The following is a 144,179-nucleotide window of genomic DNA, read 5'->3' on the forward strand; positions in this document are numbered from 1 at the left end:
AGATACTATACAAAGATAGATCTTCATCCAAGATACCACCAGGTGCGTATCCTTTTCCAAGATAGCTCCAAAACTGCCTCTAGAACACGGTTCGGGCATTTTGAATTTTTGGTTATGCCTTTTGGTCTAACCAATGCTCCATCTACATTTATGACACTCACGGATAGTGTCTTACGTCCCTATCTTGGAAACTTTGTTGTGGTTTTCCTTGATAACATTCTCATTTACAGTAAGACTGAAGATGAACACATAGAACACTTATGATTAGTGTTCCAACAGCTACGAGCTCACGTGTTGTATGCTAAGCAAAGCAAGTGTGATTTCTTTAAACCAGAGATACATTACCTCGGTCACGTGATCTCTTATTCTGGCATCAAGATGGACACTGACAAGGTCGCTGCCATTCTTCGATGGCCATATCCCAACACGGTTGAGGAGCTTCAAATATTTTTAGGCATGGCTGGATTTTATCGACAGTATATCCGTGACTATGCCAAAATCATTGTTCCTATGACGGATCAACTTAAAGAAAAAGGTAAGACCTTTTCTTGGGAAGAAGCCCAAAAATGCAGTTTCCAACAGCTCAAGGTAGCTATAGCCATTGCCATCCAAGCAATCATCGACCCACTTAAGCCGTTTGTGGTAGAGACTGATGCTAGTGATAAAGCCATTGGTGCAGTACTTCTCCAAGAGGGAAGACCTATATCCTTTGAAAGTAAAAAGTTAGATAAGCTCAATAGAATTATTTTGTTTATGAGAGAGAGCTCTATGCCATAATTCACGCTTTACAAAAGTGGCGACACTATTTATATGGTGCCGAGTTTGAAGTAGTTTTTGACCATGAAAGTATCAAATGGTTTACTGCTCAAACAGACTTGAAGGTCCGTAAAGCTAGATGGGCAAAAATCCTTCAAGATTATGATTGTAAGCTATGATATCGCAAGGGGTGATATAATGTAGTAGCGGATGCACTAAGTCGGATGCCTCAAATTAATTCACTTGCCTTCACGAAACTAAAGAGTGGATTTTTGGAGTCATTACATGGCAAGTGTGCACAAGATCAATCATATGCTAAAGTGTAGAGTGCAGTTTTAAAAAGGGATCCCTCACACTCACATATCTCTGAACAGCCAGATCAACATGTCTCTACACGCACAAATAGAAACTCCAACACACAGAGCTCCACCCCTACTCAGGAAGAGCTTAAGCGATGGAAGAATTTTTCCATTGATGATGGCTACTTACTCCACAAAGGTAGAGTATGTGTGCCAAAGGACTCAGACACTAGGCGCCAAATCTTATTTGAGTGTCACGATAGTCCAAGTGCTGGTCATCTAGGTATTCGTAAGATGTATGCCTTAGTTCGACAGCAATTTTATTGGCCGAGCTTACATCATGATGTTCAAGAGTACGTACTAAACTGCCAACAGTGTCAAGTTAATAAGGCAGAGCGCCTCAAGGTAGGTGGCCGTTTACATCCTTTAGAGATTCCACAAGGTAAGTGGGAGAGTACCTCTATGGATTTTGTAGTAGGACTACCTACTACAAATCGTGGCCATGATGCCATTTGGGTGATTGTAGACCGTCTCACAAAGATGGGTCGATTCATTCCCGCTAAGACTACAGTTAAGACACCAGAATTAGCACGTCTATTTGTAGAGCATATATATAAACTCTACGGTCTTCCAGCTAGTATCATTAGTGACAGAGATTGAAAGTTCGATAATCACTTTTGGTGGAGAGTTGTGTTCCAAAAGTTGAAAACTAAACTTAATCTAAGTACGACTGATCATCCAGAAACGGATGGTCAAACAAAAAGAGTTAATCAAGTGCTAGAGGATATGCTATGAGCGTATGTTAGCAAGAAGAAAACCAATTGAAAAGACTACTTACCTATATTGGAATTTGCTTATAATAGTTCAAAGCATGTGACTACAGGGTTTAGTCCATTTATGCTTTTATATGGATTTCAACCTAGATCACCCGTTACAGTGGGGTTGGCTAAGGAGAAGATACAACAAGCGAATGATTTTCTCCAAGACCATTTTGACATGCTTCGAGTTTCTCGACAGAATGTTAAGCAAGCTCAAGATCGATATAAGAAGTACGCAGATGAGCATCATTGTCTTGCTACTTTCGAAGAAGGAGACAAGGTTTTCTCAAAGTTCCGGAGCATTCAGAAAGTTTGAAGGCGGGAGAAGTTGCTAAACTTTCACCACGCTATAGTGGACCGTTTACCATTCTCAAACGTATAGGTCAAGTGGCCTATAAGTTAGCTCTCCCAGAGCACTCACGAGCTCATCGTGTTTTTCATGTTAGACGTTTACGAAAACAGCTAGGTCAGAATGATAACGTCATTGACACAGGTGTGTTAGTTGACCTTATCGAACCACCAAGCATTCCTCATGAGCCCCAAAAGATTTTGGATTCTCATGAGCTTCACACCAGACATCATGTCAGACGACAGGGGTTGGTAAAATGGCTAGATAGACCTGAAGAAGGTTCTACATGGGAGAATGTCTTCGCACTTAAGAAATATTTTCCTACGTTCATTTTCGAGGACAAAAACGATTCTCCAAGGGGGGGGGGGGGTAATGTAAGGACATGGGTCCTATGGGCAAGGCCACCGGCACGGCCGAATAGTGTGTACGCTAGGGGGAGGCTATAAGATAGCACAATTGGGTGGAGACTAGGACATGCATTACCACCGCCGTTTCACCCTCATTGCTAGTTTTTCCATTTTTTACAGACCTCTTTTATTGCGATGGAAATGCCAGCTCTGCTGTCAAGGATTGCCATGGTTTTTACACCTTGTAATTCCAGAGGAAGAGTGGTGTTCCCATCTTTTTCCTCATAGTACTTACCTACCTTATTTAATGGCATTGGCCTTGTGTTTAGTTGAGGCATTTCCAGCTCTTTGATCCCTTCCTCGATTTGAGTCATTGGTTTTTTAACACCAAATTTCTCTAGGCATTTTCCCACAGTAGCCCACATGTTTCGTCGTACTTTGAGAAACTCGGCTAAGGTTATCATACAACTGACTGATGTTGACAGTATGTCTATCACTCCTTTCAAATCGATGACCTTGTTGGGAGGCAGTCTTTGTGATGGGACTAGATAAAAACTGACTTGGCCTCATGCTCTCTTGTATAGGATGGTAGTGTTCTTAGCGAATGGGGTTGACTGTCCATAGACTGTACAGATCCTTTGTCTCCCCAATATGATTCCACTTCTAGATTCATTTGAGATCCAGTCTAAATCTCCTCTATTGGTGGAAGAGACACTCCTCTTCCATCACCCGGCTGGTTTACTCGCCTGCTTAGCTCACTTGCTTCATTGGCCTCTCTGACTTGTTTCCACAATTCGTCAAGACCATCTATTTCTTTACAACTATCAGGTATAGCTATGTGAAATCCCTCATAAGAGTTATCCGTGGTATTCAACACTATCCTTGGTTCTTATGTTGGGTCCTTGAGCTTTGGTTTGTGCTCGTGACTAAAATCTGACTCTTTTTGTTCTTGGTTTGGTAGGATAATGGTGTAGGTGGGACAAGGATCACACCCTCAAGTTTTCCAACTTGTGGTTCTAGTAAAGCTTGGGCTGTTTGAATCATTTTCTTGCACATTTAAGCCTTTTCTTTTCTAGTTCCGCATATGGATATGTCATCCATCTTTGTTCTTGGGTTTGGCTTTTTTTGAGTCGTGCTTCATAGGCTTTCAAGAGGGCATCTAATGGCTCATTAACCTTTTCTACCAATACTGATCCTCCCAAACTGACATTTCTCGATTTCTCTTCCGTGGATGGTTCTTCTGGAGGTTGAGTTGCCTCTGTAAGAGAAGGTGTAACATTTTCCTCATGTTATCTTATCTTCTCTTTAGCTTGGGTAATCTTCTCAGCCAGGGATTTTTGCTCTCGTTCCCTATGTGCTTTCATCCTAGCCTTTCTAGCTTTCCAGCTATTTTGTTTGCTCTTTGTTTTTTTACAAGGTGCATCGGTCTTTGGGTCACCCGACTCACCTCAATTTCTGTTTTCTCTGTCTCTTGCTTCTCAACTTCTTTTTGAGCTTGCACTCTCATAACTACTTGAACTGGTACGACGTTTTTATTTTCCAAGCTACTGGGTAGTTGAACGATTTCTGAGACAATTGTCGTGATCTTCTGATTTGGTTTGGATTTTTTAGACAGTTGGGGATCAAGTGAATGACACCACAATCAAGACAATAGGCATTTACTTGTGTTATCTCCGTCTAAGGACATTGTTTGACCAAGTGGTTGCCACGGCTTTTGTGACAATCTGGTTGAGGAGCTTCTTCTTGCATTTCCTCTTGGCTGTAAACAGGCTCTGATCTAGCTAAGCCTCTTGGCTGTAAACAAGCTCTGATCTAGCTAAGCCTCTATTCACAATGAACCACAATGTCCTTGCATCCATCTCATATCTTTGTTCTTCAGGTCAAAACGCAGGAGGTGGAGGTTATACCGGCCTCACCATTCCATGTGTTTCTCTCATCTTCTGTCGCTTTGAAGGACAATACCCGTTTTAGTTGTTATAATATATTGTAGCTGGTACTAGTGCTTGTTGATTAGATTCTTCCATCATCTGCGTATATCTCATGTCTGTAGGCATTCTAGCATCTGGTAGTAGAGGTTGTTGTCCTAAGACAGCAAGATGTGGCCTTGAAACTCCTACTAGACCTGGTACATTCCCCATAGCGTATCTAAGTGGAGGAGGTGCTACAGGAATAGGTTGTACATACCTCTCCCTAGCATATTCCATGCTATGGTAACACTCTTCCCTTGTATGGTTTGTCCATTTTCTCTCAATTTTGCACCACTTAAGCTCCCTCGGATCAAAATTTACAAGAGGAGCTAACCTCTTTACCATTTCGTCGATAAACTTTTCTTGATCGATAGGTACTGCTGGTTTTGCAATGGACTCACTCATCTGTGAATCATTGTGCTCAGAGGACGTGTCATCCTCTTGACTCTTACAATCGTTTTCTTTATATTTATCACAGCTATCCACCAGATAAAGAGCTTCTTTGATAATTCATTTAGCGTCAGGCTCCTTATCATATGCACATCATTTTGAAGACCCGCATGTCTTATCCCTTGGATAAAGATCATCATTAACCGTGCTTGCATAGGAAGTTTTGCTCTTGGATAGAACTTGACATATCTCTTAAGTCGTAATGCTAGCTTTGCGTGTTGATTCGGCCTCTTTTTGTTTGAATCTATGAATTTGCGAGATAATTGTAAGCTATGCCTTTCTACGAAAATTCTTTGCTAGATTCCTCAAACAACTCATCTAGAGTCTCGAAATCACATCTTTCCAATGAGTCGAACCATGTAGCCAAGTCATCTTCAAGAGTCAGTCCAAATCCCGCAAACTGTGTTGCAAAATCCAAAACTTCCTTTGCTCTAATCACTCTCTTTGAAAGATGCTATGTGATCTCTCGGATCTTTATCTTCGACGTTTTCAGGGGATTTGTGTTCGAAAGTTGAGCCAGGAAGGCACGGTGCCTTTGGCTGTGAGAGATGCGAGGAAGAGAGTTGCAGCAGACACAATTAATGGAGATAGAGCTTAAAACAGACAGCTTGATCTAGATTCTGAAGCTTGATAACTCAAACAAATCAACAGTATCCCTGCTTAATCAAATGTTACTGGAGGATTTTATGCTCCTTACAAGATTTAACTTGTCTTAATCCAAGTGCTAATTAAGAAATCAAACTTCAGTAATGACGGTAATGTCTAGTCCGATGATAACCGTACCAAATAAGATCCTTTGTCTTAATTGGTTTACCAAACTTGCCTTGATCTTCTTCATTTTCCCTCTGTTGCTTCCAGGTCGAGACAGAGTTTGATTTTCTCTTCAGCTATTGCTATGGGAACTTAGCTTCCGCTTCAAATGGCCTCAAGATGGTTGGATTAGGAAGTTAGCTTAGGATTATGGCTTAGGCTAGGATTTGAATGGACATGGAGGTTTAGATTAAGGTTAAGGTTGGCGAAAGAAGGTTTAATTTCATATTCAAATGGGCTTAGGAGGCTTAGCTTAGGATTAGATAAGAGATGGCTTGATAGCTTATGATCATGGCTTTGGATTATCGGCTTGTACAAGTGAGAAGAAGAGAGGATTCGAATGTGCTTCAGAGGCTTAGCTTAGGATTAGATAAGATTACAGTGGACTGTGGAAGCTTGGCGATTATGAAACTTGGTTAAAGAAAAGCCTTGGATTATCATGCTAAGGAATGCCCCCGAAGAAGAACAAAAAGAGTCGCTCCTTCCTTTTTTTATAATAGCCGTCCGTGGCTGCATGGGAAACCCACCTTCTTGCTATTTACGGCCAACCCATTAGCGATATCGCTAATGGGCAGTGCCTCTTGCTGACGTGGCATGGCAAATTCGAACCTGCACCAAAACAATCGGGAGCGGTTCAGAATCTAGTCGCCACGGGCTCCTGAGCATTTCTCTCCACAGGCGCGACCTCGCCCGAGCTACCATGAGCCCTGTGCGAGTCTCTTTTTCCTCCTCTGCGCTGCTCGCTACTGCCTTTCACGCCATGGCTTACCTTTTCCTTTGGTTTCACACTTCCTAAAGCTTAGGGTGGCCCCATTTACAATGGGCGGCCATATGGATTTGTGACGACCCGGAGTTTGGGCCGTCATGTGGAGAAGCGTGGTGGGCGCGTTTGCGGAGAAAACGGCCCGGCTCGGACGGGACCGGCTCGGGTCAAGGTGCGTTTGTCTTCAAGGGGCCTGGCTCGGACGGGACCGGCTCAGGGGCCCGGCTCGGACGGGACCAGCTCAGGGGCCCGGCTCGGGCGAGGTGTTTGTCTTCCAGGGGCCTGGCTCGGACGGGACCGGCTCGGGCGGAGTTGTTGTTGTCTTCCAAAGGGGCCCGGCTCGGACGGGACCGGCTCAGGCGGAGTTGCCTTCAAGGAGGCCCAGCTCGGACGGGACCGGCTCGGGCGAGTTGCGTTCTGTGGGTCGGCGGCCGTGGTGCGTTTCGCGGGTCTTGCGTTCCGAGTCCCTAGCCCCACGTAGCCTCAGGCTCCCTCGCACTCACGGAGGGTCATAGCGTGCCCTGGGGAACCTTGCGTGGAGTCCCCACGGTGCACGAGTGCGTGGAGTGAGGCTAGCGTGTATAGGTGGGGGGTCCCCTCCCGTGGCCGTTTTCGGGAGGCTCATACCCTTATATACACCCCCGGTTGAAGAAAGTTCGACGTCCTCGTCGAACGGAGGGAAAAGAGAGCTTGGCTATGCATGGGCCAAAGGACTAAGGTGTGCATATAGTGCAAAGTGCGTGGAAACTGTACCCGAATGCAAGTAGGTAGCATGCTTTGTTTTTGTAATTTTTGGCATAAAGTGTGTGTATTTTTGGGTTTTTGGCAGAAGGCTGAAAAATGTATGCTTTGAATACCCAAGTAGAATTCCCCATACTTGAGCATTCCCCAAAAAGGTAACCCGGAGTGCGCGGAGCCACCTGCTGCGTTGGCCCACGCGGAGACTTCTTGAAAGCCGAATTTGAAGTAGAGTCCGTCGCAATGCAGCCCTTGCGAAGTTGCAAGGAAACTTACCGTCATTTTGACGCGCGTTGTAGACTTGGGCTGACACCAGCTTTGGTTTCCAATCGCCGAATCTTGAATCGGGTAAGGTTACTTGGTTAGATGCAGTCTTTAGGTTGAAGTAGCTTTGGTCGTCATGACACCATGAAGGCTTTGGCTGAATCTTCAATCGTCAAACTTATCCCAGTTGGTCCCTGTGTGGACGTCATTTGGAGGGCTAGCTCGGTGTCCCTTTGGGTCTCTTGTAGACTTGAATGGGTCTTCAGCTCAGCAAGGGCCACGAAAGTGGCCGGGCACGACGAACTAAGTTGAGTTAGTCCATCGCGTTTTTGTCTTTCTGATTTTGATATAAAGAGCCCTGTCTGGCTCGCATCTTTCCTTTGTGTTTGGAGTGTGACGGCCCGGGGTTTGGGCGCGTCACGGGTGCGGGGCCGTTCTGGCTCTGATACCAAGTGTGACGACCCGAGAGTTGGGCCGTCAATGTGAGAGTGGCTCTGATACCAAGTGTGACGACCCGGAGTTTGGGCCGTCAATGCGAGAGTGGCTCTGATACCAAGTGTGACGACCCGGGAGTTGGGCCGTCAATGCGAGAGTGGCTCTGATACCAAGTGTGACGACCCGGAGTTTGGGCCGTCATGTGGAGAAGCGTGGTGGGCGCGTTTGCGGAGAAAAGGGCCCGGCTCGGACGGGACCGGCTCGGGTCAAGGTGCGTTTGTCTTCAAGGGGCCTGGCTCAGACGGGACCGCCGGCTCGGGCGAGGTGTTTGTCTTCCAGGGGCCTGGCTCGCATGGGACCGGCTCAGGGGCCCGGCTCGAGCGGAGATGTTGTTGTCTTCCAAAGGGGCCCGGCTCGGACGGGACCGGCTCGGGCGGAGTTGTTGTTGTCTTCCAAAGGGGCCCGGCTCAGACGGGACCGGCTCGGGCGGAGTTGCCTTCAAGGAGGCCCGGCTCGGACGGGACCGGCTCGGGCGAGTTGCGTTCCGTGGGTCGGCGGCCGTGGTGCGTTTCGCGGGTCTTGCGTTCCGGGTCCCTAGCCCCACGTAGCCTCAGGCTCCCTTGCACTCACGGAGGGTCATAGCGTGCCCTGGGGAACCTTGCGTGGAGTCCCCACGGTGCACGAGTGCGTGGAGTGAGGCTAGCGTGTCTAGGTGGGGGGTCCCCTCCCGTGGCCGTTTTCGGGAGGCTCATACCCCTTATAGGATTTACTTTGGGCGGGCAACCGGCTTACCTCTTGGGCGGCCTTATGCCTTACATTGGGCGGCCCTTTTGTTCCATAGATTGGGCGGCCACTTACTAAGGGCATCACATTTGGGCATACATGCTGGCCATGCAATGCTTTGCAATAAGTAAAAGGCATCAATTTGGTACACATGGCGGCCAAGGCGATGCCAAGCACGACATTTTTTTCCAGCAAGCGGCAGTCATGTTGGCACTTCCCCGCAATCATTGCATTCCAAAGACGTCATTTCGGACATGATACTCCTCATAACCTTATGTGCTTCCGTACAAGCACTGCACAGATCCTTCCCGGCTAATAACAATCGTCAATTTGAAATTGCCATAACTTGCCCGTCCCGATTTTGTTTGTCGTGCCGTCACTTCCTATGACCTTCATACGCTGCTTAGAACATACACATCACCCGGCAAGGCTCCAAAACCCTCAGTTGGTACACCGACCGAGCGGACCGGACTGGTACGGAGCCGGCCCCCAGTGAATCTTTAACGGCTAATATCTTGGCAACCGTAACTATAATCATTGATCTGAAAAGACCGACGGGCTCCACAAAGTGAGCACTTCAGGCCCATGCATTCATTTCATTTCTGTCACCTCAGCTGTAGTTGCCAATCTGCAATCGACTTAAACTTCAAACTGCCATAACTTTTGCATCGTAGCTCCAATCGACGAGCCGTTAAGACAGGCCGGTAGAGCACTTCAAGCTCTACAGTTTTAGATCATAATATCCCATATGTGCTCACTTCAAGCATAGTCCTTTTTAGCATCATTAAGGCATATTTGGCCCTTTTAGCCGCAATCACATTAATCATTAAGCTTGGCCTGTTAACAAGCCCTGATCACTGCTCAATAAATGTGTAGGCTTTAAAGAAGCTTAGTTTGCATTTCTTTGCTCTTCTTCCCATCATGGCAGCGGAGTTGCACAAAACGTATTTCTTGTTTACCCATTTCTGGATCTGGGATGGTCTAACTTGCCGATTGTTTACAAGTCTAACCATAGACTCTCCCAATCCTTCTCTCGCTTCAGGCCTTTTACTATGGCTAGGTTCTTCTTCGAAGAAATTGGTCGTTCTGGTAGAGGTTGGTCCTTGAGAAGGCATGCCTGCCATCTTTGTGATCACTTCATCTCTCGTTATTGTTCTAGAAGGGAATCCAAGTGGCTCCCCTTTTGGAATTCTCGTAGGAATTCTGATGTTTGATGGAGGTATCTGTGGTCCTTCATTGACCAAATATCCACCTATGTCTAATGGAGTCCATGGATTTGTGCTTTCTACAGCTCTGTAATCTTGTCCATACTTGTCAACAACTATAGACTTCCATTGACAATCGACTCTGTATGTATAGACCTGTAAGAGCTTGTAATCTGTCAGCTGTTTTGGGTATGGCTTTGAGCACCTATAAAGGTTGACCTCACTGTCGTCAGTGTTTCTATACAGCCTTGCACTCTCATGATATGTTATCCAAACTCTTTTAACAAGCTTGGTCTTTATCAATTGCAAGTTTGAAAGATCCCTTATGGGCGGATGCTCCTCTATCACTAGGATTCCGAAGCTTGTATAAGTTGAGTTTCACTCTAAACAAAACATGATCTCTGAGCTTAATAGCTCTAGCTTGATGCAACAAGACTTGGACCATTGTATTTAAGTGCTTTGGTTAGGGAAAATTTGAAACTATGTCCAAAACCACAACCATTTTCTCACAATTCTCTCAAATTGTCGGTTTTAGAAACCCCTAACTTCCTAATGAATTTTGAGGCATTAAATGATGTTTTTTCGGGCACTGACCACAATGAATGACCCGTAGGATCTTTGATTGTTGCTCAGGGTTGACACTAAATGTTGTAGAGCTACTCTGGAGCTTCGTTTTGATTTTTAAAAAAAAAACTAAAGAGAAGGGAGTTTATAAAGGAAAAAATAAACTCTCTCCTGAAGAGCTTGAAAAGTTTCTAAAATAGATATTGGATGCTCAAGTTATGGCCAAAATAGTCAATCTGTGCCGAGAGACTTCATACGTGTATGATGTCTACTGTCTCAAAATTGCTCCAAACTTTAACTGTAGACTCTCCTCGATGTACTCTAACCACTCCAAGTCTCGGTTTGTGATTCTGAGACTTTTAGATAGGTCTATCAGTCCTTTTTCTATTTAGTTGTCTGCAACTTCTCGGGAAGGTTTACTAAGCCAAAAGTGATCCAAATTGAATGAAGCTTGGTCTCTAGGCTTATTTTATGCTAGCAAACACTTCTTTGAGCTCATATGAAAGTTTTGACTTCTAATTTGGCACTTGAGATATCATACACGTATGATGTCTTTTGTGGTAGAATGAAGTGACTTTTGTCCCAGTGACTCTTTATCACTCAAGCAACTCCCAACAACTTTCAAAATTCAATTTGAATACTTTTTGTCCAAGTTATGGTCAATACAAGCACAACCTTGCCCAATTTTTGTCTTTTGGCCTTTGCAAGCTCAAATGAGCTCCAAATTCAATGAAATTTTGGCTAGGGCCTTCTTTTATGCTCTAGGACACTAGGGTATACTCATATGGCTCCTAAGACATCATACGCATATGATGTCTTTTTGCTCAAATTTCAGTGATACTTCTACCCAAGGTGCTCCTTGATGCATACAACAAGAATATGTGATCACAGTAAATTTTGGATGTCAAAATTGCTCAAAATCACCACTTTTTCACCTTTACCTTCTTGTATCTACAAAAATTCTGTAAATGCAAAAGTAGGTGACCAAATGAGATGAAATTTTGCAAGCAAGCTTAACACATCATTTCCCAGCCCCATATGTGGTCAAAAGTGCAATTGGACCGTCAGATCTGGCCTTGAGATATCATACACATATGATGTCTATGTGCTCAAAATCAGCCCAAACTTGGTCTCTAAGCTTGTCTTGTGGTGCTAAACACCCTACTAAGCTCAGATTTCAATTTTGGTCCCTAAAAATACCCTTTAGACATCATACGCGCATGATGTCTAACTGGTCAAACTGAAGTGACTTTCACTCCAGAGGTTCCTCAACATCAACTCCCAACAACTTTCAAATTTCACTACACTGGTAACTCACAGCAACTTTCAAAATTGAATTTGACCACTTTTTGTGCACGTTATGATCAATTCAAGCCTTTACTTTTCCTAGATCCGTCTTGTGGTCTTTGCAAGCCCAAAAATGCTTCAAATTTTTATCATAATCATTTTTAGCATCTTTCTTTGCTTATCGGACACTTGTCCGCTTTATTTAGCATTGCATAAGAAACACCGCTTTTGATCAACTTTCCTTGCACACCACACCACGCGGGAAGGACCTCCACAGTAGAGCTGGGCACCACTGGCCCCAAGCACAGGCACCCCCTTTGACTTCAATATAAAAAGGGAGGGCCTCAAGGGCCCCCGTGTGAATGTTGTCCATATGGGCGCTAACTACAATTGCAATCACAGAATGCCAGTGGATGCCACTATGCTACCAAAGACCAACAACAACCGCCACCAGACGGCCATGCAAAGTCACACACCACCAAGATGCTGCCAAGCATCACGAATTGCTCGTCGACGCGAGGGGGGTGAAGAGAGGAGCCATTAGAGCTCCTTCTCTCACTCCTTGGTTATGAATGACAATGTTTTGGTTCAATACATATAGCCCGGCCCCACTGCCGAAGACTTCTCATGTGGACTAAGCCTGCCCGCCATGTGGCACCCTGTTGTTGGAATTACGGTTGCAAGAAACACACACAGGGTGGAGAAAACAAAGGAAGCTCAAGGCACACAACAGAGAGTGTATTACTTAGTGTGCAATGGAAAGATAAGATAGCCCTAGGGTGATGGGAGTATATACAATGCACTACGGGAAAAAACCTCCTATTGAGGGAAAAAATGCCCCGGTGGTCCTAAGTGTATTCACACACATTACTACCACATGTATATGGTAACAAATCCCTCTTGGGAGTGATGCAATGAACGAGAGCTGGAACATAGAGTAAAGGGAAGTGCCATGCTCTGAGGACATGATTAGTCCACAAAGGGGAGTAAGCCCAAAGCTTTGCGAAAAGCTTCAAACTTCTCATGAGACAATGCCTTTGTGAAAAGATCTGCAAGGTTGTCCTGTGTTGGCACATAAGCCAATCCAATCTCTCTTGTTGAGAGCCTCTCCTTGACGTAGTGGTAATGCACCTCAATGTGCTTTGTCCGAGCATGAAAAATTGGGTTCATCACAACTGTCAATGCGCTCTAACTATCAGTGTAGATAATGTTGGCAGTGTCATGTCCGACACCCAAATCAGCCACAAGGCGTCTGAGCCATACACACTCAACCGTAGCTGTGAAGACTGCCTTGTACTCAGCCTCACAAGTGGAAGTGGCCACAATAGATTTCTTCTTGCTCAACCATGATATGATGAACTATCGAGCATGAAACAAAAAACACTCGTGGACACTCGTGTGTCAAAACAACCTGTCCAATTTGAGTCCGAAAAAGCATGTAAATATGGTGGCAATGACCCCCCCTTGGGATAAAACAAGCCAAGATGTAAAGTGCTACTCAAGTAGCAAAATATCCTCTTGACAACCTACCAATGCTTAGACCCTGGGCTATGTAGGATATTTTATGACCTATGAGACTGCAAACTGAATATTCGGACTCGTGTTGCATACATAAATAATGCAACCAATAGCAGTTTGGTAAAGAGTGATATCAACAAGATCACTAGCATCATAAAGGCTACATTTCAAACCTGTTTCCATGGGATTGGCAATAGGTTTGCAATCCTCAAGTCCAAACTTACATAGCAATGTCTCTATGTAACTTGTCTAACACAAGGCAGTACCACCATCACACTTCTTAGACTGTATACCCAAGTAATGATGCAACAACACCAAATATTTCATCTTGAAAGTAGCATTCAAATCAGCCTTGAATTCAGCAATATGTCTCTCATTTGGTCCAGCGATCAGCCAATCATCCACATAGAGAACCACAATGAGAAGTATATTACCCTCACGCTTTACATATAATGTGCTTTCTGTTGGATTGTTATGAAAGCCTCGTTTGACCAAATGAGTGTCAACCTTCTCATACCAAGCACGAGGAGATTGCTTCAACCCATACAAAGCTTTCTTACATTTGCATACTTTATCTTCCTTCCCTTTAATGACAAGACCACGAGGCTGTGTTACATAAACTTTCTCAAATATGTCACCATTCAAGAAAGTAGTACCAATGTCTAAGTCATGTACATCATAACCAAAATGAGCTGCCAATGCACATAGAAAACGCACAGTAGTCATATGACAAGTGGGAGAAAAAGTTTCTTCATAATCTATGCCTTTTTGCTGTGCATAACCCTTTGCAACAAGTCGAACCTTATAGCAATCAATCTCACCATTTGGCTTGCATTTCAACTTGTAAACCCACTTCGTACCAATGGCCTTTTTGCCAAGAGGCAAATGACATAAAGTCCACGTGTCATTTTTTGTAAGTGCATCATATTTTGATTGCATGGAAGCCATCGAATCTTCTAATTTTTTGCTTCATCAAAAGACAAAGGTTCCTCAACATCACATAAGCTAGACACAGCCAAAGCATAACAATTTGATGCATAAGATGCATAGCAAGAACATGACCGAGTATGGCTACACAAAGGTGCATCCACTTTATTGTCACGCAAAGTATGCACTAGCCATTTTGGCATACCTCTAGCCTACTCATTTTCAGCCTTTTCCTCATCAAGTACATCATGCACATCTACATCAGTAATAGGTAGATCGGTAACATTTTCAGAAACCCCCATAGGATGTACATTTGCCTCATTGGAATTTACATTTGAACTTACACCACTGAAAAGAGGCAACAAAGTGTCATAAATTTCCTGCGAGTTGACATTACTGTCTCTAGTATATGACAGCAAGGGCTGAACAGAATCTTCCACAAACACAACATCTCGTGAGACCAAGATACGCTTTGTTTGCGAATGATACAACCGATAACCTTTGCTTTCAGCACTATAACCAAAAAAAATGCATTTGACGGCCTTATCATCTAATTTTTTGTGTTGAGTTCGTGGCACCAAAGCATATGCCAAACACCCAAAAACACGCATGTGCTGAATAGAAGGCTTTCTATCATGCCATGCTTCATATGGAGTCATAGACTGCAAAGCTTTCGTAAGACACATGTTTACATAAGTGGCGCACATGATGGTCTCAAGCCAAAACAAATGTGGCAAAGCTTGACTTTTGACCATACATCGTGCCGTTTTTGTAAGTGACATGTTCTTCCTCTCAGCAACACCATTTTGTTGAGGTGTATACAGCATTGTACATTGGTGTTTTATCCCATAACTAGCGAGAAATGCAATTTTTCACCCATAGCCAGAAATTGTTTGAAGCACATACACACTTTGTACTTTTCTTTAAGCGGATAGACCCATTCATGCATGAAGTAATCATCAAATAAAGTCATGAAGTAAAGGTAATTTCCCAAGGACGGAGTTTGCATGGGCCCACAAACATCACTATGCACAATTTGCAACCTGCATGTGGCCCTAACTGAATCATCCTTTGGAAACTTCAAACGCTGCATCTTACGCAAAATACAGCATTGACAAACATGTTTGACATGTGCTTCAAGAGGTGGCAACAAAGAAGCAACCATATCCGATTTCTGCAAACGTAGCAAACTAGCAAAATTCAAATGCGTAAAACGTGCATGCCAAAGTTTTTCATGTGAAATAGCCTTTGAATCCACAACAACATTTGCAAAATTCTGTCCACACTTGTCATACAAAGTGAGCTTATGCAGTCGATGTCATAAAATGCCTGATGCAACAATCTCATCACCAAAATTGAGATCATATATTGTACACTTGTCATCCACAAATTTGACTACAAGGCCAAGTCTAGCAAGTGCAGATATAAACAAAAGATTCTTCTTGATCCTAGGTACATAGAATGCATCACCAAGTGTGAAAGAACTACCATTTGTAGCAGTAAGCACAATCCTTTCATCTCCTTGGACCGGATAAGAGGCATTGTTGGCACAAGTGACCCTATTCCCATGAGGGAAAAACTCAAGAGAGGTAAACAAATCATGATGTGAGGTAATGTGCTTTGTAACATCACTACCAAAGTACCACACATGTGAATCCACAGCAATTGACATACATGCATCACTGACAGTAGGATCATAAGTACACTCTACACTAAATGCTCACTCTACATCTACACTACCATCACAATCTCCTTTCACAGAAGACTCTACAATAGATGCACTTGTATTGGACACTGTAATGGATCCAACCTTTTTCTTCTTAGCCTCTTTTGCCTTTAATTTTGGACATTGCTTGATCAAGTGATTATTAGCTAGCTTTAGAATAATGGCAACACATCTTCTTTTGTCCCTTTTATCAGAATTTATAGACGAATTGCTACCAATAGAAGCATTAAGAACATGTGAATTACCACTTGCAGAATAACCATGAGAAGTGATTACATTGTTGTTACCACCTTTTCTTTGAGCAGCAATAAAGGCATGTTCAACTGCACACTGTTTAGCCCTGTTTTTCCTGAAAAGTAACTTCTCAAATTCCTTGGGTCATAAGTCTCCAAGTACTAACAAAAGTCGGGTAAGAATCTGGCAGAGCATTAAGAACAATCTTCACAAGGGAATTGTCAAAAATGACTTCACCTGCAGAAATAAGTTTCTCATTGATATCCTTGACACCAACAAGAAAAGTGTCCATTTCATCTTCCTCATGCATAATCTTCGACTCCAGCTCTTTACACAGCAATGCAATTTTAGCCTCATTGCGAGTCAGACTTGCATAAAGACCAGCCAGAATATCCCAAGCTTGTTTTGTAGATTTTGTTGAATAAATATGAGGACTAACAGTGCACTTCACAGACAACATAGTCAAAGCATGAGCATGCACATCTCCAACGAGCTACATCAATGGCCTACAGAATATTCCAAACGCCCTTTGACAAGGACATTCTGCATCATATAAGGACACATAGGGTAATTTTCCCCATCCAATCTATCCTTAGCAGCAAACATCTTGAATACATTTGTGTTGTTGTTAGCCATGGTAAATGTTGCACTTGATGTGAAAACTATCCAAAAAGAGGAGAAACAAAACGAGAACAATACGTGCTATATAGCACAAACCATAGAAGACTATAAGGAACCTTTTATGCAGAAAATGGCACTGCCAGAAATTTTGCACAAAATGACAAAATAGCCTACATAATATTGCCTGTATTAGAAACGAAGGCCGAAATGAGCCTGAATAAAAAATTTGACCAGACTAAGCTCTTTGAGCTTGCCCAAAGTACTTGTTGACCTGCTGGCGCTCGTCAAAGCTGACTGAAATCTGACAAAGTGAGTAGGCGTGTGTTGGCGATGCTGACAACTAATCTTGGGAGGATGCAACCTGGTCTGATACCAATTTTTGGAATTAGGGCTGCAGGAAAACACACAAAACTTGGAGAAGATGAAGGAAGCTCAAGGTACACAGCAAACAGTGTATTACTTAGTGTGCAATGGAAAGATGCGATAGCCCTAGAGTGATGGGCGTATATACAATGCATGAGGGGAAAAACCTCTTAGTGAGGGAAAAAATGCCCCAAAGGTCCTAAGTGTGTTCACACACATCACTACCACATGCATATGGTAACACTTGTGGTCAACTCCCTCAAAAATCTCCAAAAAAAAAACCTCCTAGTCAAGCTTCAAAAAAGTCATTCATATGCACCATCTTTGAACTTCTCACACTTTTTCCCCTGGTCTTTTGTAAAGCCACCGTGGGAGTATGCATTTCCGTCTTTGACTTGCACCATTAGCTCCCTTTTTTGGATTTCATGTGCCCTCAAATGACAAACCCGAACTTGGATAAAAGTCATATGATCCCTCACTGCCACGGTCGCTTGCCATTCTCAACTGGACATGACTTCACACTCATGGCTTCGATTGAGACTCTATAACCTCCTATGGCCTTCTCACACTACATAGTACCCCTGTAAACTTTGACAAGCTCAGAAAAATGCCTGATGGCATGCCTACCGAGGTGAACACATTGGCATATAGCTGGCCCTTGGTGAAACTTCAATTGTTCATAACCTGGCCATTTAAACTCCGATTGCCAATCCAAAAAGACCGACATGCACCTAAGTTGAGCACTTCAAGCCCATACATTCTCTTCCCCTCTAAGCATCCATTTTCTATTATCCAATTCAACGAGGATCTAGAAAGCACTTTAAACTTTAATCTACCATAACTTGCACCTCGTAGCTCTCATTGAGGAGCCGTCTAGATTCGCTCGGAGAACACCTCAAGGGCCACCTCTAGCACTTCATTTCAATACTTCAGACACTTGGACCTACCACCTTTGAAAGACACCATAACATAGCACTTTGGCCCAAAAACCACATAAAGCTTACACATATGTTGCCCTTTGCCTTCCCTTGACCTTCAAATCTTCTTGACCGGTCTGGCATGCCTTTGTGAGAAGACATAGCCCTGCATTGCACTCCTCATAGCATTGAACAACTTTAGCTGCACCATCATTGCCCAATATCCTTGTTGAACATTCATGTTCAACCAAAAACATGTTTAGTGAACTCTAGAAAGTGCAAAACTAGGAAACACTATGAGCAAACCAAAAACCGCTACCATATGTACAAAGGTCTTATTCTTGTTCCCTGTCGCCTCTTCTCAAGTGAGTTGCCAAACCCCCTGCTTAGTCAAACCACCTAGATCAAATATCAAGCATTGAGCGCACCCATCCATCTATAATAACTCCCCATAATGCTGCACCCAAGCCCATAACCAACCATACATACAAAATGCCCATAGCATACCTTCACCACTATAAGCACCATCTTGCATCCATCCTACTTCAAAAAGAGCACCACCGTGCACACCATCTTGCTCCATATATATATTTTGACCATGTAAAATAGAGTCCTCCTCAAAATAACCATGTAGCCGATGAATAGCCCATTGCCAAGGATTTCATTAATGTGATCACGAACACGTGAACATGTTAATAACATTGAGTGATCACACATTAAAAAGACATGATTACATTACATATTCATGGAACCTCCTCGTAACCTACAAAAACCACTTGGGACGGCAAGCCCTATGGGCTTTTTAATTTTTTTGATAGGCCAACATGTATATTTTAAAAACTAGGCCATCTTTAGCATTTTGACCAGGCAAATCCCCGGGGAGTGTATCCTACCGTCGGGTATATTTATTTCTCCTTATGAGTTGACCTAAGGTTACAGAGTTACATGTCCTATTTTTGGGCTGAACGTGATTCTTAATACGATAACCACTTCTTGAAAAATTAAATTCCTACACCAAAGGCAAAGTTACGATGCCAAACAAATTGAATCTCTCAAAAGACATGCTCATTATGACAAAGCCATTGGTCCATAAAGAGGCTGAAGTAGATCCTCATAGTTTTGCATTTCACACCATCATAGGTTGTAATTGATTTATATTGTTTGTCACTGCAAAATATGAGAGCTACAATCCTTAATTGGTTGAAAATAGCTTTTACTTATTCAGTCGAATATATGTGGGGGCTACAATCCTGGATTGGGTAAAAGTAGTCCTCGAGTGTAAAATTGTATTGAAGATTTCATAGTTTTGTTTTATGCATAATGTTAGATAGAGAGTGCATTGTGTTTTGTGAAAGATTGTAGGTGCATGACGTTGAAATCATACATATTGTTACTTTTGTTTGTGTTTTGCAAATAATTATCATTGTTCCAATGTCTAAGTTGATTATTCTATGTTGCATGTGAAAATAAGTGAGCAGATAAAAAAAACCCTAAACCACTACATATAGACAATGTGATGTTTTAAAATGTGTCTTATTGTTGCAAATGGCAAAGTGTGTAGAAGTAGTCCTCAAGTGTGTAATTGCATTGAAAAATTCATAGTTTTACTTTATGCATAATGTCAGATAGAGAGTGCATTGCAAATCGCACAATGTGTAAATTTGATTGCTTTCTTAATGAAGTTTTTATTTTTTATATATATCAAAAAGTAAAGACTTGTTTTATAATTGAATATGTAGTTCTTATGCCTTTAATCCAAGCAATGGACCAAAATGCCGGCACAAGTGGTACACAGAAAGAAAAAAAAAAGCCCCTGGCAAAGAGTGGGAGTTTGCTCATAACATAAGTGATCAATATGTGGAGTGACAATGTAAATTATGCTTCACCACAAAATTAGGCGGGGCTCCACATTTCATAATGGTAGCTACATTGTCTACCAAAGGTAGCCACCACCCTAACATTGGTAGCCACCACTTTGTGATGAGAGAAACTACTAAGTTGAAGTGGTAGATACCTTGCTACCAGTAAAAATTCCATGGCAAAATGATAAGTTCCACTATCATATTGCTAGTTACCTTTATTTACCACTATGAGGTTGGTACCTACCAGTCGTCTACTAGTGGCTACTAGTCTAGGCAATGGACAATATAACCACTAGAAGCTACCAATGTGATCCTGGTAGGTACCACTCTCATAGTGATAGCTACATTATCTACCAAAGGTAGCTACCACCATATCACTGTTTGTCACCACTATGTGGTAGGGATTGATCCCCTTGATAACAATAGATAGAAAATAAGTTCTAACTCAATTCTACAAAAAGAAGTTAGGGTGAATACCGTAGTCCATGCTTTTGGATGCATCACCTTGCTTAAGGGAACCGATGATGGTTTTCTTAAGGGCACCAATGATGGTTTCGAGAATCACTAAAGCCCACATAATTCTCAAAATGGATTGCAAGCATCCATCTCCATGCGTGTATCTTTGCTTGCAACAATGTGGCCAAGATAGGCATGATTACAGGGTAGCAAAAACATGCCAATTGTATCATCATCGTACATCATCAACCTATAAGCACTACAAACTTTGTGGAAGGAGAAGGTACCCATATCCACAGGTGAAACTTTTGATGGAGGTGTAGACAAAAATGTTGTACTTCTTTTGACCTGCATGCTTCTCACAAAATCCATATGCGCACGTGTACACTCCTCCATTTCATGTGCTAAATCTCTTTCCTCTTCAGCCCTAGCCATAGCCTCAGCTGATGCCTTGTCCACAACAATTCCTTGCAATGTTTGGATTATCAGTGATAGCCTACCATCATTATTTCTAAGCTACTCCACATGCACTGCGTCCACAACATCCATGTTGTCTTTTGTCTTTTGTAATGTAGCCTTTGTATCCTTCAATTGCCCAATTAGCGTGTCTACTAGGAGGTTGGCACCTTCATCTTCGCACACATCTGCCTTATGCAACTCAAGATTATTACACTCTGACAATGCCAAACCATGCCTACTTTCAACCATGTTGTAAATAATATCTAGATCTGCAAGAGAGATGGAGAACCAAATCATTTTTTCTTTTGCACATCATCCACACTAGAGATCATAGTTTCATCTCCCGCCTCCAAGTGATCCAAAGTCCTCGCCATTGGCTGAGAGCTCTGAGAGGCAAAGGAGGATGGAAAACTGCCCATCTCTGTTGCCTGCAATTTGGCTGCATCCATATGTGTGATCATACTCTCTGAAAACAAAGCCCAATCAACCTGTCCCTTCAATTTTTCGTATAGAAAGCCACTCAAAATTGCTTTAGTCAGCTCCATACCATAATTGCTTGGAGGTTCCTGATACATAGATGTGAACAATGTATAATACCTATTCTAGAATTCTGGATTCACATCTCTACATTTTACTTTATTGCCCCTCTTTGGCACCTCCTTAAAGAATTTCAACCGGTTTTTGTTTGTGAAATATGTTTAAGTTAGGGGTCATGCAATCCTTCCCAAAATTAGGAAGTTCATGTACTTCATGTGCTTGGTCTTTGTTCGTGCAAAAAATCGTCTTCCTTTCAAAAGGCGCATAAGGAGTGAACATGTTCATCTTGCTGTGTAGTAAGAAACGAGAAAAAGCTAAGACATGAAAACATGGGCATCCAACCAATAAAAGTTTAACTAAAAATGCATGAATGCACAAACACGTAGCACGGACATGTATGCTTAAATGCATGCTTGCATGCTTCTACCCTGGGATTTAATGTTGGTACACTTGCAATGCCCACCTCTCTCAGTTTTTCCACCACAATATATGTTGCACAGTTTGTAAGGCCCCCATATGAGGAGAAGCCAATGGTGCACATATATTTGGTGGATTCCAGCTTTGCACGCTGATGAGATCTCTATTTGTGATAGTGGATGGCACGCAGAAAATTCAGGGGCAACTTTGGGGGCCTTGTGGTTGGGCGGAAGCCCCCGATACTTTTTTTTTTGCCCTTCACCGGAATATTCCTTTTCTCCGGAATATCTTGGTCAGACGAAGGCCGGAAGATAATCGAAAAATGGCCGTCCAGTGGCCGGTGGCCCGTGGCCCGTGGTCTTTGGCCGGTGGTCGACGGCCTGTGGTCTTTGGCCGGTGGCCGGATTTCCTTGGCCGGTGGCCAATTTCTAGGAGGACTTGTCTACACAAAAGCGGCTACACATGGGCGCATGGGAGAGTCCTACTTGGACTTGGCTATATAAGGGTGGTTGCACATGGGCATTTAGAGGCTCCCTTACGTCTATATAAGGAGGCCTTCTCATGAGTAATTTGGTATAATGGTGTGCACACTTGACGCTCACAACACATCCTTGTGTAAGGATTGTTAGTCCCTTGTATTCCTACTTGCTCTAGTTGTCTAAATCGCCATCTAAGGTCTACCTTGAGAGCGCATGGGTGGATGATGCCATCACTTTGTAATAGTGTGCTAATCTAAAGTTTTTGATTTGCCACTAATCTACTTTGCATCGTATCTCTCTCTACTCTCCCTGCTACTAGATCCTTATTGTATTCCGTACATCTTACATTTAAATGAAAGCTTTAGTGCATGTATATAAGCTTGGAGCTTTAATGAATGCATAGGCATCTAGCCTCTAATACGAGTTTTCTTGAAAGCAAGCTTATAAGCTTATGCACCTTGGAAACAACAATGTACTATGTGCAAAGACAAACAACATTAAAATACATGAATGTGTGCATGCACTAGTAATACATAAGGCTCAAAGGTCACAACATCAATATCAACATAAGTTTAGTAAAAAACATGAATGCTTGCAATGGTACCTCTATGTTGGGAGTGAAAACATCTACCATCTTTGAAGGAGTGGAGGCCTTGCATGAAGGAGTAGTGAACACCTTCTTTGTCCTCATCTTGGTAGGGGATGTCGATGGTGTGAACAAAGGGGAGTCTAAGGTTGGAGGAGAGGGAGATGCAAAATAGGTTTTCCTCATCCTCCTTGTTGATTTGGTTTCTTTTTCTTCAACTGAGGTAGTCGGTTGGCCACCAGTGTTGCCGGCTCTCTACCATAGTCGACGAGCAGGATTCATGATTGCATAGTAAGGTGTCGGCCCCCACTACTTTCACACACATAGTAAAGTTCTATAGAAAATTTCAAAAGAATATCAAAGATTTTGATTCAATTATTAAATATTCAAGTAATTTTGTTTCCTCACCTAGTTACCAAACACCCCACCCCCTGCTACCATCCCCAAAAATAGATAGCTAGTGTACCACCTATTCATGCATATATCCTACACCATAGAGATGGATCTACAAGTAGTATTTGAATTGTGTAGGTTATGCAGTGAAGGGGGTCTTAGCTCATCATGGAGCTAGTGTCTACCATTTTACAGTTTATAATAGAAAATAACAAAAAAACTCCATTCATGAACATATGTAAAATTTGCAACAACACTAAGTGGTGTAGCATCTTGATGATCATCTTCTTCAATTTTAACCCAATTCACTTTTGGTTTATTCTTGTAAAAATAGTCACATTCCATATGGTTAGTTAGGCCACAAATTGAGTATTTGACTTGAGGTTTGCCTTGATCATGGCTATTAGCAAGCAGATAACAGAGCTATGTTGCTTTTGTTTTTAATATATAGTACAAATTGAATTAGCAATGCATACAAAGTAAAAAATAATTAGCCTTAGGCGACCATGTTGATACCAATTTTGAGAAAGAACGAGCAAGTCAACAAGATCTTCTTCTTTCATGAGGTTTTCCTTGCTTATCAGCAAACAAACAACATAGCAATGATGCTTTTGTTTTTGGTGTATAGTACAAATTGAATTAGTAATGCATACAAAGTCAGAAACAATGAGCCTTAGGCAACCATGTTGATACCAATCTTGAGAAAGAATGAGTAGGTCAACGTGATCTTCTTCTTCCATTGCAGACAGGTGGTCCCACACATTTTGTGAGTGTTGGCTATGGAGGATGAACACATATCTTTGATATCATGTTAGATGGCATGCTTCCGAGAGAGAGAGAGAGAGAGAGAGAGAGAGAGAGAGAGAGAGAGAGAGAGAGAGAGAGAGAGAGAGAGAGAGAGAGAGAGAGGCTATGCACACAAGATAGTGAAAGAGAGGGATTTTATTGAATACATATAGAGACAATAGACTCCAAACACCCTATTTGCATGTATTTCTAACCTCTAAGACAGTGCATGATTTAAGGGATATATCCCATGGTGATATATTCAAATAATGCATTCATATCTCTCCTTGAATAATTGCCATTAGTATACTTTAATTACAATAACTAAATCTTTGATTAGTAAGTAATCATAGGATTTGACTTCAATAGTGGCTTTGACCTCGATTGTGGAGCTTCCTGAGCCCAATGCGACTCTACCCACATACTTATTGAGCTGATTGTTTTGAAAAATTCCACTTTCTTTCTTATTGCTCCTAACAACTCACTTGCAAGCGGAGCCTTACTATTGTGTAACAAAAGAGAGTCTTGTAAGGTAATAGGTTGTCTATAAATCAAGATCTTTTGCTAAAGCTCTTTTGATGGTGGATGGCAAAAAGAGGAACATATGAATGTGTGTATCAGATCTATACTCCTAGATTTAGGATCTCCATTGAAGCAGGACAAGTAAAATCATGGTCTCTCACGTGTGTGTGTGTGTGTGTGTGTGTGTGTGTGTGTGTGTGTTGTATCAAACTTAATACATATACACAAAAGAACATGATGTTCAAAAGACAACTGGCCTTTGATAACTGGGTAGAGATTTGTACAAAAACGACTCAATCTTAGATTCAATTTTGTACAACATAATAAGAATGAGGAATCATTCCAATGATCCTATACAAATGAAATAGAGCTGCGGGGTCATTTATATTGAATCAACAAGGATCTTTGAATTCGGACTATAGCTAAGCTGAAATATTTTTCAAGTAAAGATAGCATTCTCACCTGCATGCATATAAACAAGACAATAGATTTGCTAGTGTTAAATACGTATTATAGGTGTCAAAGAACCTATCGATTGTTATCCTTGTCCTACTTAAATTTTATTAAACTTAAACTACTATCCTAAATAAATTTAGAGTATATAATAATATAAAGCATCAGAAGGCCATCACCGCTTCTGATGCAAGTGGCTCAATCACAAGAGCCAAGCTTAAACCGTATTTTCCAACAAGAATCCACAAGATCATTTAAAGGCCATCACCACTTCTAAGTCAAGTTTCATTAGGTGTGAAATGTATCTCATCATCCAAACAAATCCTATATTTTACCTTTTCTTTAGAAGTGATTTAGTTTTCTCTAAAAGGTATCCTCAAGATCAGAAGGCCATCACCCCTTCTGATTCAAGTGTCATTACAATAGGTATTTACAAAAAGTAATTTAAAATCTCATTTTTTTGTTTACAAAATCGAGGCTAATGTAAACTTTCCATTTAAAAGTGATTTGAAAAAACTGTATTGTGTACCTAGAAGATCTACTTTTTTATTATAAACTTGTCTCATTATCTTGCCAAACCCTTATCTTTGAAAGCATGTAGTGATTTAGCGATACCAAGGCATCCTTTTAATGACCAGTGTAAAGCTGCATATAAGTATGCTCTTTTGCCATAAGGTCCATAATTATAGCAGGTTAGAACTACGAGAAGTTGCAGATCGACATAGAGCACAAAGTTAGCCTACCATATTTCAATTTTCCTACCTTTCAAAGCTAAGCATCATCTTGAGGGTTACATGATTTTATAATAAGATCAAACAAACCAGCCAAGTGAAAGAGAAAGTAAGATCAAAGTGAATATTGCCCATCCAAAGGCCCTAAGAATACCCCTCAAAAAACTAATAGTAAAGAAAACTCAATATCATAGAGGAATCCAAACCTCAATTGAAAAAGTATAATGAGAACTGTATTCCTAGGCAAGCAAGTACAACAAAAGCTAGTACAAAAAAATTTCATATTTTTTAGAAACATACTATGTTCGAAGTTACGAGGAGGTAATAGAGAAACCACCATTGGCCAGGCATCAGACAACTGTCCTTATCTAGGATCACCAAGGCCATCCACACTTACCATACATCGATCGACATTTTTCAAGCGAACAAAAATCCGAGCGAATATTTATACATGATGGACCTAGTTGTTGAGCCCTCTTCTCCATGAGAGAGAGAGAGAGAGAGAGAGAGAGAGAGTTCATAGTACTCTTGAATGAGAAGAGCGATTTGCCTTATGTCTATGTCACACTAGGGTAGGGAAGCAAAGGCCACGCGGAGGTGGTAGCCAATCATTTGCATATGAAAAGGAAAAATTTAGCCTCCATCCCTTGTCAAAGGGATGGCCTCGCACCCTCGGCCAAGTTTTCAAAGTAATGGCCAACAACAAAAAGTACATGTGGAAGTTCATTCCAGAGGCATTGAACCTTGGCAGATAGCATCTAAACCGGACGTTTAAGCACTTGGGCTACTCCCTTGAGAAAAATGTGCAGCTTTTGTTTTCAATTCGAATGTGACAATAGAGTTAATGACCATTTGCAAAAGGAGGGTGGGATAGGTGCCCTTGTGTGACAAGGGACTTGGAAGCCATTCCATAATATGAAAGTAAGTGGACCTTTTTTTTTAAATTCTTTGATGTGTATAAAAATTGAAAAGAAAGAAGTGAGACTTTCTCTCAATGTTAGAAAAAAACCGGGGTCCAATGTATTTTAACCAGTGAAATTATAGAATCTCGGTTATATTTTAGCTTGCCTTTAAGAAAATCAAAGTTTCAAATGGCTTTAAGGGAAAAAAAAAAAAAGCAAAAAAATTACACAAGCTTTAGTGTCATTACTGGCAACAACTTCAAATTTTGACCTTAGAATCGAGAGATATCCAAGTTTGCCCTTATTTTCATCGGTTAGAGAAAATATATTTTTCTAGCCCTACTCTCTCTCTCTCTCTCTCTCTCTCTCTCTCTCTCTTTGTAGTATAATCTTCCTCAAAGGGTGTGCCGGACGTGCAACCCTTCTAGGGAGAATTATTTTAAAGCACATTGAAGAGCTTTTTGAGGTGTGCCGGACGTGCAACCCTTTCAGGGAGAATTATTTTAAAGCACATTGAAGATATTTCTTTTAAAAAGTGTATTCACTTTTGCATTTAGTACAAATAGAGAGAGATAGTTATCGTACATCAAGCATTTTCTTTTTGACAATTTAATTTACCAGCCCCTCCATGCAGTTGCACCTGCCACTTGCGTGTATCGGTCCAACCTATGACCCCACTTGCATGTGCAACGTCTGTCTTCTTTCCATTTTCTCCCCATCGTGCATGGCTCAGCATCACACCAAGGTTCATTAAATTCACCATTCACTTTTCATTAAACAAAACGGGTACTCCCCTACTCACTTTGTGTTCACTACAAGAACACTTTTTTATATAAAAAAGCCTTCCTAAAAGACTATTAAAAGAGAGAGAGTTTTTATATTAAAAGAACCTCCATAAAGGGATCTGCACCGGCGCAAATTCCTTCAGCGAGGTTTTTTTATATAAAAACTCTCTCTTTTTTTATAGTCATTTAGGAAGGCTTTAAAAAAAAAAAGGGGGGGGGGTCACAAAGCTCGCGGTGATGGTGGATGGATTCTATTTGTTGGTAGCTTATCTGATTTATTTGTGTACTTGTTTATGTTGGGGTCTCTTACCTGCTCCTGTACAACTCGGTGTATCTGTTGGGGACTCTTGCATGTTTGTCGGCTACTCGATGGATTTGGTCTTGTTGTCGATGGTTTGGTCTCACATCTTGGACACTATGGTGGATGTGGCACGACTATTAGTAGTGGTGGCATCCTAGGCCTGGCCTCTTGGTGATGGAGATTGCGAGCCCCACCATGTCAGGCATTATGTGGTGTGGGTCGGCTCTTGTTTTGTCGAGGATGGCCTCCCCTCTTCAGTCAGGTCTGTTGTTGATGGTGGTTCACAGACTTGATGTATGAATTTGGTAATTTTTGTGCTTGATGTACGACTACCTGCTATGGTGTCCTATCTTGGCTTGTGAGCAAGGTAAGTCTTGTTTTTAAAAAAAAAAACAATACCACTCACTTTTGTGAGTTTTACCAAAAAAATATCTCTCTCCTTTTGTAGTCCTTAGGGAGTCTTTTTTCTATTAAAAAAACTCTCTCTTAGGGGTTTGAGGTAGCGTCCCTTATTGAGCATCAAACGTTGATGAACAAGAAGGCCTCCAGTTACTAATAAAGTGTCTCTCATTAACTCGCTCGATCTTATCATCGCTAAAAAAAGTTCGCTCGAAGTTTGGGATTCCTCAACCAAACTTACAAGATACTATACAAGTGATAGAGAATATCTATGCAACCCTTTCTATAAAAAAAATTATCCAATTGTACGGGAAAGAGACACAACCATTGAGACAAGAACCAGCTAATCTAGTCATGAATCTATAGCTATTCTGGTTTTCCATCAAAAATTCTAGAATTTGCAGCCAATCTTATAGTATTCACTAGTATAGGTATTTTTATCACAAGATTAGACTGGACTCAGAAAGCCCTATATCCACAAGAGGGCCTTTTTATTTGGCAGTTTAAGGGAGTCAAATCTCTAGTATTAAGAAAGCAATCAAAGGACAGCTTTTAAATTCAAACAAGCAAAATGGCTAGTTTATTTGAATTCAAATTTTTCGCCCAAAATGAAATTTAAATTCTAGCAAGAAAAGCCATATCATGAAACATATCTACGGAAAGAGCTCAACGTGTAGATTATAGCTCTATAATCTCCACTCAAATTGAAGATCATATGTAGAAGTTATGGAAGGCCAAAAATCATAAAGTTGTCCATCCCCTTTTTTGGGGGGGAAAGTGCATCCTTTGACCACTCTTATACCTTTCTTACATAGCCACCATTATTGTACACATAGCGTGCATCTATTTTTCAAAATGTTAATCACCTTCATAATCTTATAGCAAATAAAGAGGCCCTCCTAGACCCCATCCTCTTCCTATTGGAGAGAAATAATAACATGTGATGCTATAGTGTTTATCAACCAAAGTAGAGATAAAAATTAGGTGTTCCCATGAAATCTTCACTAGATGTCATATCAAACCATTAATTCCACGCTCCTTCAACTCAAGTAGACCACAATGACATCCTTTATGTTTTATTCAAATAAAAACCCAGTTTATGCACAATAATTTGTCCAAGTGAATCATAACAGGTGGTTAGGCATTATTGTTGAATTTTGTGGTAAGTTTGGTGGCGAATGAAGGAGAGAAGGGGTCATAAAACCCACATGCAATGCACTTGTGCATGGCTTGGTATAAAAGAAGGTCATTTCTCGATGGAAAATCATCCAAGTTTGTATACATGAAGTGCAATGCTTCCTATGAACTTGGGATCACTTGCACTTAACTCAAGATCGTGTTTATGAGTCCAAGTTAATCTATCTTGGAACCTAATTCGCTTGAGTCACACTACTTGTTCACACATCTCTTACACACATGCATCATGATAGAGCTAGGGCGTGTTAGCTAGGGTCGATATTGGTGCTAAATAGATTAGGATTAGGATTTGTTAATTAGTCTTTTAGTCACTCTAGGGGTGCATATGTTCTTGGTGAGCCACTTTCCACAATATAGTGATTAAATGGCTTGTTAATGTGTGATTAGAGGTGTTTGCCATCCCTATCTTGTGCATAAGTACACTTATTGTTCTCTAATGGTCACAATAGAGAGAAATTAGAGTCCTTACACATCTCATTCCCACTAAAACTAATGCCTCCTTAATCATGTGCTTAAGTATGTGAGAATATCTCTCTTGCTTCATTAACTCTTGGGGCAACTAATTTGATTATTAGAAGAGGATTGGAATCCTTCACCCTTTATAATTTGTGTTTTGTGCTTATCCGACATTAATTTTGTGCGAATCTCTCTTTAGAATCGACATTATAGCTCAAAAATGCATTATTTGGGGGTAATTGAATTCTAGGAGAAGCCTAAGTGTCTTTGCACACATTGTACTTTAGCTATCTATAATACCTGAATGTGTGTGTGTGTGTGTGTGTGTGTGTGTGTGTGTGTGTGTGTGTGTGTGTGTGAAATGGTGGGATCTACATCCAAGGTCTATGAGTCGGCGAATCTATAAATGGCAATGTTATGGCAGCTTAAATCTGACTTCATTATGCCACAGTGAGTGTGCAAACTCTCGTGATAATTTTTTCACCTGGCAGAGCAAAACAATGTATTGGTTGATGCGCAAAGGGATTTTGCACTTAACAGAGCTACATGAAGATGCATTCGCATCAGTCAGTATGGATAAAAATAAAAAATCACTAGGACTTATAGCACATTCACTTGGCAACGATGTCATTTCATATATTGCTAGCATCAAGGCTGCTAAAGAAGTTTGGGATGTTCTAAACAAAGAGTTTGGGACGGCATCCAAAAGCTCAAAGGCCAACTTAGTCATGCAATTCTACAAACTGTAGAAAAGCGATGATGAATCTCTTCTAGCTCATCTCAACAAGCTCAAAGCACTCAAACAACAGCTATGAGGAGTCGAGAAGAATATACCTGATGAAGCAATTGCAATATTGCTCAACAGTGTGAACAAGCCACCATTTGACACCTTGGTATCCACATTACAAAATCTAGAGAAGAAACTGGAAGAAGTTGAAGCAGCACGCATAGTGGCTAGCAAAAGACTGAGCTAGAACTGATTGGGTGAGAGAGAAAATATAACTTGTGATGTTGTAGTGTTTATCAACCAAAGTAAAGATAAAAATTAGGTGTTCCCATGAAATCTTCACTAGACAACAAATCAAACCATTAATTCCACGCTCCTTCAACTCAAGTAGACCATCATGAAATCCTTCAGGTTTTTATTTAAATAAAAACCCAATTTATGCACAATAGTTTGTCAAAGTGAATCATAACAGGAGGTTAGGCATTATGAAAGTAGGAGACATAGGAAAATACCATGATGCTAATTTTAATCCCTTAGAAAAGAACATGACGACCACACTCCCTTTCACAATTTTAAATGAAAACAAACATAATCATCAAGGCTAAGTGAGGGTATAAGCAAACCCTCACACTTTAAATAGTAGCATCCTCAGGATGGAATCCATTTGGATGCATAAAAACATTCCTCAGCTATTGCTCCATATCCCATGAATATAGATTCCTTGAAGGCCTCAAAGGAGCAGTGTTGTACTTGACTTCAAAGGGCGGCCTAGTAGGCCAGGCATCAAGTCAGCACAGAGAGGAAGAGAGAGAGGAGAGCGGGAGGAGAGCAATGGGAGACATTCATAGAGGAAGATTACTGACTTCTTTAGAGGAAGGGCTCATCAGTCAGATGATCATGCTCCTCACAAACTTCGGAGCCCACTTATACCAGAGGTATAGGCGAGTTAAAAAGTGAGGGAATCCATGGTAGCACCCAGAGGGGAGGCCAGTTGGCATACCAGAGGGGCAGTTACCCACATCATCCGGGTACTCAAGGCGATGGCGGGAGGGAATAGCACAAGCACCACAAGGGGAGAGGGAGATCGAGTCAAACCCATTGACAGATTAGAGAGAGGGGAGATTCAAATGTGTGATGGTATTGCCAAGCTTCATAATGTGGGCATCCTTCACCTGAATTTGTTGTTGGAGAGTTAAAACCTCTCTCTCCAAAGAGGCAATACTTTCTTGTAATGCCAATGTCTTGAGCTGAAGAACTTGACATCGGTGCATCCACGAATGCAAGAGAAGCATTTGCACCCATAGACAACCGCTTGAAATAGCCTAATAAGCCTGCTTCTCCCCTCCCAAGGTATTGAAGAAACATTGAAAGACTATGAAATGATGGATGGAAGCGGTTTATAGGATTGTAAGGGCACAAATGGCCATCCATCCAAATGTCAACATTCATCTCACCAGTAACGCGACATTCCTATGATGACCTCCGCTCACCCTCAAGTGCGACCTTCGGTGCAAACTCCATGAAGAAGCAAATATGTATGCTTTTGGTGTGTTGAGTACATTGTGGTGGAGGCACATGATTTGTGATGTCCATGAGCAACATGGCAGCTGATGTGTGAGGAAGAAAAGGATGAAAAGAGAGAGGGAGGGGGAGGAGAGAACAAAGGTTTTTTTTTTTTTTTGGGGGGGGGGGGGGGGGGGGGGGGGGGGGGGGTGGGGGGGGGGGGGGGGGGGGATATTTTGAAAAAGTGGATGTTAACTTTCCAAGTGGCTGTAGGTTTAAAATGCGGTTTGCTTGTAGGTTAAAATGGAGGCTCAAAATAGGCCACTGTGACTACATGACTCTGTCATGGCCCTTGGCCTGCTCGTTCTTATCCTATGTGGCCTGACATTACTCCCCCCTTGGAGTTTTTGTCCTTGAAAACAAAAGTGGATGTATCTGCATAAGAACACTAATGTTTTCCACAGTGACCTCCTTCATGGATCTAGCTGTTTGTTTCACCGAAACACGGTTCAAAAGGAGGCTCAATGAAGCCAAGACTAAAATCTTGATTTTTCACATTCTTGTCCCTTTGCAACTGTCTTGTGTAACCGGCCCATAACCAACATATTGTGTAAACTCCATTTAGACCCCATGTGAGCATGCTAAACGAGTTATCACAACAAAGATGTACCCCAAAGAGTACCTCTTTTCACTTTCCATGAAAGAAATTATCTGACGTAAATCATCAGAAAAGTAGAAGTCCTCGATTTTTTAATCAATTGAGTCTGAACCTAGTCACAAACATGCCTTGCCTTATGGTCGGCAAACTCCAACTAGAGCAATACATGCTTTCTAATTGGATTGCGTGGTGCTAACGTACACACTTTACATATCCTTTAGGATGAGATTACACTTGTAATCTGCCTTTCCTCTTTGGATAGAAGACATTACTAAGGCGTGTTTCCCCACCGTATACATACAATCTTTCCAAAATGACTGGTAAACAGGGATCACAATGCATTACAACATGGCTGAGAATCAACAGTGTTGTAAATAACAATCTTGGTTAGGTTGAAAGATCCACAAGCACCCAAATTGGGCCATGATCTCTATTGTTGATTGTTAGATCTATGTCATGAATGTGCTTGCCGTTCCAAATCAGCTCTTGCTAAACACTAGGACCCATAACATCTAGTGTGCATGCATTTAGCAAAAACATATTCGAACCTACATATCTATGATCGTACTTTCCAATACTTATGGCGAATGTGCTGCTTGTAGCACACATGAAAGAGGAGTGAAAAGAAATTTGAAAAGAAACTAAATACTAACTACTGCAATCATTTGCAAGCCTTGCTTAAACGTTTGAACCATAATAGAATATGAAACATAAGTCACTTCAAGGTACAAAGAATGAAACATTTTCATTAATGACTCATAGCCTTGCTATATGCATAAACAACCATTCGTTAATGTTGTTTAGTAGCATTTGTAACCTTAACAAGTCGGTCTAACCCAACGATTCTTGGCCATTGAAATTGTTCCTGATACCACATGCTCAAAATGGTCTATAAAACGTATTCGACCAGGACCTAGGGACTTTGTCGTGACACATAATTGAAATAGAGGTTGCCAATGTCAGTCCCAGAGAATCATATTCTCCACATGTGGAATATATCTCAGATAAGGATGTCCGTAAGAAGAACACCCATTAAGTACGAGATGTACTTATGTGTGGAGGTAACTACAAACACTCTACGACGTGAGTGAGAGGGACCCTCATTAACCTTTCTTCACACTGGCTACAAAACTCCTTGAGTTCCTAGACCATGTTGTATCCCATGTGACAACATGTGCCAAAGAAAACCCTACATTTAGGACACTAACTGCATAATGCAGAAATGTATTTGGGACACTGCGACCCAAAATTATGTGCTCTTACATGACCTTGTCATGTCTCTAAAGAGAAAAATGGATGAAAGTATTCAAGCTTATTCATATGACTGGAAAAAGTCAAGCAAAACATATTGAAAAATGGAAATAAACCAAAGCAGATGCATACTTGGATGTTGAACATACATTCACTGACCTGTAGTCACATGCACTTTGCAAACCTGAAAAAAACAAATGGAAAAACAAGCAGTAGGAATTGGTAACCCTGGGTGTTACCTTTGCAATCCAAACCCCTTGGTTAGCTTCTGCAATGTCAAACCACTTGGCTAGACTTTGCATGAAAACTGCTCATCCTAGCAGCCAATAGTGATGAACACAGTCTACTGTGGTCAAAAGTGTTTGGAATCAACTGAGAAAGTTGAATTTTTCCACTACACCGTGGTAGATTGCGGACTTCTTTCCTTGAAAGTACAACTGTGCCGAGCTCAACTCATGAATCCCAACACCTATGGAATGATTGTGTATTGGCGGGTCATATCCTTGAAAATACTGCTCCTAGAGGCCTAATCAGTTTTGCAACTAAGCAACAAATCTTCTGCAATCGAAATCTTATTCACAACTAAGTCATGAGAGAATCTTCTTCCTCCAGAAACAGAGGAGAAAAAATGTCAAATACCCCCAAAGAAAAATAATCATTCTAGTTCTCAAGTGTTTACACAAGAGATTACCTACAGGGAGGCTCTCTTAACCTATTCATGTCTTCCCATGAATCAATTACTTGATAGCTAGGCCATGCCTACTTGCTATCCATAAAAACTGTCATTTGGATTGGTTGCACCTTGTGCATAGAGCCAATGATGTAAAGTGCTCACTGTTGTACACATATACAATGATCGGCCCATCTACCAGCAACCTCAAATCTTCTTGGACAGAGTAGATGATGGTATTGCGAAAGCGTAAACAATGCCATATCGCCACAACTGTTCGTAGGCTACCTTCCTTGCCTAGTTGTCCATGCTTTGAGGCCAGTGTTGCCGCCCGATGCCTATATCAACGTTGACCTAGTCTTTCTCCTTGCAATCACGTAGCTATGGCCAGGTTTAGACTGCCGCCGCAGAAGAGCAAATGAGCCACAAAGCTTTGGCCTCCTCCTCCATTCACACTGCACACAACCAACGTAGACAAGAGCTGATGACTTTATAATCCAACGACTGCCATTTGCTACTTCTCTTGATTTGTCAGGAAGCGTCTCTCCACCTTCTGTGATGAAAAGTGAATGGAGCTTGCAGATTTTCGAGGGGTGGGGGCTTGTCGCCTGTTGGGCAGGTTCAACAAGAAAGCCTCTCTGCTGAATGAATAGCAGGGAGCCATCATACATGTATGTGGCATGCCCCTCCCAATTCCCTTGTGGGCAGTCTGAAGTTTGAACCCTCCCCTTCCTCGTTGTCTGACAGCTCATCACTGAGATATTACTCATTCGATGACACCCCATAAGATATTGTGGGCTGCATATTTTATGCATATCTTTAAGATCTTATTCAAAAATCTCATCCACAAAATGAAATAAATAACCACTAGCTAGCTTCATGTTCCCATAAAAATTTTAAAATTAAAAAAAATATAAAATCATGTTTAAAATAATCGCTTTGTTTTTCATTAGCAAAAAGGAAAAGCATCACCAAGGCCTCACCCCTTTGGGACAGGCCAAAAAGTACCAAATTCTATAAATTTGACCCTTTTCAGCATGCCAAAAAGAAATTCGTTTGTTGGTACTCTGTGTGTGTCAAAGTTGAAGGAGCTGACGCTTTAATCTCGGGTGCGGATGCTTGATGGCAGACTGGAGCAGAAGAGCTCAGTCTCCTCCCATCAATTCTAAGAGAGGCGGATGCCATTCTGTGTGGCACGTTACAGTCATCCTTGCCTGTGTCTGGGCAGGTTCCCTCCATCACGGTGAGGTACTCTCCTTCTGGATACCGGCTTGGACCTGCTCCTGGCCCTCCCTTTCCACGGTAAGACTCTACTTCCGACTCAGAGACGCACACACACACTCACACAACGTGTAATTTGTTGTAATTTCCTCATGTAATATTCATCACTAGAATGTGCCTTTCAAACAAGAAATTAATTATGGGAATGGTTTGTGCACTACCATTCCCGACTGTCAAGTGTCCAGGGGAGGTGGCCGATCAGGTTGTGCTGCAGGGCGGTGACATGGCGCACAATATAGGAGGAAAATTCTCGATGCTGATGTGTCAAACGTTGAAGGGATTCCTAGTGTTGAGGTGTGCCTTCTAAGTTGCGGGTATCAACTGTATTCCGATAGTTGACATGGCTAGCATCCATCGGCTACAACTTTGATTACGGTGTATAATGATAGTGGATTTGACAGGTGGGATCATCTTGTTAGAGTTTTGACATCTCAAGTGAACTGGCCAACGTGATTCCATTATTTAGTTTGGCTTTTAGGTATTTATTTTACTTATTTGTCAAAGTCTGGGTAGGGCAATTTACTGAGGTTGCTATATAAGCAACCCTCAGCCCCCATTGTATCATCACAATTCATTTGCCAAGGTTGGTTGGTTCAACTCTCTCTCTCTCTCTCTCTCTCTCTCTCTCTCTCTTGGATTATCAAGGAAGATGAGGAGAAGAAGTCATGGGCCGCGGTCATCTCTACAACACAAAAGAAAGTAAAAGCGGCCGAAAAATGGATTGAGGTCACCAAGAAAGGGAAAGGTAAGGAAGCTCCTTGTACACCCTCTCTTATTAACATGACCCTCGAAGAGGAACAAATGAAGAGATGCGGGCTCTACATGTGAGGGTAACCGGCCTCAAGACATAAACAATGTGGAAAAAGAGGTCACAATCCTCACATCCATGATGGGGGTGGACAAGCCTTCTCACACAAAGGCATGGAGAGTAGGCAAGAAGAGTGGTGGCTCGGGAGAATCTTCAAAAGAGAGAGCTCTCATACTACGCTTTCCCTCTTTGAAAGAGAAGAAGAAATTCCTGAAAAAGAGGCCTACTCTCAAGAAGACAGGTATTTTCCTCGGTGATGATATCACTTTCTCACAGATTGCGCATATGAGAGAGGTAATGCCAGAGATTGCGGCGGGAAGGGAGAAGGGAAAGAGAGCCTTTTACAGAGATGGTCGGGTTGTGATTGTAGAGCGGCACTCTACATGACGGTGTGAGACCTATGGGACCACACTTAAGATGGCTACTTGGAATTGTAATGGATCTATGAGGTTGGAAGTTGGTGCGTTTGAGGACAGTTTCAGAGAGAGAGACATGGTTTTCTTCTCAGAGACTCATCAGGCCCTTGGACAACTTATGCCACACGTGGTGGGATACAAATGGGAGACAACCCACAGGACAGTTACGAGATCTGAGCATGGGAGTAGAGGTTCAAGAGGAGTAGCAGTGCTATTTAGGGAGGAGTTACAGCCACTACTACATATTGTACGGAGAGATGATCATGCTAGATACATGCGGGTGAGGCTGAGAGTTGACACAAGCCGATTTCTATACATTGCCATATGTTACTTCCTCCCCAAGTACGTCATTATATGCTGTACCCAGAGGACAATCGCCTTTCTCTATACTAGATGATGATATATGGGAGATTGATTTACCTATCTAGAGCCATGGAGTTGGGTTCGTTTTCTTATAAATTATTTGAAAGGTATAATATAAGGATCTTATTTAAGCTCTTGTATACCCGTGAGAACTACTCTTATGAAGATTTGGAGCTAAGAGAGTCTCATAGTACTCAACTTCGAGTATTGTTAGGTAAATTTCTGAAGTCCAAGTGTCCTAATCTGAAAAATCCCTTGGTTGGAAAGAAAGATTTGTTGATAACTATCTTTACCTCCCTTGACTTAGACAAGATTGGATTAAGCTCTATTTTGAGATCTCAAGAAGCTTTGGATGCTCTCCGTCCTTGTGTGAGAAAGGTATGGAACTATCCCGTTGGAGCTTTCAAATATGTGAAAACTTAAGGACAAAAAGCTTTGAACCGCATTGTAACTTTTTGGTCTCGATGACGCGCTCACTGTTGCTATATCTCCCGCTGCGCCATTGCTATCCCCCCCGCGCTGCCCGCCAGCCCTCGTTGCCCCCCCCGGCTACCCAACCTACCCCCTCTCGCCTCCCATGCTCGCCCGCGTGCTGCCCTGTTTCGTGCTGCCCCTGCCCGCGTGTTGCAGCCGGTGCTCCTGCCTTTGCCGTCCCCGCACCCCCCCCCCCCCCCCTTGTGCTCCCGCCATTGCCGCCCCCGCACCCCCGCTCTCCTTCTTCCCGGTGGCTTTTTGCAATTTGGCACTTGCAGCACAAAGATTTTTTGGGGTAGTGCTCGGCGCATCTAGTTGCAGAATTTTCCTGTCGCCCTTTTCTTTCGCCACAGCAGTAGACACAGATGGAGGCTCCTGCTCCGCCACAGAGGGACTCGCCCGACCCCGCTGAGCCCACCATTCGACTTGCTCTTTCGCCGACAGAGCAAGCGAGCCTAGCCGCAGAGGTAGAGCGATTGCAGGTGACTTCTGTCATCTGCAAGATTCTTGGCACCCGACCTAGCAGAGGAGAGCTGCGTGACCTTCTCCAGGGCCGCCTTCTCGCAGAGGTGGGCAAGATCTTGGACGTATAGATTCTCGGACGAGGTTACTATCAGATCGAGTTTGAGACCTCCGAGATGGCGTCCAAGGTCATCGCCATGAGTCCACTGACCATCCGAGTAGCACGTGCCCACTTTCGACAGTGGAGACATGGTTTCGACCCTGCTTCGGATGTTCTAGTAGAGGAGGCAGACATCCCCATCTCGGTCTGCTTTCCGGGTTTGCGGAGGGAGTACTTACCACTGCTATCCAGGATCGGCTCAGCCATTGGGACTGTCCTGGAGACACCTCGTACGGCAGCCTCAGTAGCTGCCAAGGCGGCTGGCATTCCCTCAGTTCGAGTTTTGGTCAGAGACACTCACACGCTCCCGAAGGTTATTCTTTTGTTTCGGGGGAGTGGGGGTTGGTTTAGACAGAGTGTAGAGTATTCGGGCCTCCCGAACCAGTGCTTCATTTGTCGACAGATGGGCCATCTAGCGAAGGCTTGTCCGCAGAGGAGGCCTCGACCTACAGCACAGCCTCAGCCCCAGCCTGCAAGGGCTGGCCAACAGCCACAGATAGAGACAGCGCACACATGTAGAGCCACCCTCTGAGCCTGGGGCTCCAGCGGAGGAGGGATGGCAGCAGACCCGTGGTAGACGACGTCAGGGGCCACAGCGTCAGCCTGGCACTCAGAGTGGCCCTTAGGCGCCTACTCAGCAGCAGTGGGTTCCCACGGGGAACCGCTTTGGTCCTCTTGAGCAGGAGGAGGTCCCTTCTCCAGCCCCCACCCCAGCTTCACCCTTGACAGCCCCTCCCCCCCCAGAGTTTCCCCCCTCTTCCTCTTACTCCCCCCCGCCTCCTGCTCCCGCCGCTTCTTCACCCCGCCCCTCTGCCTCTGTCGCCCCCTCGTGCCCCTCTTCTCCACCGCTTCCCCTAGCTCCCTCTCCCACCCCTCCTACTCCAGTTCCACAGTCGACCCAGGGGGCAGGGCCATCTCCGGCGGCTAGGAGATCTCTTGGCAGCGTTTGCCACGAGTCGCCTAGTGAGAGAGGGTCAACCTTTCTTACGGCCCCCTCTGCAGGTACATACATCTTCCCTTACAGCTATCCCTCGTGGTCTGACGAGCATCGACATCTGGCGCCGATGGGACTTCTTCGACTACGGTTTCACTTGCTTTCTTGGCGACCCCTCAACAGACCATGAGGCTGCCTGCTTTAGGGTCCATGCTTTGTTCCTTGCCGCTAGGGGGACAGAGGCCTTGGACTCGGCAGTTGGTTTCTCCTTCCCCCTTTGCGGCAGGGCCCAGACAGAGTGGACTCTCGACTCAGTGTTGAGATGGTTGCACACATAGGTCCTAGAGTTCTCTCACCACATGGGAGAACTAGGAGTTACAGACATGTTACAGACTTTGTGGCCATTGGCCAAGTTTGCGGTGACACCTCCAGACTCAGCAGGATGTAGGCACATTGTGGTTTACTTTTTGCTGATACACAGTGCTTGCCATGCTATGTAAACATTCATGACGACTCTTGGACAGAGGAGGTTGCTTTACGTACGGCTCGCTCTGCTTGGGCTTGGGCTAGGCACTCGTTGCAGTCACGCCTATCTAGAGGACGCTCGGATGCGGATTACTCCCCATCCAAGCAAGCCTCGAAGATAGCCCGTCTAGCTGCTGCGGCAGCATCTGTTCTCTCTCGCTCCCCATGAGGATCGTCTCATGGAACGTGCAGGGACTAGGTGGGCCCCAGTTTCAGTGTCAGCGGGGCCGATTGCGTCAGGAGCTTCAGCGTTGCCTTGTGGGAGGAGAGATTGATCTCCTTATGCTTCAGGAGCACCACTTGTGTGAGAGCCGCATTCGGTGATGTGGTCAGCTTTTGCGTGGATGATATGACACTTTTTGGTCAGCTGCTTTTGGACCTGGAGGCATCCAGGGTGGGGTATGTATGACTATTGCGGACTCATTGCAGCAGGCCATTGTTGGCAGAGGGATTATTGTGCCAGGCAGGGCTCAGTGGATTACTATGCAGGTTCAGGGTGGCCTAGTGGGTTTCCTGAACATCTATGCGCCCAATGTGGCGAGTGCTCGTGCAGAGTTTTGGTCACAGATTGTTGAGTCTCTGTCGCAGGCAGAACATTGGTGCATAGGAGGGGACTTCAACATGTTGCAGGACCCTTCTGACAGGATTGGTGGCAGCCATGCTACTGTGCATGGAGTTGAGTTGGCAGCTTGGGAGAGGTTTTGTATGACTCTGAGGGTCTCAGATGCGTGGCACCACTCTTGTTTTGTGAGGCCCCCAGACAGTCTTGCCTTCTCTCAATCGGACCGCAGAGTGGGAGGAGTGAATCTATCGCGGATATATTGCTTCTACACTAGTGAACACTTCAGTGACTTGGGAGGGTCAGTGGGCATCATGGCAGGGACCTCCTTCTCGGACCATGCACCAGTGATCCTCACAATGGCAGACAGGCAGAGGAGTGGGAGCACGATGCTTTGCATCCCAGAGAGGGTCTTGTTGGACTCAACACTCAAAGAGAGGGTAGAGGCTCTCTGGACAGAGGGCAGGGACAGACACGATTCTCCTGCTGATGACAGAGTGGCCTCAGGCCTAGCTCATATTAGCCATTTTTTTCTTCAGGAGTCTCTCGCTCGCTGGGCTGCAGCGAGAGAGGCGGAGCAACGTCTCAGACGGGGCATTGCTTCGTTACAGAGGATGCAGGAGCAACATTCATACAGTCCTTGGCTTGAGGAGCAGTTACAATAGGCTCGACAGGAGCTTGCTAGCGCAGAGGAGAGACGACATGAGTTTGCTTTCCACCGACAGGCATCTCAGTGGACTCAGGTGGGTGATAGAGTGACTGATGCTTTCTTTGAGGCAGTGGGACCTCGACACTCGCATGCCAAGGTCGGTCAGTTGAGGAGGCCAGACGGGTCAGTTGCTTCTGAGCCCGAGGATATGCGTGCAGTTGCTACTGACTTCTACCGTGAGTTACTGACTGCAGAGCCCCAGTCAGAGCGTCAGGATGCATGCAGGGAGCAGGTTTGGGCACAGATGCCTTGTCTTGTGACTGAGGAGATGTGTCAGAGGCTAGAGCTGCCACTTCAGCTTGAGGAGCTGCACACGGCTCTTAGGGCCCTCCCCCGTGGTAGCTGTCCAGGTGAGGATGGGTTGACTCCCAGTTTTTTCTTGGAGTACTGGGACCTGCTTGGCCTAGATCTCTGTAGTGCTTTTTAGTATATACAGGAGTGATGCCTGATAGCATGAGCGAGGGCCTGGTCTACCTCATTCCCAAGGAGGGTGGCTCCTTGGATGAGATTTGACAGTGGCGCCCCATCACCATCCTCAACTCAGCCTACAAAATTCTTGCCAAGGCTCTGAGTTTGAGGATTCAACCACTTCTAGAGAGCCTTATACATGGGACCCAGACAGGTTTTGTCAAGGAACGCAGTATCCTTGACAACATCTTTACTTTTTGGGAGGCTTCTGCCTTGGCACGGCTACGTGGTGAGGACCTCGTGATTCTTCTTCTCGATTTTGAGAAGGCATACGACAGAGTTGATTGGGACTTTCTAGAGGGCACTCTACGCAGGATGGGCTTCTCAGATGCTTGGATCAGAGGGGTGCCAGCCTTGTACAGACAGGCTCATAGTCAGGTACTGTTGGTAGGAGGTAGAGGTGATCACTTAATGCTTACACGTTCGGTCAGACAGGGCTGTCCTCTTGCCCCCTTCCTCTTTCTGTTCTATGCGGAGGCGATGAGCAGGTTTTTGGTGTCACAGTAGGTTGGTCTACGAGGCTTAGCACTCCCTATTCGAGGAGATGAGCTACTGGACGCTGAGTTTGCCGACGACTCAGCCTTGTACTTAGATGGCCAGGAGGCCAACCTTCACAGATGTGAGCAGGCTTTGGAGACCTTCTGTTGTGCATCGGGCGCATTGATCAACTGGAGAAAGACAGTGGCTTTCTCGGTTGGTAGTGCTCCTGTGCCAGATTGGATGCCAGGAGAGGGTTTCAGGTGGATTCCCCTAGGGATTGCAATTCGGTACTTGGGGTGTCAGGTTGGGTTGGACTTGTCTCCCGAGCAGTAGATTGCTCCCCTTCTCCTGTCTATGAGGAGAAAGTTGTTACATTGGAGCTCAGCACGACTTTCTTTGGTTGGCAGAGTAGTAGTTGCCAACCAGGTGTTGTTGGCGACTATGTGGTACATCACTTCCTGCTGGATCTTCTCGAGTTCTTGTATCAGCCATGTAGAGAGGTTGATCAGGAACTTCCTTTGGTTAGGACGTGACACTCAGATAGCCCGAGCCAAGGTGGCTTGGCAGGTCATCACTCTTCCTTGTTCACAGGGAGGGCTTGGGATCATTGATCCAGCACAGCAAAGCAGAGCCCTTCTTGGGAAGTTCATCGTCAGAGAACTTCTTCCAGGTGAGGAGCCCTGGAAGGAGTTCTTGCTACACAGCGGCTTCGTGCTAGGGTGCCTCAGTCAGGAGGCCCTTGGCAACCTTCGACCAGATGAATCTTTACAGAGATGCGCAGAGTTGGTTTGAGAAGGAGACTGGAGGACCGCTTCGCTGTGAGCTTGCTTCGATCTTGGGAGCTCTTACGGCGTGGCCTGGAGCAGAGACAGCCGACGTGCACGGAGGAGCGCCTACGGCAGCCCCTCGTCTGGAACCCCATGGTTAGCACTCAGAGAGGCCACTTGGTTGGTAGTCGGCCTCATGTTTCCTGGGGTCCCATGGCAGCAGGCCCAGCGCGCTCTCTAGGTGACTGGCTAGAGTTCACAGGTTTGTCAGAGGAGGTGCAGGGGCTCTAGCTACAGGGCATGAGAGGGGTGTAGAGCATGTGTCAGGACATCTCAGAGTCAGTTCCAGCTGAGTGGCTTACGTCTCTCGAGCCGGTAGCACCCCGGTGGATGGGAGCCTTCACACGAGTGGAGGTTCTCATCTCAGTCAGGGCCTGCTCAGAGACTGTCCCAATCCTGTTCTTCGAGCTTCAGGGTGGGGGACGCCTACAGCGAGTTGCAGTAGAGGCCCCGCAGGTAGCAGAGTGCTGTTTTCAGAGGATCCGAGTAGTGGGCATCTGTGGGAGGACTTGCGTCATAGACCCTGACCCAACAGCTCTTGAGACTGGACACTGGAGGCTGTGGGCTTGGGAGTGTTGTCCACTGGCATGAGTACAGTGGGATCCTGGTGAGTGGCTATGGAGGGACCCCTTCTCCTCTGCAGACCACCCAGGAGTCCCGTTCTTTCAGTACATTGTTCGACTGGGATGTCACATACTAGCAACACAGAGAGAGACCCGCCCAACTACAACACCTCATTGGCAGGAGGAGGGTCTCACAGTTGAGTTCTTGGCAGCCTTTTGGGAGAGGTTGTGGGACTCTAGACAACCGAGGCGAGTCACCTTGTTTCAGTGGCTGGTCGCACACAGAGCTACAACAGTAGGGAGCTGGCTAGTGCATAGTGGTCTCTTGGCCGCATGTGCAGCTTGTGACCATTTGGTGGAGAGTCAGCGTCACTGTCTTTGGTAATGTCCCTCGCCCCAGCAGGTGTGGCTATGAGTTCTTCGGCTGATGCCTGCTCTCTCCACGGCTCGACAGTACACTTGGGGGACAGCGGCTTGGTCCACCCTCACGGGCCCGGCACTTTAGTTTGAGCTATCTTCCACGAGCAGGATGATAGTGATGCAGGAGGGGCGACCTACACTCCAGCCTGCCACAGAGCTTACTCCACAGGAGTGGTGCAGTGAGAGAGAGGAGTGTTGGGAGCTCATCAGTGGCATGACACTCTGGTTCATCTGGCGGGCCTGCTGTTTCCGCATCTTTGAGGCTCGCCTTGTGCCACCAACAGAGACTGTTCGTGACTTTTGGCTAGAGCTGATCCATACTCTCAGAGGACAGCTTGAGGGACTACAAGGCAGCTCCGACCGCATGCGGGAGCGGAGCGCCGCGAGGCTTTCCTTCGACGCTGGTGTCCTGGGCCTTTCTACACCATAGTCCAGGGTGTACTCCGATGGCAGTACCGACCACCTGTGTGGCTCTTCCCTCCCCCTATCTCTTGATTTAGCCCCATTGTACATATACTAGTTTTTTCATTGGGAGTCTCCCACCATGGTTGTTGTAGCCCTCTCTTGAAGAGGTGGTTGTAGCCCTATGGGCAGTTTCAGTAACTAATAGAAGGATCTTTTTCTCGGAAAAAAAAAATTCTTTGAACTATAGTGACATCGGACGTAATCTTAAAAAGCAAGAAAGGCTAGCAATCTCAAGTATTGATTGCCCTCGTAGTAAAACTGCCTTTTCTTCTTACGTAAATGGAGCTTTGGGTCATGTAGTTACTACCGATTGTTCTATTCTTCCTTCGGATTCCTTGAAAGTCTCAAGAGGTACTAAATACAGGCTCCCTTCCTCAAATGACTCTTGCCTTCTCAAAGCCATAGAGAAAGGAATTTCTAGTTTCGTAATAAAGTTTGAGGAGTCTTTAGGAGTTCAAGGTGTTTTTACCTATTGGAAGTCTGTAGTCCTCAAGAAAGCTTCTTTGAAATTAGCATCTTGCTCTAGGAACGTTTCTTCAGGAAGGAATAGCTTATCTTCTTCTGATCGTGATGCTCTTAGGAAATTTCATCGTGATTTTGTAATCTCTTACGTAGATAAGTGCTCTAATAACTTTATTGTTACGTGCAAAAAGTTCTATTAGAATGCTTGTTAGGTGAAGTAAACTCTTAGACTTACAATGATTGTGATCTTTCGATGCAAGAGGTTATCTTGAAACATCAAGACTTTTGTAAGTCTTTTGGTTTCAAGTGCCAACCTAAATTACCTTTTTTATATACCGTTTGGAAGTTCCACAAGAACCCTATAAAGCTTAGATTTATAGCTGCTTCTTGTAACACCTATCTGACCGAGGTTTCCAAATGGCTTAGTTATTGTTTCAAAGCCCTTTTACCTAGCGTAAATGAATTGTGGAAAAATATACTAAAGGAAGCAGACGTACCTACCAATTCAAGTTGGATTTTAAATGATTCAGTAGGTGTGATTCCTGTTATAAAGTTTTTGAACTCTTCAAGAAGTCTTAAGGAGAAATCTTCTTCTTTATGTTTCCAAACTTTTGACTTTACAACACTATACACGAAGCTAAATTTGGAGGACCTTAAATTTAGAGTCAAGTACCTTATTTCAAAAGTTTTTGCGTACAAGCTTGAGAAGGATAGGTACAAGGCATTGCTAGTAGAAAATTAGCCTTGAACTTTGACTTCTTATGGCTAAAAAGTAAGAATGTAGATGTAGACAAAGGAAGAAAGAGATTCACCAGGATTGTAGATGACATCGACATTATATCTTGGTTAGATTTTCTTCTGGACAATTTATATATAACCATCGACGACTCTCTTTTCAAGCAAACAATTGGTATCCCTATGGGCACCAATTGTGCTGTTTTTTTTGCTAATTTCTATCTTTTTACTTATGAGTTTGATTTTATGGAGCGTCTTGTCCTTGCTAACACTTGCCCAATATTTTTGCACAAGTTATGCAATGTAAGACGGCTTTGTAGATGCTTTTTATTCCTGACGTTTCTTCTTTTCAAGATTTTATGTACTTGAATTCGAGTTCTGTAGGTGGAGGAATTTATCCTAAGGAGTTTTGTGAACTTAACTGTACCACAAATAGTGATTGTTGTGCCTTTTTAGATTGTAATATTTTTCAGACTCCCTTGGGATTAGAAGTAGATATCTATGATAAGCGCCTTGAACCAGAATATGCCAATCTAAATATCATGTGTATGCCTCTTCGGACATATCTCTTTTAGCTAAGTACGGTGTCATTTGCTCTCAACTATTTAGATTTTCTCGTCTTTATTCTAGTAAATCTGCTTTTGTTGTTCAATCTTGCCATCTTATTTCTTTACTAGTTGAAAAAGGATACTCATTCAAAAGAATCATGAAAAACATTTGTTCATTTTTGCATCGTAGTAAGTTTATTTTTAATGTTTCTTCCTTTGGAATGTTCAAGATAATCAGTAGTAAATTCAATAGAAGTGGGGAGCTAAAAAGCCCACTTATTGTTTGACTTAATAACACCTTATGTTGTTGTTTTAATCTCTAGCGCTTCTAGTATTTCTTTTTAAGATTAAGTTTTTAAGATGTCTTATCCTTTTTTGCTTTAAGTTGAGTACTTATTTTAAGCCACAAGTAAGTTGCGTCAACTTATTTTACGCATGCCGTTTCTAAAAACTTTTTAAAGTTAATAATGTTTTGTTTTATCTAGTTTTGTTTCGTAGCAAACAAAGTGATTTAGTTTGTTTGTTTTTGTTTTTGTTTTGGTTTTTTCTTTTCTTTTCTTGTGTCCTTGCTTTTATAGTTTTATGAGTCCCTCTTATAATTCGTGAGTTCAGACTATTCTGAACTTATGAAGGTATATATATATGGGAGTTTTCTAAGGATGGTGATATCATCCTTCTAGGGGACTTCAATGCCCGAACGAGCAACTCTCAGACAGTCTTCTGCGACACTTTAGATGAGATGCTTAGAGAGGTGGATGTGGGTGACTTGGGTCTTGACAGATGCTCACATCATAGAGAGTAGACGGAGTATGGGAGATACCTCACGGAGATGACGACCACACATGGGTTAGCCATACTTAATGGCTTACAACGATTTCCTAGAGCAGTCGGTTTCACATGCTTTCCACACAAACATGGGGCCAATACAGTGGACTATGTTATGGCACATTTGAGCTTTATTCCTTGTATTCATGACTTCATAGTGGGAGCCAGACCAGTGGGGTGTAGCAATGGATCACGCTCTTTTGACATTGTCCATTTCATTTCAGTATAGTATAGCCCATACATCAGGAGGCAGGTCACATACCCGTTGTACATTTACACTAGAGACCGACTCGGTTTATACAAAGGAAATTTATAGCCGTCTATGCACAGCTAGTCCTGGTCTCTCAGTGGAGGACTGCACCACTTTATTGATTGAGACTGTAAGGTGTAGCGGAAGTGAATGTTGAACTTTGCTCAAGATGAGTGCTCCGAACTATGCTCAAGGTTCTTTTTACTTATGGAAGGGAGAGCCTTCCGTTCTTTAATGAGAGAGTGCAATGGACACAAACAAAGTGAATGGACACTGTGAATGGAAGTGCATGAGATTGAGAGATAGAGAGAGAAGAGAATATGACACCAGAATGTTGTCAAACCCTCCTCCGAAGGCCCCACTCTCTATGGCATGAGTAGTCTACTTATGATTGCACAAATCTCTACAATGCTTGGACTTGCCGACGATGAGGACGACGATGAGACGGGCTGAAATCTGCAAATCTTTATCTGCTGAATTCTAACTCTATGTCGATGAGGATGTCGATGGCAACGATGCGACGACGACGCGCTGAAAACGCAGATGCTGAAATCTGCGTTTTCCGGGCTGAAACTGCAAACTTCAATGGATCCCACCGTGCGGCGAGGAACTGTTGCGGGAAGGTGAGATCTGCGAGGTTCGGGACTTCTTCTGCGAGTGCTAAAGGCTGAAAACTGAAAACGATGGGGTTTCTTGATGTTCCGTCGTGGTGAAACTGCAACACGCTATGCTGATGCAAAAACGCTAGGGCTGAAATTGGTCCTGTTTGCTGCCGGTTGTCCTGCAAATGCAAAATGCTAGGCTTCTTGATGGGTCTTGCTGCTGCCGGGGCTGATCTGTTGTGCAACAATCGCCAGGCTGCCTGTAGAAGAAAACGCTAGGTCCTTGCAGATGCAAAAACGCTAGCCTTGCTGAGAAGTTGCCTGTTGAGCGGTGCTCCTGCTGCCTCTTCTGCCAGAAAGTGCTAGCGCTAGGTTTCTACTTATACTAAAACTTAGCAAAATTGCCCTACCTACTTTCCAACAAAAGTCACTTGAAGATAATAAGTGAAAAATATCAAAAATAGGGAAAATAAGTCTATGCACTGTAAAAATGCTACTGATGGGATCTGACTGGAATCTGATGGTCATGTTGTGCGCAACCAGAGGATATGCATCTAATCTAAGTGTCTGGACATGCACGGTTTGCGATAGGACTCACAAAAGTGCCAGATCACTTCCTATTCTAGACTGACTTGACTGAACTGAACCGTGATCATGCTGTAGCTTGTCCACGGACACATAGGGTTGGATGTGTCACGTGACATCCCCTACTTCTCTAAGTGAGGTACTGGTACCGAACTGTATGGCGTCGAGGGAGATTGCGAATAGCATCCGGAATCCTGGAAGGGACTCTTCACCAACCCACTCTGATGTGTGGGTCGTGCGGTACTTGAACTTCATAAAGGTCTGCAATGCTTGCTTCTCTGGGCCGCACCGAAAGCGACACAAAGTCTTCTGTGGCTCCTTCGATGCTTCAACTTCGTCTAGAGTCGTGCTTCTTTCTTTTTCAAGAATCTCCATGGCTGAAAATTCATGAAACCACTTCCAACACAAAAACATGAACATACCCATTCCATGTAAAGTGACTGGAAAAAATCTCGGCTTCCTAAAAGACTGTGCATGCAATGTAGATGAACAAGTAGACGGAGTGCCAGAACGTTTACTACACACACGCAAACAATGAGATCGAATCTTGTCTTGGTGATCTAAATCAATCAACTGTGGCAATTCACAACGGAAATGCCTCTGCTTGGTGCTCATACTTTCTTGTGCTCTTTCTACGAATGTGTCATGCCAAGGAAGAGACATGGAATGTGACTTCCTTGAATGCATATTTTTCAGCTTTTCATGAAAAATCCGCATACATTTGTGCTCATTCATGAGCGAAACGTGCTCAACGTACAATATGTCATGCCTAGGAAAAGGGATCACATAAAGACGCTGACTAAAATACAGGAAATGATCACGAATGAAACACTCAAACTATGCGTGCTGACGAATCATTCAAACACATAGTACTTCTTGTAAGGGTTCTTTGGACCTAGGCTTGAGAGCCAAGATCGGTGCTTCGTGATTGATTGTCTCGGCAATGAGGTTAGCTGCACTAGAGAAAGTATCAACTAACACATCATCCTTGTGAACACTTACATCATCTTCATGCAAATCATCATGCTTGTGAGAAATCACATCTTGATCATCATGCAAATCATCATGTTTGTCATTGTCATCCAAATCATCATGCTCATCATTATCATTCAAACTATCATGCTCATCATTGTCATGCAATTCTTCATGTGTGTTTTGCTTTGGAGAAGAAGAGACTGAGAGAGTCTCCTTTTCTTGATTCTGTGCAAACTGCACCTGCATAATAGAAAGGAGTCGCAAGAACTCTTTCATGTGTTGGTCGCTCTGTTTTTGTCTTGCTTTGTTCTCGCGATCAAATTCTGCTTCTCTTTCTTTGTTCTCGCGATTCAATTTGGCTTGACTTTCTTTCTTCTCGCGATCCAATTTGGCTTGATTTTCTTTGGCTTCCAAGTCGTACTTACGCTCTATCGTTGCCACTCTTTCTTCGTAGTCACGATCTATGGCTGCCATTCTTTCTGTGAACTCCTTGTCCATCATCCTCTTGTCGAAAGCCTCCATAGGAGTTAGTGTAATCCTTGGCGTAGATGGGGAAGGGGGAGGGTCGGAAAAACCTCCTGGTGGGGACAATTCTTCTTCGCCTCTCTCATGCTCATCACCTCTAAGCGAAGTATCCATTCCGCTTCGAGTGATGACCATCCACTGAAGTCGTGGGTTCTTGTGGGTTCTTGTGGTCTTGGGTTCTTAAGTTCACTAGGAACTTGGGTTCTTGTGGGTCTTGATTCTTGGGGTTCTTGAGGGTCTTGAGGTTCTTGAGGTTCTTGCGGTTCTTCTTTCGCTTGCAATCTGTGTTAGAGAAGGATCTTCTCTTCACCCCAGTTCTGCTCTTTTCCGCGGGCGCACCCCTTCGCGGCCTTGCGCTCACACCAAGGTTGCTTTTTTCCACCTCACGTCGATTGGCCGGCCGCTAAGTACACGGTCCGCTCTCAATGAGTGAAAAGAGGCACACGGGGAGGCTGGACAAGCCCTTCTTTCCTGGGATTCCTATCACTCTTCAAAAACATGATTAGGAATCGACACGCCCAAGCGAACTTGGGTTTGTGCGACCGCAACAAGCAAAAAAAAAAAGTGGTTCTTGTGGTTCTTTTCTTGAGTGATACAGAACACTGCCAAAGCTCTGATACCAATGTAAGGTGCAACGTAAGTGAATGTTGAACTTTGCTCAAGATGAGTGCTCCGAATTGTGCTCAAGGCTCCTTTTACTTATGGAAGGGAGAGCCTTCCGTTCTTTAATGAGAGAGTGCAATGGACACAAACAAAGTAAATGGACACTGTGAATGGAAGTGCTCGAGACTGAGAGATAGAGAGACAGAAGAGAATACGACACCAGAATGTTGTCAAACCCTCCTCCGAAGGCCCCACTCTCTATGGCGAGAGCAGTCTACTTATGATTGCACAAATCTCTACAATGCTTGGACTTGCCAACGATGAGGACGACGACAAGATGGGCTGAAATTTGAAAATGCTAAGGGCTGAAATCTGCAAATCTTTATCTGCTGAATTCTAACTCTATGTCGATGACGATGTCGATGGCGACGATGCAACGACGACGCGCTGAAAACGTAGATGCTGAAATATGTGTTTTTTTGGGCTGAAATTGCAAACTTCGATGGATCCCACCGTGCGCGAGGAACTGCTGCGGGAAGGTGAGATCTGCGAGGTTCGGGACTTCTTCTGCGAGTGCTAAAGGCTGAAAACTGAAAACGATGGGGTTGCTTGATGTTCTGTCGCGGTGAAACTGCAAAACGCTATGCTGATGCAAAAACGCTAGGGCTGAAATTGGTCCTGCTGCTGCCGGTTGTCCTGCAAATGCAAAACGCTAGGCTTCTTGATGGGTCTTGCTGCTGCCGGGGCTGATCTGCTGTGCAACAATCGCCAGGCTGCCTGTAGAAGAAAACGCTAGGTCCTTGTAGATGCAAAAATGCTAGCCTTGCTGATTGGGGGGGGGGGGGTTCTTGCTGAGAAGTTGCCTGTTGAGCGGTGCTCTTGCTACCTCTTCTGCCAGAAAGTGCTAACGCTAGGTTTCTACTCATACAAACTTAGCAAAATTGCCCTACCTACTTTCCAACAAAAGTCACTTAAAGATAATAAGTGAAAAATGTCAAAAATAGGGAAAATAAGTCTATGCACTGTAAAAATGCTACTGATGGGATCTGACTGGAATCTGATGGTCATGTTGTGTGCAACCAAAGGATATGCATCTAATCTAAGTGTCTGGACATGCATCGTCTGCGAACAAACTCACAAAAGTGCCAGATCACTTCCTATTCTAGACTGGCTAGACTGAACTGAACCCTGATCATGCTGTAGCTTATCCACGGACAAGCAGGGTTGGATGTGTCACGTGTGTCCACGGAAACATAGGGTTGGATGTGTCACGTGACAGAGACACTGCATGGTGCAGCATCTGAGGCATACCCACACACTCAGCTGGGTCGGAGGCGACATTCTGGGAGCATGCCCCATAATAGTTGGTACGATGAGGTGTGGAGAGAGATGAGAGCTCATCTTCAAAGAGATCTTCTTTTAGGAGTCATCACGTACAGACAGTCTCGGATGGCTTCTCGACGCCTTGTGTGACGGAAGAAACAAGCTTATTAGGCTTAGATGGAGCGAGACTTGTATCAGCTGTTCTTGAGTAGAGACTTAGGAGAGGCATGGCGATTCTTTCATGAGCACTCCCCTCCCCCAGTGATTACTTCTCCTGATGTGAGGGGCCAGTATGCGACATCGTTATATACAGTTCCTGGATAGGAACCCTGTCCCGTGACACATCCAACCCTATGTGTCCGTGGACAAGCTACTTCATAACAAGGGTTTCAGTCAGTACAGTCAGTCTAGATTTAGAAGCGATCTAGCACTTTTGTGAGTCTGTTCGCAGACCGTGCATGCCCAGATACTTAGATTAGATGCATATCCTCTGGTTGCACACAGCATGATCATAAGCATTCCCATCAGAATCCATCAGAACCTTTTAGGCAAATTTTCTAGTGCATTTAGCATATTTTCCCTATTTTTGATGTTTTCACTTATTATTTTTAAGTGACTTTTGTTGGAAAGTAGGTAGGGAAAATTGAGTAAGTTTTATATAAGCAAACCTAGACTAGCTCTAATTGGCAGAAGAGGTAGCAGGAGCACTGGTGCTCAACAAGCAACTTCTCTGCAAGACCTCCCTTGGTGGCGTTTTCCCTCCAAGCAGAAGACTCCCCATGCTAGCGTTTTTCATGAAGCATCGCCAGCAAAGACAGTCCCAGCCCTAGCGTTTTTTATCCAAGCATCATCGCAACAGATCTCAGCCTTGGGCGATTCCTTTAGGCTTTTGTTCCCCCCCTGGCTGGCGTTTTTCAGCATTACATAATCGCCCACATGCATGGCGTTTTCAGCCCTAAAGACCTGCAGCTCTTAGCCATAAAGACCAGCAAAGGTAGCGTTTTCTCTTGCGTTTTCAGCCGCAGGATTCAGCCTATCAGCGTTTTTGGACAGCGGATAGAAGCGTCAGTATTCAGCCCTTAGATCGGTCTCGCCATCCCCGTCGTCGTCATCGATCTAGCCTAGACTAGCATCAGTCACATGCATTCAGTTTGTATCAGTTTGTGCAATCAATAGTAGACCACTCTCGCCGACGAGAGTGGGGCCTTCGGAGGAGGGTTTTACAACGTCTCTGGTGTCGTATTCTCTTCTCTATCTCTCAGTCTCATGCACTTCCATTCACTCTGTCCATTCACTTTGTTTGTGTCCATTGCGGAACGGAAGGCTCTTCCTTCCGTAAGTAAAAGGAACCCTTGAGCACAGTTCGGAGCAGTCATCTTGAGCAAAGTTCAAACATTCATCCGCTGCACCTTACATTGGTATCAGAGCTTTGGCAGTGTTCTGTATCACTCAAGGAAAGAACCACAAGAATCACAAGATTTTTTTTTTGCTTGTTGCGATCGCACGAACCCAAGTTCGCTTGGGCGTGTCGATTCCTAATCGTGCTTTTAAAGAGTGACAGGAATTCCAGTGCATTTAGCCTATTTTACCTATTTTTGACATTTTTCACTTATTATTTTTAAGTGACTTTTGTTGGAAAGTAGGTAGGGCAAATTGAGTAAGTTTGTATATAAGCAAACCTAAACTAGCACTAAATGGCAGAAGAGGCAACAGGAGCCAAGCTCAGCAGGCAACTTCTCAAGCAAGACCTTGGCGGTTTTCCCCTCCAAGCAAGACTCAGCATTAGCGTTTTCTTCATCAGCATCCAACTCAGCGTTTCTGCAACAAGGCATCATCGCCAAGCAAGGACCTTTCCTCAGCTAGCGTTTTTGCAACAGGTATTCACCGCAAGCAACCCCCATGCCTGGCTTTTTTCTCCATGCATAGCGTTTTCAGTTTTCAACATAGCTGGCAAAGCTGCAACTAATCAGCGTTTTCAGCCATTGCCACAGTAGAAAGACCATCAAGTTTAGCACCTAAGGAGTAGCAGTTTCAGCCCGGAAGGACCATCATTTTTCAGCTTTTAAGAACCTCAGTTTTCAGCCCTAAACCTGTAGATTTTCAGCGAGAAAGATCATCAGAAAACAGCCCCAAAATCAGCGTTTTTCGGCAACAGCAGATTTCAGCCCATAGCGTTTTTGGACAGTAGATCAAAGATTGCAGATTTCAGCCCTAGTGTCGGCCTCGTCATCCCCGTCGTCGTCGTCAACATAGCAATAGACTTGCATCAGTCTCATGCATTCCGTTTGTACCAGTTTGTGCAATCATAAGTAGACCACTCTCGCCGACGAGAGTGGGGCTTTCGGAGGAGGGTTTTACAACATCTGTGGTGTCGTATCTCTCTTCTTTGTGTATCTCTCAGTCTCATACACTTGCACGTACAATGTCCATTCACTTTGTTTGTGATCATAGCATTCTCTCATTAAGAACGGAAAGCTCTCCCTTCCATAAGAACAAAAGTAACCTTGAGCACAGTTCGGAGCACTCATCTTGAGCAAAGTCCAAACATTCATTCCGCTGCACCTTACATTGGTATCAGAGCTTTGGCAGTGTTCTGTATCACTCAAGGAAAGAACCACAAGAATCACAAGAATTTTTTTTGCTTGTTGCGGTCTCACGAACCCAAGTTCGCTTGGGCGTGTCGATTTCTAATCGTGTTTTTGAAGAGTGACAGGAATCCCAGGAAAGAAAGGCTTGTCCAGCCTCCCCTTGTGTCTCTTTTCACTCATTGAGAGCGGACTGTGCACTTAGCGGCCGGCCAATTGACATGAGGTGGGAAAAAGCAACCTTGGTGTGAGCGCAAGGCCGCCAAGGGGTGCGCCCATGGAAAGGAGTAGAACTCGGGTGAAGAGACGATCCTTCTCAACCACGGTTTGCAAGCGAAAGAAGAACCTCAAGAACCCAAGAACCTCAAGACCCCCAAGAACCAAGACCCCCGAGAACCCAAGTTCCTCGTGAACTTAAGAACCCAAGACCACAAGAACCCACAAGAACCCACGACTTCAGTGGATGGTCATCACTCGAAGCGGAATGGATACTTGGCTTGGAGGTGATGAGCATGAGAGAGGCGAAGAAGAATTTTCCCCACCAGGAGGTTTTTCCGACCCTCCCCCTTACCCATCTACGCCAAGAGTGCAACGCCAAGGATTGCACTAACTTCTATGGAGGAGTTGGACCAGATGTTTATGGAAAGGAAGTTAGAACGCGAAGCAAGACATACAGAAAGAATGGCAGAAATGGAACGCAGACACGCAGAAAGAAGAGCAGAAAGAGAAGCAGAAAGAGAAGCAGCAAGAAAGGAAGCCAAAGCAAGACAAGAACAGAGCGATCGACACAACAAAGAGTTCTGGCGACTCTTTTCTCAAGTTCAGGCACAGATGCAAGAGATTTGGGGAAAGGAGACTCTCTCAGTCTCTTCTTCTCCCAAGCATGACACACAGGATTTGCATGATAATGATAAGCACGATGATTTGAATGACAATGATAAGCATGATGATTTGGATGATAATGATAAGCATGATGATTTGCATGATCAAGATGTGATTTCTCACAAGCATGATGAGTTGCATGAAGATGATGTGATTGTTCACAAGGATGATTGTCACGTGACACATCCAACCCTAAGTGTCCGTAGACAAGCTACAGCATGATCAGGGTTCAGTAAGTCCAGTCCGTTTAGATTTAGAAGTGATTTGACACTTTTGTGAGTCTATTCGAAGATCGTGCATGCCCAGTCACTTAGTATAGATGCATATCCTCTGGTTGCACACAGCATGATCATAAGCATTCCCGTCAGAATCCATTAGAATCAGTTAGGGAATTTTCCAGTGCATTTAGCCTATTTTCCCTATTTTTGACATTTTTCACTTATTATTTTTAAGTGAGTTTCCAACAAAAGTAGGAAGGGCAATTTTGCTAAGTATAAGCAAACCCAAGTTAGCACTAAATGGCAGAAGAGGCAACAGGAGCACATGCTCAACAGGCACCTTCTCAGCAGAACCCCAACAGAACCCCCCAAGTGACCTAGCGTTTTTGCTCCAACTGCAACAGCCTAGCGTTTTTGGACCAGATCAGCCAGCGATTTGCACTTGCAGATTCCGGCGACAGCAGGACCTCAGATCAGCCCTAGCATTTTGCATTTGCAGAGCCACGGTGACAGAAACACAGATTTTCAGCCCTAGCGTTTTTGCATTTGCCAGCAACCTCAGCGTTTTGCAGATCTAGCGCGACAGAATCAGCCACAAGACCAGCGTTTTTAGTTTTCAGCAGTTAGACATCGTAGATCAAGTCCCGAACCTCGCAGATCTCACCTTCCCGCAGCAGCTCCTCGCCGCACGGTCAGTTTCGGGAAGGTTTACAGTTTTAGCCCGGAAAACACAGATTTCAGCATCTGCGTTTTTAGCGCGTCGTCGTCGCATTGTCGCCATCGACATCGTCATCGACACAGAGTCAGAATTCAGTAGATACAAGATTTGCAGATTTCAGCCCATAGCGGTTTTGGACAGCAGTAGAAAGATTGCAGATTTCAGCCCTTAGGTCCACCGTCGTCATCGTCGACATAGCCTAGACTTGCATCAGTCACATGCATTCAGTTGTACCAGATTGTGCAATCATAAGTAGACCACTCTCGCCGACGAGAGTGGGGCCTTCGGAGGAGGGTTTTACAACGTCTCTGGTGTCGTATCTCTCTTCTCTCTCTATCTCTCAGTCTCATACACTTGTACGCACAGTGTCCATTCACTTTGTTGTGATCATAGCACTTTTCATTAAGAACAGAAGGCTCTCCCTTCCATAAGAACCAAAAGGAACCTTGAGCACAGTTCGGAGCACTCATCTTGAGCAAAGCGCAAACAATCATTCCGCTGCACCTAACATTGGTATTAGAGCTTTGGCAGTGTTCTGTATCACTCAAGGAAAGAACCACAAGAATTTTTTTTGCTTGTTGAGGTCGCACGAACCCAATTTCTCTTGGGCGTGTCTATTCCTAATCGTGTTTTGTTGAAGAGTGACAGGAATCCCAGGAAAAAGGGCTTGTCCAGCCTCCCCTTGTGTCTCTTTTCACTCATTGAGAGCGGACCGTGCACTTAGCGGCCGGCCAATCGACGTGAGGTGGGAAAAAGCAACCTTGGTGTGAGCGCAAGGCCGTCAAGGGGTGCGCCCGCGGAAAAGAGTAGAACTCAGTTGAAGAGAAGATCCTTTTGAAACACAGATTGCAAGCAAACGAAAACCTCAAGAACCTAAAGAACTCAAGATGCGCAGGAACCCAAGTTCCTCGTGAACTTAAGAACTCAAGACCCCAAGAACCACAAGAATCCACAACTTCAGAATGATCATCACTCGAAGCAGAATGGATCCTTCGCTTGGAGGTGATGAGCATGAGAGAGGCGAAGAAGAAATTTTCCCACCAGGAGGTTTTTCCGACCCTCACCCTTCACCATCTACGGCAAGGATTGCACTAACTCCTATGGAGGCTTTCGACAAGAGGATGATGGACAGGAAGTTAGAAAGCGAAGAAAGAATCGCAGCTATCGAGCGTAAGTACCAAGAAAGAATGACAGCCATAGCGCGTGAGAACGAGCAAGCACGCTTGAAAGCCAAAGCAAGAGAAGCGGAATTTGATCGAGAGAACAAAGCAAGAGAAGCAAAATTTGATCACGAGACCAAAGAAAGAGAAGCAAGATTTTATCGCGAGAACAAAGCACGAATGCAAGAGATGTTGCGACTCTTTTCTCAAGTTCAGGCACCGATGCAAGAGATTCGAGAAAAGAAGACTCTCTCAGTCTCTTCTTCTCCAAAGCATGACACACAGGATTTGCATGATTGTGTAAAGCATGATGATGATTTGATTGATAATGATTTGCATGATGATTTGGATGACAAAGATAAGCATGATGATTTGCATGATCAAGATGTGATTTCTCACAAGCATGATGAGTTGCATGAAGATGATGTGATTGTTCACAAGGATGATGTGTTAGTGGATGCTTTTTCTAGCGAAGCTAACCTCGTTGTAGATTCGATCAATCACGAAGAACTGATCTTGGCTTTCGAGTCGAGGTGCAAAGAACCCCCACAAGACGATTCGATCATTCAAGAAGAACCGATCTTGGCTCTCGAGCCTAGGTCCAAAGAACCCTCATAGGAAGTATTATGTGTTCGCATGATTGATACGCACGCATTGTTCGAATGTTTCATTCGTGATCGTTTCCTGTATTTTCGTCAGCATCGTTATGTGATCCCTTCTTCTAGGCATGACATATTGTATGTTGAGCACGTTTCTCTCATGGATGAGCACGAATGTATGCGGATTTTTCATGAAAAGCTGAAAAGTATGTATGTCAGGAAGTCACATTCCATGTCTCTTCCTTGGCATGACACAGTGTCCGAACGAGCACATGAAAGTATGAGCACCAAGCATGGGCATTTCCATTGTGATTTGCCACAGTTGATTGATTTCGATCAAATAGAAAAGATTCGATCTCATTGTTTGCATGTGTTTGATGAACGGGTTGTCACTCCATCTCTATGTTCATCTACATTGCATACACAGTCTTTAGAGAAGACAAGATTTTCTCCCTTCACTTTACATGGAATGGGTATGTTCATGGTTTTGTGTTGGAAATGGTTTCAGGAATTTTCAGCCATGGAGATTCTTGAAGAAGAAAGAAGCACGACTCTAGACGAAGTTGAAGCATCGAAGGAGTCACAAAAGACTTTGTGTTGCTTTCGGTGCGGCCCAAAGAAGAAGGCATTGCTGACTTTTATGAAGTTCAAGTACCGCACGACCCACACATCAGAGTGGGCCGGCGAAGAGTCCCTTCCAAGATTCCGGATGCTATTGGTGATTCCCTCGACGTCATACAGTTCGGTACCAGTACCTCACTTTGAAAAGGAGGGGATGTCACGTGACACATCCAACCCTATGTGTCTGTGGACAAGCTACAGCATGACCAGGGTTCAGTAAGTCCAGTCAGTCTAGATTTAGAGGTGCTGACACTTTTGTGAGTCTATTCGTAGATCTTGCATGCCCAGTCACTTAGTATAGATGCATATCCTCTGGTTGCACACAGCATGATCATAAGCATTCCCGTCAGAATCCATTAGAATCAGTTAGGGAATTTTCCAGTGCATTTAGCCTATTTTCCCTATTTTTGACATTTTTCACTTATTATTTTTAAGTGAGTTTCCAACAAAAGTAGGAAGGGCAATTTTGCTAAGTATAAGCAAACCCAAGTTAGCACTAAATGGCAGAAGAGGCTGCAGGAGCACATGCTCAACAAGCACCTTCTTAGCAGAACCCTAGCAGAACCCCCCAAGTGACCTAGCGTTTTTGCTCCAACTGCAACAGCCTAGCGTTTTTGGACCAGATCAGCCAGCGATTTGCACTTGCAGATTCCGGCGACAGCAGGACCTCAGATCAGCCCTAGCATTTTGCATTTGCAGAGCCACGGCGACAGAAACACAGATTTTCAGCCCTAGCGTTTTTGCATCTGCCAGCAACCTCAGCGTTTTGCAGATCCATCGCGACAAAATCAGCTACAAGACCAGTGTTTTCAGTTTTCAGCAGTTAGACATCGTAGATCAAGTCCCGAACCTCGCAGATCTCACCTTCCCGCAACAACAGTTCCTCGCCGTACGGTCAGTTTCCGGAAGGTTTACAGTTTCAGCCCGGAAAACGCAGATTTCAGCATCTGCGTTTTTAGCGCGTCGTCGTCGCATTGTCGCCAACGACATCGTCATCAACACAGAGTCAGAATTCAGCAGATATAAGATTTGCAGATTTCAGCCCATAGCGGTTTTGGATAGTAGTAGAAAGATTGCAGAATTCAGCCCTTAGGTCGACTTCGTCATCACCGTCGTCATCGTCGACATAGCCTATACTTGCATCAGTCACATGCATTCAGTTGTACCAGATTGTGCAATCATAAGTAGACCACTCTCGCCGACGAGTGTGGGGCCTTCGGAGGAGGGTTTTACAACGTCTCTGGTGTCGTATCTCTCTTCTCTCTCTATCTCTCAGTCTTATACACTTGTACGCACAATGTCCATTCACTTTGTTGTGATCATAGCACTTTTCATTAAGAACGGAAGGCTCTCCCTTCCATAAGAACTAAAAGGAACCTTGAGCACAGTTCGGAGCACTCATCTTGAGCAAAGCGCAAACAATCATTCCGCTGCACCTAACAATGATGAGTTAGTGGATGCTTTTTCTAGCGAAGCTAACCTCGTTGTAGATTCAATCAATCACGAAGGATCGATCTTGGCTCTCGAGCCTAGGTGCAAAGAACCCCTTCAAGAAGAACCGATCTTGGCTCTCGAGCCTAGGTCCAAAGAACCATTACAGGAAGTATTATGTGTTCGCATGATTCATATGCACGCATTGTTCGAGTGTTTCATTCGTGATTGTTTCCTGTATTTTAGTCAGCTTCTTTATGTGATCCCTTTTTCTAGGCATGACATATTGTACGTTGAGCACGTTTCACTCATGAATGAGCACAGATGTATGCGGATTGTTCATGAAAAGTTGAAAAGTATGTATGTAAGGAAGTCACATTTCATGTCTCTTCCTTGGCATGACACATTGTAGAAAGAGCACATGAAAGTATGAGCACCAAGCATAGGCATTTCCGTTGTGAATTGCCACAGTTGATTGCTTTAGATCAAAAGAATGAGAAGATTCGATCTCATTGTTAACGCGTTTGTGGTGAACGGCTAACACTCCGTCTCTTTGTTCATCTACATTGCATGCACAGTCTTTTAAGGAGACGAGTTTTTCTACTCACTTTACATGGAATAGGTATGTTCATGGTTTTGTGTTGGAAATGGTTTCAAGAATTTTCAGCCATGGAGATTCTTGAAGAAGAAAGAAGCATGACTCTTGACGAAGTTGAAGCATTCAAGGAGCCGCAGAAGACTTTGTGTCGCTTTCGGCGCGGCCCAAAGAAGCAAGCGTTGCAGACCTTTATGAAGTTTAAGTACCGCACGACCCACACATCAGGGTGGACCGCCAAAGAGTCCCTTCCAGGATTCCGGATGCTATTGGCGATCTCCCTCGACGCCATACAGTTCGGTCATGACCTCACTTTGAAAAGGAGGGGATGTCATGTGACACATCCAACCCTATGTGTCCGTGGACAAGCTACAACATGATCAGGGTTCAATCAGTCCAGTCAGTATAGATTAGAAGTGATCTGACACTTTTGTGAGTCTATTCCTAGACCGTGCATGCCCACTCACTTAGTGTAGATTCATATCCTCTGGTTGCACACAGCATGATCATCAGTATTTCCATCAGCATCCATCAGATTTCATCAGGGGAATTTTCGAGTGCATTTAGCCTATTTTACCTAGTTTTGACATTTTTCACTTATTATTTTTAAGTGATTTTTGTTGGAAAGTAGGTAGGGCAAATTGAGTAAGTTTGTATATAAGCAAACCTAAACTAGTACTAAATGGCAGAAGAGGCAACAGGAGCCAAGCTCAGCAGGCAACTTCTTAAGCAAGACCTTGGCGGTTTTCCCCTCCAAGCAAGACTCAACATTAGCGTTTTCTTCATCAGCATCCAACCTAGCGTTTCTGCAACAAGGCATCATCGCCAAGCAAGGAACTTTCCTCAGCTACCGTTTTTGCAACAGGTATTCACCGCAAGCAACCCCCATGCCTGGCGTTTTTCTCCATGCATAGTGTTTTCAGTTTTCAGCATAGCCGGCAAAGCTGCAACACATCAGCATTTTCAGCCATTGCCAGCGCCTCAAAACCCCCCATGCCTAGCGTTTTTGATCCTTGCAAAGGCAGCCCAGTTTTCAGCCCTTGAACCCTTTCAGCAGGTGATTTTCAGCAGTAGAAAGACCATCAAGTTCAGCTCCTAAGGAGTAGCCGATTCCGCCCGGAAGGACCATCAGTTTTCAGCCTTTAAGAACCTCAGTTTTCAGCCTTAAACCTGCGGATTTTCAGCGACAAAGATAATCAGAAAACAGCCCCAAAATCAGCGTTTTTCGGCAACAGCAGATTTCAGCCCATAACGTTTTTGGACAGCATATCAAAGATTGCAGATTTCAGCCCTAGTGTCGGCCTCGTGATCCCCGTCGTCGTCATCAACATAGCATAGACTTGCATCAGTCTCATGCATTCCGTTTGTACCAATTTGTGCAATCATAAGTAGACCACTCTCGCCGACAAGAGTGGGGTCTTCGGAGGAGGGTTTTACAACATCTGTGGTGTCGTATCTCTCTTCTCTCTGTATCTCTCAATCTCATACACTTGCATGCACAGTGTCCATTCACTTTGTTTGTGATCATAGCATTCTCTCATTAGGTACGGAAGGCTCTCTCTTCCATAAGAACAAAAGGAATCTTGATCACAGTTCGGTGCAGTCATCTTGAGCAAAGTCCAAACATTCATTCCGTTGCACCTTACAAAGGGTTTCAGTCAGTCCAGTCAGTCTAGATTTAGAAGTGATCAGACACTTTTGTGAGTCTATTTGCTGACTGTACATGCCCAAATACTTAGATTAGATGCATATCCTCTGGTTGCACACAGCATGATCATAAGCATTCCCATCAGAATCCATCAGAATCCTTCAGGGAAATTTTCGAGTGCATTTAGCCTATTTTCCCTATTTTTGACATTTTTCACTTATTATTTTTAAGTGACTTTTGTTGGAAAGTAGGTAGGGCAAATTGAGTAAGTTTGTATATAAGCAAACCTAGACTAGCACTAATTGGCAGAAGAGGCAGCAGGAGCACCAGTGCTCAACAGGCAACCTCTCAGCAAGACCTCCCTTGGTGGCGTTTTCCCTTCAAGCAGAAGATTCCCCATGCTATCGTTTTTCATCAAGCATCGGCAGCAAAGAGAGTCCCAGCCCTAGCGTTTTTGATCCAAGCACCATCGCAACAAATCTCAGCCTTGGGCGATTCCTTCAGGATTTTGTTTCCCCCCTGGCTGGCGTTTTTCAGCATCACATGATTGCCCACATGCATGGCGTTTTTAGCCCTAAAGACCTGCAGTTTTCAGCCATAAAGACCAGCAAAGGTAGCGTTTTCTCTTGCGTTTTCAGCCGCAGCAGGATTCAGCCTATCAGCGTTTTTGGATAGCAGATAGAAGCGTCAGTATTCAGCCCTTAGATCGGTCTCGCCATCGCCGTCGTCGTCATCGATCTAGCCTAGACTTGCATCAGTCACATGCATTCAGTTTGTACCAGTTTGTGCAATCAATAGTAGACCACTATCGTCGACGAGAGTGGGGCCTTCGGAGGAGGGTTTTACAACGTCTCTGGTGTCGTATTCTCTTCTCTATCTCTCAGTCTCATGTACTTCCATTCACTTTGTCCATTCACTTTGTTTGTGTCCATTGCACTCTCTCACATAAAGGAACGGAAGGCTCTTCCTTCCGTAAGTAAAAGGAACCCTTGATCACAGTTCGGAGCACTCATCTTGAGCAAAGTTCAAACATTCATTCCGTTGCACCTAACAAACCCCTTCCAGATCCTACAGAGCCATGCCCACCTACCAACACCTTCTTTACCACTGAGATGGTAAAGAGAGCCATTGACGGGATGAGGACCAGCAGGGCATATGGTCATGATGGTCTAGTAATAGAGCACTTTATATATGCTAGAGATATGTTGGTAGAGGTTCTTGCTGTCACCAGGAGGTGTATTTTTCTTGTTGCCTTCCGTAATTAAGTATTAGATATATTTATTTTATTTTTACTTTTTTGTCCCAAAACCCTTGAAAAGGTGCAAGTGGACATTGCATGGCCAGTGTGAAACGGCTGCAGCCAAATGGGTTTCTCACATCGGGGATCTAGGTCGGTCAGACACGGACTGCTCGGGCCAGTTAGCACTGAATTCTGATGAGTATGGAAGCTCGTGTGCGCCAAACTGGAATTTGGGCCACTCGTCAAGTCACTGCAACTTTATAAGTTGAAAGGGGCCAGTAAATTAACCCACGTTGTAGATGTTGGTCAAATGGTAGTCTTCAATGATGGTCAGGAGACCGATAGGGACGCCATGGAAGCATCTCCTAAAATTTAGGGAACTGCTATTTTTGATCGGAAAATGTGTTCACGTCATTAGCTCTGCAATGACAAGGGGACCATTCTATTGCTTTGCTGCCAAGTCAACTGACGCACCAGTTGAGATATTTTTAGCAGGGAAAGCCCAAACTCGAAAACTGGGCGACGTGTCAACCTGTGAGCGATTCTGCCACTCTGGGAGGCAAAAACGAGCTGCATATCAACAAAGGGGGCGCCATTTTCAGCCTCAGGTGGATTGTAGCAGGTACAGAAGCTATGGAATGCTTACCTTGCCCTCTATGCACAGTATGGTGACGGGAGTGATGCCCCGCACGCTACATACTGCTCTCTTTCTCCCCTACGTACAGTATGTTATGCCCCACTAGTGGGCTTCTCATTTGACCTATGTACAGTTGTGGGGGTTTATGCGCGTTTGCCAAGGCAAGAGCCTTCTGAACAGGAATCGGATTAGCTAATTGCTAATCCCCCACAGGTATGCACAGTTCACGAAAGATTGCGAGTTTGGAGAGTTTTCTCGCGTGAAAACTCGTCCAATTTACAGGGGAACTGTCCCATTGCGTACGGGAGCCCTTGGGACACGCGTAGGCGTGTTTGCTCCGCTAAAAACGATTCGAAACAGGGAATTACAGCCTGTTGTGTTTTTCTGCAGGTTTAGGGTTTCGCACCTAAACTGCAAGGGAACATCGGGGGAGCCTCGTGAGAGCCTTGGGATGCGTGTACAGGCTTTTGGGCTCCCGGCAGTGAAAAACAGAGAATTACAGCCCGCTGAATTTCTGTGACAGCTCACCAGAAAGCTTCCAGATATCGCGGGTCCTAGATAGGTGTTTTTGACCTATAGGGGTTTTTGCACCGTTATGTTGTCGAAATCCGGTCGAAAACCTGCGTTTTCAGCCCTCGCCAGGTTTGGACAGCTTTGTGAAAGCTTGTGCTAAGTGGTCGGATCGTCCACCTTAATTTGAATAAAGAAATACCGAAAGGGGCGCCAGTCTTTGGGGCCTACAGGGTGTCGGTCTCGTGTGCGCAGTGACATTCTAGTCGCTGGACGCAACTGTGTTCTCTTCCCTTCTCAGTGCTCTGTGTAAAGTTAACAGGTAATTGAAATAGTGCTGCCCTCTACGTTGTACGGGCCGGTTCTATGGTTTCATCGACGGGATAGTCACTTCTTCTTCAAAAAGTGCAGCGTGGATTGTTGTGGGTGAAAGCAACACAGAGCTTGTCGATATGGCAGAGAAGAGAGACCAAGTACCTGAAGAGGGATCTTCCTCACATGGCACAGAGAAAATTCCTTCAACTCTTCAAGAAGAGGACAAGTTGTTTAGAACTCAACTGCGTTGTTGGATGGACATGTTTCAGCAGTTGGCTAACAACCCAAGGATGCAGGAATTCTTAGAGGCTCCGACACAGGGTTTTCAGCCTCCTACACAGGGCATGACTGAGGCATTGCAAGAAAAGGAGATTTCCAATGCGCAGAGGACTCATGATGCTCGAGGGAAAGCCCATGTGGTTGAGCAACTAGCGGTGTCCAATGATCCAAAGCAACTTGCTTTAGCTGGACAGGAACCGTTTGTGAATGGTCAAGGGAGCAATGAACAGGCTATGCGTCAGACCCTTCCATTACCTAATACTTATCCTGGTTATTTTGGAGGTGGTTCAGTGTTTCAAGCTATGGCTGGACCTTCCACAGGTTATATGCCAGGGAATGCGTTCGGGACAATGCAAACAGGCATGGGTAACCCTATGTACGCGAACATGGGTGTCCAACCAGGTTTTCAGGGTGCCTATGGCCAGTTTCGAGTGCCTGGAACACAATTTGGTATGGCTGGTTTTTCGCAGCCATGCGTACAAAATGCAGATATGACAGGGAAAACAGTTGATGCGAGTGCTGGAATGAACACTCATGGAGCACCATGTTACAGGCACCTGTTTATGATAATGTGGCTCCTTTGAGTCAGCCTAAGGATTACAAGGAAGGTGGGCAGGGAGTGAAGTTTGAAACTTTCAGAGGAACTGAGGACCAATTGAAGGCTTTGACCTTCATACAGCAGTTCGATGCAGCTTATGCTGGAGGCAACTTCACGGAATCTTCAAAGATACGCAAGGCTGCCACTTTCTTGAAAGGGAATGTGCTCCAATGGTGGACCGCATTGTTGAACCAGGGTCAAGCCCCAACAACGTGGGTTCAATTCAAACGACTTTTTGCGCCTGCATGGTTGACAAACACTTTTGAAGTGGATGTGATGATAGAATGGCACGAGTTGAATGCTAAATAGTGTGCGAATCTGGAAGAGTACAATAAACGGTTTTGGGCCGCACTGTTGCTAGTCACCTCTTACAGGTTTGTGCCTTTGTCAGAACAAATTGAGAAGTACTGTTGCGGATTGCCCAAGAAAATCAAGGACTACTGCACAAAGACTATTGTCATGAATATGTTTCAATTGATAGAGAATGCAAGAGTGGCCAACAATTTGTCAAAGGGAGATTGCGATGGATTTAATAGCCACAAGAAAGGGGCCCAGGGCAAACAGTTTTCAGCCAAGGGCAATGTTGTAGGAAAGCCTTCCGAGTCTCCTGCAAAGAAGCCCTCCACTCAAGAAGCTGACACGTCCAAGAAGCAGTCTAAATCTTCTTCGGAACGAGGACAAGGACAAAAAAGGCATTTTTTTGGCAAAACTTTTCAAGAAAGGAAAGCTCTTAGGGAGGCCAAGAAATGCTACATTTGTGAACAGGAAGGACACTTTGCAAATGAGTGCCCACAGAAGAAGTCACAGGATAAGGATGACAAGTCAGACCATAAAGGGAAGAAGCCAAAGCCGAGTGCAGGACTCGTTCCGGATTTGGTTGGAGATCAGCCAAACACAGATGCCACGGAGCTGTGCAGAGCTTGGGGAAAAGTTAGAGACCAGACAGTGCTGGTTTTCTTTGATCCAGGAGCCCGTGCAGATTTCATATCACCAGAATTGGCATCAAAGTTGGGCATTCGTGCAGAGGAGATGGATATGACAGGCGAAGCAGGTTTGGCATGCCTAGGACATTCAGAGCCTGTTACTCCCATTCTGGGAAAGCTTCGTCTGCACATTTAGAGCTATGTGGATGCGGAAGAATTTCATATTATGTCGCTTGAGGGCTGTGATGTGTTATTGGGTATCCCATGGTGTTACAGGTTGCATGCTATGGTGGATACTTACAACAAAAAGATTACCCTTGTACATAGAGGAAAGACTCATGTCCTTGATGTAAAGCTTAAAGGCGAGTCTGTTCCAGTTGTTTCTGCTTCTGCTATTTCATCTGTAATAAAGAATCATCTTTCTGCGTACTTGATCTTTGCAAAAGAAGTACCTCAAGTTGTATCTAATTTGTCTATCTTAGATAAAGACAAGTCAACTTTTTAGAGTGGTTTCAGTGATTGTTTTTCGGACTCTTTGCCAGGGGAGTTACCTCCTGAGAGACCTGAGGATCATACTATAGATCTTGTGCTAGGTTCTGGTCCACCGAATAGACCACCATACAGGGTTAGTGCAGCCCAACAGAAAGAGATTATGGGTCGGGTCAACGAGCTTTTAGAGAAGGGGCTGATTAAGCCCAGTTCATCCCCTTTTTGTTCGCCTGTACTCTTAGTGCAGAAGAAGGATGGTTCATGGCGCATGTGCATTGACTATCGCGCCTTGAATAAGAATACTATCAAGAACAGGTTCCCCATACCGAGGATAGATGACATTCTTGATCGGCTTGAGGGAGCGTCATTGTTTACAAGAATACACCTAAAGAGTGGATATCATCAGATACGCATTAGACCAGAAGATGTCCATAAGACTGCGTTCACGACAACATTTGGTCTCTATGAGTTTCTTGTCATGCCATTTGGTCTCACAAATGCTCCTGCCACATTGAATAGAATGATGGACGGAATTTTACCACATAGAAACTTCGTGGGTACCTTCTTTGATGACATGATTGTCTACTCAAAAGTCTGAAGAGGAGCATAGGGATCACTTGACCGCAGTTTTCAATGAGCTACGCAAGAATAGGCTACTCATTAATGCGAAGAAAAGTGAGTTCTTTTTGCAAGAGATTCACTTCCTTGGACACATTGTTTCAAAGGATGGGGTACGCATGGATCCCATAAAAGTGGAAGCAATTAGGTCATGGCCAAACTTGAAGTCCGTACATGACATTCGAAGCTTTCTAGGCTTATGTTCATATTACAGGAGGTTCATCCGAAATTTTGCTGAGATTGCTTCTCCACTCCATGCACTGCAAGGAAAAGGAGTTACTTTCAAGTGGACAGCCAAGGAAATTTTAGCGTTCAAACACTTGAAAGAGAAGCTGACTTCAGATCCGGTAATTATTTTGCGAGATCTTTCTAAACCTTTTGTGGTTCAATGTGATGCGTGCGGCCATAGTCTTGGTGCAGTTCTAATGCAGAATGGCCGAGTAGTCGCATATGAGAGCAGAATTCTTTTGAAGACTGAAAGGAACTTGCAAGTCTATGAAAAAGAATTGCTGGCAGTGATTCATGCTGTCACTAGTTGGAAACACTATTTGCTAGGGGCTGATTTTGTTGTCCAAACGGATCATCAAACCTTGCGATATTTTCTTACACAGACGAAGTTGTCTGAGAAGCACATGCGATGGGCAAACATCTTGTCAATGTTCCATTTTCAGATTGTGCATGTGCAAGGGAAAAAGAACGTGGTGGCTGATGCGTTGTCACGAAAGCCCCAAATTTCAGCAGTGTCAATTCCGTACCATTGTGAACTAGACGAAATGAAGACACAATATGCTGAAGATTCAGATTTTGCAAGGATCTATGACCAGCTTGTTGATGGGCAACATCATGAGCACTATATGCTTAAGAATGACTTTCTCATGATGCATGGAAAGTTATGCGTTACTAAACAGTCACGGCCAAAGATTTTGATGGAAAGTCATGCTCCACCTTATGCTGGGCATCGTGGAATTGATGCGACAGTGAAAGGGGTTGAGGCATTCTTCTATTGGCCAGCTTTGCGTCAAGATGTTGACACATTTGTAAGATCATGCTTGGTATGCCAAAAAGTCAAATTTGACAGACAAAAGCAACCGGGATTGTTGCAGCCATTGCCGATCCCTGATAGGCCAGGGGAAAGTATAGCAATGGACTTTATCTTTGATCTTCCAAGGACGCAAACAGGAAATGATGGGATTTGGGCTATCATTTGTAGGTTCAGTAAGCAGGCCCATTTCATTCCTGTTAGGAAGAAGATAAAGCCAGAACACATGGTCAAGATATTCATGAGCAATATCTTTAAATATCATGGGATGCCTCAGTCAATTGTCAGTGACAGGGATCCATGTATGACGAGTCTTTTCTGGAAGGCATTGTTTGAGAACATGGGCACTACGCTCAAGTTCTCTTCTTCGTTTCATCCGCAAACTGATGGACAGTCAGAAGAGGCAAATTCTACTGTCTTGGACCTGCTCAAATGTTATGTCTCAGAGCACAAGGCAACTTGGGAACACCATCTCCCATTGGTTGAATATGCTTACAATAACACTGTGCATACGTCAACAGGTAAGGCACCATTTGAGATAGTGGAAGGAGGAAAGAAAGTCCCGTCCATTTTGCAGACTAAGGACAAGATATTTGAGGCAAACAAGTATGTGCAAGATATGGATGAAACATACAGGAAGATAAAGATTGCTCTTGAGAAGACTCAGGCTAAGCAAAAGAAAGCTTCGATCGTCACCGTCGTGAACTTGTATTTTCACTTGGTGATTGGGTACTTCTGCGCTTTGAAAAGGCCAGGTTAAGGAAAAGGAAAGGCAAGGAATGCTTGTTTCCTAAGCTCAGTATGCGATATTATGGTCCTTTTCAGACTTCAGAAAACATCAGCGATGTAGCTTACAGGTTAAAGCTACCAGAAGGCTGGAAAATACATAATGCTTTTCATGTCAGCCTTCTAAGGCCCTTTGTTGGTGATGTGCCAGAGAATATGCTTGATGAGGAACAACCCGAAGTGGAAGAATCGGATGAAATCCTTGTTCCTGAACAGATATTGGCACATAAAGAAAGAAAGGTTAGAGGAAAAGTTGCAAGACGCTATTTGGTGAAGTTCAAGAACTATCCATCATTAGATGCCAAATGGATGGAAGACTCTGAATTGCTTGATTCACCTCAGCTATTGCAATTGTATCTTGAAGCCTTTCAAATGGAACCCACAGTGACTTGATGCAACCTTTCTGGAGCAAGGCAAGAGCATGGTTCATGATGCTCAAGAGAGTAGTTAAGCAATTGTCTCTACTCTTTCCATACAGAATTTAGCTAGAGAAGTTTGTGCTTAAGAGTACATTAGAAGACTTCTATGCTTGATATATGTGTCGTAGCTAGGTTGGTGGGATTGTTTAATCGTCCAACGCTACATTTCCGGAAGCATGTATATCTTGGATTCCCATCATAGAATATATGTGATATCAGGAGATATCTGCATGTATTATTGGCATGCAAGCGAGGTCGCTTGCAGTATTTCAAGGGGTGGGGTGTGTCACCAGGAGGTGTACTTTTCCTGTTGCCTTTCGTAAATAAGTATTAGATATATTTATTTTATTTTTACTTGTTTGTCGCAAAACCCTTGAAAAGGTGCAAGTGGACATTGCATGGCTAGTGTGAAACGGCTGCAGCCAAATGGGTTTCTCACATCGGGGATCTAGGTCGGTCAGACACGGACTACCCGGGCCAGTTAGCACTGAATTCTGATGAGTATGGAAGCTCATGTGCGCCAAACTTGAATTTGGGCCACTCGTCAAGTCACTGCAACTTTATAAGTTGAAAGGGGCCAGTAAATTAACCCACATTGTAGATGTTGGTCAAATGGTAGTCTTCAATGATGGTCAAGAGACCGATAGGGACGCCATGGAAGCATCTCCTAAAATTTAGGAAACTGCTATTTTTGACCGGAAAATGTGTTCGCGTCATTAGCTCTGGAATGACAAGGGGAACATTCTATTGCTCTGCTGCCAAGTCAACTGACGCACCAGTTGAGATATTTTTAGCAAGGAAAGCCGAAACTCGGAAACTGGGCGACGTGTCAGTCTGTGAGCGATTCTGCCAGTCTGGGAGGCAAAAACGAGTTGCATATCATCAAAGGGGGCGCCATTTTCAGCCTCAAGTGGATTGTAGACGGTAAAGAAGCTATGGAATGCTTACCTTGCCCTCTATGCATAGTATGGTTACGGGAGTGATGCCCCGCACGCTACATACTGCTCTCTTTCTCCCCTACGTACAGTATGTTATGCCCCACTAGTGGGCTTCTCATTTGACCTATGTACAGTTCTGGGGGTTTATGCGCGTTTGCCAAGGCAAGAGCCTTCTGAACAAGAACCGGATTAGCTAATTGCTAATCCCCCACAGGTACGCACAGTTCCATCACGAAAGATTGTGAGTTTGGAGAGTTTTGTTGCGTGAAAACTTGTCCAATTCACAGGGGAACTGTCCCATTGCGTGCGGGAGCCCTTTGGACACGTGTAGGCGTGTGCGCTCCGCTAAAAACGATCCGAAACAAGGAATTACAGCCTGCTGTGTTTTTCTGCAGGTTTTGGGTTTCGCACCTAAACTGCAAGGGAACATCGGGGGAGCCTCGTGAGAGCCTTGGGATGCGTGTACAGGCTTTTGGGCTCCCGGCAGTGAAAAACAGAGAATTACAGCCCGCTGAATTTCTGTGACAGCTCACCAAAAAGCTTCGAGATATCGAGGGAATCCGTCCTAGACAGGTGTTTTTGACCTACAGGGGTTTTTGCGCCGTTATGCTGTCGAAATCCGGTCGAAAACCTGCGTTTTCAGCCCTCGCCAGGTTTGGACAGCTTTGTGAAAGCTTGTGCTAAGTGGTTGGATCGTCTACCTTAATTTAAATAAAGAAATACCGAAAGGGGCGCCAGTCTTTGGGGCCTACAGGGTGTCGGTCTCGTGTGCGCAGTGACATTCTAGTCGCTGGACGCAACTGTGTTCTCTTCCCTTCTCAGTGCTCTGTGTAAAGTTAACAGGTAATTGAAATAGTACCGCCCTCTACGTTGTACGGGCCGGTTATACTTGCAGTGTTTGTTCAATCGTGCCATGTGTAAGGGGTTGCCTGAGATTTGGAGTTTGTCTACTATTGTGCCTATCTTCAAACCAGGTGATCCTATAGAGCCTAGGAATTACCGCACTATTATGGTTGGGCACACATTGGCATGGTTGTATGCATCCATTCTTGAGCAGCAATTGAGTAATTGGGCAAAGGGTGAGGGTGTACGAGCAAAGGGCAATGCCGGTTTTAGGAGGGGTTTCTCCACTCTTGATCATATTCTGACACTCAGAGCCATCATTGAGGAGGGCAAGTCACATGGGAGATGGATTTATTGTAGCTTTGTGGATTTCCGCAAAGCATTTGACATGGTACCGAGAGCTCGATTGATGCGCAGATTGCAGGAGATGGGGGTGCCCATAGTGTTGATTTGGGGGATTATGGCTCTAGAGTCCATACAGATCAGTGATGGGGCATGTACGCACCCCAGAGCGAATATTTGACTTAGTTCACTCCACCATTGGGGTGAAACAGGGTTGCCCATTGTCTCCTATCTATTTGGTATGTATGTTGATGAGGTTGCCGATTACATTGACAGATAGGGTGATAGAGGTGCCCAATTGGCAGGGACGTGGATCCCATTGTTGTTATATGCTGATGATAATGTGTTGATCTCTGACTCACCAGAGGGTATGCAGCGACAGTTGGATGCATTACACAGTCTTGCAAAGGACCACAATGTGTTGATCTCTGACTCACCAGAGGGTATGCAGCCACAGTTGGATGCATTACACAGTTTTGCAAAGGATAGTGGATTGTATGTAAACCTTGGTAAAACCAAGGTTATGGTGTTTAAGACCACACCACAATGGATCAGGAGATCAACACCGACTCACATATGGTTAGGAGATTGTAGAGTATACAGATGCATACACTTACCTTGGGGTTGTGTTCACTAGGCCGAGGTTTTCTTTGGGGAGAGTAGCAGAGACTAGATTGACTAGAGCTTATGCGGGCTTGGGAGGCTTGGTAGGTTCAGTTCCAGGAACCTCGGACAAAGTTATGGCTCTTTGATACTTTAGTAGCCTCAACTATGTTGTATGTGGTGCAGATATGGGGACCTTCTGTAGGCCAAGATGGTTGGAGACTGTAAGGTGCAGCGGAAGTGAATGTTAAACTTTGCTCAAGATGAGTGCTCTGAACTGTGCTCAAGGTTCCTTTTACTTACGGAAGGAGAGCCTTCCGTTCCTTTAATGAGAGAGTGCAAGTGATCACAAACAAAGTGGATAAACACTGTGAATGAAGGTGCTGAGACTGAGAGATAGAGAGAGAAGAATACAACACCAGAATGTTGTCAAAACCCTCCTCCGAAGGCCCCACTCTCTATGGCGAGAGCGGTCTACTTATTGATTGCACAAATCTCTACAATGCTTGAACTTGCCGACAGTGTCGATGACGATGAGGACGATGACGAGACGGGCTGAAATCTGAAAATGCTAATGGCTGAAATTTGCAAATCTTGTATCTGCTGAATTTTGACTCTATGTCGGTGACGATGTCGATGACGACGATGCGACGATGACGTGCTGGAAACGCAGATGCTGAAATCTGTGTTTTCCTGACCGAAACTGCAAACTATGCGGGATTTGACCGTGCGGCGAGGATATGCTGCAGCAGGAAGGTGAGATCTGTGAGGTTCGGGGGTCCTACTGCGATGTTTGATTGCTGAAAACTGAACGCTGGTGCTCTTCTGGGATCTGTCACAGTGAATTTGCAAAACGCTGGTTTGTCAGGCTGATGCAAAAATGCTAGGGCTGATTGTTGTTCTGCGAGGGAAATCTGCTAACAGTATGGCTGATCTGTGATCTTGATGCCAAAAATGCTAGGAAGTCATGCTGTCTTCCCGCTGCCGGGCTGATCTGCAAACCAAATCGCCAGGCTGATCTGAGTGAAAAACTCTAGGTCTTGCAAGGGCAAAAATGCTAGGTCTTCTGTCTTGGGGGTCTGAGAAGTTGCCTGATGAACACAGGGTTCCTGTTGCCTCTTTTGCTCGAGTCGAGGTCCAAAGAACCCCCACAGGAAGTATTATGTGTACGAATGATTAGTCAGTACACATTGTTCGAGTCTTTCATTCATGATGCTTTCCTATATTTTAGTCACCGTCCTTATGTGATCCCTTTTCATAGGCATGACATATTGTACGATGAACATGATTCACTCATGAATGAACACGGATGTATGCGGATGACTCATGAAAAGATGAAAAGTATGCATTCAATGAATTCACATTCTATGTCTCTTCCTTGGCATGACACAGTTGTCGAAAGAGCACAAGAAGGATTGAGCACCAAGCATCGGCATTTCCATTGTGATTTGCCACAGTTAATAAGGATAGATAAAAAAAAGTAGATCTCATTGTTTGCGTGTGTTTGATGAACGGTTTGGCACTCTGTCACTTTGTTCATTTGCATCGCATGCACAGTTTGTTCGAAGGAATAGTATTTTTCCAGTCACTTTGTACATGGAATGGATATGTTCATGTTTTTGTGTTGGAAGTGGTTTCAGGAATTTTCATTCTCGGAGATTCTTGAAGAAGGTAGACGCATGACTCTAGAAGAAGTGGAAGCATTGAAGATGACTTTGTGTCGCTTTCGGTGCGTGACACATCTAATCCTATGTGTACATGGACAAGCTACTTCATGGCATGGGTTCAGTTCAGTTAGCTTAGGAAGTGTTCTGACACTTTTGTGAGTCTGTGCGCAGACCGTGCATGTCCAGACACTTAGAGTAGATGCATATCCTCTGGTTGCACACAACATGATCAACAGATTTTCATCAGAACTCATCAGGAGCATTTTTACAGTGCATAGACCTATTTTCCCTATTTTTGACATTTTCACTTATTATTTTTAAGTGACTTTTGTTGGGAACTAGGCAGGGCAAATTAGCAAGTGAAGTATATAAGAAAACCTAGCGCTAGCACTTTCTGGCAGAAGAGGCAGCAGGAACTTCGGTTCAACAGGCCCCTTCTTAGCAGGATCCCCGCAGGCCTAGCGTTTTGCAACCACAGATCAAACTTGGCGTTTTTGCATGGCATATCAGCCTCGGCGACCACAAGGCATAGCAGATCAGCCCTAGCGATAGCAGATTCCCCAGCGATAGTAGATCAGCCCTAGCGTTAGCAATTTCCTCAGCAAAGACAAATTTCAGCTCCTAGCGTTTTTGGTTTGCAGATCAACCTCAACGTTTTTGCAGATCTTCGCGACGGAATCAGCCCTAGACTCAGCGTTTTCAGTTTTCAGCAGTCAGTTTCCGTAGTAGAACCCCCAAACCTCGCAGATCTCACCTTCCCGCAGCAGATCCTTGCCCCACGGTCAGATCCTGCGAAGTTTGCAGATTCAGCCCGGGAAACGCAGATTTTAGCATCTGCGTTTTCAACGCGTCGTCGTTGCATCATCGCTATCGACATCGTCATCGACATAGAGTCAGAATTCAACAGATAAGATTTGCAGATTTTAGCCTTAGCATTTTCAGATTTCAGCCCGTCTCGTCGTCGTCCTCATCCTCGTCGACATCGTCGGCAAGTCCAAGCATTGTAGAGATTTGTGCAATCAATAGTAGACCGCTCTCGCCATAGAGAGTGGGGCCTTCGGAGGAGGGTTTTTGACAACATTTTGGTGTCGTATTCTTCTCTCTCTATCTCTTAGTCTCAGCACCTTCACTCACAGTGTTTATCCACTTTGTTTGTGATCACTTTCACTCTCATTTAAGGAGGGAAGGCTCTCCCTTCCCTAAGTAAGAGGAACCTTGAGCACAGTTCGGAGCACTCATCTTGAGCAAAGTTCAACATTCACTTCTGCTGCACCTTACACTTGGGCTATATCTACTTGAACTACACAAATATAGAGACACTTTACTGGGGAGAGCTAGAGAGACAGTCCCAGAGACGGATTACAGATTTCTTTTCACTAGATATGGGACAGCCAAAGGAGCAGCCATCACTGTAGAGCTTCGCCCACACTCATTCGACCGCTACCGACACTCTCATCGACCGAGCACTCGAGCTATGGAAATCTAGACGGCCACGATTGAGGAGGGGGGCTACACAACATCGACGGAGAGTACAGCAGAGGATTCGAGCCATACTCTCTCGACATCCAGAGTGCAGATGAGGATGGATTCTAGTAGTAGTAGTAATTTTGTTCTAGTCTTTTTGTACCTAGACATAGTATGAGATTCACAATTTTGTAATAGTTTGGTCTCATAGGTCATTTTGGCCTTTTGAAGACGTTAATATAACATTTCATTTCATTTCATTTCATTTCTCTCTCGCTCTCGTGTATTCTCCCCGCTTGTGTACACTTCCGCATCGTTGACTTTGATATAGTGTCAGAGCTTTGTGCTCAGTGATCGCAAGGGGTGGCAAAGGATCGTCGCTAAGAAGAGAGGAGTTGTGGGGTGAGGGCGTATTTTTCCTCTTTGGGACCGGAAGCCTCAAGCTCTAGCGTTTTTAATTGCGTTTTAAAAACGCTCTTGGTTGAGGCTCGAACTACCTTGCAAGAGGCGGCACTTTCTTCAGCAAGCGTTTTCAAATGCGTTTTGAAATGTAGGCGCGAACAGTGGTGGACGATCACATGTCAATTGCGTTTTGAAATGCTGCCTGTATTGTGCTAGTGGTTATCGAGAGCGTTCCTCACCTGAAACGCTAATAGAGGTGCTCCATAGTGCTGCCAGGTAGAAATGATAAAAAGGAGAAGCCAATTCAGTACCATTTTTGAGATGCTTGGGTAAGAGGGTGTCCAACGACAGGAAGCTAAAGGTGCTGCTAACGACTGATGGCCACCTTTTGCGTTTTTAAATGCATGGAGAGGAGAGGTCATATGTCTTGGTGAAAGTGCGAAGCAGAAGGTACCGGTAGGTGCGCGTCGCGATGTAGTGCAGGATTGGGGCAAGAAGCAGGAGGCGGAGTGTAGCAGAGAGGAAGCGCTAGGGATCGAAGCAAGGAGAGAGAGAGAGAGCTCACGTTTTTGGGGAAAACTCAATAAGTGAGTTCTGGGTTTTCCCACTTTTATTATAAGTGACTTAAAAAAAATGTGTCTAGGTTCATATTGAACCTGGACAAAGTATAAAAATGTACAAAAAGGGGTTATTTAGGCCTTTAGCCCAACAACCTCCCACTTAAAGGCATAAATGACGCCTTTAAGTTAACCAACTCCCACCAGCTGTATGCAATGCTCATGTTGAGCCTTAGCAAGACTCTTGGTGAGAACATTTGCAGGGTTATCCTGTGTATGGATCTTAGTCAAGGTGACTAGGCCATCCTCCAATACCTGTCGTATGAAGTGGTACCGCACATCTATGTGTTTGGTACGCGCATGAAACATGGTATTTTTGGCTAAATAAACAACACTCTGGCTATCACAACCCAACACGGGTGTATGAGCAAGCATGCCAAGTTCTTTTGCAAGTCTGTCCAACCAAATGACCTCTTTTGAAGCCTCTGTGGCTGAAATATATTCAGCCTCAGTAGTACTCAATGCCACAATTTTCTGTAACCTAGAACACCAAGAGACTGCACCACCAACAATGGCAAATACATATCCACTGGTAGATTTCCTGGTATCCATGTCACCTGCCATGTCTGCATCACAATATCCCTGCAACTCTAAGTCACTTTTTCCATAACAGATACACTTTGATTGTGTACCTTTCAAATATCTCAGAATGCATTTGACAGCTTCCCAATGCGCTTTGCCAGGATTCGACATGTATCGACTAACAACTCCCACTACATAAGCAATGTCGGGGCGAGTGACAACCATAGCATACATAAGGGAACCACAAGCTGATGCATAAGGGATTCCCTTCATTGCTTTCAATGCCACCTCATCCTTTGGGCAATTTGCTTTGCTAAGCTTAGTGTATGGAGGTAAAGGTGCCCCAAGAGACTTAGCATCAACCATATTAAATCTGTCAAGTACTTTTGCAATGTACGTTTCTTGAGATAAAAACAGTAATTTCAGCCTTCTATCTCTTTTAATATGCATGCCCAAAATATGCTCTGCATCACCCAAATCCTTCATAGCAAATGCTGAATTTAGCTTACGTTTCAGAGCATCAAGACTAGTCTTATGTTTCCTGGCAAGCAGCATGTCATCAACATAGAGAACGAGTATGATGGGACTACCATTATCATCCCTTTTCGTATACAAACAATGATCTGTATGGCTGCGTTTAAAGCCTTGAGACAGCATAAAAGTTTCAAACTTCTTGCCGTCTTTACATCGCAACGAGAGCAAAAAGGACACATAAAGTTGTAAGCTTTACAATAGGAGAAAATATTTCTTGAAAAATCAATTTCTTCTTTCTGTGCATATCTTTTTGCAACCAATCTTGCTTTGTACTTCGGTTTTTCATCCACTATCTTAATCTTGTATACCCATTTGTTAGGAAGAGCCTTTCTCCCTTTACGCAATGGCACAAGATCCCAAGTATCATTTGCATACAAGGATTTCATTTCCTCTTGCATCGCAAGCTTCCACTTATTGCTTGACTCACATGATTTGGCCTCTTTATATGTAAGAGGTTCACCCTCATTTGTCAACATTACATGATCCAAAGAGGGGTTAAATCTGTGCGGTTGCCCTGTGTACCCAATGATCTACATTCTCAGGCAACGGTTCTACATCATAAGGCAACTCATTTTCAGCTCTATCATACTGCTGAAAATAGTTTTCAGCCAATTCAGGTGGCTGTCCATCCTCATTAGGAGCATCAAAATCATGTCCTACCTCTTCTGGCTCAAGGTTAACTGGTTGATTATCAATTTCAGCTTGCGGTAATGCATCATGAGGCTCTTTTTCAATATCAATGGGTGGCACAGAAGGCTGAAATCTGACTGTTTTCTTGTCAGCATCAGATTTTGTAGCATTCTTAAGTAATTTTGCCTCATTGAACACTACATCTCGGCTGCGTATTACCTTTCTAAACTGTGGTAACCACACTCTATAGCCCATTTCACCTTCTTCCCCATAACTTAGGAGGATCAAGCTTTGTTCATAACCTAGGAGGACTCCTTTAATGGACTTCATATCAAGCTTTGTTCTCAAGTCATTGTGTACATGAACAAAAGCTTCGCAGCCAAATACTCTCAAATGATCATAAGAGGCAGGTTTGCCAGACCAAACCTCCTTTGGAATGTCATTTTTCCGCGTACTATTAGGAGAGCGATTGCAAATATGAACTGCAGTTTTCAATGCCTCCCCCCAAAACTCTTGGGAAAGATTAGCGATGGACAACATGCAACGCACTCTCTCGCTTAAAGTAAGATTATACCTCTCAGCCACACCATTAGAAAACTGATTATACCTCTCAGCCACACCATTAGAAAACTGATTATAAGGGATTGTCAACTCCCTTTTAATCGAATTTTCATCTCAAAAACGCTGAAATTCAGCAGATACATACTCTCCTTCATTATCAGATCTGAGACATTTAAGCTTAGTACTCTTTTGCGTGTGACAAAAGCATGAAACTTCTAAAAAGCATTAAAAGTCTTACTCTTACTTTTCAACAAATGCACCCATCCTTTCCTAGTACAATCATCAATGAATGTAACAAAATACAATGCACCACCAAAAGACTTAAACCAGGCATAGTGCATACATCAGAGTGAATAAGATCAAGAGGATTAGCTTTGCAAGAGACACCAGAGTAATAAGAAGATTTCTTTTGCTTTCCATAAAGATAATCGTTACAAAAATCCAAGTTTTTGCCTTTTACATCAACCCTCTTTAGAGAGGAAAGCACATCAATACCCTTTTGGCTCATATCTTATGCCACAATTCCGTGTGAGAAGCAACTTCAGCAACAACAAGAAACTTGCCAGGCAAAGCTTTGCATCGAAGATAGTACAAAGTACCTCTTTTAGACCCTTTTGCAACAAGCATAGAGCCCTTAAGCAACTTCCATGAACCCCCAGCAAACATGGTAGTATAACCATGTGCATCTAACTGGCCAACAGATAACAAACTTTTCTTAAGGCCTGGTACAAACCTGACATCATTCAACACAAGCTCTTGACCATTGTTAAGAGCCAAACTCATAGTACCCATTCCCTCAATATTGCAAGCAAAATTATCACCAAGGTACACCTTGTCATAATTGCCTGCAGCATATGTAGCAAAACACTCCAAAGATGGAGTCACATGGAATGAAGCACCAGAATCCACTATCCATGACTGGGATAGGCCATCATTAGCACCGAGCAATGCATCAATGACATTTTTCTTCGAGATAAGCATGTCTTCTGTATTAGCTATCACCAAATCTGAGGGGCATGAAGCCGCAACCAAGATTTCCTCAACGTCTGACAACTCCTCAATGACCACACTAGAGGATACATTTGCATTCTCAGCATCCCTGGAGGAATCACCTGCTGATTTTTCCCCTTCTTCTCATCTTTCTTCTTCTTATCTTGCGTTTCCTTCTTCCTTTCCTGCTCTTTCTTGAAATACCCGCAATTGGGTTTCTTGTGACCCTTCTTGCCTCCTTATCCTTTGTCTTGCTCTTACTTCTATTTTGAGTCCTGTTGCCCGCATCACGCTTTTGATTTCTACCTCTTGCATTGTAGGCAGAACTGCCACCTTCCCCACTAGACTTGCGTCTAATTTCTTCATTGAGAATAGACCCTCTCACACCGTCATACGTGAGGGTGGGACTATTGCTCAGAGAGACAACCAAGGTTTCCCAAGTATCTGGCAATGTCATAAGCAAGAAAATAGCTTTCAGCTTATCATCGAATTGTTGAAGCCCATTGTCCTACAACTGACTCAACACACCTGTAAAAGCACTCAAATGCTCAGAAGTTGACTTCGAGTCATCAAGTTGCATATTCACCAACTTTCGCATTAAATGTACCTGGTTCACAGGCGTGGTGTTTTCATAATTGGACTTTAGCTTTTACCATATTGCATAAGCAGAGTCTAAACGCTTGATGTCCGTCAAGATGTCATCATTGATAGCCATTTTGATGTAGGCCATAGCCTTCTTATTCAACCTGGCCCACTCTTCGTTAGACAAACCTGGCGGCTTATTCTCTTCCAATGCATCTTCACAATCCTTTAAGAAAAGGATACCTTGCATGCGTTCTTGCCAGAGGTCGAAGCCTTGACCATCAAACCGTTTGATTTCCATCAAACTTTTAGTGTCAGATGTGGAAGAAGAAGAAGAATCCATTTTAATTCAACCACAAGTGTGTATACAAGAGAGATGCAATAGGCTGAAAATTTCAGCAAATAGGAGCAATCACAAGACTTTTGCATACTATAGACCACAATTTATTTACATGAAATTGTCCAAATTTGAAATTTAATCTGAAAAGTGCAATTTCAAGTACCTGTACTCAGCTTTTCACACAATTTGTTGCGACAAACATCAATACATGTGAACCCACATGTCACGTGACACATCCCAACCCTATGTGTCCGTGGACAAGCTACAGCATGATCAGGGTTTAGTCAGTCCAGTCAGTCTAGATTAGCAGTGATCTGACACTTTTGTGAGTCTACTCGTAGACCGTGCATACCCAGTCACTTAGTGTAGATGCATATCCTCTGGTTGCACACAGCATGATCATCAGTATTCCCTTCAGGATCCATGAGATTCAGTCAGGGGAATTTTCCAGTGCATTTAGCCTATTTTCCCTATTTTTGGTATTTCACTTATTATTTTTAAGTGACTTTCCAACAAAAGTAGGTAGGGCAATTTTGGTGAGTTAATATATAAGCAAACCCAAGTTAGCACTTTCTGGCAGAAGAGGCAGCAGGAGCTTCCCGCTCAACAGGCAACTTCTCAGCAGTACCCCCTCAACACCCCTAGCGTTTTTGGATCCCCATCTTCGCCGGGCATTTCCAGACCTTTGGCGCTTCCATCCATTGCAGGATCGCCAACATCACCAGCATTACCTAGCGACTGCAGATCCCCCTCATCGCAAGAAATCCCAGCTTGCTAGCGTTTTACAATCTCAGCCCCATCAGCGTTTTTGGATTTCCGGCCCAGATCAGCCTAGCGTTTTTGGCTAGCAGCAAGAAGGCATCAGCGTTTTTGTTTTACAGCCCATCTGTAGAAGAATACTCAGCATTTTCAGCCTATGGTATAGCAGTAGAAACAGCCCCAATTGGTTGCAGAAGTTCCCCCAATTTCAGCCCATAAAAACACAGCCAAAACGGTCATTTTCAGCCACCGAAACAGCCCCGAAATTCAGCAGTTAGAAGACCACAGATTTCAGCCATCAAGTCGTCGTCGTCATCACCGTCGTCGTCATCGGCATAGTCCCATTGCATCAGTCCATTGCATTCACATTGTACGCCTTTGTGCAATCAAAGGAGACCACTCTCGTCCATGAGAGTGGGGCCTTCGGAGGAGGGTTTTACAACCTCTCGGGTGTTGTATCTCTTCTCTCTCCTTCTCTCAGTCTCATTCACTTGTACGCACAATATCCACTCACTTTGTTCGTGATCATAGCACTCTCCATAAGACGGAAAGCTCTCTCTTTCCCTAAGAACTAAAAGGAACCTTGAGCAATAAAGATCACTAATCTTGAGAAAATACAAATTCATTTTGCTGCACCTTACATTGGTATCAGAGCTTTGGAAGTGTTCTGCATTACTCAAGGAAAGAACCACAAGAACCACAAGAACCACAATAATTTTTTTTTGCTTGTTGCGATCGTACGAACCCAAGTTTACTTGGGCGTGGCGATTCCTAATCGTGTTTTGTTGAAGAGTGACAGGAATCCCAAGAAAGAAGGGCTTGTCCAGCCTCCCCTTGTGTCTCTTTTCACTCATTGAGAGCGGACCGTGCACTTAGCAGCCGGTCAATCGACGTGAGGTGGGAAAAAGCAACCTTGGTGTGAGCGCAAGGCCGCCAAGGGGTGCACTCGCAGAAAAGGATAGAACTCGGGTGAAGAGAAGATCCTTCTCCAACGCGATTTGCAAGCGAAAGAACACCTCAAGAACCTCAAGACCCTCAAGAACCCAAGTTCCTCGTGAACTTTAGAAACCAAGACCCTCAAGAACCCAAGTTCCTCGTGAACTTAAGAACCCAAGACCCCCAAGAACCCACAAGAACCCACGATTGCAGAATGGTCATCACTCGAAGCGGAATGGATACTTCGCTTGGAGGTGATGAGCATAAGAGAGGCGAAGAAGAATTTTCCCCACCAGGAGGTTTTTCCGATCCTTCTCCATCTACGACAAAGATTGCACTAACTCCTATGGAGGAGTTAAAGCTGATGTTTAAGGAAAGAATGGCAGAAATGAAACGTAGACACGCAGAAGAAAAAGCAGAAAGAGAAGTAGAAAGAAAGGCAAGAGAAGTAGAAAGAGAAGCGGCAAGAAAGGCAAGACAAGAACAGTGCGACCGACACATGCAAGAGTTCTTGCGGCTCTTGTCTCCAGTGCCGGCACCGATGCAAGAGATTCGGGAAAAGGAGACTCTCAGTCTCTTCTTCTCCAAATTATGACCCACAGGATTTGCAAGATTGTGTGAAGCATGATGATGATTTGATTGACAATGACTTGCATGATGATTTGAAGCACAATGATAAGCATGATGATTTGGATGCCAATGATTTGCATAATGATTTGGATGACATTGACAAGCATGATGATTTGCATGATCAAGATGTGATTTCTCACAAGCATGATGAGTTGCATGCAGATGATGTGATTGTTCACAAGGATGAAGTATTAGTGAATGCTTTTTCTAGCGAAGCTAACCTTGTTGCAGATTCGATCAAACACGAAGGATCGATCTTGGCTCTCGAGCCTCGGTCCAAAGAACCCTCATAGGAAGTATTATGTGTTCGCATGATTGATACGCACGCATTGTTCGAATGTTTCATTCGTGATCGTTTCCTGTATTTTTGTCAGCATCGTTATGTGATCCCTTTTCCTAGGCATGACATGTTGTATGTTGAGCACGTTTCACTCATGAATGAGCACGAATGTATGCGGATTTTTCATGAAAAGCTGAAAAGTATGCATGTCAGGAAGCCACATTCTGTCTCTTCCTTGGCATGACACAGTCGTAGAACGAGCACATGAAAGTATGAGCACCAAGCATTTCTGTGGTGAATTGCCACAGTGGATTGCTTTAGATCATAAGAGAGAGATTCGACCTCATTGGTTGCGTGTATGTGGTGAACGGTTTGGCATTCCGTCTATTTCTTCATCTACATTGCATGCACAGTCTTTGAAAAAGACTAGATTTTTTCCCTTCACTTTACATGGAATAGGTATGGTCATGGTTTTGTGTTGGAAATGGTTTCAGGAATTTTCAGCCATGGAGATTCTTGAAGATGAAAGAAGCAGGACCCTAGACGAAGTTGAAGCAAGGAAGGAGATTCAAAAGATTTTGTGTCGCTTTCGGCGCGGCCCATTGAAGCAAGCGTTGCAGACATTTATGAAGTTCAAGTACCGCACGACCCACACATCCGAGTGGGCAGGCGAAGAGTCCCTTCCAAGATTCTGGATGCTTTTGGCGATCTCCCTCGACGCCATACAGTTCGGTACCACTACCTCACTTTGAAAAGGAGGGGATGTCACGTGACACATCCCAACCCTATGTGTCCGTGGACAAGCTACAGCATGATCAGGATTCAGTCAGTCCAGTCAGTCTAGATTAGAGGTGATATGGCACTTTTGTGAGTCTATTTGTAGACCGTGCATGCCCAGTCACTTAGTGTAGATGCATATCCTCTGGTTGCACACAGCATGATCATCAGTATTCCCTTCAGGATCCATCAGATTTAGTCAGGGGAATTTTCTAGTGCATTTAGCCTATTTTCCCTATTTTTGGTATTTTCACTTATTATTTTTAAGTGACTTTCCAACAAAAGTAGGTAGTGCAATTTTGGTGAGTTAATATATAAGCAAACCCAAGTTAGCACTTTCTGGCAGAAGAGGCAGCAGGAGCTTCCCGCTCAACAGGCAACTTCTCAGCAGTACCCCCTAGCACCCCTAGCGTTTTTGGATCCCCATCTTCGTTGGGCATTTCCAGACCTTTGGCGCCTCCATCCATTGTTGCAGGATCGCCATCATCACTAGCATTACCTAGCGACTGCAGATCCCCCTCATCGCAAGAAATCCCAGTTTGCTAGCGTTTTACAATCTCAGCACCATCAGCGTTTTTGGATTTCCGGCCCAGATCAGCCTAGCGTTTTTGGCTAGCAGCAAGAAGGCATCAGCATTTTTGTTTTACAGCCCATCTGTAGCAGAATACTCAGCATTTTCAGCCTATGGTACAGTAGTAGAAACCGCCCCAATTGGTTGCAGAAATTCCCCCAATTTCAGCCCATAAAAACACAGCCACAACGGTCATTTTCAGCCACCGAAACAGCCCCGAAATTCAGCAGTTAGAAGACCATAGATTTCAGCCATCAAGTCGTCGTCGTCATCACCGTCGTCGTTATCGGCATAGTCCCATTGCATTCACATTGTACGCCTTTGTGCAATCAAAGGAGACCACTCTCGCCGATGAGAGTGGGACCTTCGGAGGAGGGTTTTACAACCTCTCGGGTGTCGTATCTCTTCTCTCTCCTTCTCTCAGTCTCATTCACTTGCACGCACAATATTCACTCACTTTGTTCATGATCATAGCACTCTCCATAAGACGGAAAGCTCTCTCTTTCCCTAAGAACTAAAAGGAACCTTGAGCAATAAAGATCACTAATCTTGAGAAAATACAACATTCATTCCGCTGCACCTAACACCACAACTTTGGTACACCTGCATATTGCTGTTTTGACCTGTTATAACCTGTAAATCACCTGTTTTGACCTAAAAACAGCCTGTTTTGGGCTGTTTTGACATTTTTGGTGACCTTTTCAACTCCGGAAGCAAGGGGTTTTGCGATGGAAGCGAAATTGATCACAGGAGAGCAATTTTAACTCGCTGTCGAGCAGATTGCACAGGGCTGTTTTGAAACCCTAGGACTCTAATACCAGTTGAAAGCGCGCAGCAGAAGGTACCGGTAGGTGCGCGTCGCGATGTAGTGCAGGATTGGGGCAAGAAGCAAGAGGCAGAGTGCAGTAGAGAGGAAGCGCTAGGGATCGAAGCAGGGAGAGAGAGAGAGCTCACATTTTTGGGGAAAACTCAATAAGTGAGTTTTGGGTTTTCCCACTTTTATTATAAGTGACTTTAAAAAAATGTGTCCATATTGAACCTGGACAAAGTATAATAATATACAAAAAGGGGGTTATTTGGGCCTTTAACCCAACGCTTGGGGCAATTTTTATGAGCCTCTCAATGGGGGTTCCCACCTAGCTTAGACCTGATTGGAGAGCAATTTATTTGATGCGGCTTGGAGGAATTCTATGGCCCTTGGAGTGCGAGAAGGAGCACAAGAATTCAAATCTTGCAACTTCAACATGGTCTCCCCTTGCTTGAGCGCCCACGAAGATATCAACCAAAACCAACTATTGGCTATGGATAGCAGATCCACCTCGAGTTAGCGGCCTATGCTCAACCAAAGTTCTCAAGGAAACCGGCTAATTGTTCGGCTTGAGATCATGAAGCCAAAAGCAAATGCACGAGTTCGCTAGAGGACACTGGCAAAGGCACTCTTGACAAGGATGGCAGTACCAATACTCAGTTAGCTGCCTCGATATCCACCACGAGGTTTGATCATAGTTGTTCTAATTGTGACTTGACGCTTTGTTTGGCTCGAGAGTTTGAAGCCAAAGGCAAAAGCAAGAACTCACAGATAGACAAAGACAAAGGCAAGCTAGACAGAGATTACGGTAACAAAGATTTGACAGAGGAGATTGGCATGGCACATGTGGCGGGGCCACAGTGGCCTCAACGTCAGATTTCTAGTCAAATGATAGTTGTTGCCACTAGCTTCAGCCAGAGAGAGGCTTGTGAGAGGCAGATAGGGGCAAACAATGCTCTGTATAATTAATTTGAACCCTTGTGTTTGGAGTTCAAGTTATCGGTGTTTGGACCCGTAGGTCGGAGTTCAAGGCACATTCATTTGGCAAGGAACCAATTAGACGTATGTAAAACACTATGGATGAGTGCACCAATCCATTGTTGTTGGTCCGATTATGGATAGGATGTGTTTCAAAGTTCATTATCTAAAAAGTATATTCGGACGTGATGTGTTTACAGTTCACGAATGGGGATTTTTGGACGTAGTGTGGTCTTCATTGTACAATTCAAAGTTTCTAAAAGGCAACCGATGCTCAAGATGGCATTATTATGAGGTACAAAGTTGAGGGTAGCATAACCGAGGTGTATCAAGTATCCCGGCCGGTGCTGGGGTGTCCATGGTATCTTTTTCATCGACTTGGTCTCACTATTAATGTCCACTATGAGTTGTAGAGAGGGTGTTAGAGTTTTGGAGGTGTTGGCATGTAAGCTAGGACTAGTAGTATGTGCACTTGTAATCTTGCCTCCGACGGAAATTGTGGAGCATGTGGTGTTTGAACACGTGTATGAACCTCGTGTGTTTGTTTTGGTTGGAATGTTTTATGAGGATCTAAATAAAGTGGCCGGGCAAATTTTTGTGGAATTTTTATTGATTGAATCGGACATGATTTTTAATAATAGAAAAGCTCTCAATAAGTATATTAGTGACCCTTGCGGTCTCCTTAAAGAAATCAGTAAAAGAGAAGGTACAAGGATCCCAGCACCTGCGCCGAACCCTTGACAATATTGCCTTACCCCTGGTTTTAATACTCCATGTATCAAAAACCTATATTTGTGGAGTTTCGTACGTTTTGGGTCAGTAGTTGAATCTTCTCAAGTCTAATAAGGTGCTGCTTTTCTTTTTCTCCGAGTTATTCTTTTGTGGGATTCAGAATCAGGTATAGTAACTTAAGCCTGATTGTTCGTTGCTCCCTTTTTTTTGGGTCAATATTTCCGCCTTCTAAATTTGCCAAGATCAAAAACGAAATGTTGACTTTGTGTTTTGTGTGGATGCTAGGACCCCAAAGCTGATGGTACAAGCGAAGCTGTGAGGGTGGTTGTGATAGCTGATCCCCAGGTTTGGTAGTTTAATTTTAGCTTTAGCAATTAATTTTCCCAGCCTTGGTAACATATCATGTATTTGTTGTATTGCACAGCTTGATATAATCACAACCTTGAAAATTATGGTTTTTGCTGCTTATGTAGATTAGTTATGCTTTGTTAATATGGATAGAATCTCGGTCATGTGTGTTCTGCATTTGTAATTTTGTGCTGCTTTTTTTCTGAGAAAATACACATCTCCACGCTAGAAGGAAATGCTCATTTGGGTAGCAACAAACAAGACTCAACCTAGCTATGAGCTAGTTTTTGCATTCTTAGCATCGACATTGTCGAACAATTGTTTGCACCTTGTGTAGTATGCCAACTTGGTTATTTATTTCTTACAATACCATTGTTTTTGCTCATTAAGCATATGTGGTGCATTTTCTGTTGAGTACATATTTCTCAAAGACGCTTTTTTCCTCTTTTTAATACAGCTTACAGATAGGACCACCCATGGCATGCAGCCTGATTCATTTGCCCTGAAAGCTACACAGTTTTACTCTGACATCTATATGCGACGAGCCTTTCGTACCACTGTCATGAATTTACAGCCGGATGAGATTATTTTTCTTGGCGACTACTTTGATGGTGGTCCTTCTTTGTCTGCAACAGAGTATGTATCCTTTTCTTGTTTGATTGTGTTAACATTTTTTGAAAGTATGTATAGGTTTTTTGTTAGACTGAGCTTGCACTTCGTGATTAAGTAGTAGGGTGATTGCCAGAAATTATGTGTCTTTTCTTGTCTTAGAGTCTATGTTTTATATAAACTGCACACATCACATGTTTGTCGTTATGTGGCTGATATTATCACAGGATCTGCTTAACATAGTTTGGTTTTTGTCAAGTATGTGACTTCCCCTTGACATAGGATGCTTTGAAAATGAAAAACAAGCTGTAGTACTTATCTAGTGCATGAACCTGAGTCTGCTTGGTTTTATTGCTAGAATGTGGTTTCTGAATTTTCTGCAATACAATGCATAAATTGTTTGAAGGATGTCTTGCAAGATTTTTCAGATTTTGTGTCTTGACTTTTGGTTTGTATAAGGCTTAAGCTCATTTAAGAGTATTTAGGATCTTTTGTTTTTGCACTGCTGCATGTACCATTTTTGAATATAAAGGAGTCTCATGCTGTAACTACAGACATGTTGCTGTGGCAGGTTCAATGCATCTTTAGATCGATTCTGGCACATTTTTGATCAGTCAAAAAGGGGTTTAAGATCTAGGTCCGTGAGAGTACCCTATCATTTTTTATTTGGCAATCATGATCTGGGTTATGCTGGTGTTCAGTCAGAGAGACCTGAGGTACTGTTTTAGGAGTTTTACTGCAAGAGCTCCCTTCAATTCAATTCCTTTGTTGGGAAGCAATCTGCTTTTTGGCTTGGGCTGCAACCATAGATTCTATATTTGGTTTTCTGATAAGTCAGTTTTTATTGTTTCAGCTTCTTGAACGCTATGAAAGAGCTTTTGGACCAATTGAGCACATGGACAAGATTGGTGCTGTCAACTTTGTTTTTGCTGATGCGCAGTCGCTGGATGGTAAGCCGGTGCATTACTGTGTTGATCAATGCTCTGTAATATTTGTTAGATATATCAGTCAGGTTTTAATGCTTTACAAAGGAGGCAATGCTTCAACTCTTGCCACAAAGGCGTTAAAAACTTAAAGTTGAGGATTGCGCGATCTACAAAGTCAAAGAGGAGTTTGTTCGAAGCCCATAAAATGCAATATAGCAATCAGAGAAGGACAAACGCTTCCCATGATCCACTTTAAAACATTTAATGAAACCTTTCAAGAGTAGCATATTCAAACTGGCATGGGCTCACTTTGGAGTAGAAACACGATTATTGTGTTGAGGTAAGCTTATAGCTTATACTCACGGTGAGAACAAACGCTTAAGCCAAGCATGCACCATTTAAGTGCATAGTCACATTTTTCCTGTGGAACCTATAAGCCTCGCACATGCTACTCATTCTACAGAGCCGGCCATGGAGTGGGGCTCGTGTTGATGTAAAGGGTTTTTTTTGGATCAAATGAAGCAGTGTATTTCCCTACAGTCTGTCTATCTCTCCACCCCCCTTCTCTTCTACTGTGTCTCTTTGTGTGTGTCGTGCCGGCGGGTGTGTGTGCCCGCGGACTGTTGTGTGTGGTGCAGAGAGAGAGAGAGAGAGAGAGAGAGAGAGAGAGAGAGAGAGAGAGAGAGAGAGATGAAATGTTATATTAACGTCTTCAAAAGGCCAGAATGACCTATGAGACCAAACTGATACAAAAGTGGTGAATCTGTTACAATGTCTGGGTACCTTAGTACCAAAGTACCAAGTGTGAAAAGTGTGAAAGTGTGAAAATAAATGTGAATGTGAAAAACTAAATACAAAGTATAAATAAACTTCTTAGGAGCATTCTGGGTGTCTGGCTAGAATGCTTCTAATCCTTTGTTGTAGTCTCCTCCGGTGAAGTGTGCTTCTGCATCTCGGTCGTGGTCGTCTCGATTTCCTAAGCTCAATCGCCCTGTCAATGAGGGTGCCTTTGGTATGAATGTGGGTACTCCTTTGTGCTGGCTGCTGGCCTCTTGCTTCTCCTTCCACTCCTGCTTCTCTCGATCCGAAGAAATCTGTGATCTGCCTCTGAGGCTGTGTCACCAGGAGGTATTTTTCCTGTTGCCTTCCGTAAATAAGTATTAGATATATTTATTTTATTTTTACTTGTTTGTCTCAGAACCCTTGAAAGGGTGCAAGTGGACATTGCATGGCCAGTGTGAAACGGCTGCAGCCAAATGGGTTTCTCACATCGGGGATCTAGGTCGGTCAGACAGGGACTGCCTTGCCAGTTTAGCACTGAATTCTGATGAGTATGGAAGCTCGTGTGCGCCAAACTGGAATTTGGGCCACTCGTCAAGTCATTGCAACTTTATAAGTTGAAAGGGGCCAGTAAATTAACCCACATTGTAGATGTTGGTCAAATGGTAGTCTTCAATGATGGTCAGGAGACCGATAGGGACGCCATGGAAGCATCTCCTAAAATTTAGGGAACTGCTATTTTTGATCGGAAAATGTGTTCGCGTCATTAGCTCTGGAATGACAAGGGGAACATTTTATTGCTCTGCTGCCAAGTCAACTGACGCACCAGTTGAGATATTTTTAGGAGGGAAAGCCCAACCTCGGAAACTGGGCGACGTGTCAGCCTGTGAGCGATTCTGCCACTCTGGGACGCAAAAACGAGCTGCATATCAACAAAGGGGGCGCCATTTTCAGCCTCAGGTGGATTGTAGCAGGTACAGAAGCTATGGAATGCTTACCTTGCCCTCTATGCACAGTATGGTGACGGGAGTGATGCCCCGCACGCTACATACTGCTCTCTTTCTCCCCAATTCAGCACTGTTTGCTTACTGTTTTTACTATGTTTTGAGACTGTTTTGTGCCTGGGATGCTTCCAGAATCAAGGGGCACCAAGCCCAAGGTGCAGGGAACAGTGTAGGGACCGTCGTGTGTCCAAATCAGGTAAAAAACAGGACTGAACCAGAAATTACAGCGACCTGGAATTTACTGTTTTGTGCTCCCGACTGAGGGATAACGCCAGTGGAATAGAGTCTTGCGCTTGGAAACTGATTCGGATTAATTTCGGTGCCGTTATGTTGCCGAAATTCTGCGGAATCTGGAGCGTACTAGCTTGATGCAGGTGTTATCTTCCAAGGACTCTCTTTTTGTAATTCCCGCTCTCTAAATTAAAGAAATACCGAAAGGGGCGCCAGTCTTTGGGGCCTACAGGGTGTCGGTCTCGTGTGCGCAGTGACATTCTAGTCGCTGGACGCAACTGTGTTTTCTTCCCTTCTCAGTGCTCTGTGTAAAGTTAACAGGTAATTGAAATAGTACCGCCCTCTACGTTGTATAGGCCCGTTATATGGTTCCACGAGATAGTCACTTTTTCTTCAAAAAGTGCAGCGTGGATTGTTGTGGGTGAAAGCAACACAGAGCTTGTCGATATGGCAGAGAAGAGAGACCAAGTACCTGAAGAGGGATCTTCCTCACATGGCACAGAGAAAATTCCTTCAACTCTTTAAGAAGAGGACAGGTTGTTTAGAACTCAACTGCGTTGTTGCATGGACATATTTCAGCAGTTGGCTAACAATTCAAGGCTGCAGGAATTCTTAGAGGCTCCGACACAGGGTTTTCAGCCTCCTACACAGGGCATGACTGAGCCGTTGCAGGAAAAGGAGATTTCCAATGCGCAGAGGACTCATGATGCTCGAGGGAAAGCCCATGTGGTTGAGCAACTAGCGGTGTCCAATGATCCAAAGCAACTTGCTTTAGCTGGACAGGAACCGTTTGTGAATGGTCAAGGGAGCAATGAACAGGCTATGCGTCAGACCCTTCCATTACCTAATACTTATCCTGGTTATTTTGGAGGTGGTTCAGTGTTTCAAGCTATGGCTGGACCTTCCACAAGTTATATGCCAGGGAATGCGTTCGGGACAATGCAAACAGGCATGGGTAACCCTATGTACGCGAACATGGGTGTCCAACCAGGTTTTCAGGGTGCCTATGGCCAGTTTCGAGTGCCTGGAACACAATTTGGTATGGCTGGTTTTTCGCAGCCATGCGTACAAAATGCAGATATGACAGGGAAAATAGTTGATGCGAGTGCTGGAATGAACACTCATGGAGCACCACTGTTACAGGCACCTGTTTATGATAATGTGGCTCCTTTGAGTCAGCCTAAGGATTACAAGGAAGGTGGGCAGGGAGTGAAGTTTGAAACTTTCAGAGGAACTGAGGACCAATTGAAGGCTTTGACCTTCATACAGCAGTTCGATGCAGCTTATGCTGGAGGCAACTTCACGGAATCTTCAAAGATACGCAAGGCTGCCACTTTCTTGAAAGGGAATGTGCTCCAATGGTGGACCGCATTGTTGAACCAGGGTCAAGCCCCAACAACGTGGGTTCAATTCAAACGACTTTTTGCGCCTGCATGGTTGACAAACACTTTTGAAGTGGATGTGATGATAGAATGGCACGAGTTGAATGCTAAACAGTGTGCGAATCTGGAAGAGTACAATAAACGGTTTTGGGCCGCACTGTTGCTAGTCACCTCTTACAGGTTTGTGCCTTTGTCAGAACAAATTGAGAAGTACTGTTGCGGATTGCCCAAGAAAATCAGGGACTACTGCACAAAGACTACTGTCATGAATATGTTTCAATTGATAGAGAATGCAAGAGTGGCCAACAATCTGTCGAAGGGAGATTGCGATGGATTTAATAGCCACAAGAAAGAAGCCCAGGGCAAACAGTTTTCAGCCAAGGGCAATGTTGTGGCAAAGCCTTCCGAGTCTCCTGCAAAGAAGCCCTCCACTCAAGAAGCTGACACGTCCAAGAAGCAGTCTAAATCTTCTTCGGAACGAGGACAAGGACAAAAAAGGCATTTTTTTGGCAAAACTTTTCAAGAAAGGAAAGCTCTTAGGGAGGCCAAGAAATGCTACATTTGTGAACAGGAAGGACACTTTGCAAATGAGTGCCCACAGAAGAAGTCACAGGATAAGGATGACAAGTCAGACCATAAAGGGAAGAAGCCAAAGCCGAGTGCAGGACTCGTTCCAGATTTGGTTGGAGATCAGCCAAACACAGATGCCACGGAGCTGTGCAGAGCTTGGGGAAAAGTTAGAGACCAGACAGTGCTGGTTTTCTTTGATCCAGGAGCCCGTGCAAATTTCATATCACCAGAATTGGCATCAAAGTTGGGCATTCGTGCAGAGGAGATGGATATGACAGGCGAAGCAGGTTTGGCATGCCCAGGACATTCAGAGCCTGTTACTCCCATTCTGGGAAAGCTTCGTCTGCACATTTAGAGCTATGTGGATGCGGAAGAATTTCATATTATGTCGCTTGAGGGCTGTGATGTGTTATTGGGTATCCCATGGTGTTACAGGTTGCATGCTATGGTGGATACTTACAACAAAAAGATTACCCTTGTACATAGAGGAAAGACTCATGTCCTTGATGTAAAGCTTAAAGGCGAGTCTGTTCCAGTTGTTTTTGCTTCTGCTATTTCATCTGTAATAAAGAATCATCTTTCTGCGTACTTGATCTTTGCAAAAGAAGTACCTCAAGTTGTATCTAATTTGTCTACCTTAGATAAAGACAAGTGAACTTTTTAGAGTGGTTTCAGTGATTGTTTTTCGGACTCTTTGCCAGGGGAGTTACCTCCTGAGAGACCTGAGGATCATACTATAGATCTTGTGCTAGGTTCTGGTCCACCGAATAGACCACCATACAGGGTTAGTGCAGCCCAACAGAAAGAGATTATGGGTCGGGTCAACGAGCTTTTAGAGAAGGGGCTGATTAAGCCCAGTTCATCCCCTTTTTGTTCGCCTGTACTCTTAGTGCAGAAGAAGGATGGTTCATGGTGCATGTGCATTGACTATCGCGCCTTGAATAAGAATACTATCAAGAACAGGTTCCCCATACCGAGGATAGATGACATTCTTGATCGGCTTGAGGGAGCGTCATTGTTTACAAGAATACACCTAAAGAGTGGGTATCATCAGATACGCATTAGACCAGAAGATGTCCATAAGACTGCGTTCAGGACAACATTTGGTCTCTATGAGTTTCTTGTCATGCCATTTGGTCTCACAAATGCTCCTGCCACATTGAATAGAATGATGGACGGAATTTTACCACATAGAAACTTCGTGGGTACCTTCTTTGATGACATGATTGTCTACTCAAAAGTCTGAAGAGGAGCATAGGGATCACTTGACCGCAGTTTTCAATGAGCTACGCAAGAATAGGCTACTCATTAATGCGAAGAAAAGTGAGTTCTTTTTGCAAGAGATTCACTTCCTTGGACACATTGTTTCAAAGGATGGGGTACGCATGGATCCCATAAAAGTGGAAGCAATTAGGTCATGGCCAAACTTGAAGTCTGTACATGACATTCGAAGCTTTCTAGGCTTATGTTCATATTACAGGAGGTTCATCCGAAATTTTGCTGAGATTGCTTCTCCACTCCATGCACTGCAAGGAAAAGGAGTTACTTTCAAGTGGACAGCCAAGGAAATTTTAGCGTTCAAACACTTGAAAGAGAAGCTGACTTCAGATCCGGTAATTATTTTGCGAGATCTTTCTAAACCTTTTGTGGTTCAATGTGATGCGTGCGGCCATAGTCTTGGTGCAGTTCTAATGTAGAATGGCCGAGTAGTCGCATATGAGAGCAGAATTCTTTTGAATACTGAAAGGAACTTGCAAGTCTATGAAAAAGAATTGCTGGCAGTGATTCATGCTCTCACTAGTTGGAAACACTATTTGCTAGGGGCTGATTTTGTTGTCCAAACGTATCATCAAACCTTGCGATATTTTCTTACACAGACGAAGTTGTCTGAGAAGCACATGCGATGGGCAAACATCTTGTCAATGTTCCATTTTCAGATTGTGCATGTGCAAGGGAAAAAGAACGTGGTGGCTGATGCGTTGTCACGAAAGCCCCAAATTTCAGTAGTGTCAATTCCGTACCATTGTGAACTAGACGAAATGAAGACACAATATGCTGAAGATTCAGATTTTGCAAGGATCTATGACCAGCTTGTTGATGGGCAACATCATGAGCACTATATGCTTAAGAATGACTTTCTCATGATGCATGGAAAGTTATGCGTTACTAAACAGTCACGGCCAAAGATTTTGATGGAAAGTCATGCTCCACCTTATGCTGGGCATCGTGGAATTGATGCGACAGTGAAAGGGGTTGAGGCATTCTTCTATTGGCCAGCTTTGCGTCAAGATGTTGACACATTTGTAAGATCATGCTTGGTATGCCAAAAAGTCAAATTTGACAGACAAAAGCAACCGGGATTGTTGCAGCCATTGCCGATCCCTGATAGGCCATGGGAAAGTATAGCAATGGACTTTATCTTTGATCTTCCAAGGACGCAAACAGGAAATGATGGGATTTGGACTATCATTTGTAGGTTCAGTAAGCAGGCCCATTTCATTCCTGTTAGGAAGAAGATAAAGCCAGAACACATGGTCAAGATATTCATGAGCAATATCTTTAAATATCATGGGATGCCTCAGTCAATTGTCAGTGACAGGGATCCACGTATGACGAGTCTTTTCTGGAAGACATTGTTTGAGAACATGGGCACTACGCTCAAGTTCTCTTCCTCGTTTCATCCGCAAACTGATGGACAGTCAGAAGAGGCAAATTCTACTGTCTTGGACCTGCTCAAATGTTATGTCTCAGAGCACAAGGCAACTTGGGAACACCATCTCCCATTGGTTGAATATGCTTGCAATAACACTGTGCATACGTCAACAGGTAAGGCACCATTTGAGATAGTGGAAGGAGGAAAGAAAGTCCCGCCCATTTTGCAGACTAAGGACAAGATATTTGAGGCAGACGAGTATGTGCAAGATATGGATGAAACATATAGGAAGATAAAGATTGCTCTTGAGACGACTCAGGCTAAGCAAAAGAAAGCTGCCGATCGTCACCGTCGTGAACTTGTATTTTCACTTGGTGATTGGGTGCTTTTGCGCTTTGAAAAGGCCAGGTTAAGGAAAAGGAAAGGCAAGGAACGCTTGTTTCCTAAGCTCAGTATGCGATATTATGGTCCTTTTCAGATTTCAGAAAAGATCAGCGATGTAGCTTACAGGTTAAAGCTACCAGAAGGCTGGAAAATACATAATGCTTTTCATGTCAGCCTTCTAAGGCCCTTTGTTGGTGATGTGCCAGAGAATATGCTTGATGAGGATTAACCCGAAGTGAAAGAATTGGATGAAATCCTTGTTCCTGAACAGATATTGGCACATAAAGAAAGAAAGGTTAGAGGAAAAGTTGCAAGACGCTATTTGGTGAAGTTCAAGAACTATCCATCATTAGATGCCAAATGGATGGAAGACTCTGAATTGCTTGATTCACCTCAGCTATTGCAATTGTATCTTGAAGCCTTTCAAATGGAACCCACAGTGACTTGATGCAACCTTTCTGGAGCAAGGCAAGAGCATGGTTCATGATGCTCAAGAGAGTAGTTAAGCAATTGTCTCTACTCTTTCCATACAGAATTTAGCTAGAGAAGTTTGTGCTTAAGAGTACACTAGAAGACTTCTATGCTTGATATATGTGTCGTAGCCAGGTTGGTGGGATTGTTTAATCGTCCAACGCTACATTTCCGGAAGCATGTATATCTTGGATTCCCATCATAGAATATATGTGATATCAGGAGATATCTGCATGTATTATTGGCATGCAAGCGAGGTCGCTTGCAGTATTTCAAGGGTGGGGTGTGTCACCAGGAGGTGTACTTTTCCTGTTGCCTTTCGTAAATAAGTATTAGATATATTTATTTTATTTTTACTTGTTTGTCGCAAAACCCTTGAAAAGGTGCAAGTGGACATTGCATGGCTAGTGTGAAACGGCTGCAGCCAAATGGGTTTCTCACATCGGGGATCTAGGTCGGTCAGACACGGACTGCCCGGGCCAGTTAGCACTGAATTCTGATGAGTATGGAAGCTCATGTGCGCCAAACTGGAATTTGGGCCACTCGTCAAGTCACTGCAACTTTATAAGTTGAAAGGGGCCAGTAAATTAACCCACATTGTAGATGTTGGTCAAATGGTAGTCTTCAATGATGGTCAGGAGACCGATAGGGACGCCATGGAAGCATCTCCTAAAATTTAGGAAACTGCTATTTTTGACCGGAAAATGTGTTCGCGTCATTAGCTCTGGAATGACAAAGGGAACATTCTATTGCTCTGTTGCCAAGTCAACTGACGCACCAGTTGAGATATTTTTAGCAGGAAAAGCCCAAACTCGGAAACTGGGCGACTATCCATCGTTAGATGCCAAATGGATGGAAGACTCTGAATTGCTTGATTCACCTCAGCTATTGCAATTGTATCTTGAAGCCTTTCATATGGAACCCACAGTGACTTGATGCAGCCTTTTTGGAGCAAGGCAAGAGCATGGTTCATGATGCTCAAGAGAGTAGTTAAGCAATTGTATCTACTCTTTCCATACAGAATTTAGCTAGAGAAGTTTGTGCTTGAGAGTACACTAGAAGACTTCTATGTTTGATATATGTGTCGTAGCTAGGTTGGTGGGATTGTTTAATCGTCCAACGCTACATTTCCGGAAGCATGTATATCTTGGTTTCCCATCATAGAATATATGTGATATCAGGAGATATCCGCATGTATTATTGGCATGCAAGCGAGGTCGCTTGCAGTATGTCAAGGGTGGGGTGTGTGACCAGGAGGTGTATTTTTCCTGTTGCCTTTCGTAAATAAGTATTAGATATATTTATTTTATTTTTACTTGTTTGTCTCGGAACCCTTGAAAAGGTGCAAGTGGACATTGCATGGCCAGTGTGAAACGGCTGCAGCCAAATGGGTTTCTCACATCGGGGATCTAGGTCGGTCAGACAGGGACTGCCCGGGCCGGTTTAGCACTGAATTCTGATGAGTATGGAAGCTCGTGTGCCCCAAATTGGAATTTGGGCCACTCGTCAAGTCACTGCAACTTTATAAGTTGAAAGGGGCCAGTAAATTAACCCACATTGTAGATGTTGGTCAAATGGTAGTCTTCAATGATGGTCAGGAGACCGATAGGGACGCCATGGAAGCATCTCCTAAAATTTAGGGAACTGCTATTTTTGATCGGAAAATGTGTTCACGTCATTAGCTCTGGAATGACAAGGGGAACATTCTATTGCTCTGCTGCCAAGTCAACTGACGCACCACTTGAGATATTTTTAGCAGGGAAAGCCCAAACTCGGAAACTGGGCGACGTGTCAGCCTATGAGCGATTTTCCCACTTTGGGAGGCAAAAACGAGCTGCATATCAACAAAGGGGGCGCCATTTTCAGCCTCAGGTGGATTGTAGCAGGTACAGAAGCTATGGAATGCTTACCTTGCCCTCTATGCACAGTATGGTGACGGGAGTGATGCCCCGCACGCTACATACTGCTCTCTTTCTCCCCTACGTACAGTATGTTATGCCCCACTAGTGGGCTTCTCATTTGACCTATGTACAGCTGTGGGGAAATATGCTTTCATGCCGAGGCAAGAGCCTCTTTGCACAGGAACCGGTGTAGCTAGCTGCTGCACCAAAGCAGGTCCACGAGAGGGTGATAACCTCTCGATGGCGCAGTAAATTCAGCACTGTTTGCTTGCTGTTTTTACTATGTTTTGAGACTGTTTTGTGCCCGGGATGCTTCCGGAATCAAGGGGCACCAAGCCCAAGGTGCAGGGAACAGTGTAGGGACCGTCGTGTGCCCAAATCAGGTAAAAAACAGGACTGAACCCGAAATTACAACGACCTGGAATTTACTGTTTTGTGCTCCCGACTGAGGGATAACGCCAGTGGGATCTAGTCTTGAGCTTGGAAACTGATTCGGATTAATTTCGGTACCGTTATGTTGACGAAATTCTGCAGAATCTGGAGCGTACTAGCTGGATGCAAGTGTTATCTTCCAAGGACTCTCTTTTTGTAATTCCCGCTCTCTAAATTAAAGAAATACCGAAAGGGGCGCCAGTCTTTGGGGCCTACAGGGTGTCGGTCTCTTGTGCGCAGTGACATTCTAGTCGCTGGACGCAACTGTGTTCTCTTCCCTTCTCAGTGCTCTGTGTAAAGTTAACAGGTAATTGAAATAGTACTGCCCTCTACGTTGTATAGGCCGGTTATAGGCTGTAGTGCTCTTTGTCTTCTCATTAGATTATCCCTGTGCCGATGTAGTTCCAGTAGGTACAAGCCTAAGCATCTTTGATCTTGGTATTGCATGACTCTATCTAGAGGTCCAAAGCCTTCTTTAAATAGGCAATGGAAACGCCCACGTATCTCATAGTATACGGTGCAATGGCATATGTAGTGTAATTCTGTCTCCGGCTCCATTCCGCATAACTTGCAAATTCTGCTCTCAAGTGGGATTCCCCTAAATTTGCCAAATTCAATTTCCAGCTGGTGTGAGGATGTACGAATCTGACCAATAGCACATCTCAAACCATGAGATAGGGTGGGTATCCATGTAGCTCGGGCGAATCACAAATCCATCTTCTGATAGCTGTAGGAAGTTTTCTTTGTAGTCGGCCATCTTCGTGCCCAATTCTTGTGTAGGGTCTACCCATGTCCTCTTAGTATCCAACTGTATAAGATCCTGACGGATGATTTTATTAATCTCCGTTCGTGTAATTGCCAGTGATGGAGCCTCAAGAGAGTATTGGAAGGGGGTCCATACTGAACCCGTGTCTCTGAAACCACGAGGACAGTTGCGCATACCAACATGATGTATCCCCTTTCGTTGCTAATTGTCGAGAGGATTAGAGGGCTAGTCTAGTATATCGGCAGTTATTTGTATCCCACAAACCATGTATAAAGGACACTGATCTGGTAAGAGCTTCAATTTCTATCGGAGGGGCAGCTAGTTCCGCTCGGGTAATCGCGTGTGGTACGGAGGCCTTGGCTCTAATCATTCGGGAAATCATAGATATCAAAGGTCTCTCCATTGACTTCCAATTATCCTGATCCACAGATGGTCCTCAAATCTGGACCCCATAAAGCATAGAGAGAGAGAGAGAGAGAGAGAGAGAGAGAGAGAGAGAGAGAGAGAGAGAGAGAGAGAGAGAGAGAGAGAGAGATGAAATGAAATGTTATATTAACGTCTTCAAAAGGCCATAGTGACCTATGAGACTAGAAAGTTACAAGGTGGTGGATCTGATACAAAGTCAGAGTAACAAAATAACCTAACAACAGTACAAAACAAATATATAGACTATGGGATCCTAGATTGGTCGATGTGAGCTAAGCAAACAACTAAGCAAAAATGGGCGGCTTGTTGGGATAGCTGAATCACAAAAGATCTAGCATTGGTCGCTGGCGAATCTCATCAATTTCCTCCATGGGTAGTAGTCTGACCGGGCGTCGTGCATGCTTGGCCAGCGTGCTCCGAATCTTTTGACATAGCCTCCGTCGATGCTGTGTAGTCCTTCGTAGTCGTGGGCACCTGGATTTCCCCAGTTCAATCGCTCGGTCGATCAGTGTGCCTTTGGTGTGAGACGAGGGGGAGCTCTGCTGTGTGAGTGGCTCTTGCGGCTGTCCCGTGTCTGCTCTGAAGAAGTTTGTGATCCGTCTTTGAGACTGTTTAGCCTCGCCATTCATTAGGCTCTCTCTTTGTCTACGCAGCTCGAGCAAGAACAAACCCAAGCATCTTTGATCTTCGTATCCCATTACTCTTGAGAGTGGTCCAAAACCCTCTTTGAACAGGCAATGGAAGCAACCTCGTATCTCGTAGTAGACGGGGCAGCGGCATGTATAATGCAGCTCTGTCTCAGGTTCCATGTCACACAAGGGGCATGTCCTGGCCTCTGCTGGTACTCCGCTGTATCTCCCAGTTTCAATCCGCAGCTGGTGAGACGATGTGCGTAACTGGCCAATAGCACATCGTATCCCATGAAACAAGTGGGTATCCATGTATCTGGGTCTCGTCACAAAACCATCTTCCGTAAGCTGGAGAAGGTGGTCTCTGTAGAAAGCCATCTTCGTGCCCAATTCTTGTGCTGGTTGTATCCATGTCCTCCTGGTGTCTATCTGGGTCAGGTCTTGGCGGATGAGCTTGGTGATCTCCGACTGTGTAAGAATGAGAGATGGTGCATCCAATGAGTACTGGAATGGTGGCAGCCTGTCTATGCTAAACCCATGCGCCTGAAACCATGATGTCATCTCCCCATACCAGCATGTTGTATCTCCTTGTATGGCTAACTGTCGAGAGGACTCAAGTGCTATGCGAGCATATCTGTCTCTGGGAAGTTCCCATGTGCGGTTTATGAAGGAGACCGATCTGGTGAGCGCCTCCACCACTAGTGGGGGGGCCGCTAGCTCTGCTTGGATAATGGCCCGTGGTACTGATGCCTTGGCTCTAATGAGCCGCGCGATCATAGAGACGAGAGGTTTCTCCATGTTCCCCCATTCGTCTGTGCGACCCGGCCTCCCGTGGTGATCCAATGAAGGTCCCCATATCTCAGCCCCACAGAGCAATGCTGAAGCCACCAAGGTGTCAAAGAGCCAGAGCTTCGTCCGGGGCTCCTGAAACTGAACCTGCGAACACATCCTCTCCAATCTACCCAATGCTGCGTGGGCTCTAGTCAGTCTGGTCTCTTCTGCTCTTCTAAGCGAGAATGTAGGTCCGCTAAAAACCACTCCAAGGTAAGTGTAAGCGTCTGTGTACTCCACAGTCTCTTGGCCGTATGTGAATGTAGGTGCTGATCTCCTGATCCACTGTGGGGTGGTATTAAACACCATAACCTTGGTTTTACCAAGGTTGACAGACAAACCACTTTCGTGGGCAAACGTATGCACAGAGAGAGAGAGAGAGAGAGAGAGAGAGAGAGAGAGAGAGAGAGAGAGAGAGAGAGAGGTTTTGTGTGCCTTGATGGTATGTATGATAGAAGCTGTGCGAAGGGTGCGTGAGTATTGATCCCCAAAGTGTGGGTATGTGTGTTTGGTGTTGGCGAGCGCGTTGGCGAGTTGGTTTGTGTGCAAACGGTGGTTTGCCGGTGCGAGTGCATTGTTCGAAGGTGTTTTTTGAGAGGATAGGGGTGTTGTGAATACCCTGGTCTATAGAGAGGCATTTTTATGTCTGCTGGGTGTGTTCCCCATTCCCCCTCTCCAACGTCTTCGAGGAGAGGATCTTGTGATACTCGATTTTGAGAAGGCTTACGACAAAGTTGACTGGGATTTCCTCGAGGGCACCCTATGCAGGATGGGCTTTTTTGATGCTTGAATCAGAGGAGTGTCAGCTCTCTACAGATGTGCGCACAGTCACGTGCTCTTGGCAGGGGGAAGAGGGGAACGCTTCATGCTCACGCGTTCCGTTAGACAGGGTTGCCCTCTTGTCCCCTTCCTTTTCTCTTTTATGCTAAGGCAATGAGCAGATTTTTGACTTTACAAGAGGTTGATTTGCATGGTTTAGAGCTCCATATTAGGAGAGACGATTTGCTTGACGCTGAGTTTGTTGACGACTTAGGCATGTACTTGGAGGGCCATGAGGCCAATCTGCACAGGTGTGAGCAGGCTCTCGAGGTGTTTTGCTGTGCATCTGGGGCACTGATCAACTGGAGGAAGACTGCAGCTTTCTGGATTGGCCCAACGAGTGTGACATGAAACGTTTCGAGGTTTTGTGCGTTTCGGGGATTCGAGGTTTTGAAACGTTTCGTTTCAGAGCTCAAAGAAAGCGCAACACAGGTTTCCTTTTAAATGTATATACCTATAATTATACATTGAATATACATACAAATTCACCTGTCAAGACATGTGAAATACCAAATCTAGATGTGAGACTTGAGTCACAAGTGAACAAGGTAAGAGCTGAAATTGAAATACCAAGCCAAGCCAAAACCAAGTCAAAAAATCTATCGTTCTTTTGAGGCGGCCTTTGTACATGGCTTAAAAAATCTCTAAACAGGTGGTTTGAGGTCAACCTGTCAAATGGGGGGCAAAAAAAAAAAATCAACTGGTTTTACCTTTTTCGTCGAAACATTTTGGCCGTTTCCCCGTTTTTATGTCACACTGGTCGGCAGTGCTCCTATGTTTGACTAGTCGCCGGGAGAGGGCTTCGGGTGGATCCCCCAAGGGATTCAGTACGATATCTGGCTGTCAGGTTGGCTTGGATTTGTCTCCAGAGCAGTAAACTGCTCCCCTCCTCCTCTCCATTAGGAGGAAGCTGCTTAATTGGAGTTCTGCACGGCTCTCTTTGGATGGTAGAGTGGTAGTGGCCAACCAGGTGCTTTTGGCTACTATGTGGTACATCATGTCTTGCTAGTTCTTTTTGAGTTCGTGTATCAGTCAGCTGGAGAGGCTGATCAAGAATTTTTTGTGGTCAAGGCGCAACACCCCATCGGCCAGGGCCAAAGTGTCCTAGCAGGTCATCACTTTACCATGTTCTTAGGGAGGGCAAGGGATCATCCACCTAGTACGGTAGAGCAAAGCCCTCCTTGGGAAGCTTGTGGTCAAAGGACTACTTCTAGGGGAGGAGCCCTCGAAAGAGTTATTGCTACACCGGATTCGTGCTTGAGTCCCTCATACGGGGGGGCCTTGGAGCCCGTCCATCAAGTGGATTTTTACACGGATGCGCCGAGTTGGGCTGAGCAGGAGCTGGGAGGACCACTTTGTTGCGAGCCTGCTTAGGTTTTGGGAGTAGCTACGGAGTGGCCTGGAGGAGCACCAGCCCACTTGCATGGAGGAGCACTTGAGGCAGCCTCTTGTTTGGAACCCCATGGTTAGCACACAAAGAGGCCATTTGGTTGGCAACAGGCCTCGTGTTTCTTGGGGTCCCATGGGCGAGGGTCCAGCCTGCACTTTCGGTGAGTGGCTTCAAGTTTTAAACCTTCCCGAGGAAGTTCAGAGCATCCAGCTACAAGGCATGAGGGGGGTGCAAAGCATGTGTCAAGACATTACAGAGGCTATACCAGCTGAGTGGCATACCCTAAGAGGGTCAGCTTCACAGAGTCTCAGTAGAGGCACCACAGGTTGCAGAGTGCTGTTTCAAAGGATTCGCGTTGTGGGCATGTGCGAGAGGACATGCGTTATTAATCATGACCCATTAGATCTTGAGTTAGGACACTGGAGGCTTTGGGATTGGGAGAGCCATCCTATAGTACGAGTGTCAAGACATTACAGAGGCTATACCAGCTGAGTGGCATACCCTTCTTGAGGCAGTAGTTCCCAGATAGATGGGATCCTTCACACGCTTGGAGGTTCTCATTGCAGTTAGGGCTTGCTCAAAGACAATACCCTACATGTTTTTCGAGATTCAGGGAGAGGGTTAGCTTCACAAAGTCTCAGTAGAGGCACCACAGGTTGCAGAGTGCTGTTTTATAAGGATTCGAGTTGTGGGCATGTGCGAGAGGACATGTGTTATCAATCGTGACCCAGTAGATCTTGAGTTACGACACTGGAGGCTTTGGGCTTGGGAGAGCCACCCTCTAGTACGAGTGCAATGGGACCCAAGAGAGTGGTTATGGCGGGATCCTTTCTCTTCAACCGATCACCCAAGGACTCCTTTTTTCTAATAACAGCTCGCTTAGGGCGACACATACTGACAGCACAGAGAGGCTCGCCCAACTGCAGCACTTCACTGGCAGGAGGAGGGTCTCATAGCGGAGTTCTTGTCATGCTTCTGGGAGTGGTTGTGGGACAATAGGCAACCGAGGAGACTTACTATGTTCCAAAGGCTTGTAGCACACTGGGCTACAACAATTGGGAGTTGGTTGGCACATAGCGGTTTCTCGGCAGTATGTGCAGCCTGTGGCCAACCTTTGGAGAGTCAATGTCATTGTTTGTGGGATTGACCCATGGCACATGAGGTTTACCTTCGCGTTCTTCGGCTAATGCCAGCCCTCTCCACAGTGCGACAGTACACTTGGGGTGTTGCAGCATGGTCCACTCTCACCGGCCCTACGCTCCACTTTGAGTTGGCTTCCACCAGCAGGATGATAGTGATCTAGGGGGGTCGACCTACACTTCAGCTTTCCACAGAGCTCATCCCCCAGGAGTGGTGATTGACAGAGAGTGGTGTTGGGAGCTCATCTACGGCCTGACACTCTGGTTCATGTGGTGGGCCCGCTGCTTTCGCATCTTTGAGGCTTGCCCTGTTCCAGCGACAGAGACTGTTTGTAACATTTGGCTAGAGCTGATTCATACTCTAAGGGGTCAGTTTTGCAGTTAGCTTTCGCACGTAGAGGAGGATTCTTATATCTCTAGTACCACTTCTTGTATGATCATTCAACTTTAGAGGATGAGGCCTAGATGTGGAGCATGTGGTGCAAGATGCTTAGCCGACGAGGACAATTATTTCAGGAGGTATTATTGCAACTTCTCCATGTTCTCTCTTCACTGATTGTAGTGCCCCTACAGATTTGGCCATGTCCATGCGCTTTTGTGACCTTGTCAGTACCAGTTGGGGGACATGTCTACAATCTCTTATGGGCGGTATTCTTGATGTCCGATAGAAAAGTTGGTAAGATCCTTCGGATGGCAGGTTTGCTGCATGCTCCGCTCTGACAACCTCATGTGGCACTGTAGTCTTGCATCATTTCAACTTAAAGAACATAGTGACTAGTGGTCTTGTCACAAGATGGGCACCATGTGCCAATAGAAAAGAACAGACTGAACAGACTTTCAGCACTTCAATAACAACTAAACTGAAAGAGAGAGACGACACGCGACGCGGAGTGGCGAAATTCCACCCCAGAGAGTCTTGGTCCCAAACCTTGGCGCCCCTTTCGGTATTTCTTTATATTGCATCAACACAGTACAAGCCGGTACTCGAGACTCTGCACCTTCGCCAGGAAGCATGCCAGAAAATGAGCCCTAACCTCATATTTAAAGGCCCTTGGCCTAAAAAGCAATTACAGTGAAAAGCCTTCAAAACTCAAAAGCTCCTGGTCCAAAAAACAATGCCAAAAGCTGCCAGCTTTTCGTAAATCGCGTTGGTGTCCATATAACAGGCCACGTGTCAGCCCGCCACGTCAGCAAATCAGGGTTAGGGTTTCTGATTTTAGAGTTAGGGTTTCAGCAAAATTAGGGTTTTGGGCAGAATTAGGGTTTCTGATTTTAGAGTTAGGGTTTCAACAGAATTAGGGTTTGCAGGTTTTTAGGTTAGGGTTTCTAGAATTAGGGTTTGTAGTTAGGGTTTCTGCTCTCGGGCAACCACGTCATCACTTTGTGACAGTTTAGGCCCCTCGGCCACATCTGTAAGTTGGCTCCATTCTTTAGGCTTTGACACGTCAGTAGTTTGTTACAGGTCTCAACTTATCTCTCCATCCCATCAAACATCCAACCAGATCCACTATGATGGCGTCTAGACTAGGTTCCCAAATCTGTACTCCATACAATAATATGGATGTCACCAATGTATCAAATAACATAGCTTAGTGCAGTCTCCTGAAACTATACCAATGAGTGCATCCGCTCCAATTGTGCAAGGGCTGCATATCCTTGTGTCAATCTGGAATCTGCTGCCTCTGTCATAGAGAAAGAATGTCCTGTGAAAGCGACACCCAGATATGTGGACTCTGCATACTCTTCTTCCTGAGTCCTGACCATAAGTAAACATTGGTGCTGATGCCGTCACCAGTTTTCTGTCATGTTAAATATCATCACCTTGATCTTGGCAAGGTTCATAGACAAATCTCTATTTTGTGCGTAGCTCTGTAATGCATCGAATTGTCTCTGTAGCCCCTTTGGTGAGTCACCAATGAGCCAAATATTGTTTGCATACAGGAACAGGGGTGTGGAGAGATGTATGACAGATAGATCTCTCAATGTAGATAGTAGGAATATCTGTGTGGAGAGATGGAGATCTGCTATAGAGAATATTGCCTCTTGGTGCACTAGAAGAATAAGAAGCTTGAATAGGAACAAGTAGAAAAAAAAGGGTCTCTCAAAACGCACTCCCAAAGGCCCCTTTGGAATCATCCTAGAGGCTGGTTCCTCCATAACAAAAGTCGCCAACCCCCACCATCCACCTCCGAGGGATGAGTATCGATATGCCATGTTCTATCTCGGTTAGCGACTCTAACTCGAAGATGCAATTATGTACTCAGTTTCGAGTTCACTGTCATTAAGGATCTTAAAGTGTTCTCATCCTGTGCTCATACCCAAATCCATGTGAGATTGTTATAAGGGGCGAACATTTACTGAGGAGAACATGCAGCACTGGTGCACCCTTGTTGGTTGATTTGTAATGTAGTAAGTCACCTTTGTCTTCTATAGGGACAAAGGTTGCTTTTCAATTGTATTTGTGAAAAGCTTGAGATTCAACTTTTATTTTGCTAAGCCTGCTTGTGAAGAGTAGGAAACTTACTATATCTGGAATTCGGAATCTGCTGGTTGTTTTCAGGAAACCTGGATGACAAGCATTCGAAAAGAGCTTGGAGTTTTGTTGAAAACGTTTCTACAGGTACATGAAAGGTTATTTATAATCTAGCAAATATGTCAGTACTTTGATATCATTTACATGTTTATTTATCTCATCAGAAGCACACAAGCAAGACTCCAAGGTTTTGTTAAGCCACATCCCACTATACAGGCCTGATGATACCCATTGCGGAGCACTGCGCTCGTCTGAAATTATTAACCAGGTATATCAAATTAAATACCAGACTTGGGACTTGATAATTAATAAAATATATCAAATTAAATACCAAACTCGTGCCTTGACAATTCACATATGACTGACAAGAAATTATCTTCTAAAGAGAATCACTTGGTCAAGATCAGCATTCAATAGAATCATGTACGTACTCTTCCTTATCACATTTTGAGACCTGGCATGTACTACTTTTAGCCTCTGGTATCTTATTTTGTTTTCTGCAGATACCAGAACTATCTTTCAGAGGAGACAACCGTAAGGCTCCTTGATTTGTTGAGACCTGTAAGATTCTCTATCTCTGTGAAGCTCATTTATTTTGATGCTTTTGAGTCTTGTAGACCATTTTGCATATTCACAGCTAAGATGATATGTACTTCGAGTGTAGTACTGCCATTGTTAGTGGTTGCTTCAGCCAACTTTGTATCAGAATGGAAGATTCCTCTTTGAGTGGATACCCTGCTCTTTGAGTACTCTTAGTAGCTCCTTGGTTTTTGCAGGTTCTAGTTCTCTCAGGTCATGATCATGACCAATGTAGCATAAAGCACCGTACATCATCCGTATCTGTTGTTGAGGTCTGTTCAGCAAATACTGAGCTAATTTTTTAACTTACCGTGCCCACACAAAGCTGATCAAGTCCTGCTTTCTTTTATGGATTATGCAGCATACGATAGGAAGTTTTAGCTGGCAGAACGGGAATCTCTATCCCTCTTTCTTACTACTGTCTGTTAACAGCAAGCTGCCCTCGACAGAGGAAGGAATATTGTCGTCACGATTGTGCTTTCTTCCATATCAGACTTTCATATATATATGGTAAGCTTGAGCTGATAGCAACGAGTATTCATGTATGATAAGCTGGAGCCAACAGTAAGAGGCTCAAAGTCGTAGGTCTGTCTCAGTCGAAAGTCTAATGTTATTCATGGCAGGTATGCAGTTCTGTTCATAATCTCTTTGGTCACCCTTCTAGCTTGGCCTCCGCATGGCATAGATCTTAGCAGGCTACTTTCCGTCTTCAAACCTCAAGGTGGTGCAAAAGCTAAGGATGAGGATGCTCTCTATGACTATGAAATGGTCTGGGATGCAGAAGGTTCGATGCATTTAATCCACAAACCTTCAGGTCATGGTGGCTTCAAGTCTACGAATCAATCTGCTGCAAGGTCAGTAGTTCTGTTTTCTCGGAGTGTATGTGAAGTGTTGTGGGGCTTCAAGAACCTCCACCTTGTTGTTTTGGCAAGATGAAGCCATTCTCTATCCCTTCTCTAATTCACCCTCTGCTTTGTTTTCGCAGAAGTACTGCACTGGCTCAATCGGTGACAAAGCGTACGTCTGCATCTGATCCCTCCAGTACCGTGACGTCACCAAATGAACAAACTACACCCGAAAGTTCGACAAGCTTGGTGGGGCGCTCTTCAAGAAGTACAGTAACCTTCATTGTCAGAAGGTTGAGACAAGCTATGGGTCCTCTAGTGGCCCTTGCAACTCTCAATGTGGGTCTTTACGTGATGATGATGATGAATGACTGGACGGGGCTTTGAGGCTCTCTTGTTAGTACAGGGTCTTCCCTTTATACACAATTTACAGGCGGGCAAGATTACAGCTTTATCATAAAAATGCTATTATGGAAAGATGGACGGAAGAGAGAGAGAGAGAGCTGTTACCCAAGTTTTGACAATGCCCAGTGCTCTCCAATATCAAAAGACTAGTGTGCTTCTGCATATCTTGTACATCCATTGGCTTTCTTTTGTCATCTTCAATTAATTGATGGTTTTACCTCAGGCTTTACACCATCCATTGAAGGCTTCATTTCGAAGCAAGACAAATTATTGAAACTTCTAATTCCAATAGAAACTAAAATATTAAGGTCAATTTGAAATCGCATCGCTATTTTTAATAAATGTAATCAACTCATCTACTCAACTTAAACTTAACATTGGGCTGAATTAAAAATAATATCTATATAGTAGGAATTTCTCACTAATGTTTTTTTAAAAAATAAAAATAAGTAAAACCATCAGCGTTGGGAAGGAAGGAGGGAGAAAATATACACATATCATGTATTTACAACTGTACATTGTTGCACATCACAACCTCGAGGGGCAACCGTGGGAACCACCCCCCAAATAGGGAAGGAGAATACACCCAAGAGAACACATATGAGCCTCAAACCCTCAACCTTGGGGTTACATCTCAAAGGTCTCACCAATTGAGCTACGTTTCTTAGGTCTCACTAATGTTTCTTTTACCATTTTTAGAGAAAGCACTAATTATAACAGAGCCGACTCAAACTGTTGATTCTTTGGATTTTTCACTCCACCACATAGTCCGTCCTTCATACGTCAAAAAGGATGGAGGGATTTCTATAAAGATTCTTCTAAACATTCATGTTGGAAGTGTTTTCTCCCATTTTGTTTTGAAGATATTTTGAATTTGGTTTCATCAGATATCATGCACTATTCATTGCATAATTGATTTGATTGAGTTGCTTCATATGGGCCTTATGTAAGACTCTTTGAAATACATAATAACCCACGTCCCAAATGGGGCCATGTCCACTACATGATTGGTGCGTGGTACTTGCAAGGGTGTACCAACTGGACTTGTAGATAAGACTATGTTCTCCATCCATTCGCCCTAGCCTTGGGAACCTTTCCAAAAAGGTTTTGTCTTGGCTCGTAAGTTCTATTTCCAAACCTTTAATGTTCTAAGGCTTCTCCCATGGGGGCAATTTTTCCCGTTACATGATGTGGAATCTATATGGAGAATCATACTGATGTTTACTCTATGATATGATTTTTACGCATGAGATGATTACCTATGATGTGTATGAACCTCCTCTAGCCTAGAGAGAATGAGTATCACGTTAGTACATTTATGAGCCATTATGAAAGCATGGACAATTTGTAAAAAAGAGATGAGAACCATGTGTCCACCTATTTTTCTTAAAAGCTCTTTCTAAGCTCATTTTGAATCATTAGTAGAATGCATAATCAAGAGTTTCATTAGAGTGAGTCTATTGTGTCTATGTTTTTCTCTTTGATTATACACAAATGCACATTATGAACACTAATCCATCCTAAATCCCTTCAAGGGAGCCCTCAATTTATCTTCGACCCACCACCTAATCGCATTCTTGATGAGTTGTATGAAGACGGAACATTAGTTGTAAATGAGGAATTTACCATCTCAAGTGGAAATCTTAACAAGAACTCAAGACCCTTAAAAACCTACACAGATCCCTTTATCCTTGATAGACTCTTGGAGCTACTGCTTGGGGAAGCACAACATAAAGCTTGGGCATTTGGTAACTTTGCTCTCTTGGCTCCCTTTAATGAAGGTCTTTTGTTAATCTTACTAAATGATAGGGAAAAACTTCCAACGAAACTTCGTCTACAACAAAATCCTTCTCTCTAATGGCTCAAATAGCATAAAATCATACACGAGTGGCTGCTCTTTGACTATGGCTCACTTTGAAACCGCCAAAGAGCATCCACCTGCCAACAAAAACACTCTCCAAACGTGGCTTAAAGGCACAAAGAAACAACCGCGAACAGCTGGCCGTTCTAGGCACTCTTCAAGCAGTGGGCATGGTAATCGGGCCCAAGAGTCATCACAGGTAGAAGACTCGTCACACGTACACCATCAAACACCATGATGTAGAGCTAAGCAACGACTTGAGTGCTGGCGAGAAGAGGAGGGCCTAGAATCATCGAAGTCTGATAGGGAGCAGACTATCTAGAGCTCGGGTGGTCCACACAAATATTGAGTCAGAGACAAAGCCACCATGGCAACGTGCTGAGATACCTCGCACACACAAGGTGCCAGTGGGGAGGAAGACCCTATCCCGTGGCCAGGGAGCTCTCCCCACAACACAAGATCAAGAGGTAAGGGGAGAGGAGTCAGAAGAGGCAGCAGAACCAACACCAAAGCATGTAAATAGACGCAAAATCAAAAATTTGCAAGAAGCCCAAACGCCACCCACCAGAAAACGTGCAAGTGCCCCCTAGATAACCTCAGCGATGTCGCAAAATAGCAGGGGCATTTGCAAAAATCCGGTACTACCAGAAGACTGTTATGGAATTGACATTTTACTATTTATTGCAACTGATAGGTGGAAAAGGCTTGACTGAGCTAGGCTATTGCAAAAGGAAATTACATTTTATGTATATTTATTCAAGTGCTCTTTGGCCATCTATGACCGGCCGGCTAGTCTGTACTCATTTTGACCATTCAAGAAATCTATAAATGAAATACGTGCAAGAGGGAAATGGTCACTCTTGCACAGGGGGAGATTGCACCCAGTGTCTCTGTACTTCTTCTCTCCTCTCCCCTCTTCTCCCTCGCCGTGCCGGCGTAGCACTCCGCTCTAGGAGGTGCACCTGCACGTGCTCTCTCGTTCTATCATGCTCTCGCTTTCTCTCTCTGTTCGTGTATGATTTGATTATACGCGCACAGGCTTTGTCAGGTATGCATATTTGCGGTATTTTGCTGTTTCTACCATGCTATTCGAGGTATTTTGCAGGGCCCGCGACGTTTCCGTCTGTAGCAGTGGTATCAGAGCCAAGATTACGCTCTTGGTAACAACCAGTCATTGAACTTTTGAATGCAGTATCCAAGTAATTATACAACTCTAATTAGCTTCATTTGATTTTATTTTGATTGACATGTTTTTTGGAAGATCTTTGATATTTTTGGGTACATCAAGGATAATCTTTTATCAAATTACGATGAGGAAAAGCGAATAGGGTAATTTGCATCATGATATTCTAAGCATTAGAGTGCATATGTAGTTGCATGGCATGGTGATCAGTTGAGGGTTTAATTTAAAGTAATCACGATAAACCGTTTGTGAGAGTGAAGCGAAGATGAGTGCAAGGGAGCCTGATATGATCATGGCAAAATAGGAAATAGGATTTTATTGTATATAGCACTAGAAGAAGTAGAAGAAGAAGAGAAATTTTCAATACTGTATAGAATCCATGTTGAGAGAGCTCACAGAACTATCTGCCGAGTGTTAACATCAAGCTCAATTATACACAAGGGGATATCAGGATACATGTAGAAGATTACTGCCATTAAGGTAGTGATTACCGTTGTCAACACGGTAGTGATTACTGTCCGCAATCAAAATTAGTAACGCACCATGGAAAACACCCCCAAGGTTATTGATCTTGATTCTAACTTGTGTAAAGCAACTGCAAATAAATCGAGCCAGACTGGCGACCGAAGCCTGCGAAATCAGTAGCACTCTAGGAGCAACAACCTTGCACGACGTAAGGCCTGATGAATGGCAGTAGCGCCATCAAAATCAGGTGAAGGCGCAACTGCAGGCCCGGCAGTTCATTCGACACCAACCATAACAGAGTCACTCCCTCTATCTCTCTCTACAATCGCGACTCTCTCTCTCTCTCTCTCTCTCTCTCTCTCTCTCTCTCTCTCTCTCTCTCTCTCTCTCTCTCTCTCTCTCTCTCTCTCTCTCTCGTGGCCAACCAAATCTTACTCCCTGATTCCTCCAACTCCATGCAGCGCTTCTCTTTCTCTCTCTCTTTGGCCCACTGGCGGTCTCTCTGAACTCTCCCATGCCCATGCAAATCGTGAGCCATCAAAAACCCTTCTCTCCCTCTCTCTCTCAGTCAACCGTCGATGACGGCGCCTACCAGAGCCGCACCATTTACTGGTTGCATGCGAAAGAGTTCTACATGGCCGTTCGCGAACTGCACCACCCAGCCGCCATGCAAACTCTCTTTCTCTTTTTCACACACACACACACACACACACACACACACACACACACACAGTCGTCGGCTTTTGGCTCTCCAGTTCCGACTCCACCACCTTGATTCCCAGCCGGCGTGCATGCACTGACTGCTGCCGTAACCTCTCTCTCACCTCATCCACAAACAGCCCGTCGTGCACCAACCTCTTCACCCACCACTAGCCGCAACTTTTTTCGACTCCCAGTATATTCATGCAATCAACGTCGAGCGGCCAACCTTCAGACCTTCTCTCCCTCTGCCGACCTCGACCAGAGTTAAACTCTCTCATTCTCTCTCCTCAACATGTATCTTTATCTCTCATAGCACATGAGCATGGCAACCAGCTGCATGATGTAGTTTGACACATGGCGCAGGAGAGGAAGGCGAAAAAGGAAAAGAGTCCTGGAGGCGTGGTTTGTTTTGGCGAAGCCAAGATCAATGTGCATCCTTGCAGTGAGAGCCTGAAGAGGTTGGAGCACTAATGGCTTGACGAGTTCTACTACGTGTGGCGGGCTGCTAACCGATGAGAGAGTGGTTGGTCCTGCTGCCAAACCTTCCCCTCAAGCACATGAACCATCCCTCCCTCCTTGTCGCGACTAGCTCTCTCACTCTAAGTTGCCAACCCCTGACGAGCAAGCTTCACAACAGCCTTCGGATACTGACTCTCTCTCTCTCTCTCTCTCTCTCTCTCTCTCTCTCTCTCTCTCTCTCTCTCTCTCTCTCTCTCTCTCTCTCTCTCTCTCTCTCTCTCTCTCTCTCTCTCTCTCTCTCCCCCCCTCGGATCACCACAAGGCGGACACTATCAAAGCTCCTCAACGATTGATAAATACAGCGTTAGCAACTGCTTGTACTGCTTCATCTTGCCCTACCACTCGTTGATGCAAACGATCAGCAAAACCTGTCAATTGCTCCTTCTCGTTTTGGCCAAGACGACTCACAGGAATGCCTGTCCATCTACCCACCACCTCAGCTATTTGATCAGGACCCACTGTTTCTATAAGTATAGTATTATCAATAGTATTTTATTTTATTGATTGTTACGTTGTACTCACATTTACACATGCTTGATCAACACAGTCAATCGCTTTTTGAGGAAGGTGTCAATAACATATGGACTTGAAAACTGAGTAGCTACAGCCAAGGCCTTATCCATTATGCAAAAACCTTGGTGTAATTGATACTCCCTTTTGACACCATCAAGGATTCTTAGTGTGTCGGCTACATTGGGTTCAGTAACATGCACCTGCTGAAAGAGCGTTTCTAAAGCTGCTTCTCATTAAACATATTTCATGTAATGTTTTGCGATTGTTGCCCCAAGACATCTAAAATTACCTTCAGCAAGCAATGACTTGCACAAGTCTGTTGTAATCATAAATCCATGTGTGCAACTTGCTCCTAGCACAAGATGTATTTTATTGATAAACAGAAGAAGTTTTTCGCCAGTTTGCTTTGAATCCTTTGAAAGAGCCCCGAAGCGTGTTTCCATATCTCCATGCCGGGTTGCATCGGTAATTAAAGCACCCACTTCCAAAGCTTTTACTTTCATGTCGAAGAGAATACTTGGCGCCTCTCTCCTAGCTATTTTCAGAGCAAGGCCTCTGACTACTGTAGCCTTTCCAACTCCTGGATTCCCAACAAGCATCACATTCATGCAGGATCTCTCAATAAGGATGCAAATGATGCTACCAATCTCATCATCTCTGCCATAGGAATTAATTTTGCGTTGGTATTTATTTGTTGGCCCAATCTACTGTGTGTCCTCTGGCCTTTACATGATATACAAGATGTACCCTCGTGATATTATGACTAAAACTAGTCAATGCCCTTTACACAATTTAGTTTTTTACAAAAAGGTAAACTAAATAAATCAAGAGGATTGAATGTTAGAGACAATAGTTTGCAATATCAAGAGGACTGCTACATCTATTCAAAACAAAACAATCGGTAATATATGGATTTCATCTCACTTTTTGCTCAATCCAAGGCTAATCATAGTAGATGCCTGTAAGTAATCAGTAAAATTCTGGCTCTTACATTTAGCTAGACACTCAAATCAAATTTGGTTCCTACATTTTTTGTTTGTTTATCATTCTACTTTATCTATGCTATTAACTGCAAAATTTTTATTTCAGCTCAATTGTCTCACATTTTTCTCATTTGTATACGAATGCCCTCTATAGTTGTCATTGCAAGTTTATGACTAATTATTAACCCCACACTAACACATTTTGAATTTGTTAGCTATACGTTGGCATAAGTTTGTTAGTTGCAACACTTGTACCTCTCCCCATGTGCCAACAATGGTATATATAAATTCAAATACAGTATACTCTCCTGGTATATACATCAAATATGTCATTCCTCTTTTCATATTTCATTTCTCTGCATTGTGTTCTAACATGATTACTCAAACACTACTAAGGTTATCACTTCTCATTATATTGAAAGGAATTTTTATTGAGATGATTTGTCTCTAAGCTATGCAGCTACTCATGTAAGCTAAGGTGCTCTGGGATACTGAACAACAATTTGTAAGTACTTGGTTATATTGCACAATGGTGTCCAGCATATAGTACATATTCTTTTCTCCTTTATGACTTGTCTAGTCCATTGGTCACATGCACACAAATTCGCCGATTCAGGTAGTGTGTAGATACTCATCTTGGTGCAGATCCGCCGATTTAAGCAGCACATTGTGATAAATTGCAGATTCATGAATTTTTTTAAACTTATACCAAATGCAGATTCGCCGATTTAGGCAGCATTAGTGCAGATTCGCCGATTTAGGCAACACATCTTATTGGTGTAGATTCGTCGATTTAGGCAACACCGATCACAAACTCATGCTGCAGTGGTTAGCCACCACTATAACTGGTATGATTTTGTTACCCGGGTTCATAATGAAAGTGATTTAGATTGGACTTATATTGTGGAATTGGAATTGGATGGGGAATTGGATTTGGAATTGGTATATGATGATTTTTTGTCCCGACAGTCTTTATGGAAGTGAACTTGAGATTGATGAGAACTGATTTATACAATGATGAGTGTGACCAATGATATCCTGATTCATCAGGGTATGACATACTGCTTATTCTAGTGGTATGGGACACTAGAATAGGTAGTATGTGGATGACGGGGCAGGCATAAGCTAATGTTGTTTAGTTTCATACATTTTTCTTTTATTATGTGATGTTTTTTATACAATATACTAATCACTGTTTTTGACAAGTATTGTTTGCAGATTTTAATCTTCGCAACTGAGGACAGTGCTTTCCAATGGAGAGGTATGTTATGGAATTGACATTTTACTATTTATTGCAGCTGATAGGTGGAAAAGGCTTGACCGAGCTAGGCTATTGGAAAAGGAAATTACATTTTATGTATATTTATTCAAGTGCTCTTTCGCCATCTATGACCGGCCGGCTAGTCTGTACTCATTTTGACAATTCAAGAAATCTATAAATGAAATACGTGCAAGAGGGAAATGGTCACTCTTGCACGGGGGGAGATTGCACCCAGTGTCTCTGTACTTCTTCTCTCCTCTCCCCTCTTCTCCCTCGCCGTGCCGGCGTAGCACTCCGCTCTAGGAGGTGCACCTGCACGTGCTCTCTCGTTCTATCATGCTCTCGCTTTCTCTCTTTGTTCGTGTACGATTTGATTATACGCGCACAGGCTTTGTCATGTATGCATATTTGCGGTGTTTTGCTGTTTCTATCATGCTATTCGAGGTATTTTGCAGGGCCCACGACGTTTCGGTCTGTAGCAAAGACAACCGAGCTGCAAATTCGATGAGCCCCCTTTGCTCGCACGGTGAAGGAGGTGCTCCAAAGCTATGGCAATCAATACAGAATGCAAGCAATGGTGTTGGAGGCGTTTTAAGAAATTGCAGAGGCCCACATTATCTCTATGTTGGAAGATACCAACCTTTGTGCCATACATGGAAAGAGAGTGATGATACAACCAAAGTGTAAAGAATGAGGATGCAAGAGAGCTACACAAGACAAGCACAAAGCACATAGAGATGGAAAGCTTCTTCTTCTTCTCACAGAAAAGAGAGTACAAAATGACTAAGTGCTAAAACTGAAAAGTAGCACATATGTACATGCGGTCACTAAGTGTGAACTCGCTAGAAGCGTACTAGGCTGGCACTATAAGTGTAGTCCAGCTGTAGAATCACAGGCAGAGATCCTCCGTGTCGGTCACCTAACGCGCCAGTGAGTAAATGTCGTAAGCGGCCAATACCCATAGTGGATGCCAGTTCCAGATGTAGAGCTCGACATCTCAACACTCCCCCTCGAGCTCTGCATGTCGCAGAGTCCAAGCATAGTCCGGAAACGTAGAAGCTTCTCAGCTCCGAGGGCCTTGGTAAAGATATCCGCTATCTACTTCTCTGTGCTGACGTAGACCAAGTCGATGTCGAACGCCAACACTCGCTCTCGAACGTAGTGGTAATGGACCTCTATGTGCTTGGTCCTGGCATGGAACACTGGGTTCCTAGCCAACTGCATGCTGCTGAGGTTGTCACAATGGATGACAATCTGCTGGTCCACCTGCACTCCCAAGTCCTCAAGTAATGTGCGTAGCCAAGCTACCTTGCACGCCGCAACTGTTGCACCTCTGTACTCGGCCTCTGTGCTCGATAAAGCAACCGTAGGCTGCTTTTTGCTGCTCCAAGTAACAGCAACACTCCCAAAAGAGAACATGAAGCCACTCGTAGATCTCCTATCAACAATGCTACCTGCCCAATCTGCATCTGTATACCCATACAATGCTAATGGCACATCTGCTGCATAGAACAATGCGTAGTCAAGAGTCCCTTGCACATACCAAAGTGTGCGTCGTACTCCATCCAAATGTGGCTTTCTCGGAAGCTGCATGAACTGACTCTCCAAGCCTACTGTGTAGCTCAAGTCTGGCCTCGTGATAGTTAAGTAGATTAGACTACCCACAATCTTCCTGTACATATTGACATCCTCAACAACATCACCCTTCTCTGCACTCAGCTTTGCATTCACATCCAAGGGAATAGAAATTGGCTTAGAATCAGCCATACCATACTTTGACAACATGTCCAAAGAATATTGTCTCTGTGACAGCCATACACCCTCTGGAGTCCTGATCACCTCAATGCCAAGAAAGTAGCGCAACTCGCCCAAATCTTTCATTTCAAACTCTTGTTTGAGAAGACCCTTCACATGGTCAATCTCCATAGCATTGTCACCCACAATAATAAGGTCATCTACATATATGGTAATGACCACAATCCCCACATCACTCTCACGTACATAGAGTGAATGATCAGCATGAGCTCTCCTAAACCCAATACTGACAAGATACTTGGCAATCCTGTCATACCATGCTCTAGAGCCCTGCTTCAAACCATACAAAGCTTTGAGAAGTCTGCATACATAATCTGGGTAACCTGGATCGACATAACCAGGTGGCTGATCCATATACACTTCCTCTTGCAACTCACCATTCAAGAAGGCATTCTTTACATCCATTTGATGCATAATCCATCCTCTAGATGTAGCCACTACTATGAAAGCTCTCACAGTCGTCATCTTTGCCACTGGAGCAAAGGTCTCCTCATAGTCTATGCCATACGTCTGTGCATAGCCCTTTGCGACCAACCTTGCCTTGTGACGCTCAATGTTACCATCAGCCTTATGCTTGGTTTTATACACCCATTTACAGCCATAGATTTCTTGCCACTTGGCAATGGCACCAACTCCCATGTGTCGTTTGCTTCCAATGCAGCCATCTCTTCATTCATTGCGTCATCCCAATGCACATTTCCAACTGCATCCTCAAAACATGTGGGCTCCACATCCTGTATCACCTTAGCCATGTAGGCTTGGTGATGTGCTAGATACCCATCATAAGTCAATTTCTGAACTGGATTTCTTACTCTGTTAGATCTGCGCGGTCCTGGGTCACTTCTTTGCCCTCTAACATCTTCTTGTACTTTCCTTACACGGATGTGGGTGCAGATGCAGAGACTGTGGAGGCATCCATACCTAGTCTGGGGTGTAGACACATAGTGGAAGAGCTCAAGGGTTGCGAAAGTGAAAGGTTTGAATGAGTTATGCAGCCCCCTTTTTGTAATGGTCCTTTTTTTAAAAAAAGAAGGCACTTTTCCAAAAAGAAAAACACACTTTTATCAAAAATGAACTTTCGTCTCAATGTGACGGGTAGATTTAGATAATAACTAAAGATGGTTCTAAAACAAGCTGTAAGACAGCTATTGTAGAGTGAAAAATTATATTCAAAGTTTTAAATTTACCGAAGCAAATTAATTAAAGAGGAGATTGTTTCCAAAAATGCAAGAGTTACAAAGCTATAATAGCGATAGCATAGTTCCATCCATGCCCCAATCCTCCTGGACCTTCATTTTGTCTTCCATTCTCTTTCCAATCTGCAGACATTCTTAACAATAAGTAAACAATGATTATCAAACTTTGATGGAGTGAAAATTTGGTGGAAGGATTCTCACCTTGTGACTTTGTAAACAAAATTACGCTCGTTGAAGGTCCTTAAAACCCGTAATAGCCAAATGTTCTCGCATAATACTAAGAGTCCAATGCTTGTTCACTTGGACAGCCTCCAAAGCATCGTTGGGCATCCTCATTGTAATGGCAAAGTTTGCAATATCGCCATCTACACTCTGTAAGAGAGTGCACACTCCAACCTTACACATCCAACGATCATACTGAAATCGTATATACAAGGAGGTGTGGGATTTTAAATAGCACATCCCAATACATGAAGCTCCAACCTTACAACGGTACCTATCCCCATTGTGCATGCCCTCCACAAAATCCCAGTCCTCTTCTAAAAGCCTCCCTAAATCCTCATAATGCACATCTTTACATACAAGCATTGTGGTAGTTTCCACAAATCCAAACTCTTTGAAGATATGCATGAAATAGTGAATAGAAGAAAATCCCTCTTTGAGCCAGTTTGATTGGGCAAAGATGTGCAAAAATTGTTGCTCCAATATCTGTATGTATAGTATTGAATGTGCCGGAGAAGCTATGTAGTGGTTGCTCCTCCACCAATGTGGATGGAAATATGACGATAAATACATGGCAAATCAAAAATTATGAATCCATAAGAATATTCCACTGTGATTTTACACCCATCTTTGTATTCTCAAAACATGTACTTACAATGTGTTGAAAATCGAGATGGTTGTTGCATTTGCATGCTTGACATTGAGAAACCATGTTGCACAATGGCTACGGTCCCCTTGTCTTTGCGATTCTTGAAGCCAAGGAGCTTTCCATTCCAATGATGATCCAAGTTTGCCCGATTGTGCACATGGTGAGGGCAAATAGCAGATGACTTCATGTATATCCAAGCACCTTTGGTGAACTCTTGTGGCACCCACTCACCATCTATACCCCTTGTGTTGTGGCATGCAAGTGTTGTGACCTCATCCTTTGGCCACCTTTGCGGAGTAGAGCTGGCCATGGGTGAATATATAAAATTAGAAGGAAGAGGAGGACCTTGCTTGCTGCTAAAATGTAGGTGGAAGAAAGTGAATGACTTTGCTTGGTGTGCCAATGAGAGGTGGCAGTGACAGAGGGGGGGGGGGGGGGGGAGTGTGGTGGTAATGGAGATAGGAGAAGGTGGATGACCCTTGCTTGGTGTGGCAATGGGAAGGGGGAGGGAAGGAGAGAGGAGTTTCCTTCCTGCAACAATGGAGATGGTGTAGAGAGAGAGTGTTGAAGTAAAGGGTGAGTGTGATGATTGCAACCAAAGAGGGGTTCGAAAAGGAGTTCTACAGAGAGAAAATCACTTTTTGACTCAGGAATAGTTTTGAAACAGCTTTGGATAGTAAAAAATGATGTTTCAAAGTTTTTGGAAAATTTTGAATTTTAGGGTTTTTTGGGTGTACGTTTTGACTTTTGGAGGGCACAAATGTTTTTCTGACCATAAAATAGGTTTATAGGAGTTTTAAAAAGATAAATTTTGATTTTTGAAAGTTAAAAAAAAAAATCAAAATTTTTGGTTTTTGTCAAAACGAGATAAAAGAAGAAGGAAACTTGAAGGTTCCATGTGACGCTTGTTAAGTATAGAGCCTGATTTCCCCCTTGTAAATTTTTGTGTTAAAAACGCACATTTGTAAAGCCCCCATTATGAGGAGAAGCCATCGTGCGTGAAGAAAAATCACTCGACAGAAACCAAAATTTTCGCCGAAATTTTATGGTCGGACGGCGGTCGGAAAGTGGTTGAAAAACGGTCGGACGGTTGGTCGGTGGTCGGAAGTCAATGGCCGGTGACCGAATTCAAATCAAACTTATCTTCTCAAGGGCGGCCACACATGGGTGCATGGCAAAATTCAACTTGGACTTGTCTACACAAGGGCGGCTACACACGACTATCTCTCATGAGGCAACCCTTTTGGCCTATAAAAAAAGGCTTTTTCTACACACATTTTGGAGTGTGAAGTTGCTCCAACAAAGTGGGTGTGAGGTGGTGAGAGTGAAGCAAGGCGGGAGCTCTATTAAGGATATAATCCCTTTGTAACCTACTTTTTGTTTGAAGTACTAAAGCCGTTGAGTGTCTGCTTTCTTGTGGATGTAGCCCACATTGGTTGAACCACGTATATCGTGTGTGCTCTCTCTCTCTCTCTCTCTCTACTCTATAATCTTACATGTGTGTGAAAATTTATCTCTCTCAATTAAGTAAGCTACTCAAATATCTATTTAGATACATTCTATTTCCTAACAATGCTCTCCTCCCCCCCCTTCTCACTAGGTAAGAGGCCATCAAGAAGTGTAAGACTACTTTGTCCCCCTACTTTTTTGAGGGCATAGAGTGTGTTCATCACCCTCTTCTCATTGGTTGTCCTCTAATTAACCTTAATCCCAAAGGGCCCCTAAAGGGTTCATATTTTTTTATAATGTTCACTTTTTATATGGCTCATTTGAAACTCAAATGTGCTTTGCTGATATTCGTTGCCTCCTAGGTGTTAAAGGAGTCATTTTTTTAACAAGAAGAGACTCTAATTACACTACCTAAATTTGGAATGTACATCCAAATGCGGATGTGACTTCATGGAGCTCGGAGATGGATGTAGAGATAGTAATGTACTCTGGTTTGACCATGCCTTATGGCTTATCATGCACAAAGTACAACATTTGTTCCTATAGAGTCTCTAAAAAAGTAAAGTCTTAAATTTTTGAAGTGGCTAGCTATTGTCAAAGCCACCTGTGTATAGAGAAAGACTCAAGGTTTATGTCAAACATGCAATTCTATATTAACAACTACCTCCTAAGTCTGCAGATGTGGAGCTAAAACCTTTCTTACAAAAATCAGTGTTTCCTACGAGTGTTTCCTACCAAAGACCAATACTTTGACTCTTGAGGAAGAAAGAGGTCTCAAGGAGATTCTCGCCGTGACTGAAACAAACTAAAAATCCAAAACCTTAGATACATCACTTAGTCTCCTACCCCACCTTCATGGACTCCCCTTGCCTCTCCTTCAAAATCTATAGCTAGCTACTTTGTAAGTAGTGGCGCTTCAACCAACCCCAAAATTCTATTATATAACTAATCTAACTGGATGATTGTAGGAAAATCTAAGCTTTGATATGATTGGGAGACATTGTTTTACCTCTCCAAGATCCTCCTATATTGTCAAACACTACACCATCAAGTACTAGAATGCATTTTTGGATGTAAGATCATTGAAGAAATTCTTTGGGTTGTTATTTTTTGGTCTTAGGCTTTCCCCTACTTATAATTGGAGCTATGCTTGGTCTTTTAATGAATCCCTTAAGTTGCACTTATGTAATGCTAAAGAGGTTTTTTTTGGCATCATATTCATACCCTATACTTGCTCTCCTAGTTCTGTTGATTTTAATCATGATATACATCATGTATTATTTTTGGATGTAAAGCTATTAGGAGATCCTATTTTCCAAGATCTTCTTGCTAAGGGTTTGAATCACATCCCACTAGCACCATTCTGTATGCATTGTACTATTGAAGAGCGTTGGGATTGTATCGAGCTCATGATCGGTTATAAAGTAATCATACCATGCCTGACTTTGGCACAAGTTACATCAAGAAAATGTTTTGGTCCTTTATGAACATAATTTACTAAACCAAAATTTTGTTCAAGTTCTCCCTGATATAAGTGACATTTGTCTTCCAGTAAAGCAACAATTCTATATCACTTTTGTAGATAAGGCTCCGAACAGCCGAGCATTTGTTTCTAAAGACGTCATGGTCAATGAAGTCAACAAAAGGCTCCAAGAAAAATATTTTTTTTCCTTAGCACCTTTCACGTGAAGCAATTGTTCAGTATTTTGAAAAGGACATCTGATTATATGGTTGCTCCAATTAGTTACCTTTTTCCATATTTAATGGCCGTTTATAAAGCACACAAGAAATCCTTTCAATGGATCACATGTGGCACCAAGTGTTGCTTTTCTGATCTTTCCTTGCTCTTGGCTTGCATCCTGATGACTTGTATCCCTACTCTCAAGGAAAGAGCTCATAAGCTCAATAGGGCAGCCTATCTCCTCCATAACTTAAGGATATAATCCTGGCGGATTGTTGATTCTCTATATGGTGTAGTAATCAACCTTCCTAATGACATACAATCACTCTACACTACGGATATAAAGAAATGCTACGAGAATATACCACAAGAAGTAGATGATGGGCTCATCATTCTCACCTCCGAGCTTATACCCTAGAGTTGTAAGCAATCTCAATACAAGTACGGAGGTTCCCAATAACATGTGGGCCGCGGGTACGAACCCTAACATGGAGGGAAGAGAGAACAACGACCTACTCAAAATGGAGCACATGCGAGCTCAACTTTTCATGACTCGGGAGCAGCACGCAGGGTGGCATCTTTCTCTTTCTCTCTCACCCGTCGCCATAGTCAGTCGACCTTCCCCTTTCTCATTTGAACGCCCTAAGGCCTTTGGCCTTGGACTTTTAAACTCAACCAAGGAAGTGTACACATGGGCCACACCCCCCTCCCCCCCTCCCTCCCTCCCTCCCTCCCAAAGTTCCTAAGAAGATTATGCACTCATAGCAAGGGAATGACCAATAAGCTATGGAAAACAACACATAAAAAAAGAGGTAAAATCCCACAACGACATTGACTATGGCAAAGAAGGGCACGACCAAAAGGCTAAGTAGGTATGCATATGAACCAATTAGTATCACTCGCAAAGATATGTGTATCCACCAAGATTGAACGAGGATGAGTAGCCAAGCTTCAATGTCATAAAGGGTTCCATTTGCACTGAAAAGCTTCGAAGAGAAGATGGGGAACCTCTTTGCATGCCACCAATCTTTTTAATAAGCTATTGGAACCCATAAATGAAGAAAGTGGTAAAATCCAACATCAACATTGACTATGGCAAAGAAGGGCGCGACCAACAGGTATGCGGAGATACTTGCCCAATCGAAGCTGAAGGCCCCAACCCAAGCCCTCGGAAGCTCGAACCAATTTTTTGTGCAAGTACATAATTGGGGAAAATCCAGCAAACCCAAGAGAAATATGTCAAGGTGCTGAACAGATACCCTGGCAATGTAAAGTAGACAAAGCTGGAAGACTTGGCTTCTTGGCGATCTTTCCTTCTCATGCAAAATCCTATGTAACAAAATAATTATATTCTTCATGGTGCCAAAACCTCACTCAAAAGACCTCATGTGAGACAAATTTGGCAAACCTGGACAAAGACACATGCACGAGCGTTCTAGGCCACCACATGTGAGCCAGCTCGATAAGATAGTTGCGAAAGAGGCCAGCCCATTTGTATTCCAAAACCTGCATTTTGCCATGAGAATGCATGACAAAGCATATCAAATTTAACAAGACGTCTAGAGACAGAGACGTTGGCACTACCTTTCACTCCGACTTGAGAGAGAGAGAGAGAGAGAGAGAGAGAGAGAGAGAGAGAAAAGGAAACAAAGAAGAAGAGATACTATAGATTAACGAGAAAAAAAAAACATACCTTCTAAAAATTGCAAGGGTGCTCCGCTATACACGGGTTGAAATTCCCTCGTGTTTACACTCCCTTTCTTCCGAAAGGCAATGCCAACAAAACTGAAAAGATTTACAAAGAAACGTCTGCTACCTTCTATACTATACTTATGGAGCTTAAAAATTTCAAGCAAGAAGAAGACATCCACTTGTCATGCATTGGTTCACTTCACAAAAGTTTAGACCAAACATCTAATGTAAAATGCAAAAGTGAAGGGTCAGATTTGACATGCATAGGGAAATGAAAAGCCTTTCAAAATGTACAATCTAAAGACCAAAGACTTTAACTATACATAGAATAAATGTATAAATTTAGTTTCCCTCCACCTAGGCAAGTAAACATAATTTTGGTAGAGATTTTGTTATTTAATAAAAATTTGATTTTTTATGATATATTTGGCTTTGTTTTATCAAAGGGCTTTTTTCAAGATCAATCTTGATACCTTTTATAAATTTGTGTAAGTTTTTATTTTTAAAAGCGGTTGAGAAAAAAGAGAAGGTTCGCATGTCCGCGCATCAATTTAGGTTGGTCTCGCTTTGAGGGCATGCATTCAAAGGTAGGGGTTGTTATCTACATTATTGAGAGAGAGAGAGAGAGAGAGAGAGAGAGAGAGAGATTTTATGATTAAGCTCATGGAGTCTCCTACTCACTAGGGACACCCTTGCCCTTAAGACATTGTTATTTTCTTAATATTATCATGTACTTTCAAAAGAGTAGCTAATATTTTTTCCATATAAAACAAGAAAAATTCTATCTATATCTATACTATATATAATTGAGCTTAAAATTTTCAAAGAAGGAGAAACCTCCATGTGTCACATTCTGCTTCATTTCAAAGACAACCTTTAAAAAACATTTAATTGAAAATGCAAAAGCGAAAGGTGAGTACTAGGATGGTAGAAAATGAAAAAACTTGTGAGTCTTGACAGTGGAAAGTAAAAAAGACCTTAGTACTCTATCTAAATTTATAATACTTAAGCCTATAGTTTTTGGGAGACTCCTGCCTCAATTTCAAATTTCAAGGCTGACCTTTAACCTTTAACCACTGTTATTTCTGAAAATCATTTGAAGGGTGGCTTTCCTTTAGATTTTGAAGGCCATAAAGAGTTTTTCCCCATGTGTTGCTCAATGAACCTCCCTTCGGAGGTGCGTATGGACCTTCTATGTCGTAAATGATCTTTGATTTCCATGCTCAAAGTTCAAAAGTTAGATGCATGTATTCATGTAAGCGTGCGTACGTGTGTGTGTGTGTGTGTGTGTGTGTGTGTGTCTGTGTGTGTGTGTGTGAGAGAGAGAGAGAGAGAGAGAGAGAGAGAGACCCATTCTCTCGATGTGTGTGAATATAAGAGACAAAGTCGACGTGCCATTTCCCAAGGTGTTGGCCCATTACACGAAGGCTTTCCCCATCTGCATTGCATTAATAAAGTACATTGAGCTTGACAATTTATCGATAGGAGTCCAACAAGTTGTTATGAATGCCGTGCACGCATTATGTGTGTGTTTGTGTGTGTGCGAGAGAGAGAGAGAGAGAGAGAGAGAGAGAGAGAGAGAGAGAGAGAGAGAGAGAGCACCATTCACTACATCCTGTGTGAGTAAGTGTGTGTGTGTCTATGAGAGAGAGAGAGAGAGAGGGTGAGAGGGCTCTCACACCGGCACTAGAGAGAGAGGAGAGGGAGAATAAGCATTGGTTTTACAATCAGCAATCGACAGAACGACAATCGATGAAATCCACAATCGAGAATCAAAAATAAAAAATTGACCTCGGCATCTATGAAATTGAGAATTGACAAAATTGAGAGTTGACTCAATTTGGAAAGTTCAATTCAACAAATCTAAGGCAGAAGTTGTGCAAGCCCAAGGTAGGAGCAGACTTCAACAAACGGAAAAGGTGGATGCCGCCAGATTTTAACACTAGATTTCTTTGAGCTTATTCAGTGCTCTCGCCTTTGGGTTGATTGGGAGTTCAAGGTGAGTTTAAAAATTTATAAGTGGGATTGCACTAAATCTAGGTTTTCTAGAGCGTTTAAAGGAAAATCTCAAAATTTTGTAAGGGGACTTACACTAAATCGAGTTGAGGCATAGTGCTTTCTCCTAAAACTTAGAAAACTTGCATACTAGAAATTTTAGGGGCAACTTGATTATATTTGAAGGCTTTTACACTCAATTTTTCTATACTTTGTAGGTTTCCTCACCTTCAAATCTATAATTTAGAGATGAATTTCAAAATCTACAAGTGGGATTACACTAAATTGAAGATTTTTCAAGCATTTGGCTATACTATACCTTTTTTCAAATATTTTAGAGGCAAATTTACTATATTTAAAGGTTTTTGCACTAAACTTCTTTGCACTTTGTAGATCTTCTAAACCTTAATTTATGTTCTCTAACCTTTGTTTTTTCTTTTTAAAATGCTCTTAAGAGCTTGATTTGAAGTAACCTTGGCATATCCTTTGCACAGGGGTCTCCAACCAATACAACATATGCACATTGTGACCCAAAACGTACCCAAACATTTTTACAAGTACAATATATTTCTATCAAGTTCTTCTTCCCGGCAAGCCGCTTCCTCTTGCTTGATAAAAGCCATCCACAATTAGAGATAAATCTCAAATTTTTTAGATGGGCTTATACTAAACCTAATTTTTTTCCTCCAATCGTTGTGGGTGTCCTAACATTCAAATTAAATCTTACAGATTTATGGCCCTTCCTAGAGAGAGAGAGAGAGAGAGAGAGAGAGAGACCCTTTTCTTGGCACCCAATTGTTGTGGGTGTCCTAACATTAAAATTAAATCTTACGGATGTATTGCCCTTGAGAGAGAGAGAGAGAGAGAGAGAGAGAGAGAGAGAGAGAGAGACCCTTTTCTTGTCACCCAATCCACTCTCTTTCTTTATTTTCCTTGGTCTCCTCTCCCCCCCCCCCCCGCCAAGCCCTTTCCTTGTATCACGTGGCAAGGGCCTCCAAGGTGCACTAGATATAGTTGAGAAAATTTGTAGGTGGGATTATACTAAACCTATGTTTTTCTTGAGCACTCGGGTACACAATAGATTTTTGCTAGTTGAGAAAATTTGTAGGTGGGATTATACTAAACCTATGTTTTTCTTGAGCACTCGGGTACACAATAGATTTTTGCTATTATTCAATAGTCCATTATCTATACTTTTTATAATGGAGTTTGAAAAATCAAAGGAAGAAAAGGGCCTCCACGTGTTGTTTTTTGCTTGATTTGCATGGCATGTTGGATCAACGCCAAAATTGAGTTGTTGAGTCCCTATCGGGTCGTCCTTCTTACCGTAGACGCATTAAAGAGCCTTTGACAATTGAGTGACGTGGTTCAGATTTTATGCGATTCCATCCTTTTTTAATGACCTGCAATAGTCAAAATTGTACGTCTAACAACCAGCTGTCAGCCTGTGTGTGTGTGCGTGCGTGTGGGTGTGTGTGTATGAGAGAGAGAGAGAGAGAGAGAGAGAGAGAGAGAGAGAGAGAAGAGAGAGACCACAGACTGTGCAAATCACTTTCTTTTGACAATGTGCAGATTGTAGTAGTCAAAATTTTGTGTGTGTGTGTGTGTGTGTGTGTGTGTGTGTGAGAGAGAGAGAGAGAGAGAGAGAGAGAGAGAGAGAGAGAGAGAGAGAGAGAGAGAGAGAGAGAGAGAGAGTGCTCTTCCACTAGCAAGCAGACAGAGAAAGAGAAAGAATTAGGTGGGCCATTTGGGACCAAGACCAAGACCATGATCAGGATAGCTACTAATGATCATGTTGAGGCGAAAATGGGACAAGCACTGTCCATTGGTGGGGAGTGCTCGGTAGTAGAATATGGGTGCTCAAGGCAATAGCTGTGCATGGGTTTACTTGAGACACTAAAATTTTGGTCTGGCAGCAAGAGAGTAAAGAGCTAATGGCTTAGGTGGGAGCAGTTGTAGCCAGAACTTAGACAGACTCTGTGTGTGTGTGTGTGTGTGTGTGTGTGTGTGTGTGTGTGTGTGTGTGTGAGAGAGAGAGAGAGAGAGAGAGAGAGAGAGAGAGAGATGTAGGAGCCCATTCCATTGTCCTTAGCAACGATGACACTTCCCTGTATATTAGAGCACTCTGGGGGCTGACATATTGAGAGATATTTATCTGCAAGCTACGATGGTGATGTAGTAATTGAAGAAAAAAGTTAAAATGGATCCTTTCCTTGAAATGGTGAATAACAAAAGACCTTAATTGGGGATGCAAGAGTGTAGAGCATCTTACCATTGGATGCATTTGGGATTCTTCTATGGCTAGCAATGTTGTTTTAGCTTCTAGGAGCCATTGCCGCCGACTACATTAGCTTCACATATTTGGAGAAGCTGTAGATGTTTTGCATCTATCCCAAGGCATGTGTGTGTGTGTGTGTGTGTGTGTGTGTGTGTGTGTGTGAGAGAGAGAGAGAGAGAGAGAGAGAGAGAGAGAGAGAGAGAGAGAGAACATAATTTTCAACAACGTAGGCACAATCCAAAAAGGGACATTTGTGTGTGTGTGTGTGTGTGTGTGTGTGTGTGTGTGTGAGAGAGAGAGAGAGAGAGAGAGAGAGAGAGAGAGAGAGATTGTTATCTTCCTAAAGTGATTCTAAGGACTACAATGTCATTCTCGTCACACGTGGGGACACAGATATACACACATACACACCTACCTATATATGGCTTCGTGTGTGTGTGTGTGTGTGTGAGGTGGGGGGGGGGGGGGGGGGGGGGGAGATCCAATAACCATGCTTTTCTTGGCCGCAGCAAAGCGCGGATCACATACTAGTCAAACATTATCTCCTCTCTTATATAGTTTTGATACAGACAAAAGTCATCAATTGATGTGCTTGCAGAGACAGAGATGTGGTGTAACTCAAATGCTTACTTGAGTAGTTATAGCAATGAACCATCCTGTCGAAAATGTGATATGGCGGCCATAGACAATGGTCACAATGGTAAAGTCAGGTCTTCTGTTGTTCCCACCGTGAGGCAACTTGCTTCTGTTTCCAAAGCAGAAAAATTCTCTTTGTTGGGCGGGCGTGGTTGCTACTGCATTGCTGGATGCATCTCTGATTTCACTAGTGCTGCTCACCATGTCTGGGAAGCACAGCTAAAGTTAATGAAGAGATCTCTACTATTGTTTCATTTCGTCGATGACTTCAAAGCGACCTTGAATGGAGAGCTCTCTTTGAGTTGCAGCTGCCAAGGCAACCATCTCTCGGATTCAGATCAACAGACTTAAAGCATAGAAACCTCTACTTTATGAGCCTGAGTTCTCAAAGGCAATGGTGGCTCAAGATTCCAAGAATTCTACTCATAGCTTGCCTGACTTTTTGACATTATGCATGCATGTGTGTGTGTGTGTGTGTGTGTGTGTGTGTGTGTGTGTGTGTGTGTGTGTGTGTGTGTGTGTGAGAGAGAGAGAGAGAGAGAGAGAGAGTTTGCGAATATCTAAATGCGTTTTCTTACAGAATTTCTCCCACTTCAAACACAAAACACTATATACGCTCCTACTTCTTGAGTCGATATCTCTTCAATCGAGGTTATTGTAGCGTGGATAGTGTGTCGTGCTCTCTACATTAAGTGCAATGTGCATGACATCTCGCTCAAAAACATAATGGAAACACAGAGATAACATCAAATCAACACAGATACACAATAGCAGACCAGAACATATGGACTCAACTATCTCAAAGGAACCAATACAGACTCTGGCGTGGCAGCACACTCAGCTCCAACCCAGAACTCACGGGTACAATGGGGGTGTCGAGGCTCAGATGTGTAGGGATGTGCAAACGTGCTGTGTGTATAGACTCACTAACCGGACCATATATGAAGAAGATGATAATGATGACCCAACCGCTACTATTCATATGTCCCACCATAAAGAGCCACCAACGGCTCATAAATGTCAGCCATCTAAGTCTATCTCCAAACTGAGTAGTGGTGATGACCTGGCCACGATGTCCACTAGACCACCGTCCGTATCCCTACCACATCTCACTGCCAGCCCAAAGAGTCTGTCCAATGTGAACCACACCAAACAAACTATACTAGTTGTGTGTCCTTTGAAAGTGACACTGTAGCCCTGCTACTACAGGTTGCCAACCACAAAACCACTCACCGTCTCGGTGAGACAAAATAGTGAGACTAGAGAGAACATTTGAAACACAAAATAAATGGGAAAAAACATAGGTGATGTTTGACAAGATTTCGAGTTCTGAAGGAGGAAGTACCAATGAATCAATGCCGATATTTGCAAAATATGTTGAAGAAGTAATGCCCGCTAGGTAAGCTGACCAGAACGTAGGAACTGAAGACTACCAAGCTGCGGTTTTTCTTTCTTTCTTCTGCAATTTTTTATAGAGGGGAAGGGGTAGGTAGGGGAGGGGTGGGTAGGGCGGTTGGTTAGGCTAGATAGGGGCAAGGGGGGGGGGGGGAGGGAGTGGGTAGGGGGCGAGGGGGAGGGGCTAGGGGCGAGTGAGTGTGAGGGTGAGGGTAGGGGCGAGAGAAAGAGTGCAGGGGCGAGGGGGTTGGGCGAGTTGGGAAAGGGGAGGGGGAGGGGCGAGTTGGGAGAGAGGGGGGACGAATTGGGAGGGGCGAGTTTTGAGGGGGAGGGGCAAGTATGGAAAGGGGAGGGGGCGAGTTGGGAGAGTGGGGGGACGAATTGGGGAGGGGGTTGGGCGAGTTGGTGAGGGAAGGGCGAGTTGGGGAGGGGTAGTGCGAGTTGGTGAGGGGATCAATTTGAAAGAGGAGGACGAGTTGGTGAGGGGGCGAATTTGGAAGAGGGGACGAGTTAAGGAGGGAGGGGGACGAATTGGGGAGGGGAGGGGGACGAGTTGGGGAGGGACGCGTTGGGGAGGGGTAGGGCGAGTTGGTGAGGGGACCAATTTGAAAGAGGGGGACGAGTTGGTGAGGGGGAAAATTTGGAAGAGGGGACGAGTTGGAGAGGGGGAGGGGTGAGGAGGGAGGGAGGGGGTAGTGAGGGGAGATGGCACTCAAGCAGAGAGATATCATGATCACGGAATTCACCAAGCTTGAAATCAACATTGTTTTTGTTGTATCCCATCTTGAGGAAGCTTTGTGAAGAGAGTTCGCTAGACACAGAGGAGACTTTTGTCTTGGTCCGAGAAGGAGACATCGATGGGGCTGATGTTGAAGGGGGCTGAACTCCTGTAGAGGAGATTTCTTTCCACTTCTATGATTCTTCATATGTTCACCAACTCCAAAGGCTACCACCAAGGGGGCACGGGGAGTAGCTTCTGTTCCTTTCAACCTTTGTGCTGGCTCAGGTGGCCTATTATGTGTAGTTACTGTGGAAACATTGGAAGAGGGTGTACCTCCAGGCAAAGAGTGAATAGAGACTCCATAACAACGCATAGATTTGGTAGTGTCCAACCACTCTAGCAGATCTTCATCTGACCCTTGAGGTGTAGTAGGCTGGTCTTGTTCAGGGTTGGTTTTCATTGACAAAGAAACTTGCGGCAAAGCGAATGGGTTGCATTGGGGAGCCAAGAGTATGTATCCACATGGCATCGTTTCCCCAATCATGAAGTGCTTTAGTGTGTCGTAGCCATGGTCTACCAATGAGCAAGGGAAATCCACCCTCAACCTGGGGAAGACGAATCACAACAAAATCCAAGTTAAAAGTAAAGTCTTGTACCTGTAGAGACATATTGTCCACTATGCCCACTGGGTAGACTGTCCGCTGGCCGGCCAATGTAACTGTGCAGGGAACAAGGCGAGTAGGCTGTAGACCTAGAGCTAACATAGTGAACTTGGGCATCAGGTTGATGCTAGATCCACCATTCACTATCACTTCTGAGATTGCCGCCCCAATACGGACACGGTGAGACAAGGGCTTCTATAATTAGTGAGGGGAGCAGCGGGATGGGATATCATATAGGACTCTGATGGTCGCACTGGGGGGTGCCCACCACCAGGACTTGCTCTGAGGTAAAGTGACTGAATAACATCAAGGGTGTCACTTCTAAAACTCACATCTAGTCGCAGCATGTCATAGAGGGACACTTGTTGGTAGGTGTTCTTCAAGATTGTCTCTGCTGTAAGCTTTTCTTTTTCTACCAGTGGTTTCCGTGGTACCTTGATCTTATGTAGATCGGAAACTGCTTCCAAGAAAGCTTCATCAATATCGGAGAGAAAAGATTGAAATTCTTTCTTGGCACTGGGGGATGGCTGGTCAACAGCTGAAGGCAAGGTGTCCACTGTTGTGAGAATGTGTGGGGGAGTTGAACTTGCTAGAATGCTAAGATCAAGAGTGGCTCTCTGGGGGCCCGAGTGAGGACACCCGATGGCTCCTCTACCAACTGCAGCTTATTTTGAGGGGTAACCACATGGGTAGAAGGGTGCGGCTGAGGAACGGTGCTAACTGCTATCAGATTGAGCTTGGGAAAGGTAAATTCACTCTGGCTTTGACTTGGGTTTGACGTCGTGGATGCCCAAAGTTTAGGGCAATCCTTACTGTAGTGATCTTTTGTTTCAAGGCAATGATGACAGGGAGGGGACCCTTCAGGCAGAGGGCATTTTCTTTGGTAATGACCATATTCCCCGCATTTGTAGCACAAAATGGGCCGATTCAATGTGCAAGTCGAAGGGCGAGGTGGTCCTTGCTCTTGGTGCATGGGGTTGGAGGTGGAGGCATAGAAGCTTTGAGGTGATGAGGGAGCATGGGTATGATAAAAGATCTGAGACAGAAAACTACTTTGCATACCTTGCATAGGAGGGGCTGTCAATAAAGGTGGCATGTGGTGTGGTTGGCCACAAGGAGAAACCATGTTGGATGCAGGTGCTGGCCCTTGTTAAAGATTAGGACCAAGACTTTGTTGTATTTGTCGCAATCCCTTGAGGTAGTAGCAGTCCTTGTCCTCATGTACAGACTTTTCACAGAAGTGGCAGTAAATCCGAAGGGGGCATTCATGTGGAGGGTGCCCTGGAGAGCGGCATGAGCTACACCAAACCATAGCCTTAGTCTCCTACCAAGACTTGAGCTCTTTTAGCTCGCGCTTGATCTATTCCAATGCCTCGTGATGTGGAGGCTTCTCCTGTCTAAGCGAGAAGGACCTCTCCTCTTGAAGAGCTTGCTGTAACTTTAGGGCTTCTAGTTCCCTGCATAAAGAAGTTAACGGATAAGAAGGACTTTCCGAAAACACTGAGGGGGTCTCTACCTGAGGGGAGTTGGTGAATAGCTTCCTAGCTCCCTCTATCCTAGTAGCAGCTGCGACAAAAGCGTTAGGTCGGAGACTCTCTCGGAGTTTTTGCTGGGAAGTTTTGGGAAGAGCCTTCTCCGCCCACTTCTTAACCATAAATTCACCCGGTTGTTGAGGAAGCGTGGCCACCAGAGACTTTGTTCTAGACATAAGCTCTGCAAATGTCTCATTCGGCTGGAGCATTAGGTTTGCCAATTCATCCAGGACCTTCTCCTGGAAGTCCCCTGGTTTGAAAGCTTCACAAAACTGTTTTCGTAAAGTGGCCCAAGTTGCAAAGTTGTTCTCTGCAAACTGACTGTACCACTTGTCTGCTAAGCCATCCAGGGTAGATGGAAAGAGTACCAAATAAGCATCTTCTCTATTAAGACCATGACCTCTACAGAGAGATACAAACCTCCTTGCATGGTCGTCTACATCTTTTGAGGAGAGTCCCTTGAAAGTAGGAAACTTGATGTTTACCTTGGCCAAAACAGTGGTCAACGCCTCCATGGCCTCTTGCTCAGGAGCATGTTGCTCAATAGCTTGCTGTAACAAAATGGGAGAGAGATTTACCAGGGAAGGTGACCTCGAAAATGTAGAACCGGATGGAGGAATGGATGATTCCACATGTGGAGGTAAAGGTGATGGGGTTGGTGGACTTCGACTAGGTACCAAGAGTTGGGGCCTTCTGTGGTAGTACTTCAGAGGACTCAGTAGTGCGCTTTGATGCTCTAATGACCGCCTTGTATGTGTCATGCCGTAAACACAAACCCAACCAAGATTTGGACAAGAAGACCTTTAAGTCGCTGAACACCGGTCTAGACTCTACTAGACCAGTGTTGGTGACTAGATCACCTGGTTGGACCAGGGACGAGGAAGGGCTAGACCAAGGACGAGAGCTTGGTTGGACTAGACCAGGGACGAGAGCTTGGTTGGACAAGGGCGAGAGAGGACCATACCAATAGGGCAAGAGAGTAGGTCAGCTAGACTAAGCTGTCTACGGTGTGAAATTGGACCAGAACAACAGGTTTCACCGGGCAAGGCGAAGTAGGCAAGGCTAGGTAAACCAGTTAGTTCCTCAATTTGTACCTCAACAGAGAGTGAGACTTCAGTTGAGGTCCCACCGGGCGTGCCAAAAATGAGAGCACCTGTAGCGTGGATAGTGTGACATGCTCTCTACAGTGGGTGCTCCTCAGTGCAATGTGCCTGACATCTCACTCAAAACAGAATAGAAACACAAGAAACAACAAATAACAGCAAATCAAAACAGATACACATCAACAAACCAAAATATATGGACTTGACTATCTTAAAGGAACCAATACAGACTCTAGCATGGCAGAACACTCGGCTCCAGTCCATAAATCACGGGTACAATGGGGGTGTCGAGGCTCAGATGTGCAAGGATGTGCAGACGTGCTGTGTGTATAGACTCACTACCCTAGACGAAGAAGCTGGACCATATATGAAGAAGATGATAATGATGACCCAACCGCTACTACTCATATGTCCCACCATAAAGAGACACCAACGGCTCATAAATGTCATCCATCTAAGTCTATCTCCAAACTGAGTGGTGGTGGTGACCTGGCCACGATGTCCACTAGACCACCGTCCGTATCCCTGCCACGTCTCACTGCCAGCCCAAAGAGTCTGTCCAGTGTGAACCAGACCAGACCAACTGTACTAACTGTGTGTCCTATGAAAGTGACATTGTAGCACTGCTATAGTTATGGGTATGGAAAGGGTTGTGGAGAACATGATAAAGATGCGTCAAAACTCCTCACATTGACTTTCCACAACTTCTTGGAAAGCAAACAAAAAAGTTCAAAAGATGCATAAAAGCAAAATCTTGTGCACGGGATGGATGTAAGATATAAAGACATGGTTTGGTAGATGGGTTGCATTACACTTCTACATGATGCCTCAATAGACTTCCAAGTGAATCAAGCTTTTCTACAACGCCAATGCATTATGGATTGGAAGGAATCTGGTAAGTCATATGTTCAACCTTGCCTACTCAAAGAGAGTCAACTATATTTCCGCCTCCCGTATCAATTTGCTTTTTTGGCCAATGGACTCATAGCCTAGTGGTCAAGGTGGATGTGTGGGTGAGTAAGGACCCAGGCTCGAACCCCCCCGGCGGCATGTTTCTTGTTCAATTTCAAAATTCAACTACCCTCAAGACAAAAACAAACTTTCTTTTTCTACCGCCAAGTTGTAATCGCCCAACATGTTGGAGCTATACGGAAAGCTTGGTTCGCTCTCTCTCTCTCTCTCTCTCTCTCTCTCTCTCTCTCTCTCTCTCTCTCTCTCTCTCTCTCTCTCTCTCTCAGTCGTTTTTTGACTTAGTAGACAGCAGTTCACTCTTCTGACCATAACTTACACCTCTCTCTCTCTCTCTCTCTCTCTCTCTCTCTCTCTCTCTCTCTCTCTCTCAGCCGTTTTTTGACCTAGTAGACAACACTTCACTCTTTTGACCATAACTTGCTCATCCGAACTCCGATTTAGGTGATCTATAGCCTCAATCGAAGAGCACGGAGCCCTCTACACATTGATGTAAAGACATAATTTTTCTGTGTAATGGAAGGCTTTGCTGTAACAGCATCTAATAACTGAAAAAACTATCAAAACTGTTCGTTTTTGTTGCCGACTTGAAGGCAATGTCAAACAAAACTCGCAAGGGTGGAAAAGCCACACTCGCCATGGAGAATGATGCAAAATCTCCAAGGAATTTGGATGTTAATCCAACCACATCGTCTACAACAACAGAAGCAATGATCATGGCTTACTTGATCTCGTTACAAGAAACCGTCAACAAGCAAGGTGAAGAGTTGCGCGCACTTGCAATGGAGAATGACACTTTAAGAGTTCTCGTTGTGAAGAATGAGCACCTCAAGAAGGTTCTTGAAATGCAAACAACATGCTTGATGCATCTTAAGAATGAAGTTCAAGAATATAAACGCTCTCTTGTTGCCATGAATGTATTGAAAGAGCGCTTGAGCAAAGTTGAGAGTGATCACGTATTGAAAGAGGAAATGATAGATACAATTTGACATGATGTATGTGAGATGAGAAATGCATCCAAATCATGGGCTGATATATGTAAGGATAATGTGGTTTCTACATCTCCTATCATGCAAGCCGTTGTCCAAGCAAAGAATGTAGAGAATGTGGACACTCAAGAATTGCAAGAACGACAAAAACTCTCAAAGAACATCGTCATTCGTGGAATCAAGGAGGAAAGCATGGAAACACCCCAATCTCTTGCGGTTGCTATTGAAGAGTTTTTTGCTACACACTTTGGCATGTCAGGAATCATGGCTTATGGTGCACATCTAGTTGGAAAACAAGGAGTCCCTCGCCTATTGTATGTACCATGGCTGATGAGGTAAAGAGAAAAATCATCCTGGACAATGGTTGGATCTACCTCAAAGGAACGGGTTGTAATGTATATGAGGATCGCACTCTTATGCAACAAAATGTACGTCGCAAAGCATATGAGGAAAGAAGCAAGAAGGTTAAGGTATCATCTCGAGAAGAAAAGCCACTTAAGGAGGATACAAGTCCACCCAACAAATAGGGACACATGATCTATGAGACCAACTCACGCTTGCGAATAAGCTTTTGGAATTGTAACGGGTATCCATGGAATGCGGAAATTGGCATTGATGAGCTTACCAATGACTCCGATGTGATACTTCTTGTCGAAACATGGGAGCATGATGCTCAACGAATTCTTAGATTTGACAAATACAATGTGCATTCTTTGATGTGGGCCAAAAATGCAAAGCAACGAAGAGGCCAAGGAGGCGTAGCATGTATGACCAAAAAGGGTTTGAGAGATGTTTCCATTGTCAAAGAAGATAAGTATAAACGCTACTTATGGTTGAAAATCAGCCCACAAAATGGTCAAGTTATGTTTGTGGCTGGTTGCTACATTCCTCACTATGACTCCAACTTTTATGCTCGCTTGAATATGGATAGAGATCAGCCCTTTGTTGAACTAGAGGAAGATATTGCTCATTACAAGGATCAAGGTGAAGTCATTGTTTTTGGAAACATGAATGCTCGCACAAATATGTTACAACACGACACACAACAAGTCGACATGCCGCATGTCTCAAGAAGAATGGATGACTCATACATGTATAATCGAAGTTTTAATGATGCAAAAGAACTGAATCCCTATGGAAAGTCACTTCTACATATGTGCAATAGTACCGGAATGCTCATTGCAAATGGTGTATCTCTATGGTAAGGCACCAATGACTTTACATGTAGAAAGCACAATGGTGATGGCGTGATTAACTATATGTTGTTCTTGGAAGCCACTCTAGAATGCATACAAAGCTTTACACTTGGTGAATGGAATCCGAAATCGGATCATAGGATGTTATGTATTGACCTCAAGTGTGGTAAACGGCCCGAGCATGTAGCCTCCAATCATGATGTGAATCATTTGTACCTACGTCTAAACTTCAAACAAGCACTTATATATGCTGATATGGTGGACCAAATGTTAAGCATGATAGAGCATCAAGAGAGCCCAACATTAGAATGCAAGTGAAAAGTTTTCAAAGAAGTAATTTGCTCTTGTGCGAAGGCATGCTTTTCGGTGAAACACATGTCTTGCAAAAGGTCTAAGAAGGGTAGCACCAAGAAGGAATGGTTTGACATGGAATGTAGTCAAGCCCGAAAACACTTGCTAAGATTGGATGCAATCAAAGACAAGGAAGTTTACTTGGAATGTTCACACACATACAAAGCACTTGTTCAAAAGAAGAGGAGAAGGTGGGAAGTCAAAAAACAACTTCTTTTAGCGCAAGAAAAAGCACATGCATGTGGAAAGTTTTGGCAAAATCTAAAAGGCAAGCGCGTTGAGAGATTTGGTGACTTGACTCTTGAGGATATGTATATGCATTGCAAGAACCTCTATGAGCAACCCAATGTTGATAAGATGGAGTGTTGTAGCTCCCTTCCGTTTATGTCTCCCTTCTTTACCGTTGAAGATGTATGCCGCGCGCTTGAGAAACTTGCTACTCTCAAGGCATGTGACCTTCAAGGTGTCAAGGCTGAAATGATTAAATGGACAAGCAAGAAAACACGATATTGGATATGCAATATGTTTAACCTTGCACTTCAGTATGGCATGCCTCATGATTGGAGTGCAAATTGGATCAAACCTTTGCACAAAGGAGGAGATGTAAACAATGTGAACAACTATCGCACTATAATGGTTGGTTCTTTGATGGCAAAGTTATTTGGATGTATCATAGAGATGAAGATAAGTGAATGGGCTGAAAAGAATGGCAAACGTGCGCTTGGCCAAGCAGGTTTTCGAAAGCATCATAGCACTATTGATCACCTTGTCACTCTTCGAGTTCTTATGGAAGCGTCTCGATTAAAAGGAAAAAAGTTGTATTGTTGCTTTGTGGATTTCAAGAAAGCTTTTGACATGGTACCGCGAGGAAATCTTTGGAGACGTATGCAAAGCCTTCAAGTGCCGAGAGAATTTATGCATGCAGTCTTTCGCATCTACCAAAAAGTGATATGTCGATTACGTATGGGAGATGGAATTTCAGAATTTTTTGCAAGCACCATTGGTGTCAAACAAGGATGCCCACTTTCCCCAACCCTCTTTGGGCTACTCATTGATGAATTGGAATGCATGGTTCTTGATTTTATGCAGCAAGAAGGCATAGAAGAGGTTAAGATCGGAAATGTGGTGATCATGCTTTTTCTTTATGCCGATGATGTAGTGCTCTTGGCACATACCTTAGAAGATGCACAAAAGCTTATGAGTGTCTTGGAACGCTTTTGCCTACATAGCAGGCTGATCGTGAATGGATCCAAAACCAAGGTTATGCTTGTAAAGACCCTCAATGACGAAAATCCATGCATTGTATACAACAATGAGCAACTTGAAGTGGTAGATCACTTCAAGTACCTTGGCCTTGAGGTTCCATCCAATCATAAATGGAAGGATTGTGCAATGCGTCACTTGGAAGCCGGAAAGAGGGCTTATTATGCATTTGAGAACATGTGCAATGCTGGAGAGATCAAGTGTTGGGATCTCAAAAAGTACCTCTTTGACACATTGGTGACACTGGTGCTTCTTTATGGAGTGGAGGTGTGGGGCGGAAGCATCGGGAAGTCTACTTGGAAAGAGTTTGAGAATATCTAAAAGCATTTTCTCACCAACTTTCTCCAAGTCAAGACACAAACACCCTACATGCTCTTACTTCTTGAGTCCGGATCGCTTCCCATTGAGGTCTTGGGCATGCAAAGGGTTGTTGAGTACATGCGTAAGACACAACATAGCCCTTTGCATTGACTTCCTAGAATCGCATATGAAGCAAGTCAAAAGGTTCAAAAGACATGCAAGATCAAAATACTAAGTTCGGGGTGGATGCTTGACATCAAGAAATGGTTTGGAAGATGGGATGCATGTCACTTGGTCAAGGATGCGTCGATTGACTCCCAAGTTAAGGAGGCCTTCTTACAACACCAATGTATCACGGCTTGGGAGAAATCCGGAGGTTCTCGCTTCAGCCATTACACCACACACGTTGTCCCAAACTACAAATCTCTCTTCTTCTCCAAACGAGGTAACCGAACCCATCCCTACATCCTTGAGCCCATCCCGTTGAGTGCGATTCGCACCATTGCCTCCATTCGTCTTAGCTCTCATTCTCTACGCTACGAGACAGGACATTGGGGCACTGGCGAGGAGTGTCATCGACTTTGCACCTTATGCCCTCGTCAAGTGCGAGAGAGTGAGTACCACACACTACTTGAGTGCTCAGCTTTTGACCACATTAGGTCCTCTTTTCCCCATATATTCAGCCATGAGCTCTCCCTACATACCTTCCTCTCCCAACCACGATGTGGACTCTCTATTGCGACGCTCATTTCAGTCATTTTTGAGCATCGAGATTCACTTATGACCTCCACTCACACCACATGACATGTTCATTTGGTCCCATAGGTCATATTTGACCTCCGAGGACGATAATAGAACTCTCTCTCTCTCTCTCTCTCTCTCTCTCTCTCTCTCTCTCTCTCTCTCTCTCTCTCTCTCTCTCTCTCTCTCCCCTAGTATTCGGGAAAAATATGTCTTAGCTTAATACCGTGTTGTTTTCAATTTCAAAAATACTGTTTGGCGGCAAGGAGAAAAGGAAAAATTCCGCCTCAAAATAGAGAAAAATAGTGTAAAAACCCCAAAAAAAAACTAATTTTCTAAAATTTCCTCTTAAAAAAATCAAGGAAAGGAATTTTGTATGTTTGGAAAAATGATTTTTTCTCTCTCTCTCTGGCTTCTTCTAGTACTCTCCTAAATCTGCCAGTCTCAATCTCTAGCTGATGCGATGATGTGTCGATCTAACCAAAAGCACATTGTATCCCTTAGGATAAATGAGTGTCCATATAGGCCGGTCTCATCACGTATCCATCCTCTGTTAGTTGGAGGAGATGCTCTCTATAGAAATTTATCTTCGTGCCCAACTCTTGTACTTGCTGTATCCATGTGCTTCTCGTATCTAGTTGAACCAAATCCTGACATATAAGTCTAGTGGTCTCCATTGGTGTGAGAGAAAGGGAGGGTGCATCCAAGGAGTACTGGAATGGAGATAGTCTATCTATGTCGAAGCCATGTGATTGAAACCATGATGTCTCTGTCCATACCAACATGATGTGTCCCCTTGTAGCACTAGCTATCGGGATGACTAGTGCTAGCCAAGCATATCTATCTCTAGGAAGGTCCCACAAATTATGCATGAAGGAAATTGATTTAGTAAGGGCCTCAACTACGAGAGGAGGGGCGTTAGCTTAGCCCAAATAATTTCATGTGGCACTGAGACCTTAGTCCAAATCATCCCAGAGATCATAGAGACTAGAGGCCTCTCCATACATCTCCATCCATCAGTGCTACCAGATCTGCCCTAGTGGTCCATAGAGGGCCCCCAAATTTGAACCCCATAGAGCATAGTTGAAGCCACTAGAGTGTCAAAAATCCACAACTTTGTTCGAGGTTCCTGAAACTGACACTGCGAGTGACATTTTCTCCAAACCTCCCAAGGCTGCATAAGCTCTCGTCAATCTAGTCTCTGCTCTCCTCAATGAAAATTCCGGTCAATTGAAGACTACCCCAAGATCGATGTATGCATCTGTGTACTCCACCGTCTCTTTACCATATGTAAAATTAGGTGCTGACCTCCTGACCCACTATGGTGTGGTGTTAAAGACCAAAACCTTGGTTTTTCCAGGTTAACACACAATCCACTATCGTGGGCAAATGTGTACAAAGCATCTAAATGATGTTGCATCCCCTCCGAGCAGTCAAAAATCAGCACAATATTATCAGCATATAACAATAGTGGGACCCATGTCCCTGTCAATTGTGCTCATCTATCACCATCCCTTTCCATGTAGTCAATAAAATTATCCACATACATGCCAAATAGTGTAGGAGATAGTGGGAAACCCTGTTTCACTCTGATAGTTGAGTGAACCAAATAAAAAATCCCCTCTTGAGTGCGTACATGCCCCAGTACTAACTTGTATAGAACCATGATCCCCCAAATCAACTCTTTTGGAACCCCCATCTCTTGCAGTCTGCACATCAATCTAGCTATGGGCACTGTATCGAAGGCTTTGTTGGAAGTCCACAAAGCAACAATAGAGCCATCTTCCACATGATCTCCCATCCTCAATAATGGCTATGAGTGTCAGAATATGATCAAGAGTAGAGAAACCTCTCCTAAGACCCGCATGTCTTGCTGCCCGTACATCCTCTTTCTCTGCCCATCTACCCAACTGCTGCTCAAGGATGGATGCGTACAATCGTGGAAATGTGTGTACAATCATGATAGTGCA

General features: G+C 43.9%; 1 protein-coding gene across 1 annotated transcript; it reads left to right on the top strand.

The window, feature by feature from the left end:
- Positions 1-35,702: 35,702 nt before the first annotated feature.
- On the top strand, positions 35,703-110,109 carry LOC147441698 (Calcineurin-like metallo-phosphoesterase superfamily protein). The gene is made up of 13 exons (XM_086483247.1): positions 35,703-35,973; positions 88,120-88,179; positions 88,640-88,818; positions 89,363-89,507; positions 89,645-89,741; positions 108,086-108,145; positions 108,223-108,326; positions 108,444-108,481; positions 108,562-108,619; positions 108,835-108,909; positions 108,999-109,147; positions 109,261-109,491; positions 109,623-110,109. The coding sequence occupies exons 1-13, from the start codon at positions 35,794-35,796 to the stop codon at positions 109,867-109,869; spliced, it is 1,623 nt and encodes a 540-aa protein (XP_086339373.1). The 5' UTR covers positions 35,703-35,793; the 3' UTR covers positions 109,870-110,109.
- The last annotated feature ends 34,070 nt before the right edge of the window (positions 110,110-144,179 follow it).

The sequence above is a fragment of the Adiantum capillus-veneris genome, chromosome 15 (assembly GCF_014529385.1).
Source record: "Adiantum capillus-veneris isolate H3 chromosome 15, ASM1452938v2, whole genome shotgun sequence".
Lineage (NCBI taxonomy): Eukaryota > Viridiplantae > Streptophyta > Polypodiopsida > Polypodiales > Pteridaceae > Adiantum > Adiantum capillus-veneris.

Coding starts and splice junctions, on each gene's coding strand:
- LOC147441698 (XM_086483247.1), top strand. CDS start 35,794: ATGGCAGACTGGAGCAGAAGAGCTCAGTCTCCTCCCATCAATTCTAAG. Junction 88,180..88,639: donor TTGTGATAGCTGATCCCCAG/GTTTGGTAGTTT, acceptor TTTTTAATACAG/CTTACAGATAGGACCACCCA. Junction 89,508..89,644: donor TTCAGTCAGAGAGACCTGAG/GTACTGTTTTAG, acceptor TTATTGTTTCAG/CTTCTTGAACGCTATGAAAG.